At 42.6% G+C, this 135,316-nt stretch overlaps 2 protein-coding genes and 1 long non-coding RNA gene across 5 annotated transcripts; all 3 read right to left on the bottom strand.

Annotated features, from left to right (window-relative positions):
* Positions 1–15,308: 15,308 nt before the first annotated feature.
* Positions 15,309–54,236, bottom strand: LOC121569763 (vesicle-fusing ATPase). Of its 3 annotated transcripts, XM_041880940.2 has the most exons (23): positions 54,089–54,236; positions 36,596–36,613; positions 34,218–34,303; positions 32,280–32,379; positions 32,034–32,073; positions 31,644–31,810; positions 31,108–31,215; positions 30,718–30,793; positions 21,705–21,860; positions 21,262–21,461; positions 20,920–21,085; positions 20,633–20,707; positions 20,207–20,394; positions 19,900–19,995; positions 19,546–19,702; positions 19,244–19,377; positions 18,770–18,836; positions 18,446–18,525; positions 18,142–18,276; positions 17,877–17,990; positions 17,585–17,640; positions 17,080–17,123; positions 15,792–15,879 (listed from the first exon to the last, which is right to left on the bottom strand). In XM_041880940.2, the coding sequence occupies exons 1-22, from the start codon at positions 54,098–54,100 to the stop codon at positions 17,093–17,095; spliced, it is 2,262 nt and encodes a 753-aa protein (XP_041736874.1). In that variant the 5' UTR covers positions 54,101–54,236; the 3' UTR covers positions 15,792–15,879; positions 17,080–17,092. The 3 variants fall into 3 exon arrangements, with proteins under 3 accessions (XP_041736875.2, XP_045077247.1, XP_041736874.1); XM_041880941.2 differs by lacking the exon at positions 17,080–17,123 and having other exon boundaries at positions 15,309–15,879; XM_045221312.1 differs by lacking the exons at positions 17,080–17,123; positions 36,596–36,613 and having other exon boundaries at positions 15,309–15,879; positions 54,089–54,235.
* A 1,204-nt stretch (positions 54,237–55,440) lies between these two features.
* On the bottom strand, positions 55,441–61,519 carry LOC121569762 (cyclin-dependent kinase 5 activator 1). The gene is made up of 2 exons (XM_041880939.2): positions 60,839–61,519; positions 55,441–59,653 (listed from the first exon to the last, which is right to left on the bottom strand). The coding sequence occupies exon 2, from the start codon at positions 59,532–59,534 to the stop codon at positions 58,593–58,595; it is 942 nt and encodes a 313-aa protein (XP_041736873.1). The 5' UTR covers positions 59,535–59,653; positions 60,839–61,519; the 3' UTR covers positions 55,441–58,592.
* Positions 61,520–78,533: 17,014 nt separating this feature from the next.
* On the bottom strand, positions 78,534–82,980 carry LOC123491317. The gene is made up of 2 exons (XR_006661280.1): positions 82,308–82,980; positions 78,534–79,082 (listed from the first exon to the last, which is right to left on the bottom strand). It is a non-coding gene; the product is annotated as an uncharacterized LOC123491317 (long non-coding RNA).
* Positions 82,981–135,316: the final 52,336 nt, after the last annotated feature.

Here is a 135,316-nt window from a genome sequence, read left to right as displayed (position 1 = left end):
GTCTTTTGTAGTATGTAGTCAGAGAACTATGAAACATTGAAGAACCTATCACAAATACCCAGTTATTACACAAACTAATGCCTATAGTATGATTTAATTTACTTACTGCCGAGCTGGAAGGTATGTTCTGAGACATTGTAGCTGTTGGTATGCGCCATCTTTTTCTCACCCATCTACAATAAATACCCCATAATGACAAAGTGAAACATGATTTTAAACATTTATGCAAATTCTGAAAATGAAATACAGAAATATCTCATTTATATAAGTATTCACACCCCTGAGTCAATACTTTGTAGAAGCACCTTTGGCAGCGATTACAGCTGAGAGTCTTTCTGGGTAAGTCTCTAAGAGCTTTCCACACCTGGATTGTACAACATTTGCCCATTATTCTTTTCAAAATTCTTCAGGCTCTGTCAAATTGGTTGTTGATCATTGCTAGACAACCATTTTCAGGCCTTGCCATAGCTTTTCAAGCAGATTTAAGTCAAAACTGGAACTCGGACACTCAGGAATATTCACTGGTTTCTTGGTAAGCAGCTCCAGTGTATATTTGGCTTTGTGTTTTAGGTCATTGTCCTGCTGAAGGGTGAATTCATCTCCCAGTGTCTGGTGGAAAGCAGACTGAACCAGGTTTTTCTCTAGGGTTTTGCCTGTGCTTAGCTTTATTCAGTTTCTTTTTTATCCTGAAAAACTCCCCAGTCCTTAACGATAACAATCATACCCATAATATTATGCAGCTTGAAAATATGGAGAGTGGTACTCAGTGTTGCATTGTATTTGCCCCAAACATAACACTTTGTATTTAGGACATAAGGTTAATTTCTTTGCCACATTTTTTGCAGTATTACTTAATTTTTTTAAATGTTATTTCACATTTATTTAACCAGGTAAACCAGTTGAGAACAAGTTCTCATTTACAACTGCGACCTGGCCAAGATGAAGCAAAGCAGTGTGATTAAAACAACAACAACACAGAGTTACAGTTGAAGTCGGATGTTTACATACACCTTAGCCAAATTAATTTAAACTCAGTATTTCACAATTCCTGACATTTAATCCTAGTAAAAATTCCCTGTCTGAGGTCAGTTAGGATCACCACTTTATTTTAAGAATGTGAAATGTCAGAATAATAGTAGAGAGAATGATTTATTTCAGCTTTTATTTCTTTCATCACATTCCCAGTGGGTCAGACGTTTACATACACTCAATTAGTATTTGGTAGCATTGCCTTTAAATTGTTTAACTTGGGTCAAACGTTTCGGGTAGCCTTCCACAAGCTTCCCACAATAAGTTGGGTGAATTTTGGCCCATTCCTCCTGACATAGCTGGTGTAACTGAGTCAGGTTTGTAGGCCTCCTTGCTCGCACACACTTTTTAATAATAATAATAATATGCCATTTGGCAGACGCTTTTATCCAAAGCGACATACAGTCATGCGTGCATAATTTTTTTTTTGTGTATGGGTGGTCCCGGGGATCGAACCCACTACCTTGGCGTTACAAGTGCCGTAGTCTACCAGCTGAGCTACAGTTCTGCCCACACATTTTCTATAGGATTGAGGTCAAGGCTTTGTGATGGCCATTCCAATACCTTGATTTTGTTGTCCTTAAGCCATTTTGCCACAACTTTGGAAGTATGCTTGGGGTCATTGTCCATTTGGAAGACCCATTTGCGACCAAGCTTTAACTTCCTGACTGATGACTTGAGATGTTGCTTCAATATATCCACATACATTTTCCTTCCTTGATGCAATCTATTTTGTGAAGTGCACCAGTCACTCCTGCAGCAAAGCACCCCCACAGCATGATGCTGCTAATGTCCCAATTCTTAGCAGCCCCCTTTTTGCAAGCAGCCCCCTTTTTCCTCCAAACATAACGATGGTCATTATGGCCAAACAGTTCTATTTTTGTTTCATCAGACCAGAGGACATTTCTCCAAAAAGTACGATCTTTGTCCCCATGTGCAGTTGCAAACCGTAGTCTGTCTTTTTTATGGCGGTTTTGGAGCAGTGGCTTCTTCCTTGCTGAGCGGCCTTTCAGGTTATGTCGATATAGGACTCGTTTTACTGTGGATATAGATACTTTTGTACCTGTTTCCTCCAGCATCTTCACAAGGTCCTTTGCTGTTGTTCTGGGATTGATTTGCATTTCGCACCAAAGTACGTTCATCTCTAGGAGACAGAACGTGTCTCCTTCCTGAGCGGATGACGGCTGCGTGGTCCCATGGTGTTTATACTTGCGTACTATTGTTTGTACAGATGAGCGTGGTACCTTCAGGCGTTTGGAAATTGCTCCCAAGGATGAACCAGACTTGTGGAGGTCTACCATTTTTTATCTGAGGTCTTGGCTGATTTCTTTTGATTTTCCCATGATGTCAAGCAAAGAGGCACTGAGTTTGACGGTAGGCCTTGAAATACATCCACAGGTACACCTCCAATTGACTCAAATGATGTCAATTAGCATACCAGAAGCTTCTAAAGCCATGCCATCGTTTTCTGGAATTTTCCAAGCTTTTTAAAGGCACAGTCAACTTAGTGTATGTAAACTTCTGACCCACTGGAATTGTGATACAGTGAATTATAAGTGAAATAATCTGTCTGTAAACAATTGTTGGAAAAATTACTTGTGTCATGCACAAAGTAGATGTCCTAACCGACTTGCCAAAACTATAGTTTGATATCAAGAAATTTGTGGTGTGGTTGAAAAACGAGTTTTAATGACTCCAACCTAAGTGTATGTAAACTTCCGACTTCAACTGTACATATGGGATAAACAAAATGTACAGTCAATAACACAATAGAAAATCTATATACAGTGTGTGCAAATGTAGTAAGTTATGGAGGTAAGGCAATAAATAGACCATAGTAAAAAATAATTACAATTTAGTATTAACACTGGAGTGATAGATGTGCAGAAGATGATGTGCAAATAGAGATACTGGGTTGCAAATTAGCAAAATAAATAACAATATGGGGATGAGGTAGTTGGGTGGGCTAATTACAGATGGGCTGTGTAAGCTGCTCTGACAACTGATGCTTAAAGTTAGTGAGGGAGATAAGAGTCTCCAGCTTCAGAGATTTTTGCAGTTTGTTCCAGTCATTGGCAGCAGAGAACTGGAAGGAATGGCGGCCAAAGGAGGTGTTGGCTTTGGGAATGACCAGTGAGATATACCTGCTAGAGCGCATACTACGGGTGGGTGTTGCTATGGTGACCAATGAGCTAAGATAAGGCAGGGATTTGCCGAGCAGTGATTTATAGATGACCTGGAGCCAGTGGGTTTGGCGACAAATATGTAGTGAGGGCCAGCCAATGAGAGCGTACAGGTCACAATGGTGGGTAGTATATGGGGCTTTGGTGACAAAACGGATGGCACTGTGATAGACTACATCCAATTTGCTGAGTAGAGTGTTGGAGGCTATTTTGTAAATGACATCGCCAAAGTCAAGGATCGGTAGGATAGTCAGTTTTACGAGGGCATGTTTGGCAGCATGAGTGAAGGATGCTTTGTTGCGAAATAGTCTAGATTTAACTTTGGATTGGAGATGCTTAATGTGAGTCTGGAAGGAGAGTTCACGGTCTAACCAGACCAGACACCTAGGTATTTGTAGTTGTCCACATATTCTAAGTCAGACCTGCTGAGAGTAGTAATTCTAGTCAGGTGGGCGAGTGCAAGCAGCGTTCGATTGAAGAGCATGCATTTAGTTTTACTAACGTTTAAGAGCAGTTGGAGGCTACGGAAGGAGTGTTGCATGGCATTGAAGCTCGTTTGGAGGTTTGTTAACACAGTGTCCAATGAAGGGCCAGATGTATACAAAATGGTGTCGTCTGCGTAGCGGTGGATCTGAGAGTCACCAGCAGCAAGAGCGACATCATTGATATACACAGAGAATAGAGTCGGCCCGAGAATTGAACCCTGTGGCACCCCCATAGAGACTGCCAGAGGTCCAGACAACAGGCCCTCCGATTTGACACATTGAACTCTATCTGAGAAGTAGTTGGTGAACCAGGCGAGGCGGTCATTTAAGAAACTAAGGCTATTTAGTCTGCCAATAAGAATGCAGTGATTGACAGAGTCAAAAGCCTTGGCCAGGTCGACGAAGACGGCTGCACAGTACTGTCTTTTATCGATCGCCGTTATAATATCGTTTAGGACCTTGAGCGTGGCTGAGGTGCACACATGACCAGCTCGGAAACCAGATTGCATAGTGCCTTGTTGCAAACAAGATGCATGTTTTGGAATATTTATATTCTGTACATGCTTCCTTCTTTTCACTCTGTCATTTAGGTTAGTATTGTGGAGTAACTACAATGTTGTAGAGCCATCAGTTCTCTTATCACAGCCATTAAACCCTGTAAATGTTTTAAAGTCACCATTGGCCTCATGGTGAAATTCCTGAGCGGTTTCCTTCCTCTCCGGTAACTGAGTAAGGAAGGACAACTGTATCTTTGTAGTGACTGGGTGTATTGATATACCATCCAAAGTGGAATTAATAACTTCACCATGCTCAAAGGGATATTCAATGTCTGTTTTTTTACCCTTCTACCAATAGGTGCCTTGTTAAACACTATTATTGCACACAATGTGATTCTATCCATCTTATGTGACTTGTTAAGAAACAAAATTACTCCTGAACTTATTTAGGTTTTATCACGTTTCAGGAGAAGACCCAGATGCAGACAGTGTCGAAGTAACAAAAGTTTATTACAAAAACAGGGGGCAGGCAAACGACAGGTCAAGGGCAGGCAGAGGTCAGTAATCCAGATCAGAGTCCAAAAGGTACAGAACGGCAGGCAGTCTCAGGGTCAGGGCAGGCAGAGTTCAATAATCCAGGGTGGTGTGGCAAGGTACAGAACGGCAGGCAAGCTCAGGGTCAGGGCAGGCAGAATGGTCAAATTTGGGAAAACAATAACTTGAGAAAGACAGGAGGAAGGGGAAAAACGCTGGTAGGCTTGACGAAACAAAACGAACTGGCAACAGACAAACAGAGAACACAGGTATAAATACATTGGTGAAAATGGGGAAGATGGGTGACACATGGAGGGGGGTGGAGACAATCACAAAGACAGGTGAAACAGATCAGGGTTTGACAGTACCGTCCCTTTAGGGGCACTACCTGGCGTCCTACCTGGGCGCATACCTGGTTGACCGGGGTGCCGACGTTGAAACTCAGTGATGAGGCCTGTGTCCAGGATGTCCCTAGCGGGGACCCAGCTCCTCTTCTCCGGGCCATAACCCTCCCAGTCAACCAGGTACTGGAATCCCCTGCCCTGAGGCCGAACCTTCAGGAGACGCCTCACCTTGTACGCCGGTTGGCCGTCGATGAGACGGGGGAGAGAGGTGGGCCTGGAAACAGGAGAGAAAGGGCTGTGAGACATGATCCTAGACACATGAAAAGTGGGATGTATACGGAGGGTACTGGGCAACAGAAGACGAACAGCAGAGGGGCTAATGATCTTGGAGATGGGGAAAGGGCAGATAAACCAGGGGGAAAGTTTGCGGGACTCCACCCAGAGGAGCAGATCTCGGGTGGACAGCCATACCTTCTGCCTGAGACAATACCGGGGAGCCGGGGTCCGGTGGCGGTCAGCTTGTCGTCGAAACCTGGATGTGGTCTTGAGAAGAGCCGACCAGGCTCTCCTCCAGGTACGATGACAGCGGCGGACAAACATCTGGGCTGAGGGTATGCCGACCTCTTCCTCTTGCTCTGGGAAGAGCGGGGGCTGATAACCCAGGGAACACTCAATGAGTGAAAGACCCACACTAGTTGCAGGGCCCACCTAGCTTTCCTGGAATTGAGATGCTTGGCGGTGTGGAGATATTCCAAGTTCTTGTGGTCTGTCCACACAATGAACGGATGTTCCGCCCCCTCCAGCCAGTGCCTCCACTCCTCCAACACCATATCCACCACGAGAATCTCACGATTCCCCACATCGTAATTCCTCTCAATGGTGTTGAGGTGATGGGAGAAGAAGGCGCAGGGATGTAACTTGAGGTCCAGGGCCGAACGCTTGGACAGGACCACCCCCACTCTGACATCTGAAGCATCGGCCTCCACCACAAACTGCCGTGATGGGTCAGGATGAACCAAGATGGGAGCAGTGGTGAAACAGTGTTTGAGGTCCCGGAACGCCTGGTCAGCAGCTGGGGACCATGTGAACGGAACCTTGGGAGAGTTGAGTGCAGACAGAGGGGAAGCTATGGTGCTGTAACTCCGGATAAAGCGGTGATAAAAGTTGGCGAATCCCAGGACACGTTGCAGCTGCACTCTGGACATAGGCTGGGGCCAATCCACCACCGCTCTCACCTTACCGGGATACATCTGTACACTCCCTGCAGCGATGATGTAGCCCAGGAAGGGGATGGAGGAGCGATTGAATTCGCATTTCACCGCTTTCACAAAAAGCTGGTTCTCCAGGAGGCGTTGGAGCACTTGTTCTTGGGTGGAGTGGGAGAAGACGAGGATGTCGTCGAGGTAGACGAAGACGAACCAGTTCAACATGTCGCGGAGATCATCATTAACCAGGGCCTGGAACACAGCTGGAGCATTGGTAAGGCCAAATGGCATGACCAGATACTCGTAGTGACCGCTGGCCGTGTTGAAGGCAGTCTTTCACTCGTCCCCCTCCCGTATATGCACCAGGTGGTAGGCATTCCGTAGGTCCAGCTTGGAGAACACGTTGGCCCCCTGGAGCGGCTCGAAGGCCGAGGAGATGAGTGGTAGCGGTTTTTCACCGGGATGTCGTTGAGGCCCCGGTTGTCGATGCACGGGCACAAGATTTTGTCCTTCTTCTCCACAAAGAAGAACCCTGCGCCGGCGGGGGAGGCAGAAGGACGGATGAACCCGGCAGCTAGGGAGTCCTCAATGTAGGTTCTCCATAGCCTTGGTCTCCTGACCCGACAGCGAGTACAGTCATCCATGGGGCGGAGTGGTGCCTGGGAGAATATCGATTCCACAGTCGTAGGGTCGGTGCAGCAGAAGCAAAGTGGCCCGGGCCTTACTGAACACCTCCCGGAGGTCCTGGTACTCTGCGGGAATGGCAGAGAGGTCCGAGGCAAATTCCGAGCACCCAGGAAGACGTCCCGAGGCAGGCTGCGCTGACTTCAGGCAATGAGCATGGCAGAATGGGATCCAGCACATAATGGCACCAGTAAACCAGTCAATAAAGGGGTTGTGTCGCTGGAGCAAAGAGAAACCCAATACCACGGAAACCTGACACAACTAGCAGGAATTGGATGTTCTCGCTGTGGTTCCCTGATACTCGTAGGTTGATGGGGGTGGTATTGTGGGTGACCTGGCCTACAGAGCGCCCATCCAGCGCTCTAACGTCCATGGGAATGGAGAGGGGCTGAGTGGGGATGCCCAGCTCGGACGCAAGGGTAGCGTCCATAAAGATCTCATCGGCCCCAGAGTCGATGAGTATCCAGAGAGATTTCATATGGTTCACCCACAGCACGATGGCATGAAAGGGGGTGCGAGTAAGGGGAGAGGAAAAGTTATCCGTATGGCCCACCAGAGTACTCGCTCACAGAGATAGAAATGGAGTAATGGATGGTCCTCTGTAGCTCAATTGGTAGAGCATGGCGCTTGTAACGCCAGGGTAGTGGGTTCGATCCCCGGGACCACCCATACATAAAAATGTATGCACACATGACTGTAAGTCGCTTTGGATAAAAGCGTCTGCTAAATAGCATATTATTATTATTATTATACAGTGAGGGAAAAAAGTATTTGATCCCCTGCTGATTTTGTATGTTTGCCCACTGACAAAGAAATTATCCGTCTATAATTTTAATGGTAGGTTTATTTGAACAGTGAGAGACAGAATAACAACAACAAAAATCCAGAAAAATGCATGTCAAAAATGTTATAAATTTATTTGCATTTTAATGAGGGAAATACGTATTTGACCACCTCTCAATCAAAAAGATTTCTGGCTCCCAGGTGTCTTTTATACAGGTAACGAGCTGAGATTAGGAGCACACTCTTAAAGGGAGTGCTCCTAGTCTCAGCTTGTTACCTGTATAAAAGACACCTGTCCACAGAAGCAATCAATCAGATTACAAACTCTCCACCATGGCCAAGACCAAAGAGCTCTCCAAGGATGTCAGGGACAATATTGTAGACCTACACAAGGCTGGAATGGGCTACAAGACCATTGTCAAGCAGCTTGGTGAGAAGGTGACAACAGTTGGTGCGATTATTCGCAAATGGAAGAAACACAAAATAACTGTCAATCTCCTTCGGCCTGGGGCTCCATGCAAGATCTCACCTCGTGGAGTTGCAATGATCATGAGAACGGTGAGGAATCAGCCCAGAACTACACGGGAGGATCTTGTCAATGATCTTAAGGCAGCTGGGACCATAGTCACCAAGAAAACAATTGGTAACACACTACGCCATGAAGGACTGAAATCCTGTAGCAAGGTCCCCCTGCTCAAGAAAGCACATATACATGCCCGTCTGAAGTTTGCCAATGAACATCTGAATGATTCAGAGGAGAACTGGGTGAAAGTATTGTGGTCAGATGAGACTAAAATGGAACTCTTTGGCATCAACTCAACTCGCCGTGTTTGGAGGAGGAGGAATGCTGCCTAAGAACCCAAGAACACCATCCCCACCGTCAAACATGGAGGTGGAAACATTATGCTTTGGGGGTGTTTTTCTGCTAAGGGGACAAGACAACTTCACCGCATCAAAGTGACGATGGACGGGGCCATGTACCATCAAATCTTGGGTGAGAACCTCCTTCCCTCAGCCAGGGTATTGAAAATGGGTTGTGGATGGGTATTCCAGCATGACAATGACCCAAAACACACGGCCTAGGCAACAAAGGAGTGGCTCAAGAAGAAGCACATTAAGGTCCTGGAGTGGCCTAGCCAGTCTCCAGACCATAATCCCATAGAAAATCTGTGGAGGGAGCTGAAGGTTCGAGTTGCCAAACGTCAGCCTCGAAACCTTAATGACTTGGAGAAGATCTGCAAAGAGGAGTGGGACAAAATCTACTACAAGAAACGTCTGACTTCTGTGATTGCCAACAAGGGTTTTTCCACCAAGTACTAAATCATGTTTTGCAGAGGGGTCAAATACTTATTTCCCTCATTAAAATGCAAATCAATTTATAACATTTTCGACATGCGTTTTTCTGGATATTTGTGTTGTTATTCTGTCTCTCACTGTTCAAATAAACCTACCATTAAAATTATAGATTAATAATTTATTTGTCAGTGGGCAAACGTACAAAGTCAGCAGGGGATCAAATACTTTTTCCCTCACTGTATGCAGGAGAGGAAGACAGGGTTATTGTCACGATCGTCATATGGAACAGACCAAGGCGCAGCGTGATGAACAAACATACTTTAATTAGTTAAAATTTAAACATGAATACAAAACAAGAAACGACTCGTGACGTCCACGGTATCAATGACCGAAACACGGAACAAAAACCCACAAACACAAAGGGAAAACAGACAGATTAAATATGGCTCCCAATCAGAGACAACCAGCCAACAGCTGACACTCGTTGCCTCTGATTGGGAGTCACTCAGGCAAACATAGAATACAACAAACTAGAATGAACACCACAGAATGAACACACCCTGGCTCAACATATAGAGTCCCAGAGCCAGGGTGTGACAGTACCCCCCCCCTAAAGGCGCGGACTGCGACCGCGCCTCAACTAAACAAAACAGGGGAGGGCTGGGCGGGCATACCTCCTCGGCGGCGGTTCTGGCTCCGGCCTTGACCACCACCCTCCAATACACCCCCCATAGCGCCCCTGGTCCAGTCTGGCCCCGCCGGCTGGAGCCGAACTGGACTTAGCAGGAGCGGTTAGCTTCAGCTCCACAGTGGAGCAGTTGACCGGTACCTTACCAGGCACCGGTGACCCAGGCACGGGTTGTGCTGGACTGACGACGCGCACCCCTGGCTTGGTGCGTGGAGGAAGAACGGGCCTTACCAGGCTGACGACGCGCACTCCTGGCTTGGTGCGTGGAGGAGGGACGGGCCTTACCAGGCTGACGACTCGCACCCCTGGCTTGGTGCGTGGAGGAGGGACGGGCCTTACCAGGCTGACGACTCGCACCCCTGGCTTGGTGCGAGTGGCAGGAACAGGCCGGGCCGGGCTGGCGACGCGCACCGTAGACTTGGTGCGAGTGGCAGGAACAGGCCGGGCCGGGCTGGCGACGCGCACCGTAGACTTGGTGCGAGTGGCAGGAACAGGCCGGGCCGGGCTGGCGACGCGCACCGTATACTTGGTGCGAGTGGCAGGAACAGGCCGGGCCGGGCTGGCGACGCGCACCGTAGACTTGGTGCGTGGAGCAGGGACAGGCCGGACTGGGCTGGCGACGCACACCGTAGGCTTGGTGCGTGGAGCAGGGACAGGCCGGACCGGGCTGGCGACGCACACCGTAGGCTTGGTGCGTGGAGCAGGGACAGGCCGGGCTGGGCTGTCGACGCACACCGTAGGCTTGGTGCGTGGAGCAGGGACTGGCCGGACTGGGCTGGCGACGCACACCGTAGGCTTGGTGCGTGGAGCAGGGACAGGCCGGACCGGGCTGGCGACGCACACCGTAGGCTTGGTGCGTGGAGCAGGGACTGGCCGGACTGGGCTGGCGACGCACACCGTAGGCTTAGTGCGTGGAGCAGGGACAGGCCGAACCGGGCTGTGGAGACGGATAGGAGCCCTGGAGTGAAGAGCGGCCACAACCCGTCCTGGCTGAATGCCTACCCTCACACACTCTGTGTGAGGCATCCGCACAGGACGTACAGGGCGGTGTATCCGTAACCTGGTGGCCTTCAGAATCCGCCCCTCTTTTGCCTCCGTCAGCCCCGTCGTCCATGCCGTGTGCCCCCCCCTAAAAATGTTCTGGGGTTGCCTCTCGCCTGTCCGACGTTGACCCGTTTGGCGCCGCTGCTCCTCTCTACGGCGCGCCTCCACCGTCTCTTCTCCCGGCGCTTCCTCCCATGTCCAGCCCAAGAGCTGCCCCTGGACACGCTGCTTGGTCGTTGCATGGTGGGTTTTTCTGTCACGATCGTCATATGGAACAGACCAAGGCGCAGCGTGATGAACAAACATACTTTAATTAGTTAAAGTTTAAACATGAATACAAAACAAGAAACGACTCGTGACGTCCACGGTATCAATGACCGAAACACGGAACAAAAACCCACAAACACAAAGGGAAAACAGACAGATTAAATATGGCTCCCAATCAGAGACAACCAGCCAACAGCTGACACTCGTTGCCTCTGATTGGGAGTCACTCAGGCAAACATAGAATATAACAAACTAGAATGAACACCACAGAATGAACACACCCTGGCTCAACATATAGAGTCCCAGAGCCAGGGTGTGACAGTTATAAAGTCAAAGAAAGGAGGTGATTTGGTGGCTGTGATTGAGCCTGTGTCTTTTAGTGGACAGGTGGACACAAAATGACTTGTAGTCCCGCAATACAGGCAACTCTTTGTGTGAAGCCTGTATTGCCATTAGGCTGGAGACAGCCTAACTCTGCCTAGTTGCATTGGCTCGGGAAGAGGGGAATCGGCAGACTTCGGAGACTCTCGGGGGAACTCGGGTAGCCTCGGGTTCTCTCGGCAACAGAGCCGTCGAGGACTTCCAGGATGCCTCAGAGGCGAGGTGGAATCGGACTTCCTCTCCTTCCTTCATTCCCATAGTTGCCCATCGATCCGAATGGTCAAGGCGATGAGTGAGTCGAGATCTGTCGGTAGATCCCGGGTTGCAAGCTCGTCCTTAAATTCCTCCGATACTCTGTGCAAGAACATGTCGGACAGCGCTTCTAGTTTCCAGGCACACTCCGCTACCAACGTGTATAAATCCACTGCATAGTCTGCCACACTGCAGGATTCTTGCCGAAGCAACTTCTGGGCAGCCTCTCTCCCGGACAATGGAGCATCGAAAACCTTCTTTACCTCCTGCATGAACTCCTCCAGACTGAAGCATACGGCCGACTGTTGTTCCCACACTGCCGTAGCCCAGGCGAGAGCCCTTCTGGACATCAGCGTGATGAGGTACACTATCTTAGAGCGGTCTGAGGGGAAGGAGGAGGGCTGCAGCTCGATGATGAGCGAACATTGAGCGAGAAATGCCCAACAGGTTCCCGACTCTCCAGCGAAGCGTTCCAGGGGATGTAAGCGGGGTTCTCAGGAAACCGCGATGGCCGGGGAGGCCGCGCTGCTAACAGCAGGGTTACTGAGGGGCTGGGAGGTTACCGTCGTGGTAGGCTGCCTAACATACAACCCGCGGAATTGCTCCAGCAATGTGTTAAACGCTTGGTCATGGCGTTCGGCCAAGGTCTGGAACCCTTCCATGAGACCCCGAAGCAACTCCTCGTACGTTCCAATGGTGGCTCCTTGGGAGGAGATGGCGTTGCGGATCTGGTCCGAGTCTGCTTGGTCAGTGATGGCCAGTTCATACTATCATGTTTCAGGAGAAGACCCAGATGCAGACAGTGTCGAAGTAACAAAAGTTTATTACAAAAACAGGGGGCAGGCAAACGACAGGTCAAGGGCAGGCAGAGGTCAGTAATGCAGATCAGAGTCCAAAAGGTACAGAACGGCAGGCAGTCTCAGGACAGGCAGAGGTCAATAATCCAGGGTGGTGTGACAAGGTACAGAACGGCAGGCAGACTCAGGGTCAGGGCAGGCAGAATGGTCAAAACCGGGAAAACTAGAAAACAGGAACTTGAGAAAGACTGGAGCAGGGGGAAAACCGCTGGTAGGCTTAACGAAACAAAACGAACTGGCATCAGACAAACAGAGAACACAGGTATAAATACACAGGGGATAAATGGGGAAGATGGGCGACACCTGGAGGGGGGTGGAGACAATCACAACGACAGGTGAAACAGATCAGGGTGTGACAGGTTTGCCATAATAAAGGTGTTAAATACTTATTGACTCAAGCTTTTCATTTTTTATTCATTTGTAAAATAAAAAAATAAAAAAATACATCATTCCACTTTGACATTATGGGGTATTTTGTGTAGGCCAGTGACACACAATCTCAATTTAATCCATTTTAAATTCAGGCTGTAACACAACAAAATGTGGAAAAAGTCAAGGGGTGTAAATACTTTCTGAAGGCACTGTACATGTACAGTACCAGCTTGAGCTGGTTTGACAACTAATCTTCACACAAACAACTAAACCAAAAATGGAGACTAGAGATAGGTGTTGTTTTTACCTGGTGTATCTGTGCTTTTATTGCAATAATACATTTGTATATTGACACACATGGTCAATTGACAGAACATAAAAATAGCTTTTGACAACAAGCACTGTTTAAATTAACAAATGCATCACAATAAAAGACTGGTCAAATTTGGATTAAATTACACACACATACTGTACTTAAGCACAGACACAAACACACTCACTCTTACAGGCACACAGAAGCAATGCTTATTCATACACACACAAAATATTGAAATCACAGTCACACATAGAGCTGATTTGATAAGTAATAAAGGTTTCTTTATAACATATACCATTTCAAAAGTGTTGAATTGTTTAACACTGGTCTCGTACACACACGGCATCTATATTAGACAGACTACAACCAAGTTATAATCCAACACCACAATCTTCAAGTTTGGGGTGAGATTAACAACGATACTGATATATATTACTCAATAATAGTCAATAGAATGATTTGAAATAATCCATGATATACTGTATTTTATATACAGTGGGGAAAAAAAGTATTTAGTCAGCCACCAATTGTGCAAGTTCTCCCACTTAAAAAGATGAGAGAGGCCTGTAATTTTCATCATAGGTACACGTCAACTATGACAGACAAAATGAGAAAAAAAATCCAGAAAATCACATTGTAGGATTTTTTAATGAATTTATTGGCATATGATGGTGGAAAATAAGTATTTGGTCAATAACAAAAGTTTCTCAATACTTTGTTATATACCCTTTGTTGGCAATGACACAGGTCAAACGTTTTCTGTAAGTCTTCACAAGGTTTTCACACACTGTTGCTGGTATTTTGGCCCATTCCTCCATGCAGATCTCCTCTAGAGCAGTGATGTTTTGGGGCTGTCGCTGGGCAACACAGACTTTCAACTCCCTCCAAAGATTTTCTATGGGGTTGAGATCTGGAGACTGGCTAGGCCACTCCAGGACCTTGAAATGCTTCTTACGAAGCCACTCCTTCGTTGCCCGGGCGGTGTGTTTGGGATCATTGTCATGCTGAATGACCCAGCCACGTTTCATCTTCAATGCCCTTGCTGATGGAAGGAGGGTTTCACTCAAAATCTCACGATACATGGCCCCATTCATTCTTTCCTTTACACGGATCAGTCGTCCTGGTCCCTTTGCAGAAAAACAGCCCCAAAGCATGATGTTTCCAACCCCATGCTTCACAGTAGGTATGGTGTTCTTTGGATGCAACTCAGCATTCTTTGTCCTCCAAACATGACGAGTTGAGTTTTTATCAAGAAGTTATATTTTGGTTTCATCTGACCATATGACATTCTCCCAATCCTCTTCTGGATCATCCAAATGCACTTCAGACGGGCCTGGACATGTACTGGCTTAAGCAGGGGGGACACGTCTCGCACTGCAGGATTTGAGTCCCTGGCGGCGTAGTGTGTTACTGATGGTAGGCTTTGTTACTTTGGTCCCAGCTCTCTGCAGGTCATTCACTAGGTCCCCCCGTGTGGTTCTCGGATTTTTGCTCACCGTTCTTGTGATCATTTTGACCCCACGGGTGAGATCTTGCGTGGAGCCCCAGATCGAGGGAGATTATCAGTGGTCTTGTATGTCTTCCATTTCCTAATAATTGCTCCCACAGTTGATTTCTTCAAACCAAGCTGCTTACCTATTGCAGATTCAGTCTTCCCAGCCTGGTGCAGGTCTACAATTTTGTTTTTGGTGTCCTTTGACAGCTCTTTGGTCTTGGCCATTGTGGAGTTTGGAGTGTGACTGTTTGAGGTTGTGGACAGGTGTCTTTTATACTGATAACAAGTTCAAACAGGTGCCATTAATACAGGTAACGAGTGGAGGACAGAGGAGCCTCTTAAAGAAGAAGTTACAGGTCTGTGAGAGCCAGAAATCTTGCTTGTTTGTAGGTGACCAAATACTTATTTTCCACCATAATTTGCAAATAAATTCATTAAAAATCCTACAATGGGATTTTCTGGAATTTTTTTTTCAATTTGTCTGTCATAGTTGACGTGTACCTATGATGAAAATTACAGGCCTCTCTCATCTTTTTAAGTGGGAGAACTTGCACAATTGGTGGCTGACTAAATACTTTTTTTCCCCACTGTATACTATGTACAGAAAATAAATAACATAGGGATGGAGGGAAATACATTTACACCCGAAACGACACTTCTCACTTCCACTACACTGTATATGTTATCATCTGAATATTCAAATTGTTTTTTGATGACTTGCACTTCATATGAATCATCTGTGTATATATAATACATATATCATGTTTTTAAGACTGATATATCTACTGGTTTGAATAAATATAGATAGCAAGACAGATACACAGTACTGTAAATACAGAAAGCTAAAACATACATGGCTAAATATAGCACAATGCACAAGAGAGCACTTTGCAATCCATATTGCGTTTCATACAGACAACATATTGGAACAGTATGATTTTCAATAGGTTTCTGTGACGTGATATGTCGATAGTGTCGGGTGGATGGATGATGACGGCATTTGCCGCTGAAACATGCGCGGATGAGAGGGGGGCGACTTCTTCTCCCTCTGGATGAGAACTGATGACGAACAGAGGACGTCCTCCTCTCCTCCTTTTGTCTCTTGGTCAGATGCTCCTTCAGCTCTAGTCGAACTTATAGCTGCGGTCATTGCGGTCGGTGCGTTCACTGGAGAGACAGACGTGTGGAGAGATGAGGAGAAAACTGGATTCAGACTCATTTAGGTGACAATGATTTACCAGTGTCCCCAACCTTAAACACATGACGTATCGTAAACCACATACGACTGTACGCCAGCATGTACTCACACAACAACAACAAAAGGTAGGAATGAGTCTTGCATGAAATAAATGTTGAACAGGATTTAATATGCTATAAAACAAGAAGAGTACCATAATGGTGAACCATATCTTTTATCAGTAATTTTAGCACTTTTAATGACTTTTCAAATATAAGGTAATTGCGTAGAATGTCTATTCAAAAGAAAATAAAATACTTCTTCATCTTGTCGGCTAGCTTTCATCAAATCTGGCAAAAATGCTTCAGGACTACTCTTAAGGAGAAACTTACGAAACAAAAAAAACTACAATCTAGGACCCTAAGGTTCTGCAGTTTTGCTGCTTTTGTTTCTCCCTGGCACTTGATGTCACCGATTGGGTGGAGAGAGTGCATTCACCTGGTTTCCCAGGTAGAAGCCAGTCTGTAGTTCAAAGGGCTTGAGGACTTAGGCTATGCACCCCTGATATAGAATAAGTGGTGTCCATTGTCAGAGACTATCACAGTAGGGTCATATCAGCCTGTAAATGACATTCTGAACAATACGTCATGGTAGGTCATGACATAGGGCGGGAATAATCATAAGGTTGTCTTATGTAATGTTTTTATTACATAGACATGATTGAGGCACAGGAGTGGCAGGTATGTCATTCATATACATCTTTAATAACAACCTCATAACGCGGCCATTATAATGACATAAGAGATGTTATAAAATGTCTTGACAGCTGATGTCAGTTTACCTAAACAATAGCTTCTTTAATGACAAGTGTTAAATCAGTTTCCATAAGCTGATATATTTGACTGCAACTGCATATGCTTGATATATGTAATTGTGTGATAATGTGATCATTGTAATGTAGAATTTGGTCGTTCATAGCACAAGTTGGCCAGAGGGTATTTCTCGTAAAGGTAAATAGATACAGGAACTATCTCAGAAGTGCTAGCAGGGCCTTTTAGAGCTCAAAAACATTGGTATCATTGTAATGAAGCTGAATGAGGGAAGCTATTTCCTAAAGCTAGAGGAGGCAGTTAGGGAAGCTAGTTAAATGTCTGGGTAGCTAGCCTCGTAGCTTCTACTGATGCCCTTACCCTCAGCGACAGCTTAAATTCGGATGTGGTTGGCGTCATCCAACCTGGTGATGACAAAATGAGATCACACCGGTCAACGACTGATACTCTGACTGCATTGGCAGCCAGTGGGCAAGTAAAGTGATAGTATGACAACTTTATTTATAGCCCTCTTCGAGAACATAAACAAGCGTGATACAGTGTTTCATGTTCATAAGATCCCATTTGTGTCATTGTGTCAGTGAAATAAGTAATACTGATATACTAGTATTACTACTATACTAGTTATGCTACTAGTAATATAGTAAATCAAGTTTTTTTTACTTTAGCCTTAAATATGTGCCTGTTGTTGTGTATCCTTGATGTAATATTCACAGAGATAGAAATGGAGTAATGGATATGCAGGAGAGGCAGGCAGGGTTATAAAGTCAAAGAAAGGAGGTGATTGGGTGGCTGTGATTGAGTCGCATGCAGGCAGGGTAAAGGTGATTGCGTGGGAAAGGGGGAGGGGTTGGGGAGAACTCACGCCCCCTCGTCTCTGAGAAGCTGCAGGAACTTAGTGACTCTGTATTCCACATCCATCTGGAGAAAGGAAGCAGGAAACCAAAGATGAACACCAGTGTAATACAGAAGAATAAGAAGACACACATTGACAGTGCAAATATGTGGCATTATGCAGGCTCTACCGTATGAAATCGTTTGCACCACTTCTTGAGGCATGAGACCTTTCTAGCGACCATAGCTACTGGATGACGCTTGTGGTCGACTGTTCTGCAGCTGAACGATGATGAGGAGGAGGAGTGCTGATTGCCACTGACCTGCAGAGACATTTCGATGAGCATCAGGAGCTTCTTGATGCCAATCCAGACCCTCTTTCCTTTGACGTGCTGGCCGATGGTGACCCGCTCTGCGTCCGTGAAGCTTCCCAGTAGCTGCAATGGATACAATGTCAATGAGTAAACAAATGGCACACAAAACAAGACAGTAGCATTAACTACCAAAAATCTTCATCGATATTTATATTTTGTGTGTGTGTGTGTGTGTTTTTGCTTGTTCGTTCGTGTGAGTGTGTGTGGTGTGTACCTCTAGGGCTTCCACCAGGTGTTCTCCAGTAGAGATGTTGGGGACGTGGATGGTGGTACTGAAGGCGTCCAGCATCTCCATCTCCTGCAGCACCTCCTTACGGCTGGTGGTTCCGATAATCAGCAGCTTACGGCCCTGTAGGCAGAGTAAAGCACAGGCAGAGTTACACACATACACGCACATGCATGCACACAAACGCGCATACACACACACAGACTGGTGTAAATAAACTCATTCATATAACGCAACACCTACATTAAGCAATGCAACCATGCCAGTGTTGTAATGAACACTGAACACTCACTTTAGGAGGAGTCTTCTTCAGCAGCACCAGCAGGGCCTGGAGAACCATGTTGGAGAAGCGAGGTCCAATGGGAACATAGTCTAAAGGAGTGGAGCACAAAGAAATCAGAACAGTACTTCAGACAGGACCCACTAGTGTTGCTGCTGATTCCTTTAGGATTGAAGACCAGGTCTTGGCTTTAGATACAGTGCTTTGTTTATCTGCAGCGTCATTGGAAAGTTAAAAAGAGATACGGGTTGGTTGCTCCACTAGCGACGGAATTAGGAGGTCCACTAGACTAAAAGGAGAATGAGGTTTCAGAGAAATGAGGAGGTAAAGAATCACCTAGGAGACGCTCAATGTCATCCACCACTACACAGCTCAACTGAGACTTGTAGGCATCCTCGAAGATCTGAGGGAAGGAAGGCAGGGGATACAGAGTTAAATAACACAAAAATACTGTATAATAATACCATACAGTAAGTATTGGTAATAATCTCTTTCTTCTGCTCTTAGTTGTTATCGATACGTCAGATAGGAAAACGGGGGAGACCGATAAACTGGAGAGAAGTAGCTAGTAAAGAGAGCGGTGGACCCAGGGATCCAACACCCAACTCTATGCAATGCGTGGTCCAGAGTCAGCAGTGCTACAACTAGTCTACCATTCGACCAGATTCTGGCACAGTGGCCATCTATTTCTATGGGCATGGTGCCAGCCTTACAAAGACATTGGGGTCGAAACACTTAATAAAACTGCAGGAGCATTCAACAGTGTGCAGGGATCTATCTTTCTTTCGTGGTGCCAGGCTTTACACCCACCTTCTTGATAGCCAGGCACTTGGAGTTTTCGGAGAAACCGATCATCTTGTCCGGGGAACAGATCTTGATGAAGGGGAACTCTGAGCTCTCCGAGATTTGGGCAGCCAGGGCCGTTTTTCCACTGTGAGGGGGTCCTAAGAGGACAGATGGACAATTCAAGACTGTTAGAGAGAGAGGGGGGGGCTGTTTTTCAACTGTGTGTGTGCGCTTAAGTGTGTGAGCTCCACCTGCATGTGCCTACGCTCACTTGCGTGTGTGTATGTGTGTTCGCTCACACGTGTGTGTGTGTGTGTGTGGTCTACCCTCCAGTAGCACGGCCACCAGCGGTGTGCGGTCGCTGTTCTTGGTCTGCTGCACCAGCAGCTCCCCGTCATCCAGGACACGCGTCACAGGGTCGCCCCACTTGATGATGCCGTTCATGATGTAGCTGGCGTAGTCCTCCTGGTTGGAACCAAATGCCTGGGGGAGGAAGAGGGGGAGGATGAGGAGAAGGGGGGGAGGGGTTAGGAGGAGGAAGAAGAAGGAGGGGAGGAGAAAGAGGAGGGGGAAGAACTCTTTAGGATTGGAATGATAGTCTAAGGGTCAATCTCAAATGACACCCTATTCACTTTGTGTACTATCCTTTGTAAATACACATATAGTAGAGGGACACTTACTGGTTTAATGTCGTTGTTCAGGGAGCCCAAGAAGTCACTTCTGGTGACCTGCAGCTTCTCGGCTCTCTCTGTGTCCACCTCAACTGTGGCTGTGGCCTGGACACACAGAAATAAATATCAGTCTGATCTGACTGTTATATACAGTAGACTTAACAAAGGACAGAGTTATGGCAGATATGACTAAAAGCCTCTAAAAGCACCTTGCTAAGGGGTGGAGTCTAACCATGTCATGGGTGTTGAAGGCTGTCAATTGGATAGTCTAACCATATCATGGATGATCATGTTTGTTGATGGGTTGGACTCTAACCTTAATGTGGCGGTTCATGGCTGTTGATTGGGCAGCTCTGACCAGCCCCTCCAGTTCAGCACCACTGTAGTTCTTGGTCCCGGCAGCCAGCTCCTTCACGTCCACATCAGGAGCCAGCAGGCCAAAGTCACGCATCTTATTAGTGTGAATGTTGAGAATCTGAACACGTCCTTTCTCATCCGGAAGACCTGGGAGGGAGGGAGGGAGGGAGGGAGGGAGGGAGGGGAGGGAGGGAGGGAGGGAGGGAGGGAGGGAGGGAGGGAGGGAGGGAGGGAGGGAGGGAGAAAATAAATAAATAAAGTGGTAAAAATGCATTCAGGGAGGGAGAGAGGTCCCTACAATAATACAATAAAGGTTGGAGGGACATACGAAAAGGAACAACCCATGAGATAAAGGGGAAGGCACAGAGAGATGTGTGGTTCTTACCGATCTCCATCTTGACTTCAAACCTGCCAGGCCTCATCAGAGCATCATCTATCAGGTCAGGCCTGTTGGTCATCCCTGTGGGAAAGAGAAAGAGAGAGAGGGGGATATAAAGATGGAGTTTCTAGTTAGACCAGAGTCATGTATTCATCTTTGGTGCTATGTGAGGCTTAAGGTAAGATTGGTATCTATACCTCAAATTACATTTAGACAAACTGACACCTAGATGTTCAGCTAAGTTCAACAACTATAACAGGTATGCTATTATAGGACAGCGTACCACTACCTACCTATGACCAGGATGTTGTTGAGCTGCTCTACTCCATCTATCTTGGACAGCAGCTGGTTGACCACCGTGTCGTGAACTCCTGTACTGCCCTGCCCAGTACCTCTCTGCTTACAGATGGCATCCAGCTCATCAAAAATGATTATGTGCAGACCACTGTTAGCACCCAGCTAGGAGGAGAGAAGAGAGGGGAGAGTAGGAAGAGTGGATGAAGAGAAAGAGAGCGAGACAGTCAGTCATGCATGTATGTATAACATTTGTTTGGGATTTTGTCATCGTGGATGGATTTTTTTGTTAGATTAATTACTTGTGGTCATCAAAAACAAGATGGCGGCTGGCCACTCACCCTCTTCTGCTCCTCTTCTGCGTCTGCGAAGAGCTTGCGGATGTTGGCCTCAGACTCTCCCACAAACTTGTTGAGGATCTCAGGGCCATTGACGATCTTGGGCTCGCGGGAGTTGAGCATCTTGCCAATCTGCCTGGCCATCAGAGTCTTACCACAACCAGGAGGCCCGAAGAGAAGGATTCCTTTCACGTGCTTACAACCTGGGGGGCAATGGAACAACAACTGTCTATAGACCAACGCTTCTCAATCTCTGAATCTTTGAAAGCACAGCATACTCCAGTTTGTGACAAATTATCGCTAGGAGGCACCGAGAGGCGCCATGTTGCACATGCATTGCGACAATTGTTCTGCCAATACCACGACTCGGCCGTACTTTTTTGTGCTCTCAACTGTATGTAGTACTGCATGATCTAACTAAGACCAAGGAGTGGGGAGCCTCTTACCCATCTGTTCCACGATGTCAGGAGGGAAGACACGAGAGGCGAAGGCTCGGCGGAAGATGTCGGAGAACTCCTTGTCCAGACCACCAATGCCCATGCGCTCAAAGTTCCAGTCCGGGTTGATGATGGACTGACGCTGCTCTTTGGTCTTGGCCTTGCCTAGTGGGCAGAGAGGAATCAAATTGATTTAAAATGCATTAAAAACATACTCAAATACACTTTACAATGAAAAGTGTAACAATGGATTAAGAATGGTTATTTTCCCATGGTTGCAGGATTTGATCAATCTTGGTCGATTTGGTTTATTTTTTACAAATCAAATAAAAAAACGAATCAAAGTTTATTGGTCACGTACACAGATTTTCAGATGTTACAGCAGGTGCAGGTAAATGCTTGTGTTTATAGCTCCAACAGTGCAGTAATAACTAGCAATGACAATTAAAAACTAAAACAACAACACACATAATCTAGTAAAATAAAGAAAATTAAGAAATATCAGAACGAGCAATGTCAGAATACATATATATATATACACTACCAGTCAAAAGTTTGGACACACCTACTCATTCAAGGGTTTTTCTTTATTTTTACTATTTACATTGTAGAATAATAGTGAAGACATCAAAACTATTAAACAAAAAAGTGTTAAACAAATTAAAATATATTTGAGATTTGAGATTCTTTAAACAGCCACCCTTTGCCTTGATGACAGCTTTGCACACTCTCTGCATTCTTTCAACCAGCTTCACCTGGAATGCTTTTCCAACAGTCTTGAAGGAGTTCCCACATATGCTGAGCACTTGTTGGCTGCTTTTCCTTCACTCTGGGTCCGACTCATTCCAAACCATTTCAAATTGATTGAGGTTGGGGGATTGTGGATGCCAGGTCATCTGATGCAGCACTCCATCACTCTCCTTCTTGGTAAAATAGCCCTTACACCGCCTTGAGGTGTGTTGGGTCATTGTCCTGTTGAAAAACAAATGATAGTCCCACTAAGCCCAAACCAGATGGGATCGCTGTAGAATGCTGTGGTAGCCATGCTGGTTAAGTGTGCCTTGAATTCTAAATAAATTACAGACAGTGTCACCAGCAAAGCACCCTCCACACCATAACACCTCTTCCTCCATGCTTTACGGTGGGAAATACACATACGAGATCATCCGTTCACCCACACCGCGTCTCACAAAGACACGGCGGTTGGAACCAACAATCTCCAATTTGGACTCCAGACCAAAGGACACATTTCCACCGGTCTAATGTCCATTGCTCATGTTTCTTGGCCCAAGCAGGTCTCTTCTTATTGGTGTCCTTTAGTAGTGGTTTCTTTGCAGCATTTATTTGGGCTGCAATTTCTGAGGCTGGTAACTATAATGAACTTATCCTCTGCAGCAGAGGTAACTCTGGGTCTTCCATTCCTGTGGCCGTCCTCATGAAAGCCAGTTTCATCATAGCGCTTGATGGTTTTTGCAACTGCACTTGAAGAAACGTTGACCTTCATGTCTTAAAGTAATGATGGACTGTCGTTTCTCTTTGCTTATTTGAACTGTTCTTGCCATAATATGGACTTGGTTTTTTACCAAATAGGGCTATCTTCTGTATACCCCCCTACCTTGTCACAACATAACTGTAACGTGTACGCTGGGAATCGGGAAGCAAGTACAGGGAGTGAATTTAATAATAAATAATACATCAAACAAAACAAGAAACACAAGTAGCGTACAGACATGAAACACAAACACAGAGTCAATAACGCCTGGGGAAGGAACCAAAGGGAGTGACACATATAGGGGAGGTAATCAGAAAGGTGATTGAGTCCAGGTGTGCCTGATGATGACGTGCAGGTGCGCGTAATGATGAATCCCAGGACCGGTGACCTCGAACGCCGGAGAGGGAGTATATGTGACAACAACTGATTGGCTCAAACGCATTAAGAAGGAAAGAAATTCCACAAATTAACGTTTAAGAAGGCACAGCTGTTAATTTAAATGCATTCCAGGTGACTACCTCATGAAGCTGGTTGAGATAATGCCAAGTGTGTGCAAAGCTGTCATCAAGGCAAATGGTGGCTATTTGAAGAATCTCTAATATAAAATATTTTTTGGTTACTACATGATTCCATATGTGTTACAGTGCCTTGCAAAAGTATTCATCTCCCTTGTCGTTTTTCCTATTTTGTTGCATTACAACCTGTAATTTAAATGGATTTGTATTTGTATTTCATGTAAATTGGTGAAGTGAAATGAAAAAAAAAAAATAACGGAAAAGTGGTGCGTGCATACAGTGGGGAAAAAAAGTATTTAGTCAGCCACCAATTGTGCAAGTTCTCCCACTTAAAAAGATGAGAGAGGCCTGTAATTTTCATCATAGGTACACGTCAACTATGACAGACAAAATGAGAAAAGAAATTCCAGAAAATCACATTGTAGGATTTTTTATGAATTTATTTGCAAATTATGGTGGAAAATAAGTATTTGGTCAATAACAAAAGTTTCTCAATACTTTGTTATATACCCTTTGTTGGCAATGACACAGGTCAAACGTTTTCTGTAAGTCTTCACAAGGTTTTCACACACTGTTGCTGGTATTTTGGCCCATTCCTCCATGCAGATCTCCTCTAGAGCAGTGATGTTTTGGGGCTGTCGCTGGGCAACACGGATTTTCAACTCCCCTCCAAAGATTTTCTATGGGGTTGAGATCTGGAGACTGGCTAGGCCACTCCAGGACCTTGAAATGCTTCTTACGAAGCCACTCCTTCGTTGCCCGGCGGTGTGTTTGGGATCATTGTCATGCTGAAAGACCCAGCCACGTTTCATCTTCAATGCCCTTGCTGATGGAAGGAGGTTTTCACTCAAAATCTCACGATACATGGCCCCATTCATTCTTTCCTTTACACGGATCAGTCGTCCTGGTCCCTTTGCAGAAAAACAGCCCCAAAGCATGATGTTTCCACACCCATGCTTCACAAAAGGTATGGTGTTCTTTGGATGCAACTCAGCATTCGTTGTACTCCAAACACGACGAGTTGAGTTTTTACCAAAAAGTTCTATTTTGGTTTCATCTGACCATATGACATTCTCCCAATCCTCTTCTGGATCATCCAAATGCACTCTAGCAAACTTCAGACGGGCCTGGACATGTACTGGCTTAAGCAGGGGGACACAGCAGGATTTGAGTCCCTGGCGGCGTAGTGTGTTACTGATGGTAGGCTTTGTTACTTTGGTCCCAGCTCTCTGCAGGTCATTCACTAGGTCCCCCGTGTGGTTCTGGGATTTTTGCTCACCGTTCTTGTGATCATTTTGACCCCACGGGGTGAGATCTTGCGTGGAGCCCCAGATCGAGGGAGATTATCAGTGGTGTTGTATGTCTTCCATTTCCTAATAATTGCTCCCACAGTTGATTTCTTCAAACCAAGCTGCTTACCTATTGCAGATTCAGTCTTCCCAGCCTGGTGCAGGTCTACAATTTTGTTTCTGGTGTCCTTTGACAGCTCTTTGGTCTTGGCCATAGTGGAGTTTGGAGTGTGACTGTTTGAGGTTGTGGACAGGTGTATTTTATACTGATAACAAGTTCAAACAGGTGCCATTAATACAGGTAACGAGGGGAGGACAGAGGAGCCTCTTAAAGAAGAAGTTACAGGTCTGTGAGAGCCAGAAATCTTGCTTGTTTGTAGGTGACCAAATACTTATTTTCCACCATAATTTGCAAATAAATTCATTAAAAATCCTACAATGTGATTTTCTGGGTTTTCTTATCTCATTTTGTCTGTCATAGTTGATGTGTACCTATTATGAAAATTACAGGCCTCTCTCATCTTTTTAAGTGGGAGAACTTGCACAATTGGTGGCTGACTAAATACTTTTTTTCCCCACTGTATGTATTCACCCCCTTTGCTATGAAGCCCTTAAATAGATCTGGTGCAACCAATTACCTTCAGAAGTCACATAATTAGTTAAATAAAGTCCACCTGTGTGCAAACCTAAGTGTCACATGATCTCAGTATATATACACCTGTTCTGAAAAGGCCCCAGAGTCTGCAACACCACTAAGCAAGGGGTACCACCAAGCAAGTGGCACCATGAAGACCAAGGAGCTCTCCAAACATGTCAGGGACAAAGTTGTGGAGAAGGGTTGGGTTATACAAAAATATCAGAAACTTTGAACATCCCACGGAGCACCATTAAATCCATTATTCAAAAATGGAAAGAATATGGCACCACAACAAACCTGCCAAGAGAGGGCCGCCCACCAAAACTCACAGACCAGGCAAGGAGGGCATTAATCAGAGAGGCAACAAAGAGACCAAAGATAACCCTGAAGGAGCTGCAAAGCTCCACAGCGGAGATTGGAGTATCTGTCCATAGGACCACTTTAAGCCGTACACTCCACAGAGCTGGGCTTTACGGAAGAGTGGCCAGAAAAAAGCCATTGCTTAAAGAAAAAAATAAGCAAACACATTTGGTGTTCGCCAAAAGGCATATGGGAGACTCCCCAAAAATATGGAAGAAGGTACTCTGGTCAGATGAGACTAAAATTGAGCTTTTTGGCCATCAAGAAAAACGCTATGTCTTGCGCAAACCCAACACCTCTCATCACCCCGAGAACACCATCCCCACAGTGAAGCATGGTGGTGGCAGCATCACGCTGTGGAGATGTTCTTCATCGGCAGGGACTGGGAAACTGGTCAGAACTGAAGGAATGATGGATGGCGCTAAATACAGGGAAATTCTTGAGGGAAACCTGTTTCAGTCTTCCAGAGATTTGAGACTGGGACGGAGGTTCACCTTCCAGCAGGACAATGACCCGAAGCATACTGCTAAAGCAACACTCGAGTGGTTTAAGGGGAAACATGTAAATATCTTGGAATGGCCTAGTCAAAGCCCAGACCTCAATCCAATTGAAAATATGTGGTATGACTTAAAGATTGCCGTACACCAGCGGAACCCATCCAACTTGAAGGAGTGGGAGCAGTTTTGCCTTGAAGAATGGGCAAAGCTTATAGAGACTTACCCCAAGAGACTTGCAGTTGTAATTGCTGCAAAAGGTGGCGCTACAATGTATTGACTTTGGGGGGGTGAATAGTTATTTACGCTCAAGTCTTCTGTTTTTTTGTCTTATTACTTGTTTGTTTCCCCCAAAAAAATATTTTGCATCTTCAAAGTGGTAGGCATGTTGCGTAAATCAAATGATACAAACCCCCCAAAAAATCAATTTTAATTCCAGGTTGTAAGGCAACAAAATAGGAAAAATGCCAAGGGGGTTGAATACTTTCGCAAGCCACTGTATTTTATAGTGTTAATGTCTTCACTATTATTCTACAATGTAGAAAATAGTAAAAATAAAAATAAAACCTTGAATGAGTAGGTGTGTCCAAACTTTGACTGGTACTGTGTATATATAATTTATATATATATATATATATATATATATATATATATATATATATATATATATATATATATATATATATATATATATATATATATATATATATACACAGTGAGGGAAAAAAGTATTTGATCCCCTGCTGATTTTGTACATTTGCCCACTGACAAAGAAATGATCAGTCTATAATTTTAATGGTAGGTTTATTTGAACAGTGAGAGACAGAATAACAACAACAAAATCCAGAAAGACGCATGTCAAAAATGTTATAAATTGATTTGCATTTTAATTAGGGAAATAAGTATTTGACCCCCTCTCAATCAGAAAGATTTCTGGCTCCCAGGTGTCTTTTATACAGGTAACTAGCAGAGATTAGGAGCACACTCTTAAAGGGAGTGTTCCTAATCTCAGCTTGTTACCTGTATAAAAGACACCTGTCCACAGAAGCAATCAATCAATCAGATTCCAAACTCTCCACCATGGCCAAGACCAAAGAGCTCTCCAAGGATGTCAGGGACAAGATTGTAGACCTACACAAGGCTGGAATGGGCTACAAGACCATCGCCAAGCAGCTTGGTGAGAAGGTGATAACAGTTGGTGCGATTATTCGCAAATGGAAGAAACACAAAATAACTGTCAATCTCCCTCGGCCTGGGGCTCCATGCAAGATCTCACCTCGTGGAGTTGCAATGATCATGAGAATGGTGAGGAATCAGCCCAGAACTGCATGGGAGGATTTTGTCAATGATCTCAAGGCAGCTGGGACCATAGTCACCAAGAAAACAATTGGTAACACACTACGCCGTGAAGGACTGAAATCCTGCAGTGCCCGCAAGGTCCTCCTGCTCAAGGAAGCACATATACAGGCCCGTCTGAAGTTTGCCAATGAACATCTGAATGATTCAGAGGAGAACTGGGTGAAAGTGTTGTGGTCAGATGAGACCAAAATCGAGCTCTTTGGCATCAACTGAACTCGCCGTGTTTGGAGGAGGAGGAATGCTGCCTATGACCCCTAGAACACCATCCCCAACGTCAAACATGGAGGTGGAAACATTATGCTTTGGGGTTGTTAATCTGCTAAGGGGACATGACAACTTCACTGCATCAAAGGGACGATGGACGGGGCCATGTACCGTCAAATCTTGGGTGAGAATCTCCTTCCCTCAGCCAGGGCATTGAACATGGGTCGTGGATGGGTATTCCAGCATGACAATGACCCAAAACACACGGCCAAGGCAACAAAGGAGTGGCTCAAGAAGAAGCACATTAAGGTCCTGGAGTGGCCTAGCCAGTCTCCAGACCATAATCCCATAGAAAATCTGTGGAGAGAGCTGAAGGTTTGAGTTGCCAAACGTCAGGCTCGAAACCTTAATGACTTGGAGAAGATCTGTAAAGAGGAGTGGGACAAAATCCCTCCTGAGATGTGTGCAAACCTGGTGGCCAACTACAAGAAACGTCTAACCTCTGTGATTGCCAACAAGGGTTTTGCCACTAAGTACTAAGTCATGTTTTGCAGAGGGGTCAAATACTTATTTCCCTCATTAAAATGCAAATCAATTTATAACATTTTTGACATGCGTTTTTCTGGATTATTTTGTTATTATTCTGTCTCTCACTGTACAAATAAACCTACCATTAAAATTATAGACTGATCATGTCTTTGTCATTGGGAAAACGTACAAAATCAGCAGGGGATCAAATACTTTTTTACCTCACTGTACATACCCTATTCACTGCGGCCCCGTTGGTGGGGCCGTGCTCTCTCTGCTGTCTCCTGTAATCCATGATCAGCTCCTTTGTTTTGTTGACATTGAGGGAGAGGTTATTTTGCTGGCACCACTACGCCAGGGCGCTCACCTACTCCCTGTAGGCTGTCTCATCATTGTTGGTAATCAGGCCTACCAATGTTGGGTCTTCAGCAAACTTGATGATTGAGTTGGAGACGTGCGTGGCCACGCAGTAATGGGTGAACAGAGAGTACAGGAGGGGCTGAGCACGCACGCCTGTGGTGACCCCGTGTTGAGGATCAGCGTGGCAGAGGTGTTGTTGCCTACCTTCACCACTTGGGGTCGGCCCCTTCAGGAAGTCCAGTACCCAGTTGCACAGGGAGAACCAGGGCCCTGAGCTTAGTGATGAGCTTGGAGGGTACTATGGTGTTGAAGGCTGAGTTGTAGTTGATGAATAGCATAGGTATATCTCTTGTCCAGGTGGGATAGGGCAGTGTGCAGTGCAATGGCGATTGCTTTGTCCGTGTATCTGTTGCGGCGATTTGCGAATTATAGTGACTAGGGTGTTGGGTAGGGTGGCGGTGATATGGTCCTTAACTAGCCTCTCAAAGTCATTTTGTCATTTAGTTCAGTTACCTTCGCTTTCTTGGGTACAGAGGGGCCTGCGTCGGCAGCTCAATGTTGTTTTCCTCAAAACGGGCGAAGAAGGTGTTTAGCTCGTCCGGGAGTGAGGGTTCGGTGTCCGTGACCTGGCTGGCTTTCCCTTTATAATCTGTGATTCTCTGGAGTCCCTGACACATTTGTCTCGTGTCTGATCCGTTGAATTACGACTCCACTTTGTCCCTGTACTATTATTTTGCCTCTTTGATTGCTTTACGGAGGTCATAGCTGGTCTGTTTGTACACGCCCATCTTCCCAGTCTCCTTGCCATGGTTAAATGCGGTGGTTCGCGCTTTCAGTTTTGCACAAATACTGCCATCTATCCACGACGTGGGCCCCTCTGTACCCAAGAAAGCGAAGGTAACTGAACTAAATGACTAAATGACTTTGAGAGGCTAGTTAAGGACCATATCACCGCCACCCTATCCAACACCCTAGTCACTATAATTCGCATATCGCCACAACAGATCCACGGACAACGCAATCGCCATTGCACTTCTTGGTCACCTCCCTGACCAAGGCCCTTCTCCCCCAATTGCTCAGTTTGGCCGAGAGGCCACCTCTAGGAAGAGTCTTGGTGGTTCCAAACTTCTTCAATTTTAGAATGATGGAGGCCACGGTGTTCTTGGGGACCTTCAATGCTGCAGACATTTTTTGGTACCCTTCCCCAGATCTGTGCCTCGACACAATCCTGTCTCGGAGCTCTACGGACAATTCCTTCGACCTCATGGCTTGGTTTTTTCTCTGACATGCACTTTCAACTGTGGGACCTTATATAGACAGGTGTGTGCCTTTCCAAATCATGTCCAATCAATTGAATTTACCACAGGTGGACTCCAATCAAGTTGTAGAACCATCTCAAGGATGATCAATGGAAACAGGATGCACCTGAGTTCAATTTCAACTCTTATAGCAAAGGGTCTGAATACTTATGTATATAAGGTATTTCTGTTTTTATTTTTTAATAAATGTGAAAAATGTCTAAAAACCTGTTTTCGCTTTAGCATTATGGGGTATTGTGTGTAGATTGATGGGGGAAAATAATAATTGTATCCATTTTAGAATAAGGCTGTAAAGTAACAAAATGTGGAAAAAGGGAAGTGGTCTGAATACTTTCCGAGTGCACTGTATGTTTGAATTGAAACTGTGCAGAACGATATGCCTGTTGTGGTGCCATCTTGTGCAATAGTTAGATATAGGTCCTACATAATCTACCTGTATTCTGTATGAACTCCTTTGTAACTTACCAACTAATGTGAGGGAGGAGCTCTCTGCTTTCTCGAAAACCACCTGGCTGTTCCCCACCAGCAGGCCAATGTCAATCTAAGGGAAACAGGATTTATTGGAATTATTACCAACTACTGGTTATTACAAATAACTGTTCCAAATCAACTCTTACAATTCTGCAGAGTGCCCTTTGGACTTCGACCAGCACCCTAGCAGCGCATTTCCTCGTCAAATAGAGGCCCCGTTCTAAATGAAGGGGCAGGTGAAAGCAAGTGCTCCACCACTTGGCGTTCACCTGTCCAGTCATTTCTAATCATGGATTACTTCAAGGAAGGGGGGTAATTCCGACTAGGGCCCATATCATAAAGGGCTGAGTTGTTACAGCAGTAGGTCAATGTAACTCTGGGTACCTTCTGCTTCTTGCCTGATGCTGGCTCCCCCTTGAGGATGCTGGCGTCCATGGCCTCGATGTCTTTGATCACCAGCCCAAAGAGCTTGTCGCAGAAACTGAACACCATCTGGGGAGGAAGGGAGGAGGACAGCAAGCATGACAGAAGAGAGGAGAGAGAGGATGAGAGGAGAGAGAGGATGAGAGGAGAGAGAGGGGATGAGGCGAGAGGATGAGAGGATAGAGGATGAGGAGAGAGGGATGAGAGGAGATAAGAGGATAGAGGGATGAGAGGAGAGAGGATGAGGAGAGAGGGATGAGAGGAGACAAGAGGAGAGAGGGATGAGAGGAGATAAGAGGAGAGAGAGGATGAGAGGAGAGAGGAAGGCTGTGTTAGGTTGCATCCCAATTCTCCCAAGTGTGCACTCCTACCCACATCTAAAATCATTTGATTGATGTAAACCACCAGTCTTTTTTCTTGTAACACAAGGGAAGGGAAATGTGCAGGAAAAGTGTGAAGAGTTGTGACTGGCTGTAGTGTTTGTTGTTCTGAATTACCTGCTGGGTGACAGAGAAGCCTTGGTTGTTGAACTGCTGGATGAACTCGCTGGCCATCTTGTCTGAGTCGTAGGGGCTGGTGTCCGTGCTCTTCTTCTGGAGGAAGTCAATCTCTATAGTCATGGCACCGATACACTGCTGGGACTTGTCAAAGTTGTAGTTGGCCACTATTAAGGGGAGAGGACTCATGTCAGAGTACTTTATAATTTGTACTGTCAGAAATACTGTACTGTAAAAATTAAATAGGTATGTTAAGGTGAGCTATTGGTTGTGGTCAAGATGTGAAGGTACAGTATATTAGGGACTGTGCAGGGTGCAGTGTAAATGAGGCAGTATCTATGGTCATAGTTTTATTTTCCTCAGACTCATTAATGAAATGGAGTGAATTACCTTCCACCTCCTGTCCAATAGACAGACCAGCCCATTTCCTCTGAGAGAAAGAAAGAAGAGAGATAAGTAAGCCAATAATTGCAGGGAAGCAGAGAGAAGAGGGACATGTACAGTATGCTTAAAATATTTTTTTATATATTTATTTAGGAGAAATTCATTTAGATTATAAATAGATCTATGGGTGTACTTTATACAACATTGCAGATTCAGTACAATATAAAGATCTGGAGTAGGTGTGTTTTTTACCTGTGGCAGACTGAAAGCGATAGTGCCAGGGACTATGGCGTGGTGGGTTTTTGTGGTGAACACAAACTTGTGAGTTGGCGTAGTCTTCACAGTCACATGTCTGTAGAGAGAGGATTTGAGAAACTCATGGACATCTGTTCCATATACACAGGCAACAAAATTACCTCAATAGAATATCATATTTACAACAGTTTTTTTTCACATAACAGCTATTCTGCTAATGATGTTTTTGTATGAAATCAGAAAAATACATTACTTCACATCAAAAATGTGGCACTAATTACATGACAATTAAAAAAAATGAATGCACATATTTAGATAGCTGTGTACTAGTTCTGCAGAGAGGAAACCGAGGAGATGCCAATCTCAGTCGAAACCCCACTGTAACGGAGTGACTATAGCACCGGTGAGTGCTCTAAGCAACATACTTACTGTATATTTGAAAATATCATTTAATTGTAGGTAGAACAGCCATGAGGAAAGAAATTAATCCAACATTTTCCAGGAATAGAGGAGAGGGTAGGTGGCAGGGCTATAGGCCCAAATCAACAACATGTTCCCTCCCTCCCCCCTTTGACAACCAAGTGGATTCCATTGCTTGTGGACTAATCTCAAATTAGCAAGAGATTATACTCTGTGTGGTCCCTAACAATGAGCAGAAAATATATAAAGAGAGATCAGGTGGGAAAAGCTGCTACTGAATTCAACTATTTATTGAATCCTATTTATCTCTAAAAGACAGTGAAAAAATTGCAATTGTATTATTCAACAAATAGTTATAATATGTAGATCTTTTTACAATGGCTTATTTGTAAATGCCCTTACAGAGTCGATGTGAACAATGTTTCTCCTATTGTTACCAATTGGATATCACGAAAAAGGATATCACGAAAAAGTTTTTAAAAAGAACACTCGGGACCTCACATGCCCTACAGTACTGTATGTACGAGCCCTGTTTGAGCACGGTCTTGGCCACTCTGTCTTTGCTTCTCTATACTGTCACACTATCTACCTTCCCACTGTACCACCAATAAAAATGAATAAAAAAATATCAAAGGAGATTAAGTGTTGTTTAAAAATGTTGAAAATCGTGCTTTAGCATTTATTTCAGTGTTCTCCCTAGATTTATTCTTACTTTAGGTGGGGTCCAGGGAGCATATAGGTGTGGCTAATGTTGCCTAAGTAGTTACGGTCTTGTCTCATCGATGCAACTCCCCTACGGACTCGGGAGAGGCGAAGGTCAAGAGCCTTGCGTCCCCCGAAACACGACCCTGCTAAGCCGCACTGCTTGCTTAACTCGGAAGCCAGCCACACCAATGTGTCAGAGGAAACACCGTCCAGCTGGCGACCGAAGTCAGCTTGCAGGCGCCCGGCCTGCCATAAGGAGTCGCTAGAGCGCAATGGGACAAGGAAATCCCGGGCCGGCCAAACTCTCTCCTAACCCGGACAACACTGGGCCAATTGTGAACCGCCTCATGGGTCTCCCGGTCACGGCCAGCTGTGACACAACCTGGGATTGAACCCGGGTCTGTAGTGACGCCTCAAGCACTGCAATGCAGTGCCTTAGACCGCTGCGCCACTCTGGAGGCCCAGGTCCCAAGTGTTAAATGTTACACCAGACTACAGCACCAGAGTTCAAACACGTAGACCAGGGTTCATCAACTAGATTCAGCCAGGGGCCGATTTTTTCTTGAGCAGATCGTTGGGGAGCCGGAACATAACAATTTGTAGACTGCAAATTGACCGCAAGAAGCCCAAACAGATATAATACAGTTGCTTACATTTGTATACAATCATGTGTCTCTCCATTATGCGTGGGAATACTTGGGAAGAGATTTCCAAACTTAAAATTACTTCGAGCTGAAGTGGGGAACCCTGATGTAGACAGTGTGGTTTTCCAGACTACAGAGGGCTATACTGTATATGGTGAATACTCACTGTCCAGACTGCAGATCCTTTTCGCTCACCACAGCACAGTTTGTCAACGATAGGTCATCTGTCGGGCATCGCGCCGCTTGCATCGTCTGCAGTGGAGAGAGAGAGAGAGAGAGAGAGAGAGAGAGAGAGAGAGAGAGAGAGAGAGAGAGAGAGAGAGAGATTAAGTTGAAGGGGAGATATTACTCTAGTAGTTGAGTAGTGACGCAGCATTTCCTTTCCATTTTTCAAAGGAAAACTAATTTTACATTTAATAGCATCATCAAGGAACTTGGGTTTCCTTGTTAAGACTGAAGCTAAGAAACAACCAGGAGACACACCCATAATGGCCTCTTGACTTTCATCAAGAATCATTAAGAAACATCCAGTTAACTTCTGGTAGTTCACACTATGGTGTGAGGGTATATAACAACCCATAAAACTTTGTAGCAATGCAACAGTATACTGTAGATCCGTCACAGCATTTCTTTGTGTGGAACATTTATCGTGTTTAGTTTCTCTGCAAATTCAACATATTTCAAATCATAGGCAACAGCAATGTTTGTCACAAGATAGTCAAATGAATATAAACCAGCCTTGAAACAGACAATGTCAGAGAGCAGCAACAGACAGCAGATACAGCTAGCTAGCTAGTTAGTTTATTTGTTTATTTGATAGGATCTATTCCAGTCGTTACAAGACTATGAATGAATGAATTACATACAAAGTACAATGAAACCAAAGACAAATTCAAAACACAATATTTAAAAACAAAAGACCAATTCTTTCTTAGTTGCGATAACTTATCTAAACACAATTCTTGTTGACAAGTTTCTACATTCTTATGTCAGATTATTGCACGGATTAACTGCATTGACATTCTCTTACATAGCTCTGTTCACACAATTCACTGAGTGAAAAGGTTCCAGAGTGAAAAGATGAAGAGATTCTCAGGGCACTGAATCTCGTCACCTTTGTTTGCTGCTAAGAGCATTGCTTCCAGACCGCCTGTGAACTGTCATAATATACCAAGGACACTATACAGTACAGATTATTCCCTTTGGTACACAAGACAAACCTCGAAACACTTTCAATAAAAGAGAAAAGATGGGAAAAAGTAAGAACATGTGGTTCCAATTAAAAATCCCACAGAAGGCCATGTTACAAAAAGGTTGTCATGATGACAACTTTCAGATCAAGACAGAAAGAGATCTTGATGATGATGCAATATTCATTCCAGCTTTTAAGACAAATCACGGGAGATAGAGAGTTAATCTTAGGTTCTCAATCTCAAGACTAGTCTAGACCATTTAAAAACAGTCTTGGTCTGGGCCACAGTGCCAGAGGTCTGGGTCTGGGCTGATGGTCTATGATGAGACCATGGTCTTTGTAGATTTTCAACTCATGTTGTCAAGATGCATCTTTGAATACCATCTTGACAGTTATTTGGCCATGTATGAGTGAAATAACAAGCAAGTCCAACACTAGCTGCCTTACTTCTCTAATGTCAGAGCCAAGTGGGCCTAAAATAACAACTGGTTTGGTCTGGGTCTAAATAGGTTGTATCTTCATCTGGGTGTCATAAGGTGTGGTCTTAGTCTGGGTCTTGAGGGCCTCAATTTCTGAAAATTAGACCCTTAATATTTAATTAATAACATAACAAGGACACAAATTGTCATTCATTTCAGTTAGATTTTATACAATCCTATACGTTGTTGTGAATGTACCCTGTGAAGATATGCATGCCATAGCTATCTCTGATTTTGCTCACTCATAGTTAGACACAGGCCTGCTATGTACGCTTGCTTATCTGACATTTGAGCGGTGGCGGCTGGGGAGAGGAGAGCGAAGAGCAAGGGCAGTGGGTGTTGGGAGTCGTAATGTTTGGGTGCTTGGGTTGTGGCAATTAATAGAGAGGTGCGTATTGCACTGCAGTGCTGGCACACTGCCCTGCCCCATTTATAAAATCATCACATGCAGTCTAGTCTACCCCCAGAGCTCGCTCAGCCAGAAGAAAAATAAATAGGCTGAAGCTTTTCTGTTTGACCCCGGTCCAAGAGTAGGTCTAAGCATTCTTAGTGAAACTGCAGCGGAGGAGTAAAGGATGCTAATTAATTGTTTGTGCACTCATTCAAATGTCCTCCCTCCCTGCATTGCAACTCAGTCAATGGATTTGCAATGGCAGATGATATATGTATCATATGTATATTGATTCTCTTGAGACAGTCACTACCAAGGGTGCGAGCAGCGGCAGTGGCAGCAGGGGGGAAGCTTTCGTAAGACCTTGGGAGTGGACGAGGCGGATAAAGCTACTTTCAGTAAAGCCGACTGACTGTCCAATTAAGCTATTAGACGCTTAGCGGGTGGGAGTTCATACATGAGGAAATGACTTACATACATACCTTGAAAAATATTACGACCTGGGGGCCAACGTACGCAAGCAAAGAGGGAGGGGAAGAGGAGGACATAAGACAGAGAATTGAGACAGCCAGGACCACTGTCTGTCAGAGAGCTGAAGCAGAATTGGGTGCATTGATTCACAATAGAAGGAATACCACTTTGACAGTGGCAAGTGGCAAGCGCATGCAGAGAGGGGCAGAGTTGGGGTCTTTCTTATCATTTCACTCACTTTAGTTTTGTTCTCGTCCTGAACTGCACCAAAACATGGGCACATTTTGACGTCAGTGAATTTACACTGCCCAAATAAATTGGTCTGTGGCTAGAGTCTTGTTTTTGAAATGTGAGTTTTAGCAAGCTAAGTGCCTACTATATAGTATACCCCAAATCTGGTAGTAATTTCATTTGTCAGCCATATATGTTTTACAGTCTTATGTAGATCTTACATAAGGAAGAGATTCATTATTCACATTGTAAACAGAAAACATTGTCTAAATGTGAGAACTAATATGAATTTTCATGAGAGCAGAAATCTTTCGTTTTTTTGGTGTTCTTATGTGATGAATGGATGGAACCCCAGGATTACTGTCATGTATGGCTGATTAAAATGGTAATAGGAGCTGTAGCATGCACAAACAAGCAAGACATTACATGGTTTTGAAAATGTACAGAGAATAAAACCCTTCACATAAATACCTTCATTCATAACAGAACTCAATGCATTTAATGAGACACCATTTGAAATCAAAGTAGTCAAATCTTAGTGAGCTATGCACAGCCTTTGATGGATCAACACGCCCCACAAACCCTCTAGATTGTATTCAGTAAACCTATATTACAAATGGCTCGTTGGTGGTGGTATGCTGCATTCAGGACTAAGAATATAGGGTGGTCAGTGATCCGTCTTATGATTGCGGTATAAACACACACACACACACACACACACACAATCCTAAATCTTGATGCCCCACCCAGCCCTGCAGTCTCGTAGGACAGAACACTCCAGGCTTTTTATCCTGCTTTATTTCTGGAATCCCTTTTCAATATTCCATCAGCTGGAGTCCTGGGGGAGGTATCCATTGAGCTGTCTGTGCTGGAGATCAATATGTATAGATGCGACTAGTAGGAGGAGCCATTCAACTCAGCCTCTAGCCAGCTAGTGCATCAGGTTGGCCTATGGGTAGGCCCAATGATGTATGCAGTAGAAACATAATTAAACTGAGCATACAAAACATTAAGGACACCTGCTCTTTCCATGACATAGACTGACCAGATGAATCCAGGTGAAACTTAGGATCCCTTATTGATGTCACTTGTTAAATCCACTTCAAATCAGTGTAGATGAAGGGGAGGAGACAGGTTAAAGAAGGATTTTTAAGCCTTGAGACAATTGAGACATTGATTGTGTGTGTGTGCCATTCATAGGGTGAATGGGCAAGACAAAGGTTTGAAGTGCCTTTGAACGGGGTATGGTAGTAAGTGCCAGGCGCTCCCGTTTGTGTCAAGAACTGTGACGCTGCTGGGTTTGTCACGCTCAACAGTTTTCCGTGTGTATCATGAATGGTCCACCACCCAAAGGACATCAAGCCAACTTGACAACTGTGGGAAGCATTGGGAACAACATGGGCCAGCATCCCTGTGGAATGCTTTCGACACCTTGTAGAGTCCAAGCCCCCAACGAATTGAGGCTGTTCTGAGGGCAAAAGTGGGGGTGCAACTCAATCTTAGGAAGGTGTTCCTAATGTTTGGTATACTCAGTGTATTTGAATATAATTTATATGCCTATGGGCCTATATTTCATCAGTCAAAGGGACATGTTTACAAAACCACAATATTTATGCAATCATTTTAAATGAGGCATTACTTTTTCCATGGTAGTTTGACAATCTTACCACTATACTATGTCTACTAATCAGTTATTTTCATAATGGCGCCAGAAAAAGTGCATACACAATCTATTTCACAAACTGACTTGGGATCAGTTCTCCCAACACCAATCTTTACTTGAAACCATTGTAAACGAGTCAACAAGTAAGCCATAGGTCAGATTTTGAAGGGCATTTAGTCAGCACAGGGATATGTGTTATGAATTCAGAAGCAGCTGAAGACATTATTGAGCTAATATGCTAGGTTTGAAAGCCAATTCCTTTTTCTATTCAGATAAATCACTTTAAGTTAGTTCTTGGCTGTCTTCCCCTACTGGAAAGTAATTACATCAAAGTTGGAGAGGTTTGATGGCAAGGAGAGACCATGTAGACATATCACTTTGACTACACTGTGACTGCACTGTTATAGCCCTGCAGGGTATGGTATGTTTTGTAGAGGAAGATTCCAAAAGGTAATGTGCAAAAGGTAATGTGCAAAAGGTAATGTGCTTGTATTTCTTATGTGCACGTTGTGCAGTAGGTGTAATGATACTCAGGGAGAAAAAGGTGTAGATTCACATGCTGTCAAGGTGACGTGTATGCGGTGAACGAAGTCAAGCGCAGGACACCGAGCTACTGGCAGACGTACTTTACTTAACACAGTAATGAAAGTACAAAATAAAAACCTCCTAACAGGGAGGAACAATACTCGCATACAACAGCACTGCCGACCTAACGGAAAACAATCACACACAACAAACAATGAGAGACAGGGGTTTTTAAAGGGAATACAATGCAACACTAATGGGACACAGGTGAAAACAATAAAGACCAAACAAGACAAACACCGAAACATAGATCGGTAGCAGCTAGTACTCCGGGGGACGACGAACGCCGAAGCCTGCCCGAGCAAGGAGGAGGAGCAGCCTCGGCTGAATCCGTGACACACGCAGTGCGCGACAGGTGTTTATTTCGCCGTCGCAGAAGGCAGGAATCGTGGTCACAGGCAGGCAATGGTCAAACACAGGTAGGCAAACAGGCAGGTGAAACAAAACTAGGACTGAAGGCCATAACTGGTTCTCACAAACGAGCTAGGAAAAGGCTTAGTAGAGTCAAAACTAACAATACCTCACAAGGCACAAACAGAAGGAACTGAACTAAATAAGGAGCTGATGAGACCAGGTGAGTAACTAACACAGCTGAAATCAATGAACAAAAATGAAAGACAGGGCTACGTTCAAGAACACAAAGAAACAGGGCTACGTTTGTTGTAAGGTTGACAAAGAAAATGAATACAGAACCTTACAGTACCCCCCCCCCAAGGGAGGCTCCTGATGACCCAACGGCACCGGAGGGTGGAGCAGGCGGGCGGGGGAGCAGAGGGGGCGAGGTCCGGCAGGCTGGTTCGACATGGTCATGGACTGACCTGACGTTCTGTGTCGAGGATGATGTCCAGTGGGTCTGTTTGGGGGTCGACCCCGAGGTCGGGGAGCGGGACGATCTGGACGGTTATGGTGGAATGCCTGAATCATCTCTGGGTCAAGGATGTCCTGGTCAGGGACCCAGGACCGGTCTTCAGGCCCATAACCTTCCCTCAGGCGTTTGGAATCAAGGATGGCCTGAATGGCGTAGGTAGGTTCCCCTCCTACATCCAATGGTGGGGGCGCACTGCGGGTTGAGACTGGAGGATGAAGAGGACTGTAGGTGACCGGTTTTAATAGAGACACATGGAAGGACGAGGAGATTTTATACTGACGGGGGTAACTGGAGGCGATACGTGACAGGGTTGATGCGATGGGTTATCTTGAAGGGACCAATGAAGCGAGGACAGAGCTTTTTGCAGGGGAGGCAGATGTCTCTGGTAGAGCCACACAAGAGTGGCATAGGTCGGCCGCGTCTGTCGGCAAAGCGTTTCTGGGTATTAGAGGCTTCCTGCAGATGCCGATGAGTGGTCTCCCATACCCGCTCACTATGCCGAAACCAGTCGTCGACAGCTGGGACAGTACCAGGCTCTGCCTCCCAGGGAAACATGGGGGGTTGGTAACCAAGTACACACTGAAACGGAGTAAGGCGGAGGGATGAATACATGAGTGAGTTCTGAGCGTATTTGGCCCAGGCCATATACCGACTCCAGTCGTGTGCAGAGGCAGAACATTGTTGGCGGATGTATTTCCCTATTTCTTGGTTCAGGCGTTCCGTCTGCCCTTTGTTCTGGGGATGGTACCCAGAGGAGAGGCTGAGGGCGACCCCCAGTCGGTCACAGAAAGCTTGCCACACCCGGGAGACAAACTGAGGCCCGCGGTCAGAGACGATGTCCTCCGGAATCCCATACAGACGGAACACCTGTTGGAACATACACTCAGCCAATTCCATGGCGTTAGGTAAATGAGGAAGAGGAACCAGACTACACATTTTTGAAAAACGGTCTACTATGACAAGGATGGTGGTGTTACCAGAGGATTCAGGAAGGTCTGTGATGAAGTCAACAGCTATGTGGGACCAGGGTCTGTGAGGGATTGGCAAAGGTCGAAGCTTACCGGCAGGGAGATGACGAGGGCTTTTGGTTTGGGCACAGACTGGACAGTAGAGTACGTACTATAATCCCTGACGTCGGATGCCAGTGACGACCACCAGAACTTACGGCTAGAAGTTCGGTGGGTCGTGTAATGCCCGGATGTCCTGACCCCAAGGACGTGTGACACCATTGCATCAGTTGGGGTCTAACAGCTGCTGGTACGTAACTCCTCCCAGCTGGTGTCTCAGGAGGAGCAGGGTCTGAGGTTAGGGCTTCTTGTATGGCAGAGTGAACCTCCCACTGTACCGGTCCCATAATGCAAGAGGAAGGAAGAATGGGTGTAGGGTATAAGTTATTGGTCGGAAGGTCAAACTGGTGGGAGAGAGCATCAGCTTTTACGTTTTTCTTTCCAGGGATGTAAGTAACAAGAAAATGGAAGCATGTGAAGAAAAGAGCCCAGCGGGCTTGTCTGGAGTTTAACCTCTTGGCCCCTCTGATATATTCCAGATTACGATGATCTGTCAGGACGAGAAAGGGATGTTGTGCGCCCTCCAACCAGTGGCGCCACTCCTCGAGGGCCAGATTTAATGCCGAGGAGTTCTCTGTTCCCCACATCGTAATTCCTCTCAATGGAGGATAACTTCCTGGAGAAGAAGGCACAGGGATGTGATTTTGGAGGTGTTCCCACCCGCTGAGAGAGTATGGCTCCTACTCCTACTTCGGAGGCATCCACCTCCAGGGTGAAAGGAAGGGTCGGATCAGGTTGGCGAAGGACAGGAGCTGAGGTGAAGAGGCGTTTCAAGGTGTTGAAAGCAATCAGTGCGGTATCAGTCCATTGAAGGGTCTGGGTCTTTTGGATGTAAGGGCAGTGAGGGGAGCGGCAGTAGAACTGAAGTTCCGAATGGACCGGCGATAGAAGTTGGAGAACCCAATGAAACGTTCCTTAACGGTGGTGGGTTTGGGCTAGTTACTGACGGCGGTGACTTTGTTCTCATCCATGCGGACCCCTCCAGGTGTCAGTACGAAACAGAGGAAGTTTACTGAGGTTACATGGAAGGTGCTCTTTTCAGTCTTCACATAAAGGTTATGGTCAAGGAGCCGTTGAAGAACCTTGTGTACATGCTGTATGTGTTCCTTCAGGGAGTGTGAGTAAATCAGGATGTCATCAATGTAGACGATGAGAAAGCAGTTGATCATATCCTGGAAAACCTCATTCATAAAGGATTGGAAGATGGCGGGGGCGTTAGTAAGGCCGTAGGGCATGATCAGGTATTCGTAGTGCCCTCGTGCGGTGATAAAGGCCGTCTTGCATGAGTCACCTTTACGCAGGTCGAGTTTTGTATAGATGTTGGCGTGGCCCACTTGTTCAAGGGTCACTGGGATCAGAGGGAAACGGTTCTTGACCGTGACGTCATTCAGGGAATGGTAATCAATACATAGATGGAGACCACCATCCTTTTTTCAAATGAAGAAGAAGCTGGACGCAGCTGGGGAAGAAGGACAAATGAAACCGTTTGAGTGCTTCATCAATGTAGTTCTCCTTTGCCTCATTTTCCGGGATAGATAGGGGGTAAACACGGCCCTTCGGTGGGGACACTCCAGGGAGTAAGTCAATAGCACAGTCCCCTGAGCAATGTGGTGGCAGAGTGGAGGCCTTGATTTTGCTGAAGACATTGCTGTACTGGGCGTATTCAGATGGTATGGTGGGTGGCACTGCAGAGGTAGAGTCCTCAATGGTGGTGGCTCTGCAGGGTAGGCTGAGACAACTGGTGAAGCAGGTAGAAGACCAGGACAGTAGTTCACCTTGTCGCCACAAGATGGCAGGGTCGTGACGACAAAGCCAGGGGTGTCCGAGGTTGAGTGGCTGTTTGGGGGATGAGAGTTCCATGAGTTAATGGTTTTGGTGTGGAAGACTCCAATCTGGAGGGTAACGCTCTGTGTCAGGTGCGTAATGAAGCCCATGCCCAATGGCTGCCCGTCCAGGATGTTAATCCTTAAGGGAGGGGTGACAGGTGTTAGATCAAGTTCATGTCAAGCTCTTGTACTAGCTGGTGATCGATAAAACGACCTGTTGCTCCCGAATCTATCAAGCCCTCTACGTACTTCGTAACCCCCTTCACGGTTATCAATACTGGGATGGAGAATTGCTTCTGGGAGATATTTAGAAATACAGACCCGCCTACCAGCATGGCAGTGGAGGGACCCTTCTCATCTCTTCGTGGGGGGGCGAACAGGGCAATGGCTGAGTAGATGATCTTTCCCTCTACAGTATTGGCAGAGCCCTTCTTGGATCCGCCTTTGACGTTCGATACATGGGAGAGGTGCATGGCCCAACTGCATGGGCTCTGGAAGACTCGGACGGGATGACGGAATCATGGAAAGATAAGGTTTCGGGTTCCTGGGTGGCAGAGTTCTTCGGCGGTCGGTGGTCGATGAAGATGGACATACGAATGTATTGATTTAAATCCTGAAGGTCACCTCTACAGGCCAGCTCCGCCTGAAGTTCCCTTTTGAGCCCTCTTCGGTAGACGGTAAGTAAAGCAGCCTCACTCCATCCACTCCCTGCAGCCATGGTGCGGAACTCAAGGGCATACTCGGCAGCTGAATTGCGTCCTTGTTGAAGGTCTATGAGGAGGTCTCCTACTGGACAACCGGAAGGAGCGTGATCGAATACCTCTTTGAAGAGGGTGTGGAAATAGGTCTCGGATCCGAGTTCTGTGCTGTTAGCAGTCCAGATGGCGGTGGCCCAATCCAGGGCTTTGCCTGTGAGTAGAGACACAACAAAATCCACCCTGCTCTTGTCGGTGGCGAAGTTAGTGGGGTTGTGCTCAATGTATTTGCTGCATTGCATCAGAAATCCCGGACATTTCCCAGGTGGACCGTCATATTTTCCAGGCATGGATATGAATGAAAGAGGGCTATGGATTACGATACCTGGCATCGGAGGAGTAGGGATAGGCTGGCGGAGAAGATGGCAGATTTCCTCCATACACTCCTCTTGCTGGGTTAGGCGCTGCTGTAGCTCCGCTGAATCCATTCTGTTTTGGTGAGGTATTCTCTAATGAATACTCAGGGAGAAAAAGGTGTAGATTCACGAGCAGAGCGCGGCAGGTGTTTATTTCGCCTTCGCAGAAGGCAGGAATCGTGGTCACAGGCAGGCAATGGTCATACACAGGTAGGCAAACAGGCAGGTGAAACAAAACTAGGACTGAAGGCTATAACTGGTTCTAGCTTAGTAGAGTCAAAACGAACAATACCTCACAAGGCACAAACAGAATGAACTGAACTAAATAAGGAGCTGATGAGACCAGGTGAGTAACTAACACAGGTGAAATCAATGAACAAAAATGAAAGACAGGGCTACGTTCAAGAACACAAAGAAACAGGGCTACATTCAAGAACACAAGGTGAACTAAGAAAATAAATACAGAACCTTACAGTAGGGAATTTCCCATCCTATATTTGAGTGACAAATGTGAAAGATGAGACAATTGTAACGTGATTATTATTTTTTATTTTTATATCCTTTTTTGCAAATGTCCAGCCGGCAATGAAGCTTCAAGCTTTTCTCAATATATCTGGCTAATGTTGATACCAAGGATGTCTATGCCTTCTGCTTCCATTCCAATATAATTAAACTCATATGAGTTATATTTTGCTTTGTCCGCATTGGCTGATTCTGCTGCATGCTCTCTGTCTGACGCCTCCAGCAGAGATAGAGGAACGCATCACAGCTTAGTGAGTGAATGCAGCACAGCAGGGCAAGAGGACACATTTGAAGGTCGCTCTTGTCCTACAGAGAACACCCTGATCATCACCCTATTCAGAATCAGAGAGAATAACTAAACTCAACTATGAGGGCTTCTTGTTTTGTGCAGTCTAAACATAACGACATTCCACTATCAGATGAATTGTGTGTCTGATGGAAAGAGTGTTTGAACTGTTCCCCTGCAATGCCCCCCACAGCACATAGAGTAGCACTCTCTCTATATATAGCTGCAGCTCACACAGATGAAGGCCCTACACCAAGACAGGGATTACAGATTACACAGACACCCACACACACACACACACTCCTACACATTTATGTGTATATAGACACGTAACATATATAGAGAGAGAGATATGGATATATAGACACACAACCCATGTTGTTATAACATTTTCAATATATGCAGAGAGCTTTCTGGTGCATAAGATCGTAAAAACATAGGCCTATAGAAATATTAGTGAGACTAGTGTTTTGTTGTGTGACATATCTGAGGTAAAAAAAAAACAAGGCTGCAGACTGAATAATTAAATGTGAACAATTTATATGTCAGATACAACAGTGCTGTGTATTACTGAACATGTGACTAACAGCGAGGGAGATGTTTGATACTATGCTATGCTATTCTGAGATAACTCGTTTACCAGCAGCCTAGCGAAATTAATTACCCATTCTCTTTGTAAGGGCCTGGGGAGAGCTAGAATGCTCTCGTCATTAAACCCTCCTCTGGTTCATGTTTTTCATATTTAAACTGGTCTTGGTCTCATCACGGTAGTGCTGAGCGATTAGTGTTTTTTGAGGTCGGTTTTATAATTATCACGGTTTTTCGATTTCGGTTTTCTTTTTTTACATTAAATGTATTATGAAATAATAACATTAAAAATGATTTTAGAGCTTTTTAATGGAAATTGCCAAAATTACTATGAAATAATAAATAATTCAGTTGTACTTAGTTTTTATCTGATGACTTTATTATTTTTCATTCCTTAAAGTCATCATCTCATCTCTGCTCAGGCAGTAGCAGCCAGCCAGCCAGACAACGTTATCTCTGTGCTCCCCATACTGTACTGTCTTTAGTCATCCTATTTAGCTAGGCTAGCCTGCCTAAGTATGCTGCAGAGCTGTCTGACAAAATCATTTTACTAGTTCTTCAAAGTAAATTAGGCATACTTTCACAAACTGTCTCTATCCCTCTCTCTCGTCGTTGTTTTGTGTACATTCCTCTCTCATGTGGACTATGCGGTCTGTGTGTATCTAACCCAGGGTTAGAGACACTTTTTAAAAATTAACCATATCGTGAGCTACTAATTTTGTTATACCAAATAGGCACATTCTTCTCTTCTACTCTACCCTGCAACTTCTTGGTGTACATGTCACGCCCTGGCTCTGGGGACTCTTAAATGTTGAGCCAGGGTGTGGAGTTTCTATGGTATATTTTCTATGTCGTTTCTAGATCGTATGGATCTATGTTGGCCAGGGTGGTTCCCAATCAGAGGCAGCTGTAACTCGTTGTCTCTGATTGGGGACCATACTTAGGCAGCCTGTTTGGCACTAGTCGGTGTGGGATCTTGTTCCATAAGGTTTGTTTTGTGTAACCTAGGACTTCACGTATCGTTTGTTTTGTTTTTTTGTTGTGTGTTCAGTACATTAATAAACATGTACGCTTATCACGCTGCGCCTTGGTCCATCTCATCCGTTAACGATCGTGACAGAAGATCCCACCAATCCTGGATCAAGCAGCGTGATGAGGAGAGAGGATGGACTTGGGAGGAGATGAGCGAGAGTCTGGCAAGAGGGATGGAGGCCATGAGCACGGGGGAGAGACAAGCCCAAAACATTTTTAGGGGGGGGGCTCAAGCCGTGGACGACGAGGCAGCAGGAGGCCGCGGTAGAGCGGTTCAGCCGGTTAGCAGAGGAGGCCGCCAGATTAAGGGGGTCATTGGTGCAGAGGGAGCAGAAGGAAGGTGTAGAGGCACGGCGAGAGGAGCTGGTTAGGCAGCAGAAGGAGAGGGGGTTAATGAAGGAACCCAGTCCTGCTCCTCGCACCAATCAAGTGGTGCGTGTCGCCAGTCCGGTCCGGCCCGTTCCTGATTCCCGCACTAAGCCAGTGGTGGGTGTTCCCAGCCCAGTCCGGCCTGTTCCTGCTCCCCGCACCAAGCCAGTGGTGCGCGTCGTCAGCCCAGTCTGGCCTGTTCCTGCTCCCCGCACCAAGCCAGTGGTGCGTGTCGCCAGCCCAGTCCGGCCTGTTCCTGTCCCTCGCACCAAGCCAGTGGTGCGCGTCGTCAGCCCGGTCCGGCCCGTTACTGCTCCCCGCACCAAGCCAGTGGTGCGCATCGTCAGCCCGGTCCGGCCCGTTCCTGCTCCCCGCACCAAGCCAGTGGTGCGCGTCGTCAGCCTGGTCCGGCCCGTTCCTGCTCCCCGCACCAAGCCTGTGGTGCGTGTGTCCAGTCCGGCACGGCCCGTGCCTGTTCCACCGGTGCCTGGTCCGGCCCCGGTCAGCTGCTCCACTCCGGAGCCAGAGCAATCCGCTCCACCGGGGTCCGGTCCAACCAGTCAGCGGATCCACTCCGGAGCCAGAGCAATCCGCTCCACCGGTGCCCCGTCCAGCTCCGGCCAGCGGCTCCAGTCCGGAGTCTGTACGGTTTGATCCACCGTCGTCGGGTCCAGCTCCAGTCAGCGGTGCCAGACCAGACCAGGGGCGCAACGGGGAGGTGGAGAGAAAGTGGTGGTCACGCCCGAAGCTGGATCCGCCTCCGAGGCGGAATGCCCACCCGGCCCCTACCCTATTGTGTTTGTGTGGCGCGGTCGCAGTCCGCGCCTTTGGGGGGGGGGGGGTACTGTCACGCCCTGGCTCTGGGGACTCTTAAATGTTGAGCCAGGGTGTGGAGTTTCTATGGTATATTTTCTATGTAGTTTCTAGATCGTATGGATCTATGTTGGCCAGGGTGGCTCCCAATCAGAGGCAGCTGTAACTCGTTGTCTCTGATTGGGGACCATACTTAGGCAGCCTGTTTGGCACTAGTCGGTGTGGGATCTTGTTCCGTAAGGTTTGTTTTGTGTAACCTAGGACTTCACGTATCGTTTGTTTTGTTGTGTGTTCAGTACATTAATAAACATGTACGCTTATCACGCTGCGCCTTGGTCCGTCTCATCCGTTAACGATCGTGACAGTACAAAAATATACCTGGTAAAATAATGGTTAATAAACAACACTAAGGGGGGCCCGAAAAATTATATTAGGTATTTTCCTGAATTCAGTTTTCTCTGTTTTTTTGTCCTGCTTTTGGGGGTTTTTCTTCTGTTTTTTACTCTAAATATTACAATTATTCATATAGAATAAACGAAAATGTATGTCCATGTCAATGCTTAAATCACATCAGAAGACCATTTTAGAGGTCTGAAAAATTTAGATATTTGAGTGTAATTCCCCTTTAACTGTGCATCTAGCAAGAGAGAAATGTGTAGGTCTAGCAATTTTTCTGCTGTTAGACCTACTTCTGAAGCACATGTCATGGCAGAGTTTGCAAAACAATCACCACCCAATTGATACAAATAATCCTGATAAACAGTAGTTCTGTCAGGTAAGCCTACTTTGCAGTTAACAGTTAATTGAGGTTTTTGAGGAAAGTCTGTCTACTCACAAGATGGTTATGATTAGCATCACTAACTGGCTACATACAGAGTGATAGACAAACGTGCACACCAAACAGACAAACAGGCAATATTGCTAGAAATTAATTGGCAGATGTTGTGTTACATTTGGCTTTTCAAGCCAATAGTGGAGGTTTTTGGTGGAGAGGAAGATGGCGGAAGTTGAAGCGGAGTTCAAATTAAGCAGCGCGTCGAGTACATTTGGTGAACACGAATGTTCTGAATGGACAACGGTAATATCGAAAACTGGGACAAAAACGAAATTGTCTAAAATTGGAGTGGAGGATACGTGTATGAATGATAATGATTCGCTTCTTGTAGGGATGCATTTGTTGAGTAAGGATGCGTATGTGGGAAACTCGTTTGAGGTGTTGAAAATGGTGAAGTATGCGCTTGGAAAAGTGGAGTCTGTCAGAGTGACCAGGAGTGGTCTTATTTTGATGAACTGTATTTCTGAAGAGCAGAGGAAGATTGCAGTGGGCCTCAAAAGAATCCGGACAACAGAGGTTTTGTGTTTTGAACTTCGGAGTAGAGCACCCGTCAAAGGAGTCATCTCAGGGGTGACGACGGATGTTCAGGTTGAATACCTGAAGAGAATTCCTGGTGTGGTTGGTGCTTGGCATCTGACCCACTGGGTAAATGGAGAAAAATAAGAAAGTCTGTCGGTCCTGTTGTTTTTTGATAAAGAGCAAATACCTATGCATGTGAAGCTTGGTTATGTAAGATACACTGTAAGAGCTTTCATCCCCAAACCATTGCTGTGTAAGAATTGTAAAGGATTTGGCCATGTTTCAAGTGTGTGCAGACCAACAGAGTACATTTGACATTTTAGTCATTTAGCAGACGCTCTTATCCAGAACGACTTACAGGAGCAATCAGGGTTAAGTGCCTTGCTCAAGGGCACATTGACAGAGTACACTGAAGAAAGGTGTGTAGAAGGACAACAGTGTTGCAATTGTGGTGGGAATCATGATTCTGAGTTCCTGGAGTGCCCTGTAAGGGTGAAGGAAATTGAGGTGTCAAAAGTTAGAACGGTCAATCGAATCTCCTATGCGGAGGCAATTAAAATAATTGAGAAAACAAGTGATCCTAGTGAAGAGATGGTAGTGGACGCACCACAGCCTGTAGTAAATGTTTGCTGCCAGACAAAAGATACCCTGTGTGTTAAAAAGGTGGATTTTATTGCGTTCATTGCCACAGTTATAAGTCTCAAAGAAGTCGAAGAAACTACACATTATTGTGGCTGCAGCAGAAATGGATTTTACATCGAAAGACTTGCAAGGGGTACTGGCGCCGGAAGACCCACCCTCCCAGGTTCCCCTTGAGCCTGGGTAGGGATCAGTTCAGTTTTATTTATTTATTTTTAACAGAAGAGTTGTTTGATTGATTTATTTATTTTGGTAGTGTTTTGGTAGTTTTTTGGTAGTTCAATTTCTTGGGGGAATCCTGTTTCCATCCTGCATAGTAGGTGGCGGGATGCTCATTAAATTGTGTGATCGCCAATATACCATTGAAGAAGAAGAAGTAAGCCAATAGTGGCTAACCAGGGGTGGGATAATGTCAATATGGCTTTGATTGGATAGTAGCCGGGAGTTTTATGTTTATGACAGTTTGCGATGGAACACATGAAATAATGCATGTAGTGTACTTTCAGAATTGATTGGCGAGCTACTCATAGGTGGGCTACAAGCTATTGGTAGCTCTCGATCTTCCCGTTGGAGACCCCTGATCTAACCTATTGGCAGAAATCCATCTAGCACGTTGGGGGCGATGAAACAATGAAACTCCATTCATTTTCAATGAAGGGAAGTGAAGTAGGCGGGGACCGTTGGGCGATGCAAGCATGGGCGAGGGAGCGTGAACAGGGCAGGACCAAAGTTGGGAAAAGCTGAACGTTTGTCACGTACTCCTCGACATCGCTTTGCTATTGACCAATCGAGGCTCACTATAGTTTCCAGCCCCTACTGGATTGGCTGTTGATACTGTACCTAGCACTACCTAGCCTGCTTGCTAGCACTGACATGAGGGTGAAGCTAGTGTGGCTATCCGTATAGTGGATCACTGCTGTAACGTAGCAGGCGTAAAAGTGTATCCATGGGCTTGTACAACATTGCAGCCTAAAGTGCAGGTGAATGCCGACTGACGGATCTACAAAGGACATTGCATCAAAAATAACTACTCATTATTATTTGTAGATCAGTCAGTCACAATTTACCCATGATACATTACGGTTTTGATCCTCTCGAACACGGACAAGTGTGTGAGGTGCATACTTTTGTTTCGAAGTAGATTTGTTTAAAACTACTCTGTGTGACCCTGATTTAGCCCACTGCAGTAAATGGTTAATGAAAACTACAACTCCCTTCAGCCCTTTCTCTCGTAAATTATTTGATTTCTCTCTAGAGAAACGGCGCGTTGGGCTCACCAAAAAAATTGTACTAAATGGAATTCAAATAATTGGACCGACATCAGTCAATTAGTTGTTAAATAACCTCAAATAAAATAAAAAATGGGTTAATTGCTCAGCACTTCTTCACAGTCCCAATACACTTCAGTCTGGGTCTGGCTATAAGTGTTCTGGTCCAGTGGAGGCTGGTGGGTGGAAATATCAGAGGACGGGCTCATTGTAGTGGCTGGAATGTAATAAATGGAACGGCATGAAACACATGGAAACCCTGTGTTTGATACCTTTCAATTAATTCCATTTCAGCCATTACAATGAACTCGTCCTCCTATATCTCCGCCCACCAGCCTCCTCTGTCATGTTCTAATACTAAAGGTCTATACTTCCAGTGCAGTTATGACATTATTATGACATCCTTATGAAGACCTGTATGCACTGTTGGAGGCAGGGACAGTTATGGACAGAAAGTGGTGGCGTATAGTAGTTTAGTTGCAGTTTGTGGTAGTGGAAGTTTGGGCTGGTTATCGGTTGTAGAGGATGTGTAGAGGTTCACAGGAGGGAGACCGCTATCTAATTCAGTATGTCATTTTCTCGTATCCTGTCACACTCCCGCTCTGATCTTAGATCCTGATTCTTGTCCTGTTGAAAACCTCCCCCATTCCTTCCCATCTTGCACAGAACACAGATTTTTTAATCTTCCCGGTGCACTGTTGTGTTTGTTTATTTACATTGTTGTACGTTACATAAACTTAACATAATATATTAACTCTCCAATTAAAATACTAAGATGGGAGAGGGCCAATGAATAAAGAGGATCGGATGTCAGCATAGGATGTAGATTCTCCTAAACCCCTGGCCATATAAGAGATGCCCATTTAGACATTACTACAAGGCCATGGATGACCACACATACACAAACAAAGGTCATTCTCTGATGACCATCCACTGTTTACATTCCCTAGGTCTACTGTTCATAGTGAATCCACGTCCTTTCCCTACGTTTTCCTCTTAGTAAGAGAATTTAGTAAGGGGTATTCATGTAGGCTATTTCCCTCTGTTGTAAGATGTCCGCTGTGTGCTGTCAGTCTGAGACACCATCTATGTCCCTCTCAGCAGCTCTGACACTCTAGGCCCAGCAACAATGTGCAGTGCACTCTGCAAGGGCGAGGGAAGGAGGGAGACCAATGCCAGTGGACACAGTTGACTCATGCCGTGTGACAAAGTGAAAATGTATCATCAGATGCCTTGGCTCGGGACAGAGATGCACATTCTCCCTCTCGCTAAGGCAAAGATTTAAACGCGTCTCAATGCCTTTAATGCAAAGTATGTCAACTGGAATGATAACAAATAAACAAGTCTGTCGACTGAAACGAACTGTTGGATCCAGTACACTGATGTACAAAAGCTAATCATTGCCTTGACACTTAACGGCAAGAAGGAGTAGAATACTATCTTAAAGAATGACATTGCTGTTATTTTCATAGTGTAAATATTGCATTTTCAATACTGTCTTGTAATTTCATTGGGGCCATTATACTAGAGCACTAGATGGGGAAATATTCCTTATTCTCAAACCACAGTGGTGTATTGCCAATGGTGTCTTCTGGATACAAGTTTGAATAATGCAGGCTGGCAGCAACATCAACCAATGGAATAGGCCTAGATTTAAATATATCATGCTATTATGCCCCACCTATATTACCATTTTGCCTTGAGCTATGTAAATTCAATGGGCAAGCTTAGATCTCCATATCATATAATGGTTTTAAACTGGGAGAGACAGGAGAAGAGCTTCAATCAGCATTAGTGATGGGCCTACATGCCAAGGTGTGGTGCATAACTTGACAGTTGACCAGCTCTAAATGGTGCTCCATCCTGTGATAAAAATCCAGTGATATAAGATATTTCCAATAGGAATTTGGCAGTACAGTGGCACCAGTCCCTATCAGCAGGCCAGGCAGGGCATAGCTAACCTACGTAATGCAGCAGCAAGGTGTTGTCTGTTCAAGTTGAGCGTAGCATATAGGTCAGGGGTAGGCCACCCTGTTCCTGGAGTGCCGCAGCCACTTCATGTTTTTGAGTTAACCAACCTGGACCTGGTGTGTTGAATTTAGGCGATCACTGAACAGATCAATTAGCTAAGTAGCTCAGTGTGGTGCCTAGTTGGGACAGAATCCTGCAGTACCTAGTTTGTACCTGCAATTCTACAAATGTTGCATTGGGCCGGAGATAAATTAGCAGTTTTACAGGTAATTTCGTGCAATTCTACACATTTTGCCATAGGGTGGAGAGAAATGTTTGCAGTTTTTAATATGATTTCTGAGTGAGAGTGACTAACAAAATGAATGGGGAGGCCCAGGTCGGTAATTCGACCATGATTACTACAAGTTTTTGATAGCTGGCTAGACTAATTTACCAATCAAAAAAATGCAAGCTGACACGGGCTAATTAAGTGACTGTCTGTGCCTGACATAGGCCTAACAAGAGAAACTGATGATCCACAACCAAATTTCGAAATTGCACCTTGTTTATTCTAACATTCTAACTCGCAACAGTAAATTGACCCTGACTGAGTTCCCCCAAAAACATATTAATATTTTTTGTTTTTGGAAATTGATTCGCGGGCATACAAAAGTGGGTTGCCCATCCATTATCTATTCCAATACAAGAAAGCATAGATTATATTCCGGACTCCCAAAACTGCCATAGGCTATATAGCCTAATAAAATACACCCGCGAGGTCGTGCTATGGACAAGAAGCTTGCGTGCGCTGCTGTAAAATTATTACAAGCACTTTTTGCACAGATATCCTATAAAAGGTTTCAATAGCCCTTTTAAGCATTCCGTCGGCTAAAATGATTACAAGCACTTTTTGCACAGATATCCTATAAAAGGTTCCAATTGCCCTTTTAAGCATTCCGTCGGCTAAAGGGCATGTAAAATCCAGGATTAGCTTCAACCGACGCACTCAGCTAATGCAGTGGCTAGCTGTAGAGGCCTATAGTTTCCTAGCGCTGACTGTAGGCTGATTATACAAGACAGATCAATTATTTCTGCGACCCGTCAAAACCAGATTGTGCGGGTGCCTATCAAGCAGAATGCCAGGGCGTAAAAAAACATTCTGCATTGAAATAGCAGAGCATAGCCGACATTTCTTGCCATTTGAAGGCTGGCAACCCCCTTCCTTTGCTTACCTGGAAACCATACGTCGCACTCGGAATTGTATCCTATTTACAACGAAAGAAAATGTTTATTTTGACAAGGAGATATTGAACAAACGAGAAAATATCTTACCCGGGCCGCCATCTTCGCGTTTCGTGATGTTCAGAGGTGCAGCTTTGAATCGTAATTCATACGGCAGCGGACGGGAGACGGCAGATGGACTGTATCCTATCTACCTAGCTATGAATGAGGAACCAACGCTACACACACAGCACGACTGAGGAGTGCGACGCATTCGATTTTGATTGGCCGAATTCAGAGGAAGCCCTAGCAAAATATCATCAATGATCTCGTGCAATGAACGTCCCTCACGTTGCACGACTGTTCCCCCCTCCCACTCTTACACACTCTTATCCATGTAGCCTATTCTCTGTTTAATGTTGAGTATTCTCAATAAAATTATTGTAGCCTCGCTTACCAGTAAATAATATGTGCAGATTACACACACAACGTAGCTATTGGAGTTTATAGATTGATATTGTGATCTGCAATTGTGAATAAGCTAGAATCTAGATTCTAAACTGTGCTGGGTGTGTGGTATCTTGCAAAGGCGCACCTTTCAGCACTGCAGACAGAGCCTCTACATTGGTCAGGACCAGGGACAGAGGCCCTCACACGTACAAACAGCAAGCCTCCCGTTCAGCACCACCGAGCGTGGACAGCTCCTCCTAACCACTCCACCAGTTCAGAGAAGGCCATTCCGCACTGCAGTTGCCCACCACGCAGCAGAATAGCGTTTGAGCAAGGCAATGCGCACCCAGTGTATTTAAGGGGGGTTCCCTTTGAGCGAGACAAGGTGCAAAATCGCTAGTCTTAATCACATAGTAAGTAGTTATTTGGGAGGCGTGATTTGTATGTATGATTCTCTGCAATGTAGTCATCTCAAGTCGGCCTGCCATGGATGAGAGAGGCTACTTCAGCAGCCATAGGCTACAGATTGGCAGACATATTAAGCAACCTAATCCTCTCTTATCCAACATTCCACCTAGTCTATCAGAGGGAAAGGTGAAGCTATTTCCATGATGGTACTTAGATACAGTATCTATCATCTCAGATCTCCAAGCTGCAGGTTGCTCAGTATTCCTGATGATGGGTCACAACTCTCTACTGCCTCGTTGTGGCCAGACTGGGCAGTGCAGGTTCATGGGAAGTGAAGTTCTTTTTTTAAAACCTTTATATAACTAGGCAAGTCAGTTAAGAACCAATGACGGCATACCCGGCCGTCATTGGTTATATGGCTAGGAGGTGGAAAGCGTTTGGCCTGTCTGCATTATGGTTTTATAGTGTGTGGTCCCTGGGACAGGATTGGTGTATCCAATACAGTGAAAATTCCACCAAGCCTATCTGTGTAAGATGGAGTTCTTGCTTCCTCAATGTTCAACATTCATTCACACGATCAGACACAAAGAAATATAACATTTAAAAAGGCTTGCAAATGTATTTTTTATATAAAGTAAATGTAACAGTTGATCAAATTCTTCTCACTCACATACATAGTCATACATCCACATACATTAGTCACAGATTGCCGCATCTTTACTCTAATAACACTATTTTGACTTACTTGAGTAGTTCAACAAAGTTGCACACAATATGATTCACAAATGAAAAGGGAAAATAATTAAACAACCCCATTTAACTTTGTATTGTACAAATGTGTTGTCTTGTTTGTGTTGCAAGTGAAAACATGGCACATAGTTATGACTTAGTCAAAGAAATAAGAGGATACAGGGTGAACTTCACCACTCTCCATAGAGTTCCATAGAGTCCCAGGCCATGTTCCATTCCAAACAGGCTCAGTGTTCCATTCCAAACAGGCTGGGTGTTCCTTTCCAAACAGGCTGGGTGTTCCATTCCAAACAGGCTGGGTGTTCCATTCCAAACAGGCTTGGTGTTCCATTCCAAACAGGCTGGGTGTTCCTTTCTAAACAGGCTGGGTGTTCCATTCCAAACAGGCTGGGTGTTCCATTCCAAACAGGCTTGGTGTTCCATTCCAAACATTTGTTTCCTTCCATCTGTTCTTTGCAACTTGCCCTTGCTGAGTTGAATGGACTGAATTCGTGAAAACAAAATGGTGGAAACTCCACCTGGCAGACACTATCTCTGTTGCTTTATACAATAGAAGATTCACTGCTTGTCATTTCCACTACAGTTCTACTCATCAGTATTATTGGTCAGTTTGCACATGTGCATTTTCATGGAAGGCCTATAGATAGAGTTCGCGAAATATCCAGATGTCAATATTTTACCAGTCACAGTAACTATCTGAAATTGTAAAGATAATAATTACACACATTCAAATGTGGTTGGAGCTATAAACATTAATAGCAATGAAAAGAGAGCAATATTCTAATTTTCACTTACTAGCATCAATTTGGAAGCAGCAAACCCTCAGTGGACATTTTTTTTTTTTTTCAGTAACTATTTCAAGCACATGGAAGTGTAAATGACTGTATTGTATGAGAATAAGCACTGAACCCATACCACACAACTTGGTTCAACAGCAAAGAACATGTCTTAATAATTATAATTCCAATTTTATCTGAAAGTCACTTATACATCAGCTATCTACCGTTCAATCCATCCCAAACACATCTTACAGGAAGAACATGTATGCAGGCTCTGCAATCAGATTTTCATATGCATATTTTTCATGAGGTTTGAGACTGCTGATAATATCAATGGCAGTTTCAATTGAGCGCTACACAGCCAAGTCAGTGGAGATTCTGAAATTGACAGATAATTAATATTTATCTTGTTCCATGTTGCCATTGAGTTACATTGGTAGAACACAAGTCACTGGCTCTGTCATCGTCAACATACATACACAATACTATAATAATAACTAATGAAATGTATAGGGTGATTGCATTAAGAAGTCTTTCTTGTTCTGCATGATGATCCAAGACTTGCGTTGTTGTTTTTATAAATCATAATCTTCAGAACGATATGGCACAGGACTCTCACCTCCCAACCTTGCAGGAGGTGGGATTTCATAAAAGTGAAGACTTCATAATCAGTAATCATAACTTCATAATGAGTTAAGGTAAGGGCAGCATTGCAGCATACTGCTCTCAGTCTAAAATCATGTGGCGCATGTCCCAAATGCCACCCTATTTCCTATGTAGTGCACTACTTTTGGCCAGAGTAGCCCATTACATAGGTAATAAGGTGCCATTTGGGAAGTAGCCGTGGTGTGCGAACACAAAGCAGCATGCTAGGAACCCATAGAAGCACACATGCATGACAACACAAGTGGTTACATAAATAACCATCAGTGGGGAGGGAATAGTCTCTTTAAGGGAGATGACTTTAATGGAGAATCCATTTAGTTCTGTCCTTAATGGAAACCAAGCAGGTGGACACATCACATGAAGTGCCACAATAATAGTCTCCTGTAGTTCTCGACTAGTGTTGTTTTGGGTCAATGGAAGTCAATCAACTCAGCAGTATGTTCTACTGGCCTTCCATATCACTTTATTTGAGGAGGACTAGCCTCCTCTCCATACCAAAACACAAATCAGGACTGTGGTAGGTGATGAGGTTTGGCAATGTTACCCTCTTATTTGTTAATGGTGAAATAAAACCAGGCATGCTTGTTGTGGGAAGAAGTGCAATGTTGTGGGGGTAGACTTGGGCAGGGCTATTGTTGGTGGTGAGGTAGGGGGTATTGGCAATTGGTGATTGTATGTGGAGGACATTAGGAAATGAAGACGTCAGAGGACATGTTAAGACGTGAAAACGTGATGTCCTGAGGGGACATGTGATGACATGGGACGTGGTCTCATGCGTAGTGGGATCATGATGTTTCTTGTGCCCCCACATTTCCCTGTTGAATCCACATGGATCCTCTCTTTAGCTCTGCCTTTGGTTGCTTTGATGACTCTTAGTTTTCCCCCCCTAACTATGTACAGTACACGAGCAGACTACTACAGTGATGTTGTCTGGTGTTTCCACTGTCTGTGTTAATATTTAGGGTCAGTGAGGATGCCGATGCAGCTTGGAGAGGGGGAAAAGGGATGCAGTGGCCTCACAGCTTTCTGAAGTCCCTAAAGTGATTCTCTTGACTCTGAATCTGGACACATAAAATGTATCTGTCTTCTACTCAGCCATTCTTCTTTTTATTCTAGTCACTGACATTTGATGACCTGTTTCGGGTTTATGAGGGGTCATCATTTTCTATAAATGTAATCTTGTCAGGTTTGGCTGCTGTTGAAGTAACATTTAATATGTGCCCAGCCCCAGGCCCCGCTGCATCTCTGTTATCAAATGTCCTGAAGGTCAGTGTTTTACTGTTCACTCAACATAAAGGTTATCAGTAATTTTATCTGTGTGATTGTCTGTAAGTACTATAATGCCCAAACATTGGCCTTGTTAACATGATATATGACACCAGAGCCTCCTGATTGGCCATTATGGGCCTCCAGCTAAACCAATTTTCTACTAATACAAGACGGGAACACCAGACAACGCTCCTGTTCTTTCTGTAGTCGTGCGTGCCACCCTGACCCTATCCACATCCCACCTGTCCCACTTCTCCCCTATTCCTCCCTTTACCGTCCTCCCAAGGTTCCTCTTATCGGTCGAGGCCAATCAACAACCTAGTCTTCTCTTCCTCCTTCTTGCTCTCGTTTTTGAGGTCGGCGAACACCTGGGTAAAGTAGTGCGGGTCGGAGTTGATCTGCAGCATCTTGCCACTCATGCGGTTGATGATTTCCAGGCAGCGGTCCCAGAAGGCCTCCTTCTCAGCCTCCACCAGGAAGGGCTTGAGCGGGTAGGAGATTTCATTGCCCATGTAGGAGTAGGACAGGTAGAGGCACGTGAGCAGAGATGCTTGCAGCTCCCGCTCGCTGGCCACCTCAGAGGAGACCACATCGCGGCACAGCATGTAGAGGAAGACCACATTGGCCGGGGTGATGAAGCCCTGATCCTGCCAGCCCTGGAGGAGGAGGGAGCGGTCCACACTCCGCAGCCACAGCACTGGGTCGGTGGGGGACAGACGCTTCAGCCGGTAGCAGCGCCGGCACAGGAACTCACCCAGGCTACGCATTAACTCGCTGGTGGAGGCCTGGACGATCACCCGCTTGGGCGTGCCCGCATTCATTGCCTGGCCCCCCATGGAACCGGTCAGCGAGTTCTTCTTGGCGGTGGCGGCCACGTTGGAGACGGTCTTGGAGGTGGGGATGGTGGCAGCTATGGTGGGTTCCTGCGTGGCGAAAGAGGACAAGTTGGCACAGGACTGGGACTTCTTCAGCTTCTGGCTGTTGGTGATGGTGTGCTCAGTGCTGACCTTCTGCCCATCGTCGGGTGGGAGCTTTTTGGAACCTTTCCGTTTGGCCGATACCGCCACAATACGTTTCCATGGCAACACGCTGATGAGGGACTGGCGCTTGAGGCTCTTGGTGTCCTTGGAGTTTTTGCTGTTCTGGACGGCTGTGTAGTGGCCCACAGTGGCCGGGCCATCCTCGAACAGGGCCGCCTTCCGGTAGCTAGGGGAGAGGGACAGAACGGTACCCATCGTTCCTCTGGGGGAGAGAGTGATGGAGGGAGAGTTGGTTCTCTTCTCTGGGGATCTGACAAAGGTGTTTTTAATGGGAAGAACCAAATATTCTTGTTCTCTGAGAGGGGAAATGGTACCTGTCAATAAACAGAATAGAAAGTGCATTACAAAGTAGTATGCTACAGCGTTTTGTGCATAGGAAACATTTGGGATTTGGGGGGAAAATGTATTGAAGATGAGCTGTACATTGATTGCTGAATGCATTTCCAACGGTTATTAAAACAACAACTGTTGATCTTGGAAAATTCCAGGGTAAAGTATTTTGTATTATTTGTATTAATTGGAAGGCCATATTACATAAGAAATATTACATTTAAATAGTATAAATATTTAGTGTTTATTTCAAACACATCGTTTTTAGTTTGTTCAGTTGATATACATCAGATGCAAATCTGACTTCCTATCTTTAAAACAGAAGTAATCAAAATCCCCAACTTATAACCAAATCAAATTCCTTTACAGCTTGGTTTGGATAAATCAATCAGTTCCTTTATGTGTGTTAATTAGGCTATGAATAATTCATCACATTTATTAAATAGCCTGTGTTTACAGGACAGTCAAAGTTGCAGTTTTTTTTGTTAGTCACAGATCAATGAATAGACCTTGGGCTATATAACACCTCAGAGACAGTTAATTCATAAAGGCCAAATCTCGCAGCATTCACTATACACTTTTGAAATGATGTTTTGTTTAATATTCATTTCAGCCATGATGTTAATATCATTTATAAGATGTATTATGTCTAATATCTCAAATTTCGAATGCAAATTCGAATTAATCTAACCAGGCCAAACATTACATCGTTACTATGAATTTTATATAAGGAGCAAGATAAGGCAACCGAAGCAGGATAAAGAAATGTGCGCAAGCATCCATCTTAGCTTCAAAATGGAAGCCTTGAATGAAAACACCATCCCCTTTAGCACAAGACAGCGTTGATATAGATATAGATGTTATATTTGTTGACGTTACATGTTTTTATTTGTGATATTGATAAATATTGTTTATTGATGACACATGACCTATTATTGAAGGCATATTTTTTCTCCAATTAACCATTATCAAGATATGGAAATGCAAGCAAAAAATTGCACTGTAATTTTAAAATGGTTGCTTAATCGTGCCCAATAAAGACAAATACAGTGCAATGATAAAGAAACCGAATTCACTGTCTTGTTTATAGCATGTTGATTAAATCACTTGATAATGATGCTGACACAAGCTGCAGAAAAACAACTGCTCATAAAGGCACAATTTCTTACCTTCCAATCAGTAGAGTATTCTGGTATAATCCATATAGAATCACAGCTTGTGATCTTAACTTTTAGTCAGTTCTTGAGTATCTTGTGATGATTGTGATGAACCGATAGGCCTAATAGTTGTTTTTCACTCCGAGCTGCGGCCACTGACACAAGCGCTGTCCACGGTCCTGGGGTGTCTAGGCGGGAGCAAGAGAAGGCGCTATGGAACTGAAAGCTCTATGAATGAACGTTTCCCGGTTCTTGCTGTGTCTATGTGTGGTGTCTCAATCTTCAGCTAAGAATAATGGAATAGTCTCTTTCTCATAGAGGGCAATACCGGTACACAGCAGATGCGAAATGTATTGCCAACACTCGCTATTAGTATAAAAATGTATTCCATTGAAGAGCAAAAATCAATAGCACGGCTGTTATCGCAGTCCTCCGGACGAAGCAGACAAAGGGGCGTATCTCTCTCAAACACGCCGTAGGGAAAGGCGAGAAAGAAGATAAGGAAGATGTAAACAGAAAATAAAACGATCAAATGTATACTACAGATTCTAAAAATAGATGGCTTATCCTTAAGCAAACCAGCAAAAATCTCGACGCTTTGATGCAGGCATCTGCAGATATTCGGGTTGGCTGTGAAACTGATATGCAGTCATCCTATTGGTCCGCGCTGTAAACTGCTGTTTCTGCTATGTCGTTCTCCCAATCGTAGCGCTAGAGACCGTATTGGCTGTGGATGTGTGGGTAGCCAACCGCTGGGTGCTCTGTCCATGGTGCTGAATCCGCTGTATCCAGTGGTGCCCTTCACTCCGTTCACAACCAATACAGTTACGCCATACAAACTAGTAAACTCAAACCCCATTGGCAGATCAGGACTCTCCGTAGGCCTATATCTTTAGATAAACATGCATTTGTAACTGCATAGCCTACACTTGATATCGAGTGCTTAATCAAAAGGATAATTTAGATATTGTCCCCATCACCGGAGATAAGAGCACTATACACTATCATTTATTTAGGCCATTCGCCTTTCCATTTAATCTCTCCAATGCATGCTAAATTATGGAATTATGTTTGGGTTCACCTCTAACATGTGTCCGCATGGTTGGGTGATGGACAAAAAAAATGCTGGGTTAAAAACAATTCAATTTGGGTAAATATTGGACAGAACACATGCTGGGTTATTTTGAACCAGCACTTGGGTCATTTCACAACCCATTGCCAGAGCCAGGTTGGGTTGTTGATGCTTGGTTATTGATCTACGATCAGAGATGGGCAATATTTATGTTACATGTATTTGAAATACCTATTTGAATTACTTCTGAGTATTTTGTATGTTGTATTACATTGGGCTGAACTACACTCCAATGTATTTTGTAACAAGGTACTTTTGAAAGCTGTAATTTGTATTTTCAAAATGCAAAATACTTTTCTATAACATTTCTTTATAGTTGTTCACAATTTTGTGTCCCCCTTTCACTCTACATTGGTATCAAAAGTCTGATGACACTATGGTGTGATAACAGCATCTGCTAAATGAACTACAGTACCAGTCAAAAGTTTGGACACACCTACTCATTCAAGGTTTTTATTTTATTTTATTTTTTACTATTTTCTACATTGTAGAATAATAGTGAAGACATCAAAACTATGAAATAACACATGGAATCATGTAGTAACCAAAAAAGTGTTAAACAAATCAAAATATACTTTATATTTGAGATTCTTCAAACAGCCACCCTTTGCCTTGATGACAGCTTTGCACACTCTTGGCATTCTCTCAATCAGCTTCACCTGGAATGCTTTTCCAACAGTCTTGAAGGAGTTCCCACATATGCCTAGCACTTGTTGGCTGCTTTTCCTTCACTCTGCCGTCCGACTCATCCCAAACCATCTCAATTGGGTTGAGGTCGGGGGATTGTGGAGGCCAGGTCATCTGATGCAGCACTCCATCACTCTCCTTCTTGGTAAAATAGCCCTTACACAGCCTGGAGGTGTATTGGGTCATTGTCCTGTTGAAAAACAAATTATAGTCCCACTAAGCCCAAACCAGATGGGATGGCGTATCGTTGCAGAATGCTGTGGTAGCCATGCTGGTTAAGTGTGCCTTGAATTCTAAATAAATCACAGACAATGTCACCAGCAAAGCACCCCCACACCATAACACCCCCACACCTCCTCCATGCTTTACGGTGGGAAGTACACATGCAGAGATCATCAGTTCACCCATACCGCATCTCACAAAGACAGAGCGGTTGGAACCAAAAATCTTCAATTTGGACTCCAGACCAAAGGACAAAATTCCACCGGTCTAATGTCCAATGCTAGTGTTTCTTGGCCCAAGCAGGTCTCTTCTTATTATTTGTGTCCTTTAGTAGTGGTTTCTTTGCAGCAATTCGACCATGAAGGCCTGATTCACACAGTCGCCTCTGAACAGTTGATGTTGAGATGTGTCTATTACTTGAACTCTGTTTATGGGTCTCTTCAGACGCCTGGGCAAACAGAAATGTATGCAGTTTTGCAAAGTTAAATATATAAATTTGGTCACTAACTCAGGAGCGATAGGGAGACGCGTGCTACATCCTTGGCTTCCAACAGCGCCCCCCTATTACTTGAACTCTGTGAAGCATTTATTTGGGCTGCAATTTCTGAGGCTGGTAACTCTAATGAACGTATCCTCTGCAGCAGAGATAACTCTGGGTCTTCCATTCCTGTGGCGGTCCTCATGAGAGCTAGTTTCATCATAGCGCTTGATGGTTTTTGCGACTGCACTTGAAGAAACTTTCAAAGTTCTTGAAATGTTCCGTATTGACTGACCTTAGAGTAATGATGGACTGTCGTTTATTTGAGCTGTTCTTACCATAATATGGACTTGGTCTTTTACCAAATAGGGCTATCTTCTGTATACCCCCCCTACCTTGTACCAACACAACTGATTGGCTTAAATGCATTAAGAAGGAAAGAAATTCCACAAATTAACTTTTAAGAAGGCACACCTGTTAATTGAAATGCATTCCAGGTGACTACCTCATGAAGCTGGTTGAGAGAATGCCAAGAGTGTGCAAAGCTGTCATCAAGGCAAAGGGTGGCTATTTGAAGAATATCAAATAAAGATATTTTGATTTGTTTAACACTTTTTGGGTTACTAAATTACATGATTCCATATTTGTTATTTCATAGTTTTGATGTCTTCATTATTATTCTACAATGTAAAAAATTGTACAAATAAAGAAAAACCCTTGAATGAGTAGGTTGTGTCCAACCTTTTGACTGGTAGTGTAAATGTATATGTAAAAATGAATAATTGCAAAGCATGCTGAGTATTAGTCAAATGAGCTCTGCCCCGAAACGAGGCCAATGAAAATACCCAGTGTGCTTTGCAGTTGTTAATTTTCACATATACATTTAGGTAATTTAGCAGACACTCTTATCCAGAGTGTCAATGCATTCAACTAAGGTAGATAAACAACAACATAACACAGTCATAACAAGTAAAACGTTTCTGTAACCATTACTGAGAATGTTATTTCTGTTCGGTCAGCAACTTGCACATGAATTTTTGTATTTTAAAACACAAAACACATTAAGTTTAATTAAATACAATACTTTGCAAAAGTATCTTGTATTTTATTTTGATACATTGGTCTTTAGGGCATTTTGTAGTTGTATTTTTTAATTGTAATTTATGGCCATCCCTGGCCACATATGACTGGGACAAATGCACTTGAACTGGTAATTACTTGTGGGAAACTCGTCTATCATCCTGAGATCCCACTTCTCCCACATGCTGACCTCTGACATCATCTACTAAGGAAATTACCTTGATAACAGCATTTTCGACAGTTAAATGCAACAACAACAAAAGCTATCTATTAATATGGTTTTTGAACACTATAATGTGTTTACAAGCATGATAGCTGTACTTTTAGTTCATGGTTTAAGCAGCTGTTGGCCATTAGCCAATCTGTGTTTCTCAACGAGTTCAAAGCACCACCCATGACTGTATTTGTTAGTGACATAGACATGGCTGTTGCATTCATCAATTTTCAGTCCTGTGGCCTTCACCAAGTGAGATCCTAAGAGAATATGTTATCATAAAAATGTCATGATTTAACACAACACCTATTTCATAAGGCCATATTTTGAGGGCCTAGTTTTACCCTAATACAGTGGCCGAAAACTCATGGTTTACAGGCCTGCAAGTCACATTATGCTGACTTGCAAAGTGATTTGCAATTCCTATCGGAGTCCAGCCAGAGTGGGGATATCCAACATTTAGATTTTATATTCACCCAAACATGCATTCAGAATGACCGCCGGGTTGGGAAGACTAAGATACAAGACTACCTAAAGAATCTAAACTGGAACAACCATTTCAGTAAAGGGTGCAACAAGTCCAAGTAACAGATTGGATTAATAAAACAAATTATGTTATTTGTATTTGAGTAGGATAAAATTAATGTATCAATTAATGAACATGCAAAAACATAGATATTGAAACAAACAATTCCAAAAATGGTGCTGGGAAATTTCATTATGATGGGTGTGGTTTTGGTTTAACACTGGTTATTAACACCAACAGGTTATTTTACACCAATGAGTGTTCATTTAACAGTTATAGAGTTAATTTAACACCTGAATCAACACTAGAAATGTTACACTGAAAAATCAACACTAGGAATACTGGCCAATTTGCTTTATACCAAATCCATTATGGGATGTTACAATATAAAGTATCCCAACCCTGGTACAACAGTAAACATGTTTGTTGTAGCCCTGGACAAACACACCTCATTCAGCTCATTGAGGGTTTGATGATTAGTTGACTAATTGAATCAGGTGTGCTTGTCCAGGGTTACAATAGAAATGTGCATTGTTGGGGGTACTCGAGGACCAGGGTTGGGAAACGTTGTTTTATACTGTAGAATAAACAAGACAAAACAGGCTTGATCTTCTTAAAAACAGCAATATATCTCATAAAAACACAGTTCATTATCAACTATATGATGTTGATTATGTTCATAAACAATATTGTTAAGGTTTTCAAACTCAGTAGATATTTTTCAGTTTTTCAAAACTACTACCATATTTTTCAATCCAGGATCATATAAATCCGTTTTTTTCTCTACATAAAAAAAAAATGAACATAAAATAATCAAGGTTACAAAATCCAGATGCAGTGCATCTTTGATTAGGCCTGTATCTTTTCATCTCCTGAGAAGTTTGCTAATGTTGTTCAAAGCTAATTAATAACCATTGTTTTACAAATTGACATTTCTCAGTTATATCAAATGCCTGGAAAAAGTGTTTACAATAAGTGTTAAATCTTGCATTATTGCCTGTGTTTAAGATGAGAACAATTATTGACAAATCTAAATACCTAATGGTTAAGTTTTAAACACTGACGTTTAGGTTATACATGTGTCACGTTTCATGGTTTTACAGTGCATTTTGTTCCTCTCCTAACTGTCATTAAAACATTGAATACAATTAGTAACCATGCTTTACAAGCATCTTCAACTTAGTTAAATGTACATTTCTCGGTTATACCGTCTTTCACCTAACTGCCTATGATTTTTCAGAAGAAAAAATACTTTATAAAGTTCAAACAAAGAGGGAATATATATATATATATATATATATATATATATATATATATATATATATATATATATATATATACTATTAACATACAAAAATGACAGAACAATAAAAAAATCTTAAGAGTCTCGTGCTTGGAATAAATGATGTATAAGCATATAGTAAAACAATCATATCAATGATATATTTATGAGTATGTGCAATTCCCTACTAAATATCTTCATTTGAGCATTGATGTATTTCTCCTAATTGTTAGTTTGTTCCCTATGATACTCCACCATGAGTTGCTTTTACTTTCCATCTCTATAATATTAATTAAAATGTTTTCAACAAGTTTTATTTGAGATAGAAATTACTATCCAGTGATTGTGTTTAGTGATGAGCTATTGATTCTTTTATGGCTTGACATTTAGCTCCTTCAGGGCATCTTCCTTTGATATTTTTGTCTAAGCTTCTGGAATTGCACCCTGGCATACATTCTCATTTACAAGTCTCAACTTGTGTTTTTCTTCCAATTGCTTCTTGAAGGTACAGATGAATCACTTCCAGTAGCATTTCTGACTTCCATCTGGAGTGATTTGTCCTGTGTAGCTCAGTTGGTAGAGCATGGTGCTTGCAACGCCAGGGTTGTGGGTTCGATTCCCATGGGGAGCCAGTATGAAGAAAAAAAAGTGAACAAAAAAATGTATGCACTCACTAGCTCTGGATAAGAGCGTCTGCTAAATGACTAAAATGTAAATGTCAAGGGGGTGACCAGACTCTTTATATTTACAGTAGGGGATAATATAGAGTCCTGTGATGGAAAAAGTAGATTATCACTTGCTACTTCAGTGGTACAAAAATCAACAGAACATATATCTCTGTTCTTGTACTGACTACCACTTAGAACCTTAGTGATGAAATTCCACAATGTGGAGACCGGTATGATTAGGTATGGTGTTGGAGCAGATAGCTGTGCAAAAAGGACACTGCTCCCAGCATCCCACTCAACTGATTGCATAGCATGTCACTTGCTCTGTATATCATGTTGGTCATGTTAGACCCATTTAACTTGTTGTTTTTTTATTCGGTCCATGGGGTCCACGCACAGCTTTTTATCTGCAACAAGTCAATTTGATGGAAAATCTGTCGCCAATTGGATGGAAAGGTTTCCATCGCGTTTTCAACTCTACTGATGTTGCATTATATAGCGAGTGTGTCCACTCTGGTATTGACACGTGCGCTCTAGCCAACAGCACGCAGGGTGCACATACAGTGCTGTTTCTGCATGCTGTTGGCTAGAGCGCACGTATGGCCTACATGATGTGATTATTTTTATTTGTGAAATGGCAGCCAAGCATCGATGATCATGTCACCAGAAAAATACCCTTGATATTTATTGGAAAGGCGCATCAAGCTCATCACCTCGCACTTTCACCATCCTGTGAAGTTCATAACGTATTTCATCTGTAGCCTAATAAACTGCATGCTTTCCTGACGAGTCGTAGTGGGAGGACCACATGGCATGTCATCGCGTGACTCTAAGTTTACTTTGATATGATGGTTACACATTTTGTGCACAAAAGCGTTTCCACTGACATTTCTCGCATAATTCATTTTACAGACACAAAAAGATCCCACTTTGTTTAGCGCATTTAGTTTTGTCAACATGTGGAAAGTTGACCGAGAATGTTCTGTTTCCATCAGGCCTGTCGTTACATTTTTGTTATCCAACATGTACTTTACTCGCATAAAAAGGTTGGATGGAAACCTGGTTATTGTCTTCCTTTCCATTTTGCCGAATTGTTTCAAGGGAACTTCTTATTTTGTTTTAAAAGAATGTAAACCTCTCATTAGCTAGGTTTCCATCCAATTGGCGACAGATTTTCATGCAAATATTCTAAAATCCACATAAAGAAAATATGCGAATTTTTCCACCAGAGGTGTGTTTCCACCAAACGGACTTGTTGCTGATAAAAATCAGTGCGTGATGGCTTAGTGCAGACAAAATATACTTTTTCATGTACTGAATAAAAATCTAAAGTTCAATGTGTTTCCATCGCATTTTCAACTCTACATACAGATTTGTCACAAAAACTGTTGCGTTAAATAGCAAATGTGCCTACTCTGGTCTTGGCATGTACGCTCTAGCCAACAGCTAGCAGGTACAGTGCGGGTAGGCTGTGAGGCCAGATAGGCTAGTCTACATGGTGAGATTATTATGACTCCAAGTTTGCTTCAATATGATATGGTTGTTATATAAATAATTGCGCATAAAGACGTTTCCACCGCCATTATACCCACACAAAAATATCCCACCATGTCGAACGAAGAAATTATCTGTTGGCATTTTATAAAATTGTACCGAAACTTCCTGTTTCCATCACAGCTGTCATTATTTTATTTTAGACGGTATGACTTTACTCACAAAAAAACTGTGGATGGAAACATGGCCTCTGTCTGTCTTTCTTTCCATTTCCTTGTCTTGTTTCTTCAAGATATTCTTTCTCAATGATTTCTTTATCTTCTTCTGAGATTGACATTGTTTTGCCGAGTTGTGAACATAGCTCATCCAACCACATTGAGGCATTTCCATGTGTGTTACGCTTTCGCATGTTCTCAAAGTGTAATCAAAAAGAGATGACAAATAAGTGATAATGCTGGAGAAGCTGGTGTTTGGAGGATATATTGGCACGGGTGTTAGGCCCGCTAATGAGGCGCGATTTCGCCTGGCATAAAACATGTGCGCTCTCGTCGGGACACTGTTGTTTAGAGGAGCCAGCCAACAACACAGCTAACACAATCACTTCAATCTGAAGCTGGAAAGACTGCAAACTAGCTGCACTTAGTTTCGTTTGACCTTTTTTCAATTGACATTTCTTTGTATATATCCATAAAAATTATGACAGCTGATTCATGATTTCGTCTGTCTGAGAAAAGCTGCCTGCCTGCCTGTCTGGGTCCATTACTATTGGACAGCTGGAGATCGAATTTGAATATTGAAACAATGTTGCAAATGTCGGAGAGACAGTCAGCAAAGTTTATACAAATCTAGGCTGTTGAAAACTAAATGTTTGTCCAAAAGAAATGTGAGATAATGTCTAGATGCCTGGCTGGACTGATGAGACGGTGAATTGCGCAGTCAGATGGAACAGAGTAAATAGGCATTTTAACGTCATAGATTTAGCCGGTAGTAACTTGTGGAATAGACACCGTCTGGAATGCGGTTTTAACCAATCAGCATTCAGGATGAGACCCACCCGTTGTATAATGTTGAGCAATTCCTCACATTGCTTCTGTGTATCATCAATAAGTTCCTCCTTCAGGTTTTGGACTCTTATGTCAGTGTTGCTCTGTAGTGTATTGAGATTATGATGGTGTTAAATGTTTTTAAGTGGAACTGAAAGAATGTTGATTTTAGTATCAAGAGGGAATGTTTTAGTGTAACGCCACATACAACAGACAGGAAGTGTGTTGTAGACACGGGGATTGGACAGTAGAGGGAGCCACCCACATCTTGGGAGTTTATATATACTGGGGGAAAAACGACGAAGGGGCAGAAGCATTCAAGATTCATTTGGGAAACGGAGCTTCTCCAGACTTCGCGTGTCTGTAACTTATGCTGTAACCTCGTGATTTTAATAAAAGCCTTTGAACACGGTGCAGCTTAAGCAGACTCCTTGATTGACGGCAACAACTGCAAACAACAGACACTACAAATGGGGGCTCGTCCGGGATTCTGATTTCATCGTTCTTGGTCCCTTTCCTGGACTCGCGAGGTGACTACTGCCCAAGCCGGCTTTAAAGGTGAGATTACTCACAAAACATTTGGGCATTGGTTATCCCGCTGATTCATGAGAGGGCTTTGAAGGTGTACAGTTAAAAGTACTTGGGTCGTTGTTGATGTAGGGTGTTGCTGTTGATTAGGAGTCTGGTAATAATTATTCTAAAATTGTACAGCAATTGAAGGCAGATATTAACGGCAGATATTGGCAGAATAAAGTAAGGGAGATACGTATATAATTTTAGAGCATTGCAGGATTTGATAAGCCCTCGTAACAAACGGGGCGACCGCATGGTGGGCCATAAATCCTGGTAACGCGTTATGGGTTTCAGGTCAGTCTTAGACTGGGGTTTGGTTGGAGATTTATTGGGGGTTGCTTGCCCATCTTCTGTCCGACGGGATATCTGCATGGGGGGGACCGCTCATATAAATAGCCATACTCACGGCAGAATAAAGTTAGAAACATAGAAAAATGAATTTAAGACGCAATGCGGGTTTTGTTACATGTTGTAGGCCGCAGTTAGCTAAAGGCTAATGCTAATGCTAAATGCTAAATGTGTTTTGTGCCACATTGTACCTAAAGGCTAATGCTAATGCTAAATGTGTTTTGTGCCACATTGTACCTAAAGGCTAATGCTAATGCTAAATGCTAAATGCTAATTGTGTTGCGTGCTACATGATAACCTTAACCTTAGAGGTCCACTGCGATGGATTCAAGCCTCTTAAACTTGTTTGTATGTGGGTGGAACTCAAAGTTCTATGCAAATGTGAGTTCTGTTATGTGTAATTGTCTGGCTATAAGTGTAAAATAAAGAACTGAGGTAGAACGCTGGCGTTCTATGGTGTGGTAAGCATGGGGTTAAGTGGATGTGCGCATGCGCTTGATTTTACGGGGCTAAAACTACGACATGCGGTTATTTGCTAAAACTACAAAACACGGCATTGTGGGTAAGGGTCATAGGTCTTTGGGGTTACCCTGCAGGGGAGAAATAGCCACAGATAAGGGGAAGGTGGACACGAATCTTCTAAATCGTTAAAGTAACTGTTATTCGAACATGAAACTATTTGTTGAGATGTAGTAAATTTATAAATTAAATATATGTTGACGGAGTATAATGAATTGAATTAAATGACGGATTAAAATAAAATAAAAATGTTTTGAGCGATCTATTTAGTCCTGGGTTCAGTCTTATAGCAAATATGAGTGGGGGAATATTGAATGTGGATAACTTGGGTAAGTGTATAAACTTTAAATGCTTGTCTGTACCATTTTGTTCCCTTGTCATATGAGGCTATAGAACGAGAGCAAAGGAGAGAGAGGAGGGGCTAACGTGTGCGTGACGTGACAAGGTGTGACGCAGGCAGAGGATCATTCAAAATCAGGCTAGTGGTTTTTTGTCTACAAATCTTCCCTATAGGATGTTGGATGCAATGACACTCTCTCAGACGCTTGGCAACGGACTGATCATTTGAATAAAATTTGCATTTTGGTGTCTCTGTGCATTACTGGGCTTGATTGGGGGTTCGGTTGGAAAGCAGGTACTGACATTATTCTGTGATATTAAAATACTTGGGTGCATATTAAACAATGGAATTTATTGGTGTGGTAGCGTTGTAGATTGGAAGTCCTTGTGTTTTGATTGCTGTGAAGTTGACTACTGGTATTCACTTTCCGGATTCGTTAAGGTAAGTGGGCCACTAATTGATAAATTGGTAAAATAGGTGTAGAAATAAAAGATTGGTGTTAATTATTCATAATTTTTAATTGATTTTTAATTGATATTTAAATTGATATTTTTTGTTTTTTAATTAAAAATAATTTAATAATTTTTTTTAATTGAATTTTTTTGTTGATTTTATTTTTAATTAAAGAAAAAAAAAATTGGAATACAAATTATTTTGATTACATTTTTAATATTCATATTTTGATTGATTTGATTGATTTTTTTTTCGTGTTGTTTAGGTTTATATTAATAATTAAAGGGGGGGAAGCCATAGGCTATATAGGTTAAAATAAAATAGTTCACAATAAAGGAATATAAAAGAGTAGTTACAATGGGGAGAAAGGATAGCAAGGCTATGAAAGTTATTACACCGGTTGATATAGTGGAACATAGTAATCCTTTAGTTAAGGGTATTGCGAGATTATCCGGCAAATGGAACAAACGTTGGCCTGACATTGAACAACCATGGCCAGTGGAAGGGACTCTTAACCCTGACGTCATCAACATCATGAAAGTGCTTCTGTCAATTTACAAGGCAGATCAGAAGAAGGGAAAACAAAAGGAACGACGTAAAGAGAAGAGACAAAGGGAGCTGGGTGTTCTTAAACTGTTTGAAGATGAAGGACAAAAACTGATGAAAGATACCAACGACAAGGGAAGCAAAGGTATGGAGAAAAGGCTAAAGGAAGAGACGTCGACAGAGAAACTAAGGGTAGAAGTCGGTATACCTTTCTCACATACGGATTCGGCGAAAAGACCCCCACCTTATGAGAAGGAAGTAGAGCTTAGGGATGCTTATCCTCAGCTTCCAGTGATCCTCCAGCAGGGTGATTATTACATCAGAGATGAAGATGAACAAATAATAGAGAGAGGACAAGCAGAAACGACCATAAAAATGCATCCAAGCTCCAAAGGTAAAAAGAAAACGAGAAGTCTGAAAACTAAGGGTGGAATGAGGTTAAGTAGGATGGAACTGGATGAGGACGATGATGATCAGAGTGATTTAGAGGGGATCATGGGTGGATATGATCCTGTCATCAAACGGAGGTTGGCCAGAACGGAGAGAAGGGGTAAGGAAGGTTTGAAGAAGAAGGATACAAGATATTACAGTGCTGAGGAAGGTTTGAAGAAGAAGGATACAATATATTCGAGTGCTGAGGAAAGCAAAGATGAAGACAGCGATAAAGAGGAGACTGAAGGTGCTGTGTATTCGAAAGGAGTTTATCCTGCAAAGACTGGCACAGAAGAAATAGAAGGAGATATAGACCGATGCTTATCAGAACTGAAGAATGCAAGGACTGCAGAAGAGGTAAGAGAGCTAGAGGAAGAACTCCGGACGCTGACCATACAGAAGGAGAAACAGCTGAAAAAAGAATCTAAAAAAGGTGAGACAAAATATGCATTAAGGTCAAGGAAAGATACCACGAGCAAAATGATACCAGTTATCATTCGAGGTCAAAACTTTGAATATAAGCCGTTGCAAAATACCGATATGTCAAATATACTTGAGAAGTTGCCTATTCTTCAAAATGGGGCCTATCCTTGGATTTCGAAATTGGAGGAAATTACGGTGGGAACACAGTCAGCCATAGGAGACGTTAAGAGACTGTTGGCTAATCTCATTGGGATTCCAGATATGGAAGAAGTCTTTCAGAGAGCTGGACTCATTAGATATGTAGGGACTGCAGTGAACGATCCTGAATTGTTGGCTGCAAGTAGGAATCGTCTGTGGAGAGCATTGAAAGATACATTTCCAACAAATGTGCATCCTGATAATATTCTGATTGACCCGCTAGGACAACAAGAAAATCCGAGAGCCTATGTGTCAAGAGTTCATCAAGTGTGGAGAAATATTACTGGAAATGATCCAGATGTGAGTCAAATTGAGCAGTCAATTTTGAGAGCTAAACTGCAAATGGGACTGCCCTCACCAGTAAGAAGCAAACTGGCAGAAGTGGTTGGACTTGGAAGCATGACAAAAGGTGTCTATACAGATCACATAGCTCATCAAGTGGATCTGTACAGGAAGAAGGAACTCAACCAGAAAGAGCAGGACGAAGAAACTCTCAGAAAACTCAATCAAATACAACTGGGGGAGAATAAAAAGGATAAGAAACAAGCTTTGGTTATGCAGAGTCAGTGTGCACCAAACCAACAATCACTGCCACAGCTTCAACCAGAACAGTTCCAACCGCAATTGTACCAGCCACCCATGGCGGGACCAGTTGATTCATATCCACAGCCAATTTCTGGACAGACACAGAGTTGGAGAGGAAGAGGACGAGAAGGCTTCGGAGAAAGAGGAAGATTTAAGTCATCCTTCCAGCAACGTTCAGAAGCATGTTATAGTTGTGGACAGGTTGGTCACTTTGCCCGTGGGTGCAATTGGTCAGGAGGAAACAGAGGGAATTTTAGAGGAGGATACAGGGGCCAGTCAAGATCATCTGGAGGACCGGTGAACCCCTACAGGGGTCCGGAGCAAGGATTCTAGAGGTGCCTAGATGATCCGAAAGGGGGGTGTCAGCTGGTAGCATCAGGACCGGAAAAAGATCCAACAATTGAGGTGAAAATAAACAACCGACCATTGGAAGTGATGGCGGATAACGGAGCTGCGTTCACCTGTGTTCGACCTGAAGATGCTACACATCTCCCTATGTCCAATCAACTCGTTAGGACAATCGGATTTGAGGGAGTAAAACAGCTGATTCCTCTTACGGAACCAATTGAGCTATGCTATAAAGATCAGAAAATTACAATACCCATACTGGTATCAGAACATACACCTGTTGCATTATTGGGAAGAGATGCATTGTGTAAGTTGAACTGTACAATAAGATGTACACCAGACGGCTGTCTGATAGAAATGCCAAAGGAAAAGGTTTACCAATTGTCGATGATGACTGAGATGGATTCGTCTTCAGTATTCTGGATTGGAAATCTCAGTGAAGATTTTATGAAGCAGGCTAAAATATGGGAAAGATTTATTGTTGCAAATATGCCGGATGTGAAGCTTCCGGAATATCCATTCCATTGTACGCTCAAATATTTCAAGAAGGCTGCCCAACCACACTCAGAGGAATGGTTGAGTCATCAACCGAAGAATGTTCAACTTAGCTCAAGTTGCATTATTTTAGGACCACAAGGAGCAGCTATGAAGATAAACACAGACGATTATCTGAATAGAGAATTTGATATTGAGAAGAGTGTGCCACATGTTACCTTGTTGGTTTCGGAAGGCTATGAGCAAAAGCAAATAGGAGAAATGATGACAGAAGCAGAGAAACTTAGTTTCAGACCAATGAAAGAGAATTTGGCGATCTGGAGAAGTGAAGATCAACGATTTCTTAAAATAATGATTTCGGCTCAAGGACAAGGAGAGCCACAGGCTGTAGGAATGACACATGAATCTATTTGCAATATGAAAATTTATTCAGACCCTATGAAAGAGGAGATGTTGCAACAAGTTCCAGAAGGGTTGTGGTCTCAACATAGTACTGATATTGGACTTGTGAAATCAGCCCAACCTGTGAAGGTTGAACTTCGACCAGGAGCCAGACCTCCATGGAAAAATCAGTATCCATTGAAAGATGAAGCAATCAAAGGGATTGAACCACAAATTGAAGGACTTTCGAAAGCAGGTGTTTTAAGGACAACAAAAAACCCTCGGAGTAACACGCCTTTGTGGCCTGTAGAAAAACCAGATGGAACTTATCGTGTAGTTCATGATTTGAGAGCAGTAAATGAGGTAGTGACTGACTTTCCAGCAGAAGTGCCAGACCCTCATACCTTGTTAGCTCAAGTTCCTCCTGATGCGACACATTTTACAGTACTAGACTTATGTGGAGCATTTTTCAGTGTTCCCACTTAGTGTAGAGAGTCAGAATTTATTTGGGTTCACATATAAGGGACAGTTCTATGAGTACAGTAGAATGCCACAGGGGTACCGGCATTCGCCGCATATCTTCAATAAAGTACTGAAGGAAGATTTGGTAGGGATAGATCAGATATTGCAGAGCACTGTCATTCAGTACGTGGATGATATAATGGTTTGCTCACAAAATAAGGAAACATGTCATAGGGACTTGTTAGGTTTAAACCCCCAACATTTATAAGAATAACCTGCACAAGAAAAGACACAGAGAATTTAGTATATTTTACTTGCAAGGAGAGTGCTCGGAGACTGCTCAGTTACAATCCTCCAAAACCACTCTGAATCAGTCTCCGCTCCTCTTGCATTTTATTAAGTTAGGAACGCCCTAGTTACAGAAGGTTTCAACTGCTAATGGGGAAGGGTGCATAAACAGATCCAGTTGAAACCAGTTCACATATTCCATTATCTGAGTGTGACTTCTTCTATCTTGGCACACTGTCCGAGCGTGCCCACATTCTGAGATTAGTTGTTTTTCTAACTCATGCAGCTGGTTCCTCCTCGCTGGACGCGACCTTGACTGCTAATCTTCCTCACATTCACTCGTCCTGTAATCATACTCACACAAGCACACATTATGAAAATAACAATTCAGTACTGAAATGGCATAATGAAATATAGTAAATGAGTAGAATAACTTATGTACAATTTCTCCAACATTTCCCTCCTGTTTATTCACTTTATTTGCTATATTCACCATCATTTGTAGACCTCTTCTTGTCAGATTTTCAGCCACAAATTCATCACATAGTTCAAAGTGTTACACTCAGAGGTTAGTTGCATAATCTCCCGGATCTGGGAATAGATCAGGGAAATGTAATGACGTTTCATCACTCGCCTCCAGCTTCTCATCATCATCATCATCATCATCATCATCATCATCACTGTTAGTCTGAAGGTCCCCGTCCGGGGTGAGGAGTGCATACATTTCTGACATCTCAGTTTTGACAGGTTGTATAGCGGTGGTTATCACTCTAGTGCATAATGCTCTAATGCAGGGAATACAACAACATCCACATAAGGTGAGGATAGCTGTAAACACAGCAATTGAGGTCAAAATAGAGAACACTAATTGTTTATATTTGCCAAACATGTCTCCAAACCCATCCCACATTGACGTGTCAACCCCAGAGTGGTCTTTCATCTTGCTGTTGAGGGATCTAAGCCCCTCCAAGGCCTTAGTTAGACTTCCATCAGCTGCAGTATTATTGGGAATAAATGTACAACATTGGTCACCAAAAATAGAGCAGACTCCTCCTTTTTCTGCTAGAAGCATATCGACAGCAATACGGTTTTGGAAAGCCATAAGGGAGGTAGCTGACAATTGTTCGTGGATGGCGGAGAACCCTTCTTCAGTTTTATTCCCTAATCTCTGCACGTTATAGTGGATGTAGTTGATTCTGTCTACATTCTTGTTTATTGTACACCACCAACATAATGAGGATTCAAAACCTGCTGCTACTTGGTTTATTAATTTATACTCATCAGGAACTCCTCTTGGAATTCCAATGCTGTCTATGTAGGTGGGATCACCTGACATTACTGATCTCTTTGGCCTGCTCTTCCAGGTGTGTGGGTAAACAACGTTTACTGTGGTCAACAAATCAGTGACGGTGAGAGGTGTAATGGATACTGGCAATATCAATGACACTGAGGCGCAAAATCCTGTGGTATTGTATGGTAACCTGTCAAATAATCTATCATCTCCACACCACCACCAGATGTCACTGCGAGCCTTAGGTTTAAACGCCATGTTCACTGTTTCTACTGAGTAACATTGGGTGTCGTTTAATTTACCTAGTCTGACCCCAGCACCGGTTCTATTTATGCATGTAAAGTTTCCTACAGCTACTTTCTTTGAAAATAGAGGCTTTTGTTTTTCAGCAGTAGTCAAAGGATAAATTTTATCCCAACTGGAGCAGTTTTCTGACGGAATAGTTTTATTCATTACATCTACTAGACAGTCTAAACCCAGCGCTGAGGGCACCACTTGCAGCAGTGGTCTGGCTCCCATGCACACTACACAGTCTGCTCCTGATGCTTTAGCTGCTTGCTCTACCATTAGGAGCCAGTTGTTGTCAATGCGTGATACCCCTGTGGTTATTTTGAACCAATCATCAGTTTCAGGTTTTATGTAGATCTTAGGTTTAACGGGGGAGCTAGATTTTGGGCCTGGCGTGATGTCTGGCGGTGTTAGAGATAGTGTCGTATTTGTCATAGTGACATTTGGGCACAGCAGTAACGTGGTACAGGGATCTTGAGCGTGTGGCCTCCAAATACATAAGGCTAGTCCGTGACACGTGCGGGTTCTGATGCTCACTGAAACTGTCGGCTGTCCGAAAGGTATTTGGGTTGTATTAATGTTCAGCATTATCTTTCTGTTTGTTTTTGTCAAAGAGACCTGTTTTTTCCATTTTTTAGAATTAGAAGAAAACCCAAACGACCCCTCTGACCATTTTCCTGTAGTGGTGAACACGTTTCCCCACCAATGCCCTGATTGTTTCATGCCACTACAGTCCAAATACCAGTCATAATCTTCCCAACTATCTAGACCGTAACCTCCTACTTTCAAGGTATTATCGAAAGTGAACACCGCTTGGGTGCTGTTATTCTGATAGCAAAAATACAGTTCTTCTGTCTTGTCCTGATCTCCATCTGTAGTATTACAAGGGTTTTTCAAAATCTTTTTCTGGATTTGCGACGGTTTGGTGTTATAATAGCCCACCCTTCTCTTCTGCACACTATGATTCTTCTCCCACAACAGTAATGACACCACTATAATCATTCCAACTATTCCACCCACTGCCACCATCTTTTTATGCGCTTGAGTGATCATTCTGCTGTAGATTGGAACTCCTCCTATTTACCTACAACAGAGTGGTGGACAATCTTCACCGGGTTTGAGACAACTGCAAACTAAAATTACAGTTCCCTTTGTAACCGGACTTTCTCTGGTGGTACGTTGAAGAGCTACAACGCTACAGCAGATACCATCGAGTTATCACTATGAAACATATAAGAATGGTGACTACGAACAGTATGATGGAAATAGTTATTTTAGACATGTCCAATTATTCTTTTACAGTGGGTCAAATGAATCCATGTACTACGTTCTGCAATCTTTACTGCGGTACCTGTGGTTAACAGCACTTGGTAGGGTCCTTCCCACTTAGGTGAGTGCCAATGCTTCTTCTTTATACTTTTTATCAGGACCCAGTCTCCTGGTTCAACTAACTGGTCTTTCTGTAAGGACACAGAGGTTGTACCATCATCAGTTGATTCTGTCAATTGCTTTTTGTTGTTGCAGCATTTTTCTCATGTAATCTGCTAGTGTGCTATCGTCATCAGTTTCCCATAAGTTTTTAAAACATGGTAATTTATAAGGTCTGCCAAACAACACTTCATAAGGGGTTAGACCATTTGTGAACCAGTGTTGGCTATCTTTATGCACTGGTACCGAGAAAAATGCATTACTGATATCCACTACGGTGAAATATTTAGCCTTTGGGTTTAATGAATTTAGCAACGTGTGTGGGTCTGCCACACATGGAGATCTTTGGATAACAGCATTGTTTACAGCTTGCAGATCTTGAACCATCCTCCACCCTGTTGATGGAGGTGCCTTTTTTACTGGAAAAATTGGTGTGTTGCACGGCGACTCAGCACATTCAATTAGCACACCTGCTTTCTCTAAACCTTCAATCACTGGCTCTATTCCAATCATTGCATCTGGTTTTAGGGGGTATTGTTTTATCCTAGGGCGATGCTCTGTTTTAGGTCTTATTATTACAGGTGCTGCTCCTTTAACTAATCCCACATCTGTAGGTCCCTGGGACCATAGTTCTGATTGTCGTGTGAGGGCCATGCGTTCTTATTGTTGTGTGAGGGATCGTTTTTGCAATCTCTGGCTATGTGTCCCTCTTTCCCACATGACCAACATCCTCTAGGATTGTCATTTGCACGTGTTCCCTGTCCTCTCCTTCGTATATATTTAATATTTAATCCAACCATCCCCCTTTTTGACACATGATTTGGCCATGTGTCAATATTACCACCTATCTAAACAATCACTTTAGTTAATATTGGTAATTCATTATCCAATTGCCATTCCTCCACTCTCTCTTCTGTTATTTTATGGTTCAAATCAAATATATTATTACCAAATTATAATCTTCTTCACAATTTTCACAGTACTATAAATTACCCTCAACTTAGTAAAATAAACTATCTTAAAGTCCTCCTCTCATGCCTTTAGAATTTACTAGTGTGGATGATTAAAATAACACCAGAATGTTAAAACAGAGTTCAGAGGCCATTGAAATCATTTAACGAACTGTTTAATCCCATAGTATACTAAACATTACCATTATTCTAAATATTTCATAAATGTTAGCTATCCCAAGTGTTCATTAAATCCTCATGACATTCATTCTCATAAGAAATCATATATACCCCAAACTCAGCCAAAAGCTAAAAACTCCATAAAATTCACTGTGTGCTCCTCTAAGACCTATCACCCTTGACCTGCTGAAACCCCCAAAATTGAAACAAGAAGGCTTTATTAACATCATACTAAGTGTGTTGTTTTTATTTGAAAACCCAATTTGAAAAACAACCACAAATAGCCAGGCCTTAATTTGGTAGTTCACTTTTATGACCTAAATACGGCCTAACTTCACTACTGCTCCCCTAGCCCTTGGCAACATTCCAACGAGATGAGCTAATCTCTTTCTCCTGGTTATCCCCAGTCTTAACCCATCAATAATTGTTTGTATCAATCTAATTCCTCATTACTAATCTATAAAACCACTCAAAATTCCTCGAGTATACAATGATTATTTAATTGATTACCCTAACTCTGCTACATGTGATCTCATCTCAAATGATCCATTATCAATTATCTGTTCAACCCCCTAGGAAAATCTTTCTCCCCTTCTATTGTTCCTGTCCCCCTGTAAATGTCATATTTGAGTTTTTAGCCAATACAATCACGGTTACATCAAATGTTCCCTCAGCTAATGGTATTTTCTTCCTAATATAACTTCCCCTAAATGAGATTAAATCCCCTGCCTTCCTCTACTATCCTTATATCATTACTGGATCAATGATAATAACTGTAATAACTATCAATAATAATTGTAATAACTATTTCACATTAAATTGTGTCTTTTTTCTGATAATGTTATAATTGTAGCCTATTCCATCACTTTTAGTTTAAAATATAAGTTTATGTAACAAGTCCATAACCCACCACAGGCTGGCGCTATTCCCCCATCACAACAGCCAATGTCACTTGCATCCACTTAACCAAAATACATTATCGTTCTAAAATGTACCAAAAAAAATATATATATATTTCCCAGCTAAACCATTTCAGTTCGCTATTCAATTTATTTAACTGTTCTCTCTGATTATGCCCTAATTAATAAAACAAATATTTGCTATCGTTGATTAGCATACATTTAATTATGTTCCTACCATCTGAACTGTACTGTCTCTCACCCTCCCCTTGCTCCAAAAGCCACAGTTTCGCTCTCTCCAGCCCCTCCCCTCGCAACTCTCTCTTCAGCTTTTGAGGAGAGCAGGCTTTTTGAAGAGCTGTTTTTCGTTTTAGTGTTCCAAATATTCTGCCGTTATTTAAAGTATTTTAATCTATTTATCTATTCACTGCCTATTTATTTAAAGTACCTCCTATGGGTGTCTTTTGTTAACGTTTGCACAATTTAAACTTTATTCTCAGCCAAAATGGTACACAGTTATTACACAGTTAAACGTAGTATACAGTTATCACACTCACTCACAATACACAGTCATAGTCCTATCACACAGTCAAATATGTCACACAGTCATAAATGACACACTTACAATCGACACACAATCTATTTGGGCACACAGCCTCCTCTGTTTGGGCACACAGCCTCCTCTATTTTGAACTAAATTTGGGCCCAGTGGGTTCTCAACACCTAGAGTGTTCTAACACTGGGTCTTAATCGAACAAGACGGTGATCAACAACCCTTTATGGTAAAACTCACTTCAACCTTTCCAGGTGGAGTTTTCTTGCCTACAAGCATCCACAAAGGTTCACCGTTTACACCTTGTTCGTTTGGTATGAAATACAAATACCTAGTGGTGTTTATATTTCCAGTCACACTCTTACACTTTCATACAACTTTTATATGATTTTTCGACACAGAGGACTCCGCCGTCCTACATAGAATTTAACTAGTTCAGTGACTAGAGGAGTCTACCCTCCACGGAATTTAACTGTTCGAAAACTACTTTACCTGATAGAGTCTAGAATTGTCAGGGTTTTTCTTTTCAACACAGAGGACGCCGCCGTCCTACGTAGAATTTAACTAGTTTGGTAACTAGAGGAGTCTACCCTCCGCGGACTTTAACTGTTTGAAAATTACTTTACTTCATTCACATTCATTCCTTTTTTTTTTTTTTTATGAATTTTTACTCACAATTCTCTGCGTTCTTGGATCTACCTTCAACCATCGGATCCCAGCCTGCAAGGGAGGGACCAGTCCCGTAAAAGGGTCTTAATGCTGTGGCCACAGACTTGTCTGGATCTCACTCGCCCGCTGGGATCGTCAGGTATCTTGGCATCCGGCTCGAAGGACCATTTAAATGTTAGGTTTAAACCCCCAACATTTATAAGAATAACCTGCACAAGAAAAGACACAGAGAATTTAGTATATTTTACTTGCAAGGAGAGTGCTCGGAGACTGCTCAGTTACAATCCTCCAAAACCACTCTGAATCAGTCTCCGCTCCTCTTGCATTTTATTAAGTTAGGAACGCCCTAGTTACAGAAGGTTTCAACTGCTAATGGGGAAGGGTGCATAAACAGATCCAGTTGAAACCAGTTCACATATTCCATTATCTGAGTGTGACTTCTTCTATCTTGGCACACTGTCCGAGCGTGCCCACATTCTGAGATTAGTTGTTTTTCTAACTCATGCAGCTGGTTCCTCCTCGCTGGACGCGACCTTGACTGCTAATCTTCCTCACATTCACTCGTCCTGTAATCATACTCACACAAGCACACATTATGAAAATAACAATTCAGTACTGAAATGGCATAATGAAATATAGTAAATGAGTAGAATAACTTATGTACAATTTCTCCAACAGGACTCAATTAAATTACTACAGGTATTGGCAGAAAAGGGGCATAAGGTGTCACAGAAAAAGCTGCAATATTGTCAGGAGAAAGTTGTATATTTAGGTCAAAACATAACTCATGGCCACAGAAACATTTCGGACAGGCAGGTGGAAACTATTCGTAAGGCTCCAAAACCTAGAACAGTCAGAGAAATGATGACATTTCTGGGTATTGCTGGTTATTCCTCAGCTTGGGTAGAGGATTATACTAGTTTGATGGCACCGTTGAGAGCTATGGTTAGGGGTACTGAGAGTGGTCAACTCCATAGCAATCTTTCCTGGACACAGGAAGGCCATGTGGCATTTGAAACGATCAAACAGAGGTTGCAGGAGGCACCTGCACTTGCACTACCAGATTACTCGAAGAACTTTTTGCTATATGTGTCTACTTCTACTGGAGGTAGATATGCGTGTGCGGTTCTTTGTCAACTGACAGGCACGGGGACGAATCCTCAGCCTATTTCCTACTACTCTACTGCTTATTCAGAGGTAGAACTAGGGTTACCACTGTGCTACAGAGCAATGGTGGGAGTATATTCAATGTATGACAAAGCATCATCGGTCACGATGGGCTACCCAGTAACAATTCTTACCCATCATAGTCTCAGAAATCTTCTGAACTATGGGAAATATACATTGACTATGCCTAGGCTCAGAGACTATCATAGGCTCTTAGAGCAGGAGGATGTCACCCTAGTGAGATGTGATACAGTAAATCCAGCCGAGAGTTTACCAACTTCAGAGGATGGTGAGCCACATGATTGTGTCCAAGAAGCAGAGAGATATTCGAGGCTTAGATCAGATTTACAAGCCTTTCCCTTACGTGAGGCAGACCTGGAGTATTGGACTGATGGGTCTTGCTATCGGGTGGGAGATAAATTATGTGCTGGTTATGCAGTAGTTGGAGGCAGAGGGACGGGATTTGTTGTGGAAAAGGCTGAAGTAATACCACAGCCTGCGTCTGCACAACTTGCTGAACTTGTGGGACTAACAGAAGCATGTTTGTTAGCAGAAGGAAAGCGAGTAACCATATACACTGATTCAGCATATGCACATAGTGTATGTCATTTGTTTGGGGCGGTATGGAAAGGTCGAGGGTTTAAGAAAACGGATGGTTCTCCGATACAACATCATGCACAAATAATGAAACTGTTGCATGCTATGATGAAGCCTACAGAGATAGCGATAGCTAAGTGTGCAGCTCACAAGACAGATATGTCAAGAGTGACACAAGGGAACAAAGCTGCTGATGAAGCTGCAAAAGCCGTCGCAGGAGCGGATAAATTGGGAAAAGTTTTGCTGGTCACTCACGTAGTGGACTTGGAAGACAAAATTACGCTTCGGGATGTAATTTTGATGCAAGAAGCCGCTTCTATGATCGACAAACAGCTATGGCTAGACCGAGGAGCGGTCAAAGATGCTACTGGTCTGTGGAGAAACCATGAGGGGTTGATAGTAGCGCCTCTAGACCTCTTAGGTCTGATGATTCAAGAAGCACATGGGTTAGCTCATGTTGCGAGGGGGGAGGTTAACAGAAATATCACAAAGGAATATGGTTTTTGGGCTCCATATTTGTTTGAACAAACTGATTATTTGATAGGAAGGTGCACTATCTGTCTTAAAAATAATGTTCGAAGAGGGGTACCGGTTCATCCAGGTTACATTCCTACACCAAGGGGTCCTATGCGTGAGTTGGTCATTGACTTTGTTGATATGATACAACCAGTTGATGGGAAAAGATACATGTTGGTGGTTGTAGATAGATTTTCACGATGGACGGAAGCTTGTCCAACCAAGCGTAAGGATGCTCAGTTGGTTGCCAAGTTCTTGTGTAAAGAAGTCATAAGCAGGTGGGGATTACCCGATCGAATATCCTCAGACAATGGAAGGGAATTTGTGGATAAATCAGTTAAATTGATGTTGCAAAAATTGGGAATTAAGCAACGTCTTGGAGCAGTTTATCACCCACAAAGTCAAGGGATGTGTGAAAGAATGAACGGTGTCTTGAAAAATCGCATTGTGAAAATTTGTCAACATACAGGTCTAAACTGGATAGCGGCGCTTCCTTTAGCACTAATGGTGTGTCGCTCAAGTGAGTTACGTGATCTACGTATGACGCCCCATGAGTTGGTAACAGGAAGAAGGATGCCTACGCCTTGTTTGCGAACAAGCGGAAAGGGTCCAAGCTTGGCCCTGTTGGAAGATGAAATGAGAGTGCGCGTTACATATATGGCCAATTTTCATAAAAAGTTGTCCACATATGTTTCTGACAGGCAAAGACAAGAAGAGGTGCAGAAGGCGCCTGAGGAGGATAAGAGGAATACAGTACAACCAGGAGACAAAGTATTCGTAAAGGTATTCAGAAGGAAGTGGTATAACGAACGTCGTGAAGGACCATTTGAAGTGGTTCGTAGTACTGGAACAGCTGTCCAGGTTAAGGGATCTCCTACGTGGTATCATTTGTCACATTGTGTTAAAGCACCTACAGAAGAGGTGTCACGCGCAGAGAGAGAGGATGGAGATAGGGGAGAACAGGAAGAGGGAGAGATTGTCAATGTTGGGGTTAACGTTGATAATGGTGACACTTCTGATGATGCCAGAGATGACTATGCAGGGGATGGAAAGGAAAGGGGATTTGGGGAAATTGATTTTCAATACGTCCCAGAAGCAACAGGGAATATTTCAGTGGGATGTGAAGCAGCAGAGACCACCAAGGGCAACTCTGTTACAGGAGAAGCTAGTGATTCAGTTAGACAAAGTAGGCCTAGACCAGTTAGGAGAAAAGTCAGACCAAAACGTTACGAAAACTAGGGATGAAGTTACAGCGATAACACCAACACTTCAGTCTGTTATAACAACAGTGGGAAGCAATTTAACTCTTTCAACATTGATAGTTATTAAAGCCATAAATATATCGCATTCGATTACAAGGGAACCAATAGTGCCAGCACCAATTTTAGAACAAAAGACTGTTATTAAGGTTAATACATCAACTAAATCAACTACTTTAATGGTAACTTTGGAAGGATTTAATGGTACGACGGCAATAACAAATGTAGGAGGTATGATACCGACACCGACAACAACTTTTCTAAAAGTAAACGATGTAACAGAAATGACTCAGCAAATAGTGGTAGAGAACAATATAGGTTCATCTGAAATAGTACAGGATAATATAATGGAAGTACAGGATGAGTTCTTTGGGTTCAACCTAACATCAGAAGATACATCTGATCAATACCGCTCGTTAGGGAAAAGAGACGCTAAATGGAAAGCATTTGGATTTGATTCGTCTGTTTTGAAGATTAAACATCAATGGGCAGGGAGAAATCTTTGGTTCCAGCAGTTAACTCATTCTGTAAGATCAGTGAGGAATCTTGAGGGTCCATATCTGTTGAGAATTCCAGCACCAGAGACGTGGGGTTCAATTTTACAGACGGTCGCTCAACCCTTATCAAGTGGGTGTCAGTCCTATGCGTTGAGATGGTTGTTGTATCATCAACGAGCATTGACAGATAAAGGAATGTCGTTGTCACAACATTTGTTTAAGCCTAGGTATAAGTGTTCTTGGTTAAATGAATTACCCTATGTGAATATGTTGGATGGTAAAGAAAGTCAGGTAACAGCGATCCCTGAAGCATTTGAGGTGAAAGCAGTGAGGGCTAAAAGTTGTTTTTGTTCTAATAAAACAGATGATGTAAATGGTATGTTCATGGGAATATCAGATTGTGATGATTATATGATGACTTTGGATAAGCACGGACAAAAGGTTAGAGAGGACAAATATGATGTAACTTTTTATGTACCAGGTAGTAAGAAGAGCAAGACTTTGATGGTGAGAGATCACCTTTTGCCTGTCAATGTAACTATTGGGAATTTTAGAGATATTTGGTGGGTTTGTGGTGATAAAGCATATATATTCTTACCCTATGGATGGAAGGGATGTTGTTACATGTCAACGTTGAAGCTTCCATATGAGGTTTTTACCATTAGAAGAGGAGTAGCACCGAACACAGATCAATCTGAAACTACTGTTGAAAATAGGGTGAAAAGAGACATGGCTACATTTAATAATCTTGAAGCCTACCATTGGAGAATAAGTCTGGGAGAGAAGTGGGGACTTGGTCTTTTTCCATGGTATGGTGTAACATTTTTAGCAGATCATATTGATAATATTACATATACGTTGCAGGGCTTTGCGAATGAAACAATAAGAGGGTTTCACCTTCTGTCAAATACTCAAAGAAGTCACAGACTGACGCTGTTGAAACATGACATGGCTCTTGATTATATTTTGGCAAAACAAGGTGGCTTATGTTTGGCTATGAATCTGACGGGGGATGATTGTTATACTTTGATCCCAGATAGTTCCGATAATATCACGAGTGTTATAGATGCGTTGAAGAATATAAGGGATGCATTTGGGAGATCTGAGAAAGCTGGATGGTCAGCGAAGTCTTGGTTGCAAGATCAGTTAGGCCCAATAGGAGCAGTGATGGTTCAGATTTTAGTCGCAGCTCTGATAGCGTTGTGTGTCATGTTTTGCTTTTGTACTTTGTTACTGACCTTTGCAAAAGCTATGATATTAAGATGGGTTGGTGTTGTGATGCCTGGAGACAACACTCAGATGCCGTTGTTGATTGTTCCGGATCTGGATGAAGATGGACAAGGGGGTCTGGATGGACTACTGATGGATAAATATCATTTTTGATTATTTGATCATTTTTCAATTTTTTCAATATTAGTGTGATTCTTAGTATGATTTTATGAATCAAGGGGGGGAAGAGGATAATGTGATTCATATATCATTTATATATCATTTTTATATTCTTAGTTGATATCATTTATATAGCATTTTTATATTCTTAGTTGATATTCATGTTTAATTTGAAAGTGTTGTTTTGCAAAAGATACTGTTTAGTTTTTTCTTTTCTTCCAGAAGCATTTGGGGGAACATGGGAAGGGACAATATGACTGGAGGAGATGAAACAAGGAGGGTGTGGCCGATTCCATCATCAACAAATCCATTGGAAGTCGAGACTACGGGGAGATGAAGTGTAGTGGACTACATTCCAGTGTCTGCTATGAAATATAGACATATTTGATGTATAATACATAATTGTGTCATATTCTTAGGTATTAATTTTTGTAGAATGATGTTTGATGTTATTGAATACATGTGAGGATCTTAGATGTTTTTGTTTATTTCGTGAATGTTTAGGGACAGGGAATTTAGGCAGGGAGAGGTTCACTGTAGGGTCCAATGGGTTGACCAGCATTACAATGGATATTTATTGGATAGGATTTTGTTTGCAGGGGCTTACATGTGTATTTAATTGCATCATAGTTTCAAATGCATTTACATGGTTTATGAGTTTATCAGGAGTACCGAGGTGGTTGCCTGGGGCAGAGGGACCGTGAGAGAATTTTACTGTCTTGATTGATGGATGGATATCTGAAAAGATGGCTGCCGGACAGTTTTTCCCTCTTACACTCCATAAAGATTTGTTCATATTTCATAGTAATGTATTCACACTTCATAAACAGTTGTTCATATTTCATAGAAAGGTATTTACACTCTAGAGGAGAATGTTTTTTGGTTTAATGTTAAAGATACTCAATAAGATAAATTGTTACTTGTCATAATCCTATTCTGTTTGTTTTCGAGACTTTTAGTTCGTCTCGAAGGGGGGAATGTAGTGTATTGAGATTATGATGGTGTTAAATGTTTTTAAGTGGAACTGAAAGAATGTTGATTTTAGTATCAAGAGGGAATGTTTTAGTGTAACGCCACATACAACAGACAGGAAGTGTGTTGTAGACACGGGGATTGGACAGTAGAGGGAGCCACCCACATCTTGGGAGTTTATATATACTGGGGGAAAAACGACGAAGGGGCAGAAGCATTCAAGATTCATTTGGGAAACGGAGCTTCTCCAGACTTCGCGTGTCTGTAACTTATGCTGTAACCTCGTGATTTTAATAAAAGCCTTTGAACACGGTGCAGCTTAAGCAGACTCCTTGATTGACGGCAACAACTGCAAACAACAGACACTACAGCTCCTCCATTTGTGTGTGTGTGTCCAATGTGTGTGTGTGTGTGTGTGTTTGGTCACACACACACATTGGACACACACTGGACAAACACACACACACACTGGACACACATACACACACAAACACACTGGACATTCACACACACACACACACACACACACATTGGACACACACTGGGGACACACACATACTGGACTCACACACACACACTGGACACACACACACACTCACTGGACAGACACACACTGGACAAACACACACACACACACAAACACACTGGACACACACACACACACACACTCACTCACACTGGACACACACACACACACACACACACATTGGACACACCACATACACTGAACACACACACACACACACTCACACACTGGACACACACATTCACTTGACAAACACACACAAACTGAACACACACACACACAAACACACACACACTGGACACACACACACGCACACTGGACACACACACAGACAAACATTCTTACCACCGCTTGTACAAAGTTATATGCTGAATGTGTGAGTGTGTGTCCAGTGTATGTGTTGTGTTTGTCCGTGTCCAGTGTGTGTGTGTGTGTGTGTGTGTGTGTGTGTGTGTTCAGGTGTATCCCTCAATGACTGTCTGTTCTTCTGCTTACCGCTACAGTGTGGAACATGGTGGAGAGAACACAATGAAACCTGGACTTAGAAAATGTGAGTGTTGACTGCTGTGAAGAATATGACTAAGAATAAGTCTTAATTCAAGTGAAGTCAAAGTCAAAGACCACCATCATTACTTACTTGGTCATATTAAATATCAGCTGTAGTTCTACAGAAGCAGAAATCAGGGACACCAAAGTTTACAAAGAGTTGCTTTGACAATGTGTGTGTGTGTGTGTGTGTGTGGCGTGTTCGTGTGCGTGTTCAGGATGTGTGTGTGTGTCCAGTGTGTGTCTGTGTGTGTGTGTCCAGTGTGTGTGTGTGTGTAATTAATGGGAATAAGTGTGTTTTATATTACCATACATAACATATGATCATTCAACAAGTCTGAAGTTACATTAACTTCTCCTTTTGATACCTAGAAACATCTACATTAAATGAATTAGTGAAAAGTGAGTTAACATTCTAATGTGAATGATAATGATTTCTAATATTGTGTCTGGTTTCATCCATCAGATGTCTGTGATCTCACACTGGACCCAAACACACTAAACAGATTCCTCTCTCTGTCTGAGGAGAACAGAAAGGTGACACGTAGGAGAGAGGAGCAGCCGTATCCTGATCACCCAGAGAGATTTGAGTTCTGGAGACAGGTGCTGTGTAGAGAGGGTCTGACTGGGCGCTGTTACTGGGAGGTAGAGTGGAGTGGGAGAGGGGCTGTTATAGGAGTGACATATAAAGGAATCAGCAGGAGAGGAGGGGGTAATGACTGTTGGCTTGGAAACAATGACAAGTCCTGGAGTCTGATCTGCTCTGACAAGAGTTACTCTGCCTGGCACAATAATAAGTCCACTACCATAGATGTCCCCTCCTCCAGCTCCCACAGAGTAGGAGTGTATCTGGACTGGCCAGCCGGCACTCTGTCCTTCTACAGAGTCTCCTCTGACACACTGACCCACCTGAACACATTCCACTCCACATTCACTGAGCCCCTCTATCCAGGGTTTAGGGTTTGGGACTCGGTGTCCCTATGTTAAATACACACTGGACACACACACACACACTGGACACTGTACACACACACACACACACACACACACACACACACACACACCTGGACACACACACACACACACACACTGACACACTGGACACACACACACACACTGACACACTGGACACACACACACACTGGACACACACAACCACTAGACACACACACACACACACACACTAGACACACACACACACACTGGACACACACACACACACACACACACTGACACACTGGACACACACACACACTGGACACACACACACACTGGACACACACACTGGACACACACACACACATACTGAACACATACACACTGGACACACACACTGACACACACTGGACACACAAACACACTTGATACACACACACTGTACACACACACACACACACACACTGTACACACACACACACACACACACTGAACAAACACACTGAACACACACACACCGGACAAACACACACTGGACACACACACACACACACACACACACACACACACACACTGGACACACACACACACACACTGACACACACACACACTGGACACACACACACACTGGACACACACACACACACACTGAACAAACACATTGAACATACACACACCGGACAAACACACACTGGACACACACACACACACACACACACACACACACACACAGGACACACATACATTGATCACACACACACTGGACACACACTGGACAAACACACCCACACACTGGACACTGGACACACACACACTCTGGACACACACACACTGGATGGACACACACACACTGAACACACACACACTGGACACACACACACTGGACACACACACACACACACTGGACACACACACTGGACACACACACACACACACACACACACTGGAAAAACACACACACACACACACAGGACACACACACACACACTGGACACACACACACACACACACACACTGGACACACACACTCACACACACTGGACACACACACACACACAGGAAACACACACAGGACACACACACACACTGGACACACACACACACACACACCTGACACACACACACACACAGGACACACACACACTGGACACACACACACACACACACACACTCACACACACTGGACACACACACACACAGGACACACACACACTGGACACACAAACACACACACACACACACATACACTGGACACACACACACTGGACACACACTGGACACACACACTGGACACACACACATACGCTGGACACACACACACACACACACTCACACTGGACCCACACACATACACACTGGACACACACACACTGGACACACACAAACACACACACACACACACACTGGACACACACACATACGCTGGACACACACACACCTGACACACACACACACAGGACACACACACACACACACACTGGACACACACACACACACACACACACACTGGACACACTCACACACATTGGACACACACACAGACACTGGACACACACACATACACACATACACACACACACTGGACACACACACACACACACTGGACACACACACACTGGACACACACACACTCACACTGGACACACACACACATACACACAGGACACACACACCTGACACACACACACACACTGGACACACACACACACACTGGACACACACACACACACTGGACACACACACACACTGGACACACACACCTGACACACACACACACAGGACACACACACTGGACACACACACACACACTGGACACACACACACACACACTGGACACACACACACTGGACACACACACACACACTGAACACACACACACACACTGGACACACACACTGGATACACAAACACAATGGACACACACACACTGATCACACACACACACACACACACACACACACACACACACTGGACACACACACACTGAACACACACACGCTGAACACACACACACACACACACACTGGACACACACACACTAAACATACACGCTGGATACACACACACGCTGAACACACACACACACACACACTGGACACACACACACACACACACACACTGGACACACACACACACACTGAACACACACACACACACACACACACACACACACACCTGGACACACACACACTGGACACACACACACACTGGACACACACACACACTGGACACGCATCCACACACACACACTGGACACACACACACATACACACACTGGATTCACACACACACACACACACACACTGGACACACACATACATACACATTGGACACACACACACTGAACACACACTGAACACACACACACACTGGACAAACACACACAGGACTCACACACACACACACACACACACACACACAAACACACACACACACACTGGACAGACACACACTGGACACACACACACACACACACACACACACTGGAAACACACACACTCACACACTGAACACACACTGACACTGAACACACACACATACTGGACACACACACATTGAACACACACACACTGGACACACACACACACACACACACACTGGACAAACACACACTGGACACACACACTCACACACTGGACACACATACATACACTGGACACACACACACACACACTGGACACACACACTGAACACAACCAGCCAGGTTTGAGCCATGATCAGAATGTGTCTCTGTGTCTATTTCCAGCCCTGCCATTTCTACCTGTCCTGATCTAGTGTTTCACCCCTGACCTCCTCACACCGTCTCACTGTCCATGTCTGCTTTTAGCTCCCACCTCTACTTCACTGTGTTATAATGGACCTTATGCTTGTTATGTCACCTCTGTAACCAGTTATCAAACATACTGACCTTTCTGACCCTATCCCATAGCCCTACTTTCTACAGCTGAACATTAAAATTCCTCTATGAGTTTTGTTTAGTGTCCATTTACTTATCTATGTATTTGTTGTATATTGGGGTTGTGCTGCAGAGCATCATGGGGGATTGTATGTGTTGAGATGATCACGTTCCAGATAAATGGTTGAACTGATTCCTGTCTCCTGTTTCATCATTATTGAATTGTTATACAGACGTGGTTATGAAACCCACGAGACATAACAACAGATTGGTGATGAGTAAGTCTGAATCTACAGGAACTATTCTGTCTGGAAGAAGTGGGTTTTTACAACTGTTTAAAACTGTTATTTTCTGTGGTCCAGAAAAGGCTAATGTTAGCACAGTGTATTGCTAGCAGAGGCAAGTGCATAGTCCAGCTAGCTAAGAAAGAGCGTTAACCAGTGGTGTAAAGTACTTAAGTAAAAATACTTTAAAGTACTACTTAAGTAGTTTTTTGGGGGTATCTGTACTTGACTTTACTATTTATATTTTTGACAACTTTTACTTTTACTTCACTACATTCCTAAAGAAAATAATGTACTTTTTACTCCATACATTTTCCCTGACACCCAAAAGTACTCGTTACATTTTGAATGCTTAGCAGGACAGAAAATGGTCCAATTCACGCACTTATCAAGAGAACATCCCTACTGCCTCTGATCTGGCAGACTCACTAAACACAAATGCTTTGTTTGTAAATTGTCTGAATGGTGGAGTGTGCCTCTGGCTGAACGTACATTTTAAATACAAGAAAATTGTCTGGTTTGCTTTATGTAAGGAATTTGAAATGATTTATACTTGTACTTTTACTTTTGATACTTTAGTATATTTTAGCAATTACATTTACTTTTGATACTTAAGTATATTTAAAACCAAATACTTTTAGACTTTTACTCAAGTAGTATTTTACTGGGTGACTTTCACTTTTACTTGAGTCATTTTCTGTTAAGGTATCTTTACTTTTACTCAAGTATGACAATTGGGTACTTTTTCCACCACTGGAGTTAACATCGTCATGGACGGCAGAAAAGGACTCGAGACTGACATCGGAGTGGGAAAACAACATGATTAAAAAGGAGGAACATACAGTGATTAAAGGAAAGGACATTTATTCAACTGTGAAGACAAACCTTTTAATTAAATCTGCTAAATGAGCGAATTTAGGAGGAAACGTCAGTGAGTGAAGTGAATGAAGATCACGTGACTGAGGAAAATATTGCTTTGGTTGAGGACAATATTGAAGTGAGTGACAATCAGGAGCTTATTGAGAAACTAAAAATTATTGGAATTGATGGAAACATTGGACAGTTTGATGAAAGTATTGAGCAGTGGAGCTCATAGGCAGAACGGTTTGAATATTTTGTTCTTGTAAATGACATGGATGAGGACAACATTGTGCCTCCATGTTTTAGTGTAATGGGGCCAAATACATTTAATTTACTAGGCAGCCTGCTACAGCCAGACAGAACAGGTAAAAAGACGTATGGGGATATTGTGGAGATACTTAAAGGACATTTCTCACCAGAACCACTAGTTAATGCTGAAAGGTTCAGGTTCCACAGGAGACATCAGGAAGAGGGAGAATCAGTAACAATGTTTGCTGCTGCATTAAAGAAACTACCAGAACACTGTGAGTTTAATGCTGTTCTAAATGACATCATTAGAGACAGACTAGTATGTGGGCTACGGAGTGAAGCTACACAAAAGAGACTGTTGACTGAAAGTCATCTGACCTTGGCAAAGGACATTGAAATCAGTGTGTCCATGGAACTAGCTGCTAAAGAGGCTCACCAGTTGAGTTCATCAAGAACTTAGTGGGTTCATCTAACAATCCTAATCACCAGCTGATACATTGTAATCTCATACACAGGGTAAACCTTCCACCTAAAAAACATCATTTAATAGAAATCACAACCGCTCCTCTGTGTGATCTATGTAATCAAGGTGCCTTGGACTCCTTTAATCATATGTACTGGGAGTGACCAGGGGACATGTTTTGTAAAGAGGTATCCTCATACCTTGTTCCCCCAAACTGTTATTACTGAATGATAATTCACCACTGTCATTACAGCAAAGACGTAAAATGTTGTCAGGTTGGACAGCAGCTAAAAAGATGTTGGAACTAAGATGGCAACCACCACACCTCATTGGATCAGCACTTTTATGGATATCATTTATTTAGAACTATCCACTGCTAGGATCCATGGGGCTAGCCAAACAACAATTGCAGCTGAAACCATAAAATAACTCCTGTAGTGGGTTTTACCCAACAGATTGACCGTTAATTATCATTTTTGTGCAAATGTGTACCTTGATTTAGTATTTAATTTAATGGAGATCAGGTTGGGTGTGTGGGGGTGGTCCCAGGAGGGGTTGGAGGGTGGGTTGGGGTGGTCCCAGGAGGGGTTGGAGGGTGGGTTGATGCAGCTGAGGTGGGTGATTGTATATGTGGTTTATTATAATTGTATTTATCTGCAATAACTAGTTTCCATAATATACTGATATATATTTTAACAGTATTGTGTCTCTAGCTGTATAACCATTCCTGGTGCTATTTGTGCTGATATATATTTTAACAGTATTGTGTTTCTAGCTGTATAACCATTCCTGCTGCTATTTGTTCTTGTCTGTGTTCCTTTCAAATCAATAAAAAGTTGATCACAGTTTCAACTGAAAATCAGAGACCGGGAAATCAAGTCACATGCTTCCACTGTGGCAAGGTGGGACATCAAGTATCAACATGTTGGTGTAAGGACATGGATTGTCCAGCCTGTGGTAAAAAGGGCAACATCGAACAAGTCTCCAGAAACAAAAAGAGAACAGAGAAATCACAAAAATGGGAAACAAGAAACAGGCATTCCAACGAAAGACACATAGACATGTTCACACTGTTGAGTAAGAGAACACTGAGGTGAGTGACTCATCAGACGAGGAAGTCACACTGAAAATCCTGACTTTTTCCTGGCGGGTCGCACGGCTACTATGTCTCCCCCTTGCTAGAGGGACAGCCGGTGCGTATGGAGATTGACACAGGGGCAGCTGTATCTCTTGTGTCAGAAAAAAGACACTGAAACACCTTCCACTTCAACCAGTGCACCTCGTGTTAAAGACTTACATAGGTGAATCTGTCGTTGTGAGAGGCATCACTGATGTCACAGTTCAGGTAAACAGACAAACTGAAAAGATGCCACTCTATGTTGTGAAAGGAGACTATGCATCACTACTGGGATGTTCATAGTTGGAGAAAATCACACTGTACTGGCCATCAGTGCATACAATGACACATGGAGACACAGACCTACCTGCCATCTTAAAGAAACATGGAGAAGTATTTAATGGACAGCTGGGTAGTATGAACGACATTACAGGGAAGCTTAGCATTAAGCCAGACAGCAAACCAACGTTTCTGAAAGCAGGACCTGTACCTTATTTACATTACATTTTAGTCATTTAGCAGACGCTCTTATCCAGAGCGACTTACAGTTAGTGCATACATTTTATACTGGCCCCCCATGGGAATCGAACCCACAACCCTGGCGTTGCAAGCGCCATGCTCTACCAACTGAGCTACATCCCTGCCGGCCATTCCCTCCCCTACCCTGGACGACGCTGGGCCAATTGTGCGCCGCCCCATGGGTCTCCTGGTCGCGGCCGGCTACGACAGAGCCTCATGCTATCAGACCAAAAGTCAAGGTTGACTTGGATGCTTTAGTCAAGAACAAAGTACTGGAGCCAGTCAGCATGAATGAATGCATGAGCAACACCCATCTACCAGTCCTTAACACTAGAACCGCCTGGCCTTTCAGCTAGTAGGTAACTCCAATCCTCGGGGTGTCACACTTTTCCCTCATCCTTAGCAAACACAGCTGATTAAAGTAATCGCATTCTAAATTGAAGATTATGATTAATTGTTGGAGTCAGGTGTGTTAGCTGCGGCTGGGGCAAAAGTGTGACACCAATCAGGCCCCGAGGACTGGAGTTGCCCATCCCTGCACTAGAGCAAGGTGTGACACCAATCAGGCCCCGAGGACTGGAGTTGCCCATCCCTGCACTATAGCAAGGTGTGACACCAATCAGGCCCGAGGACTGGAGTTGCCCATCCCTGCACTATAGCAAGGTGTGCAAACATGGTTGATAAATAAACGCTTGATACATAGTGCATCAACTATTGTAAAGGATTAATTGCATGAAGAAATATTAGTGGAAATATATATTTTTTGTAACTTTAAAAAAAGTTAATTCTACAAAGTAAAATAAAAAAAGGCCTATAGCCTATTTCTGTTTCCCTTACAATAAAAACATTACAGTGTAATTATCCATTTGATCAACTTTATTTGTAGATTCAATTAGTAATAGAGTTTTAGTACTTAATAAAGTCCATTTACAGTTTATTTTGACAAAGTAGAATGAAAAATATAATAATAATAATAATAATAATAATAATATAACCAGCCAGGTGTTCAGGTGAAATTATTTGCTGTATTCCTAAACAAAAGCACCAGTGCATTAACAATTATAAAGGATTAATTCCATGAATAAATATTTGTGTTAACATATTAATGACAAGATATACAAACAATAATGTGTTGATTGTATCAGACACTGTACCGAGCCTTTACACATGAATCAATCACCTCTTCTCTTTATGCTTCGGGTCCACAGTCAGCACACAGCTTCGGGGCTTTGTGTGAGCAAGCCCCACAAACAAATTGGTTGCCCTGCACACAGTTTTTATGGGACTTTTTCCGTCCGCACTTACATACTTGACATTGTGTCTCCTTTTTCCCCAGTGGGAGCTGTGGTGCTTGGGGAAGAGGGAGAACAGGACCTGCTGTCTTGGCATTGTGTCTTTTTTTTTTGGCTCCACATGTCTCAAAACCACAGTCTCAGGCAGTCGCTCACTCAGCTGGTCTGGTTTCAACTTTCCCCAGATATGGAAAGACACTGAGCAAGTTGGTTTCGACATCCGCTGCTAACCAAAACAGAAGTCACATGCATCATTATCAGTTTCTATCTGGTTTCTATTGGACATTCATCCATTGACGACAGAATAGCATATTTTAATTTGATTGAACAGCAGGGATGTTGGTGAAAAAAGTGACATTTGGAAATAGAGCTGCAACTCTTGAATTTTGAGAGTTATTTGATAAAGGTAAGTGTCATAGAAACTGCAGAATATGCTCTTTCAGATACAGTACTATATAGAAATCACAATGTTTTACCTGCATGTCTCTGAAGGAGGATTTGATAAAGAGATGCTCCTTTCCCTGCATCTGTCAATTACAAGATGTGCCCATCTCTTCATGTACAATTTGACAACTGATAATATTGTCACTCATCAGACTATTGTCAATGTAATCTGGTCTATAGGCTAACTCTTATCATGTGTGAAATTAGTTTAGGTAGAGTCAATGATATGTTTTGCATTATTCTAAAGGCATACGTTTTGCAACACAATCTCACACTCAATTTGAGCAAATATGTACAAAAAGTATTTTAGCAGATTTTGTGCGTTTTTGTGTGGCTTAATTCGCCACCCCCCACCCCCAAAATGTATTTTCCTATGAATTAAGTCGTACAAAAATGTGTATTTTCACACTAATTAAGCCACACAAAAATGCACAAATACGCACAAAATCTGCTGAAAAGGTTTTTGTGCATATTTGCACGGATTGAGTGTGAGATTGTGTTGACTGCAACACATAGCATGTTTTCGTTTCCCTTACAATACATTTGATTAGTAATAGACTTACAGTAAATAAAACAGTCCTGTAACAGTTTCTTTTTACAAAGTAAAATGTAAAACAGAATGGTATCAACCTGCAAGATGCGGTCAAATGATTTGCTGCTGATAAACAGGCATAACACAAACTCATCATTACACTATTGTCTTTCTAAATTAAATCAACCTCTTCACCCTCCTTATCATTCAGTTGGGCCTAATTTAAATTAATTTATGAAGTAACGTTCACAATTTTGCCCATTCATGCATTTGCCATTTATTCAGTGAGGAAAGAGAGAGTCATTAGTGCCTGGCTGGGAACCAACGTCCTACAGCGGATTAAATTGGGAATAGGTTAAAAAACGGGTAAAAAGGCTCTAAATATTTTCTGTTTGTGATGTAAAAATTCCGACAAATGAGCAGTAAAATACAAACATTTAGGAAAAGTCAGGGAGCAGGACATAGGTTTATTTGGGGTCTGATTCTAGTGTTAAAAGGCAATTCCGCCACTTTTCAACCTCATATTCATCCTCTCCAGCACCAAAACAGTGTCTATATTTGTGAAAACAGCACGTTTCTATGATCTGTAGTTAAAAAGACAAGAAGAAAAGTCTTTATAAAATGTTTCTCTGTGACATAAAAGTAAGAAAACTGTGATTTTCAAAACCTGCAATGAGTTTCTAGTTTCTAGCCCAATGGAGGGTATTTTATTGCTCCTCACATCACTGCGAATCTAATTGTTTTTGAAAGTTTATACTGTTTAAGTTCAAAATGTTTATACTTTTGATTACGTCATAGAGTAAAACTTTTTAATTTTATATTTTTTTTACGAAACTTAGAAAAACACAATTTTCACATATGCTTTAATTAAATGTTTACCGCTGCATTTCACCTTTAAAGTGAGTTTTATAAATATAGTTTGCAGCAACACCTGCATACTGTCACATAACCAGAGGAGGCTGGTGGAGGAGCTATAGGAGGACAGGCTCATTGTAAAGACTGGAATGGTCTCAATGGAACGGTATCAAACACTTAATTTATTTATTCCATTTCATCCATAAAAATGAGCCCGTCCTCCTATAGCCCTTCCCACCAGCCTCCTCTGGGAAATGTCTCTGTTCTGGTAAAAGAGAAGTTGAGAATACCACATATTGTTTCTGTTTTGTCTACATGTCTCTACAATAAACCACAGGTTTTTTTCTTGAGACTGATGGTGAAGAGTGGGGTGGAAAGGCTTTTTCAACACTACTGTAGTTAGCACAACCTTGTGACTAATTGAACTTCCTGTTTGCTTTACGATACTTGCGTGGAGGGAGGGGGTTCAATGTTATCTTTCTGACTTCCCAATACCTTCCCCATGTCTCATATTCACTGTTATCTTTCTGACTTCCCAATACCTTCCCCATGTCTCATATTCACTGTTATCTTTCTACCTTCCCAATACCTTCCCCCAGTTCAGAGATGGCTTGATGTGGTGTGCAGCATAGAGTGTATAGTCCTTTAGTCTCTATGGGCCAGATGGCCAGTTGGTGAGGGCTACAGCATGGGGAAAGAAACTGTTCAGATGGGGGTCTATAACATCCAATCACATAGGTTTACAGCAGCTGACAGTTGCTACGTCATTGCTAATAATGCAAACTGCCTTGGTTTAGATAAAGACAAGCTCTGTACAGATGTAGGATCTTAATTTAATCAGCCTGTTGCAGGAGAACTACAACTTGTGTGTTTGAGGGTAAAAAAGGCTTCTGAAGTTTGTAATTTCCACTTTTCCACCTTTCCATTTTGAAAAATGTCCATTAATTATAATCCACATAGTAATTCAAATGTCCTTTTGCTTCAGGATTGTTTTCCTTCTGTAGCAAACTGGCTCAAATTAAGATCCTACATCTGTAGCAATATACCTGTCTTTAATTAGTTGTCATTGTGTTCACCACAACCAACATGCTGGATCTCTATTTAGGGCTCAGTGCTCTAAAATGAGTCTCTCTTGGGAGAGAGAGGAGGGGGGCCCTGCCTCTAAAATGAGTCTCTCTTGGGAGAGAGAGGAGGGGGGCCCTGCCTCTAAAATGAGTCTCTCTGGGGAACATGACACCAAAGCTAAGAGGTGAGATTACAATTTGGTTTAAGAATTCTTACGTTTATTTCCAAAATGCTATATCCACAATTTTTTTCATCAGAAATGATTGCAAAAAGCTATATGCACAAATTTTTTTGAGCAGAAATGATTGCCTTGGGTACCTTCAATATTACTGGGTACCTTCAATATTACTGTTCTCAAATGTTTTATTAATGGATTTGAGATGTGTATAAAAATAAATGTTTTTTTTGCTAAACGCTATATATCCATTCTTTAGTTGGAATGGAATGTTCGTATCCTATATATTTGACTGTGATATGTGGTTGTCTCACCTAGATATCTTAAGATGAATGCACTTACAGATGCCATATCTTAATTTGACCCAGTTTCTCACAGCAGGAAAGTAATCATGCAGCAATAGGGAATGTAAATTATTATGTGCATTATAATTCATGACATTTTTTTGTAGTGGTCGGTACATTTTTCATTAGGGCAAATCAAGTTTGACATTTTTTAAGTGGAAATTACAAACTCTAGAAGCCTTTTTAAAGCTTGAATACACTACAATACCGCAACTGTATTGTAAGTCACTCTGGGCCCGGTTTCCCGATAGCGATGGAATTTAGGCTTGCCAGTGTTTTAAGATGCATCTTTCCTACAACGGCTGAAGATGTAACATGTATTTCCCACGCACCACGCAGAGAGAACGGTCGCCAAGTGCATTGTTTGAGCATGTCGTTATTTAGAGGATCGAAAGAAAAGGAGTGCTGCTCTCGGATCAGTTTTCTCCATTCAAATCTTTCCTTAACATTATAATTAGTTCACAATACTGATGACGGATCAGCTCCTAGAGAGATATTACCACCTACGGCTGCAAATATTGAGGCGGCTTATTCTAAATCACACATTTTGCACATCATTGTTCACATGTTAGGCTACACATCATGAAATATATTGAGACAAATTACAGACCGTAGTCTACAAGTAGAAAAATAGAACTCAATTAATTGAACATGAAACGTATTTCAATTTGATTGAAATAGGACTATAGCCTACTGTTTATATTTTAATGCAGTTGTCTCGGTTTTCATGTAAAGCATCATTTTATACGTTGCTTGTTTGCATCAATTGCAAAGACATTTGCAACTTTGTATTTGTAGTCAACTTTGTTCTGAATTTATCGGCGGTCACAGAGAGACGGATAAACCATGTGATTCTATGTTTAGCAGAGATCTTCTGTGTGTAAAGTGACGCGGGAGGGCAGAAAAAGCATCTAACGACGCACTTGGCTGTTCTACAAGTGGTCTGAGGCAGGTGTTAGATTATGAGTGTTTCCAAGTGCAACGTTAATAACGATGGTTTTGGGAAACAGCTCAGAGATTTAACAATGCTCCTACAAAGGTTCTAACGATTAACTTAGCCTTAAGATGCTTTTGGAAAACCAGGCCCTGGACAAAAACATCTGCTAAATTCAAAGGTAAATGTTTTATATACAGATCTCATATTATTGTATAAAAAATAAAAAATATGATATTGATGTCACAAATGTATCATGTGTACAGTTCTTTAACAAAAATGTAGTTATTTGTTACATTTGACTGTGTAAAACCTAGTAGTACTACTTATTTCTCTGAGAGTGAGGCAGATATATAGCATTTTGCAAAATAAACATGATTATTTGTCTCTCTGAAATGAAACCATCAAGTGATAGATCTAAACAAATACATGTCTGTCATTGAACAACCCCATGCCATGATTAGCTAGTGAGAAAACACACCAATCTCTTAATTTCTTTAAGCAATGAAAGCTAATTTACCAACATTTCTGAAAATGGATATATAGCGATTTGGAATGAAACACGTTGTGGTGAACAATAGTGTCAGCGATGGCTGGCGGATAGCCATCAAACGTTAAACAGTTTCTGGTCATGGTTAACCATATTTGTTTTAAGAAAAAAGTGTACAATCTAAACAAAACGCATGTCCCTGTACTCTTTTTCAAGATGTGGCTGATTTAAACAGCCAGAAGACATTTTCAAATTAAGAAATAACCTTGGTTTTCACGACTTGTTGTTTCCAAATGGCTGGTGGGTAATTAGATATGAATCGAAATCTTATTTTGTAGGCATCGAATTGAGTGAATGCTGCGCAGGTTCACTGAGTTGCAAACCAAATGGATATAATGGGGTGATTGTTGTCTAATCGGGTGGTCTAGCTCATTGATTTGTAGATATGACGCAGTTGCTACCTCAGATTTTGAGCCTAGCAGGTGTCGTGAATGAGTTATGTAGTACCCACAGACAGCCACAGGGAGGCGCAAGAGAGCTATCAACCCATACAGCTTTTAGCCTTAAAACCCCTAAACCTAACAATCAATCAATAAAATGTATTTATAAAGCCCTTTTAACACCAGCAGATGTCACAAAGTGCTATTTATTTTTATTTATTTTTTATTTAACCTTTATTTAACCAGGTAAGAAGCCAGTTGAGAACAAGTTCTCATTTACAACTGCGACCTGGCCAAGATAAAGCAAAGCAGTGCCATAAAAACAAAAACACAGAGTTACATATGGGGTAAAAAAAACATAAAGTAAAAAAAATACAACAGAAAATAAATATACAGTGCACTATACAGAAACTCTTACCCTACTTATAACCTATTTTAGCTTTAACCCTACGTATTACCTGTTTTAGCCTTAACCCTAACCCCTAATTCTTGGGTAGGGTAGCCTAGAACACTTTTAGAAACTATTTTAGTAATAATATTTTCTTAGTAAATACAATTATAGAACTAAATAGCATTTGGATTATTTTGTTAATCAAAACCTGTCTAAGCGTTTTGCTGTTTTTTTTTGTTATTAGTTATTTTATTATATGTATAATTGCAAGGCTGTACGTGAATTAATAACTTTTAATTGCTAAATATTTCCAATAGATGGCAGCATAAGACCACGAAGCATCAGTTAAAGGCTACAAGCAACAATATGATTAATATAAAATAGCATGCAACCAAAGACTATATGTCCTATGATTATCTAAAATGGTCACTCATTACTTTAGTTAGCTATATATCTCGTATTAGGCTTGTGTTGCTTTTGGAAGAGCAATTAAATAGTGACTATAGCAGGTGTTGAACCCCTGGTAAATAACCACTAGTCAGACGCGTTAACCTCAACCCTACTATACATGTATTATAAAAAATGATCTTAATATCTGATATTGGGAGTAAACAACCTCGGAATAGAAAAGACAAGAGTGCGTCTTCCAGCCCGCCAATAAATTACATCATGCAACCCTCCCGGTTAACAAATGTACCTCAACATGCCCCTCACTTGAGCTGGAAGGCAGAGTGCTTCCTGCTGGTTGATGAATCTGACAATGAATGTACTAGGAAAATACGTTTTTCTCGACCAGAGTTGACTAAATTAATGTTCAGGGTTATTGATAATCGTTATAGTAATGAAGTATAATTTCAAAACATGAGCATAAAAACTGCTAATAATAAACATGAATCATCATTATATTATTTCACAGTAATCTGTTAAATGCTTTTTCAGTCGTTCCTCTTGTGTTAGCAGTGTGGAAAGGGACAGTAAAAAGCGTGTGCAGGAGTTTCCCTGTGAGGGGGAGTGGTGGTGTATCCAGGGAGAAAACTAAACTAACCTTCTGAAATGTTATTTGTGGTCTATTGCTTCCATCTATTGGAATTTTATAGCAACTGCAGTAGTACTGAATAAAGTATATCCTTACTAAAGTAGTAATTATTCAGAATTGCAAAATATGACATTTTCTAGTTCATTTTACCACTTACAACCATAAAATAACCATTTATAGCATAACAAACAATGAAAATGACATAAACCAAAAACACCATACATTTAGTTCACTATATATATATATATATATATATATATATATATACTATTTATTTAGATGGGTGACATTATCTGCCAAAGTAATACCACTGTAGATAAAGAAGAGCTCTCCAGTAGGTGTACCAAAACATTCAAAGGCCCTTTTCTCAAAGAGATAAGTTTATCTTTATCTTTCAAAGCAGAATTGCTTTCCCATTGTTCCTCAACTATAGTGTATGATATACCTTTTTCTAGCTCAGTCTCTACTTTTATCCAATGTCAAAAACACAATTTCAAATTTTCCTATATAAGACCGAATCGAGCCGGTCGCTCACATTTGACTGTGTAAAACCTAGCAGTACTACTTATTTCTCTGAGAGTGAGGCAGATATATATTATTACTGTGTAAAACCTAGCAGTACTACTTATTTCTCTGAGAGTGAGGCAGATATATATTAATACTGTGTAAAACCTAGCAGTACTACTTATTTCTCTGAGAGTGAGGCAGAAATATATGATTACTGTGTAAAACCTAGCAGTACTACTTATTTATCTGAGAGTGAGGCAACTATATATTAATACTGTGTAAAACCTAGCAGTACTACTTATTTCTCTGAGAGTGAGGCAGATATATTATTACTGTGTAAAACCTAGTAGTACTACTTATTTCTCTGAGAGTAAGGCAGAAATATATTATTACTGTGTAAAACCTAGCAGTACTACTTATTTCTCTGAGAGTGAGGCACATGTACAGAAGTTGAGGTAATTGAGGTAATATGTACAGTGAGGGAAAAAAGTATTTGATCCCCTGCTGATTTTGTACATTTGTACAAAGAAATGATCAGTCTATAATTTTAATGGTATGTTTATTTGAACAGTGAGAGACAGAATAACAACAACAAAAATCCAGAAAAACGCATGTCAAAAATGTTATAAATTGATTTGCATTTTAATGAGGGAAATAAGTATTTGACCCCCTCTCAATCAAAAAGATTTCTGGCTCCCAGGTGTCTTTTCTACAGGTAACGAGCTGAGATTAGGATCACACTCTTAAAGGGAGTGGTCCTAATCTCATTTTGTTACCTGTATAAAAGACACCTGTCCACAGAAGCATTCAATCAATCAGATTCCAAACTCTCCACCATGGCCAAGACCAAAGAGCTCTCCAAGGATGTCAGGGACAAGATTGTAGACCTACACAAGGCTGGAATGGGCTACAAGACCATCGCCAAGCAGCTTGGTGAGAAGGTGACAACAGTTGGTGCGATTATTCGCAAATGGAAGAAACACAAAATAACTGTCAATCTCCCTCGGCCTGGGGCTCCATGCATGATCTCACCTCGTGGAGTTGCAATGATCATGAAAACGGTGAGGAATCAGCCCAGAACTACACAATGATCTTAAGGCAGCTGGGACCATAGTCACCAAGAAAACAATTGGTAACACACTAAGGTCCTGGAGTGGACTAGCCAGTCTCCAGACCTTAATCCCATAGAAAATCTGTGGAGGGAGCTGTAGGTTCGAGTTGCCAAACGTCAGCCTCGAAACCTTAATGACTTGGAGAAGATCTGCAAAGAGGAGTGGGACAAAATCCCTCCTGAGATGTGTGCAAGCCTGGTGGCCAACTACAAAGAAACGTCTGACCTCTGTGATTGCCAACAAGGGTTTTACCGCCAAGTACTAAGTCATGTTTTGCAGAGGGGTCAAATACTTATTTCCCTCATTAAAATGCAAATCAATTTATAACATTTTTTACATGCGTTTTTCTGGATTTTTTTGTTGTTATTCTGTCTCTCACTGTTCAAATAAACCTACCATTAAAATTATAGACTGATCATTTCTTTGTCAGTGGTTAAACGTACAAAATCAGCAGGGGATCAAATACTTTTTTCCCTCACTGTACATATTACCTAAATTACCTCAACTTCCTGGTAACCTGACATTGACTCGGTACTCCTTATAGGCTCATTATAGTTATTTTATTATGTTACTATTTCCTTTTTTTATTTAGCTAATTTTTTTGACTTTTTAACTCTGCATTGTTGGGAAAGGGCTCGTAAGCAAGCATTTCACGGTAAAGTGTACCACTGTTGCATTAGGCGCATGTGAGAAATACAATTTTATTTTATTTCAAGCTCATGCGCAGAAATACGTCATTGGGTCTAATGGCCGTCTTGTGCCGAACTGCACATGTGCAGGCCATCAAATTAAAGGCACTCCTTCAATATAAAGTTGTTTTTGACTAACATGAAAATGTGTCAGTTTGTTAAACAATTTAAGACAGAACATTTTCAAAATTAACAACTGAGGAAGTCATTATTACCTCTCATTGACTTCTCAAACCCCAAACCCTGGCCTGGTCTGCTTCATATGCGTTCCCAGAATACATTTTTTACATCAGCAGTTGTCACAAAGTGCTTATATAGAAACCCAGTCTAAAACCCCAAAGAGCAAGCAATGCAGATGTAGAAGCACGGTGGCTAGGAAAAACTCCCTAGAAAGGCAGGAACCTAGGAAGAAACCTAGAGAGGAACCAGGCTCTGAGGGGTGGCAAGTCCTCTTCTGGCTTTGCTGGGGGGAGATTATAAAAGGATATGGCCGTTAAGTTCAGATCATTTTTCAAGATTTTAAAATGTTCATAGATGACTAGCAGGGTCAAATAATAATCACTGTGGTTAAAGAGGGTGCAACAGGTCAGCACCTCAGGAGTAAATGTCAGTTAGCTTATCATAGCCGAGCATTCAGAGGTTGAGACATCAGGTGTGGTAGAGAGAGAGGGAGAGAGAGAGAGAGAGAGAGAGAGAGGGTCGAAACAGCAGGTTCGGGACAAGGTCGCACGTCCGGTGAACAGGTCAGAGTTCCAGATCCGCAGGCAGACCAGTAGAAACTGGATCAGCAGCATGACAAGGTATCACGTCCGGTGGAGCATGTATCGATACTGATAGGATCGACAGAAGGGGAGCGCTGCTCTCGGATCAGTTTTCTCCTTTCAATTCTTTCCTTAACATTATAATTAGTTCACAATACTGATGATGGATCTGCTCCTAGAGAGATATTACCACCTACGGCTGCAAGTATTGAGGCGGCTTATTCTAAATCACAGATTTGGCACTTCATTGCGCACATGTTAGGCTACACATCATGAAATATATTGAGACAAATGAAAGATTAGCCTATAAGTAGAAAAATAGAACTCAATTGATTGAACATGAAATGTATTTCAATATGATCGATATAGGACTATAGCCTACTGTTTATATTTTAATGCAGTCATCTCGGTTTTCATTTGAAGCATCATTTTATACATCACTTGTTTGTATCAATTGCAAAGACATTTGCAACTTTGTATTTGTAGTGAACTGAGTTCTGAATTTATCGGCATCACAGAGAGAAATATGTGATTCTATGTTTAGGGGAGATCTTCTGTGTTTTAAGTGATGCAGGAGGACAAAAAAAGTTTCTAACAATTCACAACTCACTTAGTCTTTCTACGAGTGGTCTGAGGCAGGCGTTAGATTATGAGCGTTTTCAAGTGCAACGTTAATAACAATGGTTTTTTGAACCAGCTCAGAGATTTTACTCTGCTGAACAAAGTGAAAGTGAAGTGGGACGATTTCAGAAAATGGTAAATGGAAGCAGAAAATGCAAAAGATAAATCTGTAAGAGGACTGATGGTAAAACAAGTGGTATTACCAGAGAAGAAGAGGAGGATGATGAAGAGAATAAGAAGAAGAAGAAGAAGAAGAAGAAGAAGAAGAAGAAGAAGAAGAAGAAGAAGAAGAAGAAGAAGAAGAAGAAGAAGAAGAAGAAGAAGAAGAAGAAGAAGAAACCTGTCTGGCCCTTCTTCTCCGAGGGGAACCCTTAACTTTGGGCCCCCCTGGTATTCACCACTGCCAAATCCTCCACCAGTGGATGGAAATGGTGGCCTCCCACCCCCTCACAACCCACTTGGGGTTGGGCCTGTGCCCGGTGGACGAGTCGGAGGAATAGGAGCTGTCAGAGGAGCTGCAGAGGGTGATGGAATGGAAGATAGAAGGCTACCAGCAAAAACAAGAACCAGAGCAAACGAGCTGAGAGGAACGGAGGAGAGAGAGAGTGGAAAAAGGAGAAAAAGTGTCAGATAATACGCTACCCCAGTGGTGGTGGCATGTTAGAAATGGAGAGACCGTGGGATGTTGACGAAATTAAAGAAATAGTGGGTGATGTCACTGACCCAGCAAAAGATGCTGTAAAGTTCGAAGAATAGCTAAGAGCAAATATCTCTATGTACAACCCCACTACCAGAGAAACTGAAGAAATACTCTGCTGCTGCTTGAAATGGAAATGGAAGGACTATAAACACATGTGGAACCGTGATGTACTAGCGGCTGGATGCAGTGTTTACCGCTATAAAGGCTGCTTTCCCTAAACACACAGACTGGCAGAAAATCAATTCCACTAAACAGGGAACTGGTGAAACATTGAGTGACTACATGGAAAGAATGGAGCCAGTCTTCCTCCAACACTCAGGCCTGACGCCTGACCAAGACTCCTACAACAGCCTATTGTGCCATGCTGTGGTAACCGGCCTGAGACAAGATTTGAAGACGGCTGTAACGGCAACTTGTATTGCATGGGGAACTAAACCACTGTCTGAAGTAAAGCCATATATAACCCATGAGGAAAGACAGTTGAATGAAAATGAAACTAAGGACGGAAAGACACTGAAGAAGGCACAGCTGATATACTACTCTGGAGGAGGAAGAGGACGTTGAAGAAATGGTGGTAACCGTGGAAACCGAAGAGGCAGAGGTAGAGGCCGAGGGGCCCCTGCTGGAGCTGACGGAGGGAGAGACTGGAGCTGCTACAACTGTGGGAAGTTAGGGCATTTCGCAAGAAACTGTCCTGAAGGAGGAGAACAACAAAACGATTGGCCTTCCACACCTGTTGGCGTACAGGTGGACAACCCATTTGGAAGACGAGGGGGCTACTAAACATAGGATGAGGTTTAAACAGAATAAGAAACTAATGAAGAAAACATTGATGAAGAACCAGAAGAAACCTGTCAAATGTTAAAATGGACCACCTTGTCAACCCAAAACCCCCTTATTGACATTTTAGTTAATAATTATAAAATTCAATTTTTGGTGGACACTGGGGGCCGTGGTCTCAGTGTTGAAAATGTATGCCCTATCTGTTCTCCCCTCAAAGAAAACAATACACACGGTTGGAGCATCTGGAATTCCCTCTGAAGAAAGTTTGACCTTTCCCCAGGATTGTATTTATAGGAGAAAGATGGAGGTGAGTGAAGTTGTGGTCTGGACTGATGAAACTTGTGTCCTCTCTGTTGGAGGCTGTTCAACTCCCCTCGTCAATCTCGGTGATAAAGTGTCAGGCCCATACTCCCTCTAAGGATTACATTTCTCTGGGGAATGCCAAGGCTGACTGTGCTGCTAAATTGTCTGCTTCTTCTTCTGTTTCCCCCTTCCTATAGATGGCAGCATTTCCAGCTCCCACCAACCCTTTCTCTGTTAATGATATCATTGCTTTACAGGCCATGGCTGATACTTTCAGAAACTCAAGTGGGCGGGGTGCTGTCATAAGGACACCTCGTGTGTATGGCTTAATGTGTGGAGCAGACCTGCCATGCCCCATTGTACATTCCAGTTCCTCGCAAAATTGTCACATGGTCAAGACCATGTGTCAAAAGGAGGGATGGTGGATCTTGTAAATAAATATTGGGGTACAGTAGGTTTTACTGTGTTTGCAGGAAATTTCAGTAAGACATGCTTGATTTGTATGACTAACAATGTTGGACGCGGCATTTCAGTATCTCCCGCATCCCATCCAAGGCCTGAAGGACCTTTTGAGCAGTTAATGATGGAGTTCATTGAGTTTTGTTTGGTGACTGTTGACATGTTTTCTAAATGGATTGAAACTTTCCCTTGCAGGAGAGCCACAGCGAGAGAGAGATCATACCTAGGTGGGGACTGCCATCAAAAATGTATTCTGACAATGGTCGACAGTTTGTGAATGAGATTGTTCAGTCCCTGTCAGAGGCTTTGCAGATTGATTTGAGAACACATTGTGCCTATCATCCCCAATCTGGGGGCGCAGTCGAAAGGATGAACCAATCTTTGAAAACTAAATTAACCAAATTAATTGGTGAAACAAGCCTGACATGGGTGAACGTGCTTCCATTGTCACTGATGACGATGAGAGGCAGATCCCCTACAGTCACTGGTCTCTCTCCACATGAGGTGCTGACTTGCCGTCCCATGCGGATGACAAATACACCTTTTTCCCAGAACAGGTTGTCCCTGCAAGAAATGGAGGAAGGCGTGGTTGAGTGTTGTGTCACCCTTAACAGTGTTCTTAAGACTATTTTCCCCCGGTTTGAAGGCGTCTTTGCTAAATCTAGCAGATGGAGCTGAACACTGTTTGAACCCAGGTGATTTCATGGTGGTGAAAGACTTCAGGAGAAATAGTTGGAAGGACCCCCGTGGAGAGGCCCGTACCAAGTTCTTCTGACCACCCCCCACTGGGTGAAGGTTGCTGAGAGAGATACCTGGACCCACCTGTCGCACTGCAGACGAGTTCCTGATCCAGAAGAAGATGGGGCCTGGCCAGTTCCGGTGGTGCAGTGTGGCCATCCTCTGTATTAGCACAGTAGTGCTAATAAGAACAGTAGGTTGTCCTCTTGTTGGAGATCTGACAGAGGATGAGAAGAGTCCCGAGCCAAAGGGGCCAACGCAGTCCCAGAGTAGTGGCCCAGAAGTAGATGGTAATGACAGAAGGAGTCCTGAGCCAAAGGGGCCAACGCAGGCCTGGAGTAGTGGCCCAGAAGTAGATGGTAATGACAGAAGGAGTCCTGAGCCAAAGGGGCCAACGCAGGCCTGGAGTAGTGGCCCAGAAGTAGATGGTAATGACAGAAGGAGTCCTGAGCCAAAGGGGCCAACGCAGGCCTGGAGTAGTGGCCCAGAGGTAGATGGTAATGACAGAAGGTGTCCTGAGCCAAAGGGGCCAACGCAGGCCTGGAGTAGTGGCTCAGAAGTAGATGGTAATGACAGAAGGTGTCCTGAGCCAAAGGAACCAACGCAGTCCCAGAGTAGTGGCCCAGAAGTAGATGGTCATTGTAGAAGGAGAACCCTGCTGGGCCCTCACAACCATGAGGACAATTTGTTCTTTTCTAGAGCAGAAATGGTTGCCGACCAGACATCCAAAGAAAAGGACTGTTGGGTGTGTGGGATGGGTCCGGTTAAGGTAGGGGCAGGCTTGCCCCTTATAGGAGTCCCAATAGGGGTGAACTTTACTATAGCATTGGCAGGAAAAATTCCTTTTTATACTATGACCAGCAATGTTAAGGTATATAATCAACCCAATGTATCCTATTACCTGAGGCCTGGTAATGTCTCACTCCCGCCCATTTCAGTGGCTGGGGTGATGACTGCCCCTTGGTGTATTAGAGGATATGGAGATCACGATTTGGGTGAATTGAAATGTAATTGTACTATGAATCTTAATGGATCAAATGCTTGCAATTTAACAGTGCTACAGGAGAATGGTCAGGCCGATAAGGAACCGTTTAAAATGTGGGTTGACAAACAGAGCACAACTCTGAAAGGAGCCCCGAATGGCACCTATTGGCTATGTGGTAAGATGGCTTACTATAGCCTTCCCTCGAACTGGGGAGGTACTTGTACTGTTGGGTTTTTGGTGACAGCTATGAGAACCGTTCCAGATAACGAAAAGGATCTGAAGGCTCTGTTTAGAGACTACAAACTTCCTGGAATGAGGAGAGATAAGAGGTCTCTAGCTGACGTCACTCACACTCAGGCACCAGCCTCCAGGTTCTTTGGGGTGTTTTTTTCTGGGTATGGAGTTGCATGTGCCCTAGACCAAATTCGTGACATCTCTAGACACATAGAGAAATTTGGCAACGCTACTAGAAATGCCCTGGAACAATTGAATGGGGAACTAAAAGAATTGCTTAAGTTAGCTCTGCAAAACAGAGAGGCTCTTGACTATATTCTGGCAGGTCAAGGGGGGACTTGTGCAGTCATTGATGATGAATGTTGTACTTTTGTACTCCCAGATCACTCTTCTAATGTGACTGATCTTCCAGAAAACATTGCCACTATTTGCTAAGAATAATTCCCCAAAACCAGAGTGGATGCTTGCAACTTGGTTGGAATCCCTGTTTGGAAGTTGGGGATCCCAAATTGGCCAATGGGCTGCAGCATGCATTTTTTTGCTTAGTTTGCTATGTTGTGTTATTAACATGCTATAAGGCTATCAGTGTCTCCAGGGCTAATAAGATCTCAGCAGCTGTCATGTGTTTTCTTTTATTTTATTTTTTTTCATCAACTTTGAAATGCAAGAGAAAGGCCACAATATACAGTCGTATGAAAAAGTTTGGGCACCCCTCTGAGGCTGCATAATAATTTACTCTGTTGTCACAGAAAATGATCACAGTGGCATGCCATTCATTTTCTAATAAAAGCTGAGTACTGGGGTATTGTCCAGACAAAGATTTTTAGTGTAGCAATATTAAGTTGTATGAAATTAAATCAGATGTGAAAAATAGGCTATGCAAAAATGTGGGCACCCTTGTCATTCTGTTGATTTGAATACCTGTAACTACTTAGCACAGATTAATTGGAACACACAATTGGTTTGGTGAGCTCATTAAGCCTTGAACTTCATAGACACATGCATCCAATCATGAGAAAAGGTATTTAAGGTGGCCAATTGCAAGTTGTTGTTCTCTTTGACTCTCCTCTGAAGAGTGGCAACATGGGGGCCTCAAAACAACTCTCAAATGACCTGAAAACAAAGATTGTTCAACATTATGGTTTAGGGGAAGGATACAAAAAGCTATCGCAGAGATGTAAGCTGTCAGTGTCCACTGTGAGGAACATTGTGAGGAAATGGAAGACCACAGGCAGAGTTCTTGTTAAGGCCAGAAGTGGCAGGCCAAGTAAAATATCGGAGAGGCAAAGGCGAAGGATGGTGAGAACGGTCAAAAACAGCCCGCAGACCACCTCCAAAGACCTACAACATCATCTTGCTGCAGATGGTGTCACTGTGCATCGTTCAACAATGCAGCGCACTTTGCACAAGGAGAAGCTGTACGGGAGAGTGATGCAGAAGAAGCCTTTTCTGCACACACGCCACAAACAGTGTCACTTGAGGTATGCAAATGCACATTTGGACAAGCCAGCTTCATTTTGGAATAAGGTGCTGTGGACTGATGAAACAAAGATTGAGTTATTTGGTCATAACATGGCAGCAAAAGAACACAGCGTTCCAAGAAAAACACTTGCTACCCACAGTAAAATTTGGTGGGGGTTCCATCATGCTGTGGGGCTGTGTGGCCAGTGCCGGTACTGGGAATCTTGTTAAAGTTGAGGGTCGCATGGATTCCACTCCATATCAGCAGATTCTTGGGAATAATGTTGAAGAATCAGACACAAAGTTGAAGTTAGGCCGGGGCTGAATATTTCAACAAGACAACGACCCAAAACACTGCTCAAAATCTACCTGGGCATTTATGCAGAGGAACAAGTACAATGTTCTGGAATGGCCATCCCAGTCCCCAGACCTGAATATCATTGAGAATCTGTGGGATGATTTGAAGCAGGCTGTCCATGCTCGGCAACCATCAAACCTAACTGAAGTGGAGATGTTTTGTAAGGAGAAATGGTCCAAAATACCTTCATCCAGAATCCAGACACTCATTAGAGGCTATAGGAAGCGTCTAGAGGCTGTAATTTTAGCAAAAGGAGGCTCTACTAAATATGAATGTGATTTTTCTGTTGGGGTGCCCAAATTTATGCACCTGTCTAATTTCGTTTTGATGCATATTGCACATTTTCTGTTAATCCAATAAACCTCATTTCACTACTGAAATATTACTGTGTCTATCAGTTATTTGATAGATCAAAATGAAATTGCTGATCCAAACACCCAATTATTTATAAATGGAAATCATGGAAATTGTCAGGGGTGCCCAAACTTTTTCATACGACTGTAATATTGCAGTTTAGGCGCAGTTTAGATTTTGGCCACTAGCTAGCAGCAGTGTTTGTGCAAAGTTTCAGATTGATCCAGTGAAGCATTGCAATACTGGACTATTTTGTATCAAGTATGCCCAAATGTGCCAAATTGGTCAATTGATACATTTTCAAGTAGATAACTATAGAGAACATACAAAAATGATATGGTAATACAAAATGTAAGTTTACACACTCCCAGGAATGTCATAAATGATGGATCATTAGCTTATACACTAACTTTCACACATCTAGATGGCCGGGCGGGGTGGGTGTGGAGCCAGAGACAGCAGGGGATCAAACTGTAGAACCCAGTTCCTACATTTCAATATAAAAATGGATTTTATCAAACAAAACGATGTTACATTTTATCTCTGGGACCCTTAGGATGACAAATCAGAGCAAGATTACTGAATGTAAGTACATTATTTATCTTCAGAGGTGAATGTATCAAACCAGTTGCCGTGATACGTTAATGCATAACATATGTTAATACAATCCGATTGTGGTAAGTAACTATGGAAACAATGGTTAAACCTTGAGAGATTTATTCACCTCTGAATCTACAGATCCCTTGTGTATGTGTGTGTATTTTTGATAGATCCACTCCCGTTGATAAAAGTATAACCTTATTGTAGATTTGAGCTTCATGATGATGATTATGAATTAAATTAGATTAGCTCCTGTTAATAGAAGGATAACCTTTATTATGATTTATTATGATGATAGTATTATCATTAATGAAATGATGTAATGTATTTTGATAGAGCCTCCTTTGATTTAAGTCATACGCATTACATTTGAACAATTATTATCATAGAAGTGATAAGAGGGGGGAATGTGGAGGAAAAATGTATAATCTGGAGGGACAGCCTTGAAAATGTTCATATTGTCCACTCTGTCATAAACAATCATTGGTTCCTGCCTGTGCTGGGTAAAGATATAAGGGGGGGACGTCATGACCCCTTCCTTAAGACCATCTGGCAGAATGCCCAGAATATGTTCTATAAGTTAAGATAGGAGATGGTGCCAGTCACATGCAGGAACCAATCGTATGAATCATGTTTATGTAGGTTTTTGTGTAGCCGTATAAGGCATTATGAAAGGACCATCATTTCAGACCGGCACTTTATGCATCTAAGTTTGACTGTGACCTCTCCAGCTTGCTGACAATAAAGAATGATTCATTTAAGATTGACTTTGAGTGTCCTTGTGTTGAATTTCCATGACAGTTGCAACCGAGGACAGACGGTTTTACACACTTCAGCACTCGGCAGTCCAGTTCTGTGAGCTTGTGTGGCCTACCACTTTACGGTTGCTCCTAGACATTTTCACTTCACAATAACAGCACACAGTTGACCGGGGCAGCTCTAGCAGGGCAGAAATGTGATGTCTTAGAAATTTGACGAACTGACTTGTTGGAAAGGTGGCATCCTATGATGGTGCCACATTGAAAGTCAGTTTGCTCTTTAGTAAGGCCATTCTACTTCCAATGTTTTTCAATGGAGATTGCATGGCTGTCTGTTCGATTTTATACACCTGTCAGCAACAGGTGTGGCTGAAATAGCCGAATCCACTAATTTGAAGGGGTGTCCACATACCTTTGACCATGTAGCGTATATTGAGACAAATTACAGACACTAGCCTACAAGTAGCAAAATAGAACTCAATTAATTGAACATTAAATGTATTTCAATATGATTGAAATAGGCCTATAGCCTAATGTTTATATTTTAATGCAGTCATTTCAGTTTTCATTTGAAGCATAATTGTATACATCACTTCTTTGTATCGATTGCAAAGACATTGGCAACTATGTATTTGTAGTCAACTTTGTTCTGAAGTTATTGGAAGTCACAGAGATACGGATAGATCATGTAATTCTATGCTTAGCGGAGATCTTCTGTGTATAAAGTGACACCGGAAACCGGGCCCTGGATAAGAGCAACTGCTAAATTACTAAAATGTTAAAGGTAAATGTTTTATACCAAAAATGAATCAAATTGTATTGGTCACATACACATATTTGAAAAACAATACCCACAAATCCCCAAAATAAAAATAAGAAATTAAGAAATATCAGGAAAAAACAATGCCTTGACTAGAATACAGTATATACAGTGGGGAAAAAAAGTATTTAGTCAGCCACCAATTGTGCAAGTTCTCCCACTTAAAAAGATGAGAGAGGCCTGTAATTTTCATCATAGGTACACGTCAACTATGACAGACAAAATGAGAAAAAAAAATCCAGAAAATCACATTGTAGGATTTTTAATGAATTTATTTGCAAATTATGGTGGAAAATAAGTATTTGGTCAATAACAAAAGTTTCTCAATACTTTGTTATATACCCTTTGTTGGCAATGACACAGGTCAAACGTTTTCTGTAAGTCTTCACAAGGTTTTCACACACTGTTGCTGGTATTTTGGCCCATTCCTCCATGCAGATCTCCTCTAGAGCAGTGATGTTTTGGGGCTGTCGTTGGGCAACACGGACTTTCAACTCCCTCCAAAGATTTTCTATGGGGTTGAGATCTGGAGACTGGCTAGGCCACTCCAGGACCTTGAAATGCTTCTTACGAAGCCACTCCTTCGTTGCCCGGGCGGTGTGTTTGGGATCATTGTCATGCTGAAAGACCCAGCCACATTTCATCTTCAATGCCCTTGCTGATGGAAGGAGGTTTTCACTAAAAATCTCACGATACATGGCCCCATTCATTCTTTCCTTTACACGGATCAGTCGTCCTGGTCCCTTTGCAGAAAAACAGCCCCAAAGCATGATGTTTCCACCCCCCATGCTTCACAGTAGGTATGGTGTTCTTTGGATGCAACTCAGCATTCTTTGTCCTCCAAACACGACGAGTTGAGTTTTTACCAAAAAGTTATATTTTGGTTTCATCTGACCATATGACATTCTCCCAATCCTCTTCTGGATCATCCAAATGCACTCTAACAAACTTCAGACGGGCCTGGACATGTACTGGCTTAAGCAGGGGGACACGTCTTGCACTGCAGGATTTGAGTCCCTGGCGGCGTAGTGTGTTACTGATGGTAGGCTTTGTTACTTTGGTCCCAGCTCTCTGCAGGTCATTCACTAGGTCCCCCCGTGTGGTTCTGGGATTTTTGCTCACCTTTCTTGTGATAATTTTGACCCCACGGGGTGAGATCTTGCGTGGAGCCCCAGATTGAGGGAGATTATCAGTGGTCTTGTATGTCTTCCATTTCCTAATAATTGCTCCCACAGTTGATTTCTTCAAACCAAGCTGCTTACCTATTGCAGAATCAGTCTTCCCAGCCTGGTGCAGGTCTACAATTTTGTTTCTGGTGTCCTTTGACAGCTCTTTGGTCTTGGCCATAGTGGAGTTTGGAGTGTGACTGTTTGAGGTTGTGGACAGGTGTATTTTATACTGATAACAAGTTCAAACAGGTGCCATTAATACAGGTAACGAGTGGAGGACAGAGGAGCCTCTTAAAGAAGAAGTTACAGGTCTGTGAGAGCCAGAAATCTTGCTTGTTTGTAGGTGACCAAATACTTATTTTCCACCATAATTTGCAAATAAATTCATAAAAAATCCTACAATGTGATTTTCTGGATTCTTTTTTCTCAATTTGTCTGTCATAGTTGACGTGTACCTATGATGAAAATTACAGGCCTCTCTCATCTTTTTCAGTGGGAGAACTTGCACAATTGGTGGCTGACTAAATACTTTTTTTCCCCACTGTACATATAAAGAGGGTAAGCAGTATGTATACACTATTAAAGTGAACAGTGTTCAATGACTAGGTACATAGGGCAGCAGTCACTAAGGTGCAGGGTAGAATACTGGGTGATAGCCAGCTAGAAACAGTGACTAAGTTCAGGGAAGTGTACTGGGCGGAGGCCAGCTAGTCTGATGGCCTGGAGATTAAAATCTCATAAAATTGGACTGTATATAATTATTTTTCAAACATTTTTTAAATATTGATGTCACAAATGTATCATTTGTACAGATTTTTTATGTCGTTACATGAGTTTGTTACATTTGACAATGTAAAACCTAGCAGTACTACTTATTTCTCTGAGAGTGAGGCAGATATATAGCATTTTGGAGAAAAAAAATAGATTATTTGTCTATCTGAAATGAAACCATCAAGTGATAGATTTTAAACAAATACATTTCTGTCATGAAACAATCCCATGCCAAGATTAGATGGTGAAAAAACCCACAAATATCTTTAATAATTTCTTTAAACAAAAAAAGGTAATTTACCAGGGTTTCTGAAAATGGTTATATAGCATTTTTGGAATTAAACTCTTCTTATGTTTCCCCATCTGAGCTCAGAGTAGATGAGAGACTTAATGTTTGTCTCTGTTGTGTTGAAGTCCAATCAAGCAGGAGAGACCAGCCTCCCCTGTACCCATCTGTGTGTCCATAAAGAGTGACTGGTCTATGGTTCAACCTAGAGTGAGGGAGACTTTTCTACTGAACAAAGGTAAGAAGAACTCATGGGTCACGGTCAGTGAGTTAAACAACACTGTCTCTAGTCATTTCTCCTCTCCCATTTTCCCATTTCTTTTTGTTGTTTTCATAATCCATAGGCTAATTATTTTTTCCATTTTCATAGTCCTAAAACACAAAATTCCCTCATTTTAGTGTGTGTTTGTGCAATCCTTGGATGTTTTGTCCACAGAAACCAACAGGAGAGATCAGAGTCAGAGATTCTCAGTGGTCAGTCTTCCCAGTCATCAAACAGACCTGGCCTCCATATTCAGTGTATGAGGTCCTGTTATGTACATTTGTTTTTGTTTACCTCAAGTAAAGTTGATCTGTCAATCATTAATTAATGTGTTAATGAGAAAGCATTTCTTCTCTTGCTTAACTTATTTACTTTATTTATTTCAGTTTATAGCCGGATATATTTTAATATATATTTTACCGAACAGGCACTCAAGGCACGTGTGTCTCTCTCTGTCTCTCTCTCTGTCTCTCTCTGTCTCTCTCTCTGTCTCTGTCTCTCTGTCTCTGTCTCTCTCTGTCTCTGTTTCTCTCTCTCTCTGTCTCTCTCTCTCTCTCTCTCTCTGTCTCTCTCTCTCTCTTCTCTCTCTCTTCTCTGTCTCTCTCTCTTCTCTGTCTCTCTCTCTTCTCTGTCTCTCTCTCTTCTCTGTCTCTCTCTCTGTCTCTCTGTCTCTCTCTCCTTTCCTCCCCCTTCCTCTCTCTTCCTCCCCCTCTCTCCAGGTCTTTGTGATGTGTGGCTCAATAATCTACACGGTGATGTGTCCAAATGGGGAGGTGGATGCTGCGTTGGGCTTTGCCTACGTCCTGGCCTGGGTGTCCTTCCCTCTGTGTCTGGTCAGTGGTCTCATCTACATGGTACTGAGGAAGAGGGAATGAGAGAGGGAGGGAGGCTAAGGTTAAGGCCTCACACCACCACCACCAGAAGAACACAGCACTTTTCCCCAGGGTTGGAGTCAATTCAGGAAGTACACTAACGTTACAATTCTCTTCAATGCTTCTTAACCCTCCCGTTGTCCTAGGGTCAAAATGACCCGCCACTGTGTTGAACCAACCTACTTTAATTTTTATATTTTTTGGATCATTTGTGAGAAGGAGGCAGTGATACTTTCTTTAAAGTCTCACTGCCTCCTTCTCACAAATGATCCCAAAAATATAAAAAATTAAGAAAGTTGGTTCAACACAGTGGCGGGTCATTTTGACCCTAGGACAACGGGAGGGTTAATGAGGTTTACCTTCTGAATTTATTGAAATTTAAATGGAATTGAGCCCAACCATGCTGTGCCCACTGACCACCAGAGGAGGCTGGTGAGGGGAGGATGAACGGCTCATAATAAGGACTGGAATGAAGTGAATGGAATTGTACGTATGTGTTTGATGCGTTTGATACCATTCCATTCATTTTATTCCAGACATTATTAAGAGCCTGTCCTCCATGCCACCAGCCACCACTGCTGACCACAGACCAGAGACCAGACAAACAGTCTAACTGGCAACCCACGGATACATTAGTCTGGTCCCAGATCTGTGTGTGCTTTAGCCAACTCCTTTAGATATACATGGCATGACAATGAGTCATAAGAGTTGGTTTCAACAGATCTGAATCAGGACACCAATAGTTGGTTTAAACAGATCTCAATCAGGAAACTAAGAGTTGGTTTAAACAGATCTGAATCAGAAAACTAAGAGTTGGTTTCAACAGATCTGAATCAGGAAACTAAGAGTTGGTTTCAACAGATCTGAATCAGGAAACTAAGAGTTGGTTTCAACAGATCTGAATCAGGAAACTAAGAGTTGGTTTAAACAGATCTGAATCAGGAAACTAAGAGTTGGTTTGAACCACACAGATCTGAATCAGGAAACTAAGAGTTGGTTTCAACAGATCTGAATCAGGAAACTAAGAGTTGGTTTCAACAGATCTGAATCAGGAAACTAAGAGTTGGTTTAAACAGATCTGAATCAGGAAACTAAGAGTTGGTTTCAACAGATCTGAATCAGGAAACTAAGAGTTGGTTTCAACAGATCTGAATCAGGAAACTAAGAGTAGGTTTCAACAGATCTGAATCAGGAAACTAAGAGTTGGTTTCAACAGATCTGAATCAGGAAACTAAGAGTTGGTTTCAACAGATCTGAATCAGGAAACTAAGAGTTGGTTTAAACAGATCTGAATCAGGAAACTAAGAGTTGGTTTGAACCACACAGATCTGAATCAGGAAACTAATAGGACCACATACCTGACCTGGGTTCAAATAGTATTTTTTTTCCGTCAAACACTTTGAGCATTTGATTACATTTTTGAGTGTTTGCACTTTTGGCAATATTCCATTGGTTTCATTGTGCCAGGCAAGCTCAATCAAGCCCAGCTAAGACATTTGTAAGAAAACAAATCATATTTGAACCCAGGTCTACATTATACATACCCATGTGTGAGTAAACTACAGAGAAGAACAGACAATCCAAGGTTCCAGTGGAAAGATGTACATAGTGTTTGCTGTTGAATGTTTATTACATGTCTACATACCTTTGTTACATAGTGGGGTTGAGTTGCTTTGTTGAGCTCAGTTCATTGTTAAAGCACCTTTAGTACATAGTGGGGTTGAGTTGCTTTGTTGAGCTCAGTTCATTGTTAAAGCACCTTTAGTACATTGTGTGGTTGAGTTGCTTTGTTGAGCTCAGTTCATTGTTAAAGCACCTTTAGTACATAGTGGGGTTGAGTTGCTTTGTTGAGCTCAGTTCATTGTTAGAGCGCTTGTTGTTTTCATACTTTCTCCTCCGTGACAAAGAGATAAAGCTGTGATATCAGCGTTTAGGAAAAAAGCCAACATTTTAAAAACCTTTTAAATGTTTATTTTGCTTTACTATAGAGTAGTGTCAACTCCTAGCTTGTCATTGTCAAGCCAAACATGACAATTCCATAAAGAGTTGTCAAGAAAGCAAGAACAGACTGGCCATCAGGCTAGTCATCTCCTTCAGACAAAGTTAATTCATAAACAACAACAGTTTTCTTGAAGGAAAATGGGGATATGTTTAGGATCCAACAAATTATAATTGTTTTAATGAACGAATGAGCATTACTGTTTTAAATCTTTGTGATACGCCAAATACAACTACTGTATTGGCTACTAGGATTCTGAAATGAAAATGGTGTTTTGTCTCAGCCAGTCTTCTACTGTATAGCCTGGTTGGTGGTGTTATTAAATGATTTTAACAATGCTAGTGACTTGGATCTTGTACGTGTGCCCTTTCTGTGCAAAGAAGACTTTGCAGCTTTTTGGTTAAAGTTCATTTAAATAAAAACCTTTGAAAGAATATTTCATTCATCCACTCCAAACTGGCCTGATTGACACAGCTGCAATACTGATGTTAACCACGGGGGGGCTGTAATGCAGAGGAACTGTTGTGAGACAGTTGTGGTATCACAAACAGGGCCCTGTGTAGCTCAGTTGGTAGAGCATGGCGTTTGCAATGCCAGGGTTGTGGGTTTGATTCCCACGGGGGGCCACTATGAAAAAAATGTATGCACTCACTAATTGTAAGTCGCTCTGGAGAAGAGTGTCTACTAAAGTGTGTGTGTGTGTGTGTGTGTGTGTGTGTGTGTGTGTGTGTGTGTGTGTGTGTGTGTGTGTGTGTGTGTGTGTTTCTAGACTTGACATTGTTTTCAATGCTGACAGATGGATCTATAATGAGGTACAGAATACATATCTAGCTGAACCAACCACAGATGGATCTATAATGAGGTACAGAATACATATCTAGCTGAACCAACCACAGATGGATCTATAATGAGGTACAGAATACATATCTAGCTGAACCAACCACAGATGGATCTATAATGAGGTACAGAATACATATCTAGCTGAACCAACCACATATGGATCTATAATGAGGTACAGCATACATATCTAGCTGAACCAACCACAGATGGATCTATAATGAGGTACAGCATACATATCTAGTTGAACCAACCATAGAGCCAATGAAAGCTCTTATGTGTTGATATCTTCACTAGTTGTTCCTGGCATCAAACCTGTAAACAATCAGGATCAATTGAACTTCAGACACCCACCTGGATACCCTTCTGCTGGAAAGTTGTCAACAAGATACACACACAAACACTAAATATTTCAATAGAAATCAAGGGGTACATTTAAATGTGGTCATGGAAAAACAAGGTCTGAAAAGTGGTTTCTAACAATAAAAAGTAAGGAACAAGTTGTTTTTATCACATTGAATATGAACTTTGTAGTAGAGTGGAGTTGCTTGTTAAAAATCATACAGATCACTATTCATCCAAACAACATCCAGTCCTTGCCACAGTGCTGCTGCTTGGAGCTAGGGTTGGGTTAGGGATAGAGTTGGGTTAGGGTTAGGGATAGGGTTGGGTTAGGGTTAGGGATAGAGTTGGATTAGGGTTAGGGATAGAGTTGGATTAGGGTTAGGGATAGAGTTGGGTTAGGGTTAGGGATAGGGTTGGGTTAGGGTTAGGGATAGAGTTGGGTTAGGGTTAGGGATAGAGTTGGGTTAGGATTAGGGATAGAGTTGGGTTAGGGTTAGGGATAGGGTTGGGTTAGGTTTAGGGATAGAGTTGGGTAAGGGTTAGGGATAGGGTTGGATTAGGGTTGGGGATTGAGTTGGGTTAGGGCTAAGGATAGAGTTGGGTTAGGGTTAGGGATAGAGTTGGATTAGGGTTAGGGATAGAGTTGGGTTAGGGTTAGGGATAGAGTTGGGTTAGGGTTAGGGATAGAGTTGGGTTAGGGTTAGGGATAGGGTTGGGTTAGGGTTAGGGATAGAGTTGGGTTAGGGTTAGGGATAGAGTTGGGTTAGGGTTAGGGATAGAGTTGGGTTAGGGTTAGGGATAGAGTTGGGTTAGGGTTAGTGATAGAGTTGGGTTGAAGGGTTAGGGTTAGGGTTAGGGTTAGGGTTAGGGTTAGGGTTAGGGTTAGGGTTAGGGTTAGGGTTAGGGTTAGGGTTAGGGTTAGGGTTAGGGTTAGGGTTAGAGATCCTACCAGGGATTATTTATGTATGATGTTGGTAGAATGTATAAATTGGGATAGTAGTAAGGATCCTACCAGGAATTATTTATATATGATGTTGGTAGAATGTATACATTGGGATAGTAGTAAGGATCCTACCAGGGATTATTTATGTATGATGTTGGTAGAATGCATACATTGGGACAGTAGTAAGGATTTTACCAGGGATTATTTATGTATGATGTTGGTAGAATGTATACATTGGGATAGTAGTAAGGATCCTACCAGGGATTATTTATGTATGATGTTGGTAGAATGTATACATTGGGACAGTGGTAAGGATTTTACCAGGGATTATTTATGTATGATGTTGGTAGAATGTATACATTGGGATAGTAGTAAGGATCCTACCAGGGATTATTTATGTATGATTTTGGTAGAATGTATAAATTGGGATAGTAGTAAGGATCCTACCAGGGATTATTTATGTATGATGTTGGTAGAATGTATACATTGGGATGGTAGTAAGGATCCTACCAGGGATTATTTATGTATGATGTTGGTAGAATGTATACATTGGGATAGTAGTGAGGATCCTACCAGGGATTATTTATGTATGATGTTGGTAGAATGTATAAATTGGGATGGTAGTAAGGATCCTACCAGGGATTATTTATGTATGATGTTGGTAGAATGTATAAATTGGGATGGTAGTAAGGATCCTACCAGGGATTATTTATGTATGATGTTGGTAGAATGTATAAATTGGGATAGTTAGTAGTAAGAGGCCGGTGGGTAAATGACTAAGATTCAAGCCTCCTGTCAATTAGGGAGATTTGTTTCTTTATTGTGTGTTTAGTTGTACCTTTACCTTCCTGTAGTTGGCCATTTGGAAGCATTCTGTATGGAGAAAGGTCTAAAATCACTCCCAAAGTGTTCTCCAACTCATAAAACATTTTAGATAAAGGCTCAGTGCCGTTATCCTCACAAGGGAGGTATTGAAAGGGAGTGTCAAATTTGACCCCTACCTTTTTGAGAATGTTTTTATTTTTTGTTAAACAAAATCTCTTTCTCTGAGCAATTTCTCTTAGCAATTGTATAAATCATTTAATTTCCTTTTTTTTTGGCATACAATATAGCTCAGTATTTGAATTATTTATTTTATACAGTCATTTTTACTCATCTTTATCAAGGGAGTCAATAATTTGGGACCCCACTTTATGGTTCAAAGTTAGAGATATGTTGAAACTGGATCCATCATAATGATTCAACATTTTAAAGTATGCCATGGCCTTTACTGGCCAAAGGTTAAACTACTGTTATGTTAATGCTATACTATGGTGTTGTGCCACTAGACTGTGTATGTTCCTCATTCTTAAAATGTGTCTCTATTTCGTCTTCAAATTCTTCACTTAGCCATCTCTGTTGTCTCAAACGCATGCTTCAGCATTTTCCACGACCTGTCTGCATGGTGGTTCTCCAGCTTCTTGTACACCATGATCTCTAAAGTGTTTCGGAAAACCGAAAATGAAGTTCTCTAAGCAATGCCTTCTAGAGATCTTTAATTCTGAACTTGAACTCTGATGGTGAGGACAGATTACACTCCTGTTTCCTCTGGGCTATTTAAGCTCCTGGACATTCTGACTGTAAATTGGATTGGGTGGAGCCATTGGAGGGTCTCCCTTAGGACATTTTTTAAGTAAAAAACTTGAGTGTCTATGTGAAATTGTATGTCACTTAAGTGGTGAACTGGGCAATTTTACTATTTTCTCTTTTGAAGAAGTCGTCGTCTTTGTTTTGAACATTTGCCGTTGTTTCTGCAACATTCTGATGGAGAAATATGCAGTTTGGTTCGATTTTTACAGATGCCATCCTCCGAAAAGCCTGAGCACAAATCTGAAGAGTCTTGCATTTCAGATGGATTTTCTCCCATAATGTTGATCAGGGTCAAGTCACCTATCCCAATAATGAATGTGGCCAATTCGTTGTCATGCTTCATTGCTGTTTCAGAACTGAGCTCTGGGGATCTTAACCCTTTTGAATCTAACACTAGGACAGTCATACAGAAGCAAGTCTTTCAGGTCTTTATCTACCTTCGATAACTACATAAATGCCTCACTGGTGCATTTCCCTGCACTTACTGCGAACTGAAGTCCAAACATTGTGTTTAAAAGTGTTTACTTCCCTGAGCTTTGGACCCCAAGAACAGAGAGAACAAATATATTTTTGTCCCCAAGCTTTTTAATCAGTTTGTCAAAGACAGCCGTAGACCTCTTTCCTGCAGTCGAATGACCAAAGCGCCCTCTAGTGGCCTCATGGGTGGAATATTATTAATATTTTTCATAATTTTATAATTAATCAACATAATTTATTTTTAAATACAGAAAATCCGGTGATACTATGTCAAACAGTTTTGTTATATTTCAGTCTTCTGTGATGTATATAAAGTGTAATATTGGGATTCAAACTCAAAATGTAATACATTTTATATCTGACGTGGTACAGACGTGGTGTCTTCTTTTTCTATGCCCATAATCATGTGAGTGAGGTGTAGATTTGTTTAAGACTACCAATAAACACTCTGTGTGACCCGGATTTAACCCACTACAGTAAATTAAAGGTCCAATGCAGCCGTTTTATCTCAATATCAAATAATTTCTAGGTAACAATTAAGTACCTTACTGTGATTGTTTGCAATTAAAATGGTCAAAAAGAAACAAAAATAGCTTCTTAGCAAAGAGCAATGTCACAAGCATGACTGTTGCTAGGACTGTCTGGGGGGGGGGTCTGAGTTATGTCACCAGGCAGGTCAAAATGCTGAAATTTCTGGCGGCTTTTTCAAACAGCTCCTACACTGAGGGCATTATCTTAATTTTCACAATTTCACAGTATTATTGCAACCTCACAGTGTGGAAATATAAATAAAACAAAATCACATTTTTGACTGGGCTGGGCCTTTAAGCCATGTCAGTGGAACATGTGAAACATCTCCATTCATCAACTCAAGTAGGTACCCTGATAATAGCATATCAGCTCCAATAGAAGGAAGACATTCAATCAAATGTTTGTTCTCTCCATTATAGTTCAGGTCTTGAGGAGCCTCATATAGCTGACATATTTCTGTCATTCTGTCATTAAGAGTGAAAGTGGGGACATTTATCAGTGAGGATATTTCGCTTAGAATTTGACCCAACTGCCCACATGAAAAAATACTACAGTTTACTATAGAATAGGCCTACTACAGTACTTAATATAGAATACTATAGTATACTGTAGAATACTATAATACACACTGTAGTACTTACTTGTTGTAATGGCGCCGGAGGGGATGGCTGCCGTTTTACGGGCTCCTAACCAACTGTGCTATTTTGTGTGTTTTTTCCCATTGTTGTAATTTATTTTGTACTTAATGTTGCTGCTACCGTCTCTTATGACCGAAAGGAGCTTCTGGATATCAAAACAGCGATTACTCACCTCGAACTGGACAAATATTTGTTATTTAATGAGTCTGACGCAAAGGATATACTGCTTCTCCGAGACCAGGCCCAAATCCCCGTCATTTGAATGGAGAAAAGACGGAAATACAGGGGGAGGAGATCGGGGTGCCTTTTGAGAATTTGTCGGTGAGTGGGTAACCCGCCTCTACCATCCGTTCTATTGGCCAACGTGCAATCACTGGAGAATAAACTGGATGATCTCCGTTTGAGATTATCCTACCAACGGGATATTAAAAATGGTAATATCTTATGTTTCACAGAGTCATGGCTGAACGACAACACGGATAATATACATTTGGCTGGGTTTTCCGTGCATCGGCAGGACAGAACCGCTACGTCTGGTAAGACGAGGGGTGGGGGTATGTGTCTATTTGCCAATAACAGCTGGTGCGTGATGTCCAATATTAAGGAAGTCTCAAGGTATTTCTCGCCTGAGGTACATTACCTCATGATAAGCTGTAGACCACACTATTTAGCACCACAAACCGATGCTGGCACTAGGACCGGACTCAATGAGCTGTATAAGGCCATAAGCAAACAAGAAAATGCTCATCCAGAAGCCGCGCTCCTAGTGGCCGTGGACTTTAATGCAGGCAAACTTAAATCCGTTTTACCTCATTTCTACCAGCATGTCACATGTGCAACCAGAGGAAAAAAAACTCTAGACCACCTTTACTCCACACACAGAGACGCATACAAAGCTCTCCCTTGCCCTCCATTTGGCAAATCTGACCATAATTATATCCTCCTGATTCCTGCTTACAAGCAAAAACTAAAGCAGGAAGTACCAGTTACTTGCTCAACACGGAAGTGGTCAGATGACGCGGATGCTACACTACAGGACTGTTTTGCAAGCACAGACTGGAATATGTTCCAGGATTCATCCAATGGCATTGAGGAGTATACCACCTGTCACTGGCTTCATCAATAAGTGCATCGACGACGTCGTCCCCACAGTGACTCCCAACCAGAAGCCATGGATTACAGGCAAAATCCGCACCGAGCTAAAGGCTAGAGCTGCCATTGTCAAGGAGCGGGACACTAATCCGGACACTTATAAGAAATCCCACTATGCCCTTAGACAAACCATCAAACAGGCAAAGCGTCAATACAGGACTAAGATTGAATCCTACTACACCGGCTCTGACACTCGTCGGATGTGGCAGGGCTTGCAAACTATTACGGACTACAAAGGGAAACCCAGTCGCGAGCTGCCCAGTGACTCGAGCCTACCAGAAGAGCTAAATGCCTTTTATGCTCACTTTGAGGCAAGCAACACTGAAGCATACATGACAGCATCAGCTGTTCCGGACGACTGTGTGATCACGCTCTCCGTAGCCGATGTGAGCAAGACCTTTAAACAGGTCAACATTCACAAGGCCGCGGGGCCAGACGGATTACCAGGACATGTACTCAGAGCATGCACGGACCAACTGGCAAGTATTTTCACTGACATTTTCAACTTCTCCCTGACCGAGTCCGTAATACCTACATGTTTCAAGCAGACCACCATAGTCCCTGTGCCCAAGAAAGCAAAGGTAAACTGCCTAAATGACTACCGCCCGTAGCACTCACGTCGGTAGCCATGAAGTGCTTTGAAAGGCTGGTCATGGCTAACATCAACACCATCATCCCGGAAACCCTAGACCCACTCCAATTTGCATACCGCCCCAACAGATCCACAGATGACACAATCTCACACCTATGTGAGAATGCTGTTCATTGACTACAGCTTAGCGTTCAACAACATAGTGCCCACAAAGCTCATCACTAAGCTAAGGACCCTGGGACTAAACACCTCCCTCTGCAACTGGAACCTGGACTTCCTGATGGGCTTTCCCCAGGTGGTATAGGTAGGCAACAACACATCTGCCACGCTGATCCTCAACACGGGGGCCCCTCAGGGGTCCATGCTCAGTCCCCTCCTGTACTCCCTGTTCACCTACGACTGCGTGGCCAAGCACGACTCCAACACCATCATTAAGTTTGCTGATGACACAACAGTGGTAGGCCTGATCACTGACAACGATGAGACAGCCTATAGGGAGGAGGTCAGAGACCTGGCAGTGTGGTGCCAGGACAACAACCTCTCCCTCAACGTGAGCAAGACAAAGGAGCTGATCGTGGCCTGCAGGAAAAGGATGGCTGAACACACCCCCATTCACATCGGCAGGGCTGTAGTGGAGTGGGTCGAGCTTCGAGTTCCTTGGTGTCCACATCACCAACAAACTATCATGGTCCAAACACACCACGACAGTCGTGAAGTGGGCACAACAACACCTTTTCCCCCTCAGGAGACTGAAAAGATTTGGCATGGGTCCCAGATCCTCAAAACGTTATACAGCTGAACCATCGACAGCATCCTGACCGGTTGCATCACCGCCTGGTATGGCAACTGCTCGGCATCCGACCGTAAGGCGCTACAGAGGGTAATGCGTCCAGCCCAGTACATCACTGGGGCCAAGCTTCCTGCCATCCAGGACCTATATACCTATATGTCAGAAGAAGGCCAAAAAAATTGTCAGACTACAGTCACCCAAGTCATGGACTGTTCTCTCGGCTACCGCACGGCAAGCGGTACCGGAGTGCCAAGTCTAGGTCCAAAAGGCTCCTTAACAGCTTCTACCCCCAAGCCATAAGACTGCTGAACAATTAATAAAATGGCCACCCGGACTGTTTACAGTGTTTTTACACTGCTGCTACTCGCTGTTTATTATCTATGCATAGTCACTTTACCCCTACCTACATGTACAAATTACCTCAACTAACCTGTACCCCCACACATTCACTCGGTACTGGTACCCCCTGTATATAGCCTCGTTATTGTTATTTTATTGTGTTACTTAATTGTTTATTTTTTTAGTTAGTTTATTTAGTAAATATTTTCTTAACTCTATTTCTTGAACTGCATTGTTGGTTGAGGGCTTGTAAGTAAGCACTTCACGGTAAGGTTGTATTCGGCGCATGTGACAAATACAATTTTATTTGATTAGATTTGATTACAATGAAAAATACCTTTGGTGGTAATATTTTACACTCGGACTGTGACCCCCTTTGGTCACTTTATTTGTCTTGTGATCAGTTACAATGACATTACCCTCATTACTGTAAACTTCTACAGGTACAACACCAAACATGAGAATGATGAGTTGCTTGAATCTGCAGAGAAACATATACTGTACGTCATTGGTTATCTAAATTTCCCAATTCGTTATCATTGATAGGAGGGGACTTTAACATTACTATAGATCATTCAACTGATAGATGGCCCCCAGGTAGGCCAACCAATCAGAATTTGGGTTTAAAACTTTTCATGGAAAAGTCATGTCTTACTGATATATGGAGAGAGAGGTTTCCGGCCGACAGATCATTCACTTGGAGTAACAAAACAGGTTCCAGACATTCCAGAATAGATTTTTGGCTTAAATCGAAATGTATTGATAGTGAGTGTGTTACTACAAATATTTGTACTACTCCCCTCACATTTGTACTACTCCCCTCTGAAACTAACCTTGGTAGAGCGTCCTACTGGAAGCTAAATAGCTCCTTATAAAAATAATGATGTAGTTAAGTTTGAGGTTAAAGGTCTGCTCTCACACTTTTGGGAAAGGGCTTGTGAAGAAAAATCTTATTTCAAGAACTGGGAGCTCTTTAAATTCGAGGTGGCCAAATACCTTATAAAATATGGTAGTAATCTTGCTAAGACCAGAAGAGCTGAGGAGGAAAAGGTGATCATTAAGATAATTTCCCTTTCTCAGAGGTCCCGAGCCAGCCTCTCGGGGAAGGAGAAGATGGAACTGACTGAGTTACAAAATAAACTGGATAATATATATAGAATAAAGGCCTTTATAAAAAAAATGGCTAGAGGAGGGAGAACAGAATTCATCCTATTTCTTTAGACTTGAGAAATTTCACTCTACAAATAACAATATCCATAAGTTAAACATTGGTGTTATTACAGATTACGAAAAATGTAATGCTGACTACTGTATGAATTTTTACAGGAAATTGCATAGCTCTATGTACTCTCAGGAATCCACAGATATGTTTTTTGATTCACTGAATAATGTTCACTCTATCAGTGATACAGAATCTAAACAGTGTGATGAATCCATCATAGTTGAAGAGATTATCGAGTCTATCAAACATTTAAAGAACAATAAATCCCCAGGTATTGATGGAATTAAGTCAGAATTTTACAAGTCATTTTCTGAACAAGTAGCTCCCTTCCTACTTGAAGTCTTTTTTAGAGAGTATTAAAAACAATGTTCTACCTCCTACAATGAGTCAGGGGTTAATAACACTGATACCTAAGCCTAGAAAATAAGTGCTGCTCATCGATAACTGGCGTCCTATTTGTCTTCTTAATAATGACTATAAGATATTAGCCTTACTACTTGCAAAAATAATTAAAGAAGTCCTGGATGCAATCATTGATGAAACACAGTCTGGCTTTATGAGGAACAGACATACATTGGGGGAAAAAAGTATTTAGTCAGCCACCAATTGTGCAAGTTCTCCCACTTAAAAAGATGAGAGAGGCCTGTAATTTTCATCATAGGTACACGTCAACTATGACAGACAAAATGAGGGGAAAAAATCCAGAAAATCACATTGTAGGATTTTTAAGGAATTTATTTGCAAATTATGGTCAATAACAAAAGTTTCTCAATACTTTGTTATATACCTTTTGTTGGCAATGACACAGGTCAAACGTTTTCTGTAAGTCTTCACAAGGTTTTCACACACTGTTGCTGGTATTTTGGACCATTCCTCCATGCAGATCTCCTCTAGAGCAGTGATGTTTTGGGGCTGTCGCTGGGCAACACAGACTTTCAACTCCCTCAAAGATTTTCTATGGGGTTGAGATCTGGAGACTGGCTAGGCCACTCCAGGACCTTGAAATGCTTCTTACGAAGCCACTCCTTCATTGCCCGGGCGGTGTGTTTGGGATCATTGTCATGCTGAAAGACCCAGCCACGTTTCATCTTCAATGCCCTTGCTGATGGAAGGAGGTTTTCACCAAAAATTTCACGATACATGGCCCCATTCATTATTTCCTTTACACGGATCAGTCGCCTGGTCCCTTTGCAGAAAAACAGCCCCAAAGCATGATGTTTCCACCCCCATGCTCCACAGTAGGTATGGTGTTCTTTGGATGCAACCCAGCATTCTTTGTCCTCCAAACACGGCAAGTTGAGTTTTTACCAAAAAGTTCTATTTTGGTTTCATCTGACCATATGACATTCTCCCAATCCTCTTCTGGATCATCCAAATGCACTCTAGCAAACTTCAGACGGGCCTGGACATGTACTGGCTTAAGCAGGGGGTCACGTCTGGCACTGCAGGATTTGAGTCCCTGGCGGCGTAGTGTGTTACTGATGGTAGGCTTTGTTACTTTGGTCCCAGCTCTCTGCAGGTCATTCACTAGGTCCCCCCCGTGTGGTTCTGGGATTTTTGCTCACCGTTCTTGTGATCATTTTGACCCCACGGGGTGAGATCTTGCGTGGAGCCCCAGATCGAGGGAGATTATCAGTGGTCTTGTATGTCTTCCATTTCCTAATAATTGCTCCCACAGTTGATTTCTTCAAACCAAGCTGCTTACCTATTGCAGATTCAGTCTTCCCAGCCTGGTGCAGGTCTACAATTTTGTTTCTGGTGTCCTTTGACAGCTCTTTGGTCTTGGCCATAGTGGAGTTTGGAGTGTGACTGTTTGAGGTTGTGGACAGGTGTCTTTTATACTGATAACAAGTTCAAACAGGTGCCATTAATACAGGTAACGAGTGGAGGACAGAGGAGCCTCTTAAAGAAGAAGTTACAGGTCTGTGAGAGCCAGAAATTTTGCTTGTTTGTAGGTGACCAAATACTTATTTTCCACCATAATTTGCAAATAAATTCATTAAAAATCCTACAATGTGATTTTCTGGATATTTTTTTCTCAATTTGTCTGTCATAGTTGACGTGTACCTATGATGAAAATTACAGTCCTCTCTCATCTTTTTAAGTGGGAGAACTTGCACAATTAGTGGCTGACTAAATACTTTTTTCCCCCACTGTATTTCTAACAATATCAGTTTTAGACATACTTGACTACTCAGACCTAATAACCGAGGATAGCTTCATATTATTTTATAAAGCATTTGACACAGTAGAGCATCAGTTCCTCTTCCACTCCCTTGAGAAATGTGGCTTTGGGGATTTTTTCTGTAAGGCTACTAAGACTCTCTATACGAATGGTAACAGCTCTATCAAACTGAAACATGGCACCTCACCTAGATTTGAGTTAAAGACAGGAATTAGGCAAGGTTGTCCTATCTCACCATATCTGTTTTTATTAATCACCCAACTTCTTAATAATTCTTTAAATAATAGTCCTGTACAAGGTATTTCCATAGCTGGTAAATAAATTATTATAAGCCAGCTGGCGGACGATACTACACTTTTTCTGAAAGACGCAAGTCATGGGGGTACGCTAGTGGCTGGGATACAGGATGATAAGAACCCACTATAGAGGCCGTTTTATGTGTTTTATATTAGATGACGCTTGTTGTTGTTTTTTTACTGAACATTGGCTACTTTTTTATTTAAAAAATATATATAAAAAAATGGTGGGTGTTATAGTGAATGTGTGTAGCTCCAATGAAATGGTTGTAACCGTTTGGCTTCGTGCTTCTTCTTGGCCATCAAATATGTTGAAAATCGGCAAAGGGTAAACAAATTCACCCGGAGACACGTATACATCATAAATGACCGCGTTTTCATGACTTTGATGATGCACCTTTTAGTCTCATTCTTGGCCTACAAAATAAATAAACGGAAGTGAAATTGACGTGTCACTTTCATATCATATTAAATTGCCTTCATTTAATGGTTCTGTTTGTAATAATTCAATACAATTCAATTCTGAACTATTTAACAGTTTAAAATAATTATTAACTTTTTAATTTAATCCATTCATTATTAATTTCAATTACATTTTATTCAATCCAGTATCCACATCGTACACACACGCACCCACAGAGAGGT

Source organism: Coregonus clupeaformis, chromosome 7 (genome assembly GCF_020615455.1).
Source record: "Coregonus clupeaformis isolate EN_2021a chromosome 7, ASM2061545v1, whole genome shotgun sequence".
Taxonomy (NCBI): domain Eukaryota; kingdom Metazoa; phylum Chordata; class Actinopteri; order Salmoniformes; family Salmonidae; genus Coregonus; species Coregonus clupeaformis.
Note: the sequence above shows the minus strand (reverse complement) of the source record. Positions and strands in the feature narration are given on the sequence as shown.

Bases quoted from the DNA above. Each gene is read 5' to 3' on its own strand.
- LOC121569763 (XM_041880941.2), bottom strand. The intron at 31,811-32,033 runs GTAATTCACTCC...TCCCCTTAATAG, and splicing joins TATTGGACAGGAGGTGGAAG to TGGCCAACTACAACTTTGAC. The intron at 15,880-17,584 runs GTGAGTTCTCCC...CTGTCTCTCCAG, and splicing joins CTTCTCAGAGACGAGGGGGC to TGAACGCACCGACCGCAATG.
- LOC121569762 (XM_041880939.2), bottom strand. From the start codon at position 59,534: ATGGGTACCGTTCTGTCCCTCTCCCCTAGCTACCGGAAGGCGGCCCTG.